The following is a 144,179-nucleotide window of genomic DNA, read 5'->3' as shown; positions in this document are numbered from 1 at the left end:
AGATATCTTTTAGACATATTTGCCCAGATTTTTTATCAACTATCACTATTGCACACACACACACAAAGTGAAATAGTTAGGACATTTCTAAAATTTCTTCATGTTCAGAATCTGACTTTGAGAGTCAGTGTTGGTGTTTATCCCCACAGTGTCACCCTCCGTACCATCAAGTGCACTGATGAGGCAGCATTTCTTAAAGAGCACTCCACTATTGCATCAGGAATTTTCTCCTGAGCTGCTAACACGTGTTCTTCAAGTTTTATGCTGATATTTTCTTGATTGAATAAGAGGCAGCTTGAAATTATTACATCAGGCCCTGTTACTTTGAGGTTCCCTTTCAGACTCAGCAATTTTTCTTGTCTTGGGCTGCATTGTTTGGCCTACCATAGGCGGCCCTTTTGCACATTTCTCAGGGACAGAATTTTTCACAGCTCCATGCATTTATGGGTTCCTTTCTTTCTGAGATCCCATGAAGTATTTGGTTTTTACTTTGCAAGATGTGGAATTGTCAATGAAGAGCAGTTGCTTTTTTGTCAATGAAGAGTGGTGGCTTTTTTGTCCCATTACTTTGTTTCCATGTCATCTGCCTTCACTATAATTTTTTGTATTAATGTCAAATCATAGTATAAACTTTTAAAATATATTTAAATAGCAATTAAGCTCAATAAATGCAGTGCCGACAATGCACATAACTCAATTGAAATGAGGATAGTGATAACCAAGTTCATGCTTGTGCAATTAAAGACAAATTGTCTTAAATGCTACCTGATTGATGATGTCAAATGCCATAGATTGTAATGTGCACCTCAAATTCAGAGATGTTTAAATATTTTTAAATATATATGTGGCATTTATTGAATTTCTCCTGGGTATACAGTGATGAGCTAGGGGCCATCTGGTAGATATATTTAAAAGTTTAAAACATAGTGCTTATTTCAGGGACTTAACATAAAGAGTTGCCCAGATGAAATAGATAACCCTGGCAAGTGGAACAGAATAAATTTTCAAATAAATAGCAGAATAAGTAAAGGCTGTAGAAATGGCAGGGCATCTTTGAGTGTGAAGGGATATGAATACTAGAGGCAGACCATTCATAGTAACTCTGCCTTATGTTGCCCCTGTATACATTTTCCCCATTTTGTAATTTCTGGTCTTTTTCTTATTAAAGTAGAAAAATAAAATGTTACTATATTTAAAATATTAATACTTTGTGAGTTACAAGTTTTTTAAATACTTTGTTTTTGTTTGTGGTAAGTTTTTTAAATTTGTTTAGAAGTATTTGACAATATAGGAGTTTGCAACTATAGCAAAATGTATCCATGTTTTCCTCTATGGTGTCATTTTTGTTTTATTTTAGAAATATCTTACTGTTGGGTTTTCTTGCATATCTTCTACAAGTTTTTAGTTTTAGCTTTTCACATTTGTTTTTAATATATTTGGAATTTTTTATATGGTGTGAGGTAGGGATTTAATTTTTTTTTACATGGCAAATTACCCCAGGATAGTTTGTCAAAAGCCCATTCTTCCTCACACCTGATGTGCAGATGCATTCAATTTAGAGAGTACAGTCAAGTGCATTAAACTATGACTTAGAAAAATAGAAATCTCTCTTGAGAACATAAAGTAATAATCACATTTTTATATAAATACTGAAATACAAATAGAAATGGAATATGCTCTAAGGGAATTCCTTAACCCTTTGATATTAGAAATAGATTAATTAAAGTTATGGATCTTTCTCTAAAAAGAAAAACATGTACAAACATTTTCAAAATGTTGCATGTCATTTCAAGAGTTTATAGACCCCTTGAAGCTTATCCAAAGGCCCCTTCCCCCTCAATTTAGAGTGGGGAAGTTGAGGCAATGGTGACTAATTACCCAAAACTAACAGTTCTCTGTCAGAGCTAGATGGACAATCCAGGTCCCCTAATGGCTCTACTCTGTACCATCCCACATGTATACTCACAGCTGAGCCATTGAAGTAGAACAGAGAAACATCACAAACTTGTGATCACATGGTTAAAATAATCAAAGAACTGATGCCAAACCATCCAAAACAGTAGCATGAATTTATTTCTGATCTAAATCTAACTGTTAATTGTAGATGACAGACAGAACTGTATAGTTGTAAAGGACAAATTGCATTTGAGAGAAGGAATTTAGTTTACTAGGTTCTATTCCCCATTTAGCCAGAAGACTTCTAGTAGTAGGATATTTCTAGATTGATTTATGGCTTTGGCAGCCTATAAATAATCACTGGAAAACCTAATTTGTTTGTTATATGCAAATTACCTAGGTGAGCTTATTAAAGATAAGGTTGGACTGGTATCAAATGTAATTCAGGACAAGCCAAGAAGGATGAGGGTGCTTTGTGATTGATTAAGCCAGGAAGTTGAAAGTCAGCAACTAGATAGATTGATGTGTTCAGCAGGACATTTTGAATCAAAAGCCATCACACACAATATAGAAAGCTCAGTTAATAAATTAACCAAGAAAAGAATGTTCTGACTTTGAAGGGATAAAATGATAGAAACTTCATCCTGGATATTAGAGAAATTTTGGATTAAAGGTATTTTTCCTTTGAAAATGGTAAAAAAATAAAGGCTATGGTAATGAACCCAGTCAGTTAGTGATTAAGGATTGATGCTTATGACAAATCTACTGGTGATGTTGATCCAAGTTTTTCTCTAGTTTCATCACGCTAGGGGAAAGGCTCAAAATACTCTGCTCTTGGCCCAAACTGCCAAATCCACAAAGCTCTAGTTCCTATCCAAGCTGAATTGATGTGAGGCTGTATCCTGAGAAGGATCTTGGTCTCTGTGACCTCTGAAATAGTTTCCAATTATTCCAGTGAATTTGGGTCACTGAAAGAATGAAGCTACATCTCTAGGGAAGTCATTTTGTGGACTTGACAATCCTATTTCTCTGAGCCATTCATTAGGCTTCTCTTGGGCATGCAGCCTCTGCATCTTCTATAAAACTGAGGGGCTTAAATGTCTTCCCTCTGTGGGAATAAATTGCATTACACTATTTTTGTGGTTGTTTTTTGCCTCATTTTAATTTTGTTGTTCCAAGCATTTTACCCATCAAAGAGTGACTCAGGCCTCCTCTTTTTCCCTCTTACACTATTCTCTCTTCTCCAGCTCTAGTCTTTTCACTTTTCTTTTTATTTATTTATTTTTTTATTGTCTAAAGTTTTACATATGTCTCCTTTTCCCCCAATTGACACCCCCCCCCCCCAGCCATTTCCACCCCAGGCAAGCCTCCACCGCTCCAGTTTCTGTGTCCATTGGTTATGCTAATATGCATGCATACAAGTCCTTTGGTTGCTCTCAAAACACCCCCGCCCCACCACCACCATTTGTCTCTGGATCTGTTTTTGTTCATCAGTTTATGTTGTTCATTATATTCCACAAATAAGTGAGATCATGTGATATTTATCTTTCTCCAACTGACTTAATTCGCTTAGCATAATGCTCTCCAGGTCCATCCATGCTGTTGCACATGGTAAAAGTTCCTTCTTTTTTATAGCAGCATAGTATTCCATTGTGTAGATGTACCACTGTTTTTTAATCCACTCATCTGCTGATGGGTACTTAGGCTGATTCCAAATCTTAGCTACTGTAAATTGTGCTGCTATGAACATAGGGGTGCATACATCCTTTCTGATTGGTGTTTCTGGTTTCTTGGGATATAGTCCTAGAAGTGGGATCACTGAGTCAAGTGGCAGATCCATTTTTAATTTTTTTAGGAAACTCCATACTGTTCTCCACAGTGGCTGCACCAGTCTGCATTCCCACCAGCAGTGAAGGAGGGTTCCTTTTTCTCCACATCCTTGCCAGCACTTGTCGTTTGTTGATTTGTTGATGATAGCCATTCTGACAGGTGTGAGATGGTATCTCATTGTTGTTTTGATTTGCATCTTCTCGGATGATTAGTGACTTTGAGCGTGTTTTCATATGTCTCTGGGCCTTCTGTATGTCCTCTTTCAAAACTTGTCTATTTAGGTACTTTGTCCATTTTTTGATTGGATTATTTATTTTTCTTTTGTTAAGTTGTATGAGTTCTCTGTAAATTTTGGAGATTAAACTCTAATCAGAAATATCATTGGCAAATATGTTCTCCCATGCAGTGGGCTTTCTTGTTGTTTTGTTGATGGTTTCTTTTGCTGTGCAGAAGCTTTTTATTTTGATGTGGTCCCATTTGTTTATTTTCTCCCTAGTCTCCATTGCCCTAGGAGCTGTGTCTGTAATTTTCACTTTTCTCCTGCCTTTCCAGAACTCTCCCCTCTACCTGCATTCATCACCACCACTCAGTAGTCCTCTTTTTCCACAGTTTCACTGAACAATTCTACCCAAGCCTTCTGTTTCCCACTTTGAGAGCTTTGTTGGACGTTAGCAGTAATAGTGGTGCTAATACGAGTGGTCGTGGAAGTAGTGGTGGTGGTGTAGTAGTAATAGTAATGGTATCTGTTATTTTTGTGGATGTAGTGACATCATGCTTTCCTAAAAGCTGTAAACACACTTTCCCATTGTTATACTTTTGATCTTCCTAAACATGACTATCACAAATCTTTAGAGGCTTAGCCATCAACTAATGAATTAACATTTATTGAGAACACATTATGTCACTGGGGAGCCCAGAGAAATACAACCTGCAGTTCCCAACCTGAAGAGCTCCCAAAGAGCTCATTAAAAAAGCCAGTGTACTCAGAGCCACATAAATGAGCAGACTTCAGTGCTGTAAAATTTTAGAGAAAGTAGAGGCAATGCTCTGGGGCAGTCTGAGGAGGCTTCTGGGAAATGAGAGCTATGCCAGGCCCTGGCGATGGAACTGGGCATTCTTCATAAGGGACACGCAGTGAGTAAAGGCACAGATATGGGGGAAAGGGCCAGAGAAAATAGAGAAGATAGATCAAAGATCACCTTCATCGTTAGTGAAAATTATAAAAAAAAGAAATAAGATAAAATGAATTATTTTCTAATAAAGCCACAGTTTAGTTGTGTAGCAAATGTTATTTGGGACTTAATAATTTTTCAACTCAAGGACTCAGATATTTATTTCTGGAAAAATTGTACAACCCCACCACATTCATTTTATATCTAGAGTCCTCATTGGACCAGTGTTGAAACTTCACATTATAATCCCTGTGTCTTTTAACTTCTTTCTCCTCTATACATCTTTAGCTATTTGTGTTATATTATATTTTAAGTGATTTCTCAGATCTGGCTTCAAATTCACTAATTCTTTGTATGTGAGTGTCAGATATATATAGTACACTGTTTAATATATCCACTGAGACTTCTTAAATTTCAATTAATTTATTTTTAATTTCTGGAATTTCAGTTTTTTGTTCAACTATTTTGCTCTTTTTGTCATAGGAATTCATTGTTACCTTACAGAGTTGATCCTTTACCTTTTTTAATCTCTTAAACTTAATAATTGTAAAGTCTCTTTTGTCTTTCTTATTGCCGATCATTTTGTGCTGTGATCTTCTCTCACCACTGTTTGTACTACAAGTCATATATTGTATTTCCTTGTGTGCTGTGTATTCTCATCCATCAGTTCATCAACGGGAGTTTCTTCTGGGGGTGGAGGGTGCCATGTGCTCCCAGGGTCACGCTGGCAGACCTGTGGGATGGTTTCATTGTTTGTCAGCCCAGAGATCTAACGATGTGCCACTCTTAGGCCAATTTTAAGGTTTATTTCTTAGTTCACAGGCTTTCAAAATATTCAGTTAGGCTGAGAATTAGGCCACTATGTTTGTTAATTGTTAATGAGACTACTTTTTCTGATGTTTTTCCAGCTTTCCTACTTGCACAGAGCAGCAATCTTAATTCTATCTCTGAATGGTTCCTATTTTCAATCACCATATTGGTGTGTCTTTAAAAAACAGCAAGCATTTATTAACTATCATAAATCTGTGGGTTGACTGGGCTTAGCCTATGGTTCTTGTCTTCCTGGTGGTGTCATCTGGGGTTTCAATTATCTGCAGACTTGAGGGATTGGTACATCCAAGATGACTCTCCCACATGTCTGCGGCTTTAGTGATGTTATCTGTGAGACTGGGCTCAGCTGTGTGATTCTTAGGCTCGATGTAGTATTAGCAAAGGCTGCAGTTATCTGGAATCTTGACCTGATTGAAACATCCTAGAAGACTCAGCTACATGGCTGGACATCGGTGCGGGCTCTCAGAAGAGAGCAGACCTGGGATATTGATCAGAGTGTCTAGATTTCTCTCCATGTGGTCTCACGACATGGCTTGGGCTTCTCAGAGCATGGCAGCTGGGTTCCAAGAGGGGAAGTTCTAAGAGGCAAGAGTAGAAGCTGCAGATCTCTTAAAGCCCAGCTCTCCAAAATACATTATTGCTACTTTCTGTTGATCAAAACAGGCCATAGGGCAAACCCAAATGTTAAGATAAGGGAAAGAGAATCTACCTCTCTATCGAAAGAGTGAAAAAGAACTTGTGATTATCTGTAAGTTAAGGCAGTTGTTATAGCAAAGACTTTCAAAATAGTCCTTAAGGATGTCTGTTTTTCATTCCTATAATGATAGGTCCAAGGACAGACTATCCAGGACTTAACAGCAGTTTTATAGTGTTGCCAGCAATCCAGACTTCTGATTACAGAGTGCTTGCAAAAACTCTAGCCATCACAACCAAGTTTCAGAGAAAAATAAGGGGTAGGGCAAACAGACAAAATGAATCTAACAGCTAAGCCGGCCCCTTTATAGAACTTTCCTTGAGTCCTCCCATGACTGCTGCTTGCACCTCATTGACTTCCCAATCTGTTATGGAAGCTAGAACAGTGAGGTCACAACTAAAACATACCCCCTGTCAGAGGCAGATCTGAGTTAAATAAAGGAAGGCAGTGGGATCCCAAACAAATCTAATTCTGACTCCTTACTTTCCATCTACCATGTTCTTGCTTGCACTTAGCAAGGATTCTAACTGTGCACCGTGGGAGTGTTCGTGGCAGGTCAATGTTCGTGTTCTGTTGTGTTCCATAGATGTGTAGAGCATTATCTTAATAACAAGGGACATGCTTTAACCTGCAGGCAGCTGAGCCGATGGTTGTAGGGTACTATTTAGAAAATGCTCTCAGTGCTCCTTATTAATAAAGTTCCATTTGTAAGCCTAATTACACCCTTGCCAAATAATAGAGTTGACTTCTGTGCCATTTCCTCTTCAGTCTACACTGGATATGTTCTTTACAGGTAGATTTGAGAAGTCAGCTGAGTTTGTGTTCAGAGGCTCTAATGTGCATATACCTGTCTGTTCTTCTGCCTCACTCCCATACCCTTCTAAGTTCAGTGACTATAGAGGATTAACCAATGAGCTCATGTGCACATAAGCATAGCTCATGGACAGACAATAATGTGGTGAAGGCCTGGGGAGAGGACATGAGTGGCGTGGAAGGGGTCAATGGAGTGTGTGTGTGGGGGGGGGGGGCGGGTAAAGAAACATCTATAATACTTTCAACAATAAAGATAGATTTTTAAAAAACAAAGAATTCCTCTGAATGGGAAAACTCCTTCACATGTAGGTGGTCCACACTGAAAACAGCTTTATCTTCCAGGCTTCTCCTAGGAATGTGCTCTCAAGAAGAAGATATTGGTCAAAGCCATGCTCAACTCCCCACAGATGACCCTTCCACAGTGGTGTTGCAGGGACCATACCTAGTCTAGGAGGCAGAAGGCTTCCCAGGGCCTTCTCCCAGCCAAGAGGTAGAAAAAGTCCCTCTGCCTGCACAGAAGGCCAGACCCAGGCTGCACAGCACAGTAACAGTGAGACACATCTAACAGGAGTGCTGCATTGCTGCTCATTCTGCATTTGCAGGGAGAGCAAATGACAGTCCATGGGCCAGCTGGTTCTGTAAAGAAAGTTTTACTGGAACACAGTGAAACTCAGCAGTTTGTGTATCTTTTGTGCTCCACTGGCAGAGTTGAGTCATTGCAACAGAGACCATGTGGCCCACAAAGTCTATTGACCATCTTACTGTTGACCATCTCCACTAGTTACACGTTGTCCAAGGCAGAACACGTTCCCTCTAAGGCTGGGTTCTCAGCTGGGCAATTTTGCCTCCTAGGGAACATTTGGCAATGTCTGGAGACATTTTTGGTTAAAATAATTGTCGGGGGGGGGGGGGGGATTGCTACTCACATCTAGTGAGTAGTGGTCTGGGATGCTGCTAAACATCTTATGATGTACAGACCAACCCCCCACCTAAAGACCTGTCCAATCCAAAATGTAAGCAGTGCCAATGTTGAGAATCCCTCCTATATGCAAACAGATGTTCTATAAACTATTATTGCTTTTTATTAATTTATTAAACAAATATTTATTGACCAGGCATGTACTGAGCTGTACAGATATATTTAACCCAATAGTATCATGAAGTTGATACTATTGATATTATCATCCCCACTTTACAGATCAGAAATCTAATGCCCAAAGAGGCTAATTTACCTGAAACCATCTAATTATAGTGACGGGGTATTTTAAGGCAGTGCTGACAAGTGCTCTGTACTTTGACAAATGTGGATGTTCATGGGAAAGCATTCTGAAGCCAGCCAGGCCAGCATTCAGACCGTGGCTGTGACATGTGAAATGCAGACACAGCTTCTGTGGAGGAGGCCATGAAGTGTGGAGGAGGTAGGTACTGAAGGAGCCTGTAACAGTGCATACAACCTAAATGCTAGCTCCAATTACTTTATTTTCATCTGGAAACCACCTCATCCAGCCACATGCTAGAATTATGAGTGCTGAAATTGAAAAAAGTCTCATTTCTCTTCCAAAACATGATTTTCTCCATCATGTCAGCCCCGCAGGGAATGTGGCCTCTTCCCCAATGGCAGGATCCCCTCTTTAAAGCAGGCTCTGTAGTGAGTTGGGCTGCCTCCTCCAAGGGCCTTTCTGTGTCGGTCCAGCCAGCTTCCTCCTACAGAGCTGCTGGGGATGGATTAACCCAGGAGTGAGGCTCTCAGCCAGTCAGGCACAGGGCCTGCTCCAGCGCCAGCACAGCCCTCTCCAGACACTCCCGCAGAGCATCGCAACTGCCAGGAAGGTTTTCTCCAGACAGGAGAACACAGCTTCGCATTTTGAGCTCTAAGGCAGAAAGGCAGGAGATAGTGGAGATGGGGAGGCATCTGCGGGAGGAGCGGAACTTCAGAGACACAAACAAGGCGCTCTCCCCAGGCCTTAACCAGCGGGCTTTGCCGTTTTTATTTCTTTGTCTTTTTTTTTCTTTTCTTTTCTGTTTTGGCCTCAAGGCTTGACACTTGACAAAGTTAAGTCTATTGCAGTGGCTATATTATTTCTAGAAAAACAGAACGGCTTTGGCTCTGGGATAATTCGACCATCACAACCCGGCCAGAGCTTGGGGAAGAAGAATCTACCAGGGCCTTCCTCCTCAGTTCCACTCTGTTCTCCTCCTCAAGTCTTCCCTCTCTGATGCTCCCTTCTTAGCTCACCTTCACCAGAATTGTCTAGTCTTCTGCTACATGTCTCTGTGCTTAATTCACAAATATGAAAAGACACCCAAGGATCAACAGATGTTTGAGGAAAGCAGCAGTACAAAAGGAAGGACCAGAGAGTACCTGACTTCAGAGAAAGGCAGATTTTACTATTAATAATAAAAAATATGCTCAATGTAACTTACAAAGCACGAATAGGCTACTACTAAATTGGAACTCAATAAAGTAAATTTTAAAATAAATATTAGAAATAAAAAAGTAAATGCCCTATATTATGCTGTATACCAAAACTAACATAATATGGAATGTCAACTGTAATTGAAAAATAAAGTAAAAGATCATCTAAAAAAACAAATTCAAGTGTTAAAAGAAAATATTAGGGAAAGCTATGAAAAAGTACAGCAAAAGAACAAAAAGATGGAAATATGATTTTTTTAAAGTAAGTAACATAGAGAAATAATCCAGGAGCTCAATATCTACCTAGTAGATGCCCCAGGTAAATTCTATACCCAAAAAACTATCAATGAAGAGTGAAAATAGATATGCTCATACATGTAAGGCCATAGGTTTACTTACCATACACTATTTGTGAAAAAAAAAATTAGTATATACTTTAATACATGAAAAGGAATCTAGTAAATAGGAAGACGGGCTCTAAGAAGCAAGGAAACTACTACAAAGTGCAATTAAAGTAATATCAGCATGACATAAATTAGAGCCAGCAGTTGGAGGATCCCAAAGAAAATTTCTTTTAAAAATAATACATTTTATTCAACAAATATTATGGTTTAAGTAGAAGCTAAACGATGCAAGTACCATGCTAATATGGTAAACCTTCTTCTCAAAGAAGAGAAAAAATACGCAATAAAAAAATATATATTACAAAAAAGAAGAAAAAAACTACAAATATGAACTCCAGTAAAAATTTAAAAGCATGAAACAATCATGAATCAAAAGCAAAGTACACTAAATTATGACATTAATTTAAGGAATATAAGGCATATTTTTAAAAAGAGATTCCCATTGATCTTGACACTTGGAACATTCTCTTGTGTAAGTAGCACACATTTACACATTTGATGAGATAACATTACATTTATTTCTCCATGGGTGTCATCTGCCCTTTAGCTCTGTAGTAAACAATATTTATAATCATGACATAAATGTATTTATTTTTAATATTTGGAATAAAGCTATTGGAAAGGAAGTTAATACACAATTATAATTACAGAACAGAATATCAATGCAAAACGTTGGCCAAAATAAAAGTAAATTGAAGATGGAAAGTGGAGCAGGGGGAGAGAATATGGAAAGTAGCGTAGAGGTATCTCTAAATAATGATGAATCAAAGGATAGTGTCTAAAACAAAACCAAAAGTAGAGGTTTGGGTATATTCATTAACATTTTAAAGATTATCAATATAACTGAAAGTAACAATTTAACCAACAAATGTAGAGGAGAACAGAAAGGAAGGTAAAGTTAGTACGTTTAGAGGAGTTAAAGTCTTCATCTTCCAAATGAGGGAATCTATGAGTCAAGAACTACTGTTGTTTAGAATTATGGTGGTAATGAATGGAAAAATCAAAAGCATCTAGGAAATGAGAGTGTGGTAGGAAGATCATTATTATCTCAATTATTAATGTTTTATATATATCAATTATCCCTTTTCCTAGGTATATTATTTTAATAATTTATTTAAAGAGTGACAATAAAGTAAGTGCATTTCCTAAGAAGTAAATTTGGAGACATCTGGTTCAGCATGAAGTGTTGGGCTGCCTAGCATAGCTTTAACTCACATATTTAAAGTACAATATATATTCAACTAAAATTGTTGTAATAACATGATAACAAACAAGACAAAACTAAAGTCCTTCTTGGCTAAGCCCAGGAGCTCAAGTGGGGCCAGTGGCACAGCTAGCAATAAAACCAGCATTTGCAAAATTATGTAAGAGGTTTTTTATTCATACTATAACTGGGTTATGGAACACTGGCAAACAAGAAATTATGAAACCCAGTGTTAGATCCAGATGACATAACTTAAGTACATAATGTGAATCAGACTAAACATTATTCTTTGTTGCCATCAACAGCAGGCACCTTAGTCCCAGTAACCTTCAACTGTTCCCCTCCCCTGATCAGCTAACATCCAGATTTATATAATAGGCATGTAATGCCCTTTACCATCTGACAGCCATCGCCCCCTCCAAACTCATCCCCTACAACTCCCAGTGTGAGCTGAAGGTAAAACTAAACCAAAACAGCTGCATCCAGAGTCATGGGCAATAAAAGGACACAAGTGAGACATTCTTCTTAGTATTCTCTAGTGCCCAGATTATGTTTTTAAAATACCACTTCCCACTAAAAAGAACCAGAGTTTCTTGGAGAAATGGCTGGTTCCAGGTTTAGGGAAGATAATGTGAAAAGTGAGCCAGGCACATCTTATACCACATTTATTTTCTCTTGGTCCCTAATAACATTGGCATAACTTATTTGGTTTAACCTATGATATCCATTAAATAGTTTTCAAAAGTATAACACCAACATTACTTCTTACATGAAAATACCGAGCGGAGTTAATTCTATTTGTTCTTAGAATATAGATTCTATGGCCCTGGCCAAGTGGCTCAGTTGGTTGGAGCATTGTCCCACACACCAAAGGTCACAGGTTCGATTCCTGGTCAGGGCACACACCTAGGTTGCAGGTTTGACCCCCGTTTGGGGCACATATAGGTGGCAACCAATTAACGTTTCTCTCTTACATCAATGTTTCTCTCTCTCTCTCTTCCTTTCTCTAATCATATCCTCTGTTAAGCATTAAAAGAAGAAGAATATATACTCTATGCATGCTCAGTAATAGGACTGTATTCAAACATTCCTTAGGGAATAATTCTATTCTTTAGTTTTAGGTACAAATAGATTAACTTATTTTACTTTATTTTTAACTTTAATGATTACCTTTTATAATTTGATTAAAACATTTACAAAATTCAAAAGTAAAAAAACTATACAAAAAATATATTCAGAGTAGTCTAGCTCCCTTCTTGCACCACCACATCTTTCCTCTACTCTGTCCCAAAGATAACCTGTTGTTGCTTTCTGTTTTCTCCTTTCAGTGCTTCTTTCTTTTAATTTTTATTGACTTTTTGAGGGTGACATTGGTTAATAAAATTATATAGGCTTCAAGAGTACAATTCTCTAATACATCATCTATACATGTGTTTACCATCCCAAGTCAAGTCTCCTTCCATTCCCATTTATCCCCCCTTTATCCTCTTCTACCTCCCCCCAACTCCCTTTCCCTCTGTTGATGACCATACTGTTGTTTATATCTATGAGGTGTGTGTTTTTTTCTTAATCCCTTCACCATTTGCAACAAGCCCCTCCCCTCTGACAGCTGTCAGTCTGTTCTCTACATTTATGAGTCAATTTCTATTTTGTTAGTTTATACTGTCCATTAGATTCCACATCCTATGGTGGAATCCTATGGTATTTGTCTTTTCTTGACAGGCTTATTTCACTTGGCATAATACCCTTTAGGTTCAGCCATGCTGTCACAAAAGGTAAGATTTCCTCCTTTTTTTTAATGAACAAGTAGTATTCTATTGTGTAAATGTACAACAGCTTTTTTTATCCACTCATCTACTGATGGGCACTTGGGCTGCTTTCAAATCTTGGTTATTTAAATAATGTTACAATGAACCTAGAGGTGCATACATTCTTTTAAATTAGTGCTTCAGGTTTCTTTGAATATATTCCCAAAAGTTGAATTGCTAATCAGTGTTTCTTATTAGATAGCTAGAATAACTATTATCCCACACTTTGCTTTATTTACTCAATAATATATCATGGAGGTCAGCAATTCAAAGAGGTCTTCTATAGTAACATTAATTTAATTTTTAAATGCTAATATAAATATATATATATAACAAAATTGCCTAGGCCCTTTTTAGTTGTATCCCAAGGGCACATAAGGTTTTCACTGGAGTCATTTTTTTTCTCAAACAACAGATGAGAACCCTCTACTTTGTCCCATATGGTCCATTCATTATAGGCCAAGCTGATCTCATTCTCCATATCTGTGCTCACACCATTCCCCAAGTTTGGGATGTGATCCTCCTTCTTATTCATTTACCCTACATTTGAAACAAAACTAAATTTAAATCTTAATTCCTTATGAAAATTTACCTGGATTTTTTTCCTCCAAAGGCCCTATGCTTTTGCCATCCCCGGTGTCTAACATGATGGCCAACATGTAGAAAATGTTCAGTAAGTGTTGAAGATAATGTAAAGGAAATGTAAAAAAAAAGATAGGTTTGGGCGTGCAATAAGCACTTCGTTGAAATGTAAGCTTAGCTACTTTGCAACTGCATTAGTTATATATTGCTGTGTTAACAAATTGCCCCTAAATATAGCAGATTAAAAGGACACATATTTATTATCTCATAGCTTTTGTGGGTCAGAAATCTGGCACAGCTTAGCAGGATGCCTCTGGTTCAGCATCTCTCACAGGATATAATAAAGGTGTTGACTGGGGCTGTGGTCTCATCTGAAGGCTCAACATAGAAACCCAACTTCCAAGTTCACTAATGTGGTTGTGGGATGATTTCAGTTCCTTGTGGTTGTTGGACTGAGTCTTCAATTTCTCATGAGCTGTTAGCTAAAGACTTCCCTCAGCTCCTTGTCACATGGGCTTTTCCACAGAGCATTTCACAACATGGCAGTTACTTCATCAAAGTGAGCAAATAAGAAGGCAAAAGGAAGGACCAGAGAGAGAAGATACCTTAATATATAAAAACCCAGGGTCTGTAACAACCGAAGGCTTGACTAACTGGAAGTCAGTCCTGCAGTCAGTGCTGGGTTGCCATGGTGACCAAGCACTGACTGCTACTGCCGAGGGCACACAATCCAGCACTGACTGCTGAGGGGGCTGTGGATCAGGCCCAGAGAGAGGCCTAAGAGAGAGGCAGGGTCTGATCCACAGCATCTGTGGCAGCTGTTGATCAGCTGTTGCTCTCTCTTTATCTCCAGGCCTCACCAGTAGCCATACCTCTGTTTCTCTCCGGGCCTCTGCAGGGGCTGATGATCAGCACTGACTCTCTGATCAGGCCCGGAGATAGTCCCGGAGACTCTGACTGGCATAGAAACCGACCAATCAGAACCTAATCTGGGTGAACTGCGAAGGCAGAATCTAAGGTGGGGGCTGAAGAGGGGTTTTCAGGGCAACAGCTGTTTGGTGTAAGGTGTAATAAAGCGGTTCAATTTTTTAAGCAGTTCAATTTTATACTGACCAGTTTGGCAGTATAGTGCATGTGGCTGGCTATCAGTCCAGATATAGGGATTATGTATTTTTGTCTGCCAAGAGCATCTCCTCCTGCTGAAAAAGGCTTTTAACCCCATTTAAGCAATCCTATCCTATATAATCCATCTATACTAATAAAAGAGTAATATGCTAATTAGACCAGGATACCTTCTGGACATCCTTCCAGACAAAGTCAGGGGCTTGGCCGGCCTGCAAACCGCCCACAAACACCCCTCAGCAGAGACCCCCACCTCGATGGGAGTGTGGCCAGCCTGCAGACAGCCCTCAGCCCCTCACTCAGGCTGGCCCCACCCCCAGCAGAGACCCCTCCACCCCGATAGAGGCGTAGCCGGCCTGCAAACTGCCCCAGCACTTTGCCCAGGCTGGCACCACCCCCAGTGGGGACCCCCATCCTGATCCGGGACCCCCTTCAGGGAAGACCAGCCAGCCCCCACCCATGCACTAGGCCTCTATCTATACTAATAAAAGGATAATATGCTAATTAGACCAGATGTCCTTCCGGACAAAGCCATGGTGGTGGGACCAAGGCAGAGGCAGTTAGGGGTGATCAGGCCAGCAGGGGAGAGTGGTTAGGAGGATCAGGCCTGCGGGGGAGAGCCGTTAGGGGGATCAGGCTGGCAGGGGAGGTCAGTTAGAGGGATCAGGCCCTGGGGGATTGGGTCTAAACTGGCAGTCGGACATCCTCCGAGGAGTCCTGTATTAGATAGAGTGCAAGCTGGGCTGAGAGACAACCTCCTCCCATGCACGAATTTCATGCACTGGGCCTCTAGTCTATACTAATAAAAGGGTAATATGCTAATTAGACTGGGTCGACTGGCCATCTTCCAGACATCCAACTTCCTTCTAGACAAAGCCATGGTGGTGGGGGCTGAAGCAGAGAGGGCAGCTGGGGGTGAGATCAAGCCTGTAGGGGCGAGCAGTTGGGGGCGAGATCAGGCCAGCAGGGGAGGGCAGTTAGGGGCAATCAAGTGGGTAAGCAGAGGCAGTTAGAGGCGATCAGGCAGGCAGACAGAGAGGTTAGAGGTGATCAGGCAGGCAAGCAGGTAAGCAGATAGGAGTCAGCAGTCCCAGATTGCAAGAGGGATGTCCAACTGCCAACTTAGGCCCAATCTCTGTGGGCAGTCAGACATCCCCCAAGTGGTCCCTGATTGGAGAGGGTGCAGCCTGGGCTGAGGGAACTCCCCTCCCCATGCACAAATTTTGTGCACCGGGCCACTAGTAAATTATGGAAACTGCTTACCACAGAAACTTTTCAACCTTAGGCAAATAATCCCAGCTCTCTTTCTTCACCTGCAATATCTCTCTATATAAAAGCCAAGCAACCAGAATACCAGAACAACCAGAATGACCCGAACAACCAGTCACTATGACATGCACTGCAGCCAGCCAACCAGCCTGATGGGGGGTGGCCCTTACCCCTGGCCGGCCCTGCCCCCGATTGGCCCTCCCAACCCCAATCGAGGGTGGGGTTGGCTGGCCAACCTTCCATGGCCCCTTCCCCCCAGCCAGCCCCGCCCTGATTGGCCCCCATCAGGGAGGGCTGACTGGACCCCACCCATGCACAAATTCATGCACCAGACCTCTAGTGTGAATAATAATAGCAATGTTGCAGTATTATTGTGAAAAATTAAAAATAATACATGTAAATCATTTTGCACTAGTAAGAATTCAATATATGGTAATCATTACAACATTAATATTGCTGTCTGGCCAGCCACAACTTTTCTATCTTCTCTACCCAGCCTTCACTCTTGAGCTTTTTCTGTTTCTTAGAACTTAAATATCTTCACTTCTTTCCCTCCCCAATATCTAATTAGTAACATGCCTCAAGTGACCAGTGTGATAGGGCAATTTCTAAGATAAAATGTGTTTTTGCAGCTTGGATTTGCCAGTTTCATTTTATGAAATTAGGCGATTCTTCTCATGACTTCCTATTTAAATTCAGTATTTTCACAGAAAGACAAATCAAATTCACCAGCATCCTGGAACACACTAATTTACAAACTAGAATGGTCTTTTTTTTTTTCTTATAAATTTAAGTGGAAAATTGATCCATTATAAAGTTGCTAGAGAGCTCATAGTTTTACAAGCTATGTTATTATATTTCACGATTATGAGATATTATGAGATTTTTGCTACTTTTTGTTCATTATAGTAATAAAATGTCTGTGTCCTAGACAGTTTGGCTCACTGGATAGAGCATCGGCCTGGGGACTGAAGAGTCCCGGGTTCGATTCCGGTCAAGGGCATGTACCTTGGTTGCAGGCACATCCCCAGTAGGGGGTGTGCAGGAGGCAGCTGATCGATGCTTCTCTCTCATCGATGTTTCTAACTCTCTAACCCTTTCCCTTCCTCTCTGTAAAAAATCAATAAAATATATATATATTTTTAAAATGTCCTGTAAAGCCTCTGTGGTTTACCCTTGTTACAGTCAGGAGAAGCTCTCAAGAAACACATCTCTAAAGGAAGAAATTCTTCTAGCCAACATTTAAGGAAACTCCCACCACCTGTGTGAATTCATGTTACTGTGTTCTGAAATGTTTTGGTTATTAAACATACAGGAAAACTATCTCTATTCCAATTCTTTTTCCTGATCTCCTGTGAATCAGAGTATTGACTTGGGGAGTTAGGATAGTCCATTCTCATGACCTTTCCAAACCCCCATTTCCCATCCATAAAATGGGCCTCATGATCCTATCCTCATGACCTGTCCTGTCACTTAATCTCCCTTGCAGGACAAGCAGGGCCTGGGAGAAGGTCTAGGCCCACCATGGGGGCTCTTTACAGACCCAGTCACGGAAAGAAGGTGCTGTGTCTCTTTTAACTGTGGTCCGAGAGACTGATTTTGAAAAAAGTGAACTCAAGGGAGTAAGTTAGAATTTAAAAGACAGAATTGAATTGCTAATCCTTGAAGATGGGGAAAAGAGGGGAAGTCCAGATGCAAAACCCACATGAAAGACAGCAAGGAATAAAAAAAGTAATAATAAAAAGGAAAGATAAGTTAGTTTTAGGAAACTAAAGTGGCTTAGAGCTGAAGAAGAACTGGGCAGTGATTTCCCCCCATTCCTTCAGCTCCATGGGGGCCTGCTGAAACATCTGAAGGGAAATCCTTGGAACAGACACCTACCACCTGTGGCTATTGGAAAGCTGTATATCATGTAGATACCACTGGGTGAAAAAAGAAATGCCTTAGAAGGAAACATCTTGACTAACAGCAGAGTGCAAAATTATTTCATTTTGCTCTGCATTTTTGGAAACAATTGACTTCAAGCTTCCATAACTCAGTGCCTGAAAGTCTCCATCGCAGCTGTTGGAGAAATTTTTCATGTTCTCTGCTCTGACACTGGAGTTTTGCAGCCATGAATGGACACAAAAAGATGTCAATCATATCCAGTAATGAAAAGCTCATTTCTCACTCCCTATTGTGAAGGCAATGCCTTTGTGTGAGTCTGTGTTCAAGCTCATTTACCTTCACATGCAGAATATCTATTTTATATTAAAAGTTTAGACTACAGTCACCCCAGATCACACCTAATGCATTGGAATTGTATTACCATTATCCTCTATTAAATCTGTGACAACGTTATAATATCTCTGTCAGAAATAATGAAGAGATTAATGTGGAGTAAGAGATCCCCGTGTCACCTCCTTCTGCTTTTCGACATCAAATACTGTTGGCACTAAAGACCAGTCTCTGTCAGCCGGTGAACGGGGATTTTGACAATGGAGAATCCATCGAGAGATGTGAGGGGAATTTTCCAAGTCATGTAGACAGCTGCTGAAGTGATAATTGAATAAAAGCGAAAGTCCTTCCTTTTTCTCCCCTTCTAGAAAGATCTATATTTATTCCCTTAACTTCACAGAACATATGCTCCTCAGGGGGTGGTGATATATGCTGAGGAGAGTTTATTTGAAGTGGTTCTTCCTCCACAGCTGGATTTACGAATGGATACAATAAAGACACCGAAGAGAAGGGAAGGCAGCACTGAACATGCTGGCCCCAGATTGTGAAGCAGCCCCTCGGATTTAAGGGGCTAGAAATTGTCTCCCCAACAGCTCTGCTCCCCTCCCATCTGGAGGGCTTCAATAGGAGAGCAGAGCGACAGAAACAATTCATTCATGCACTCAACAGATATGTGTTGAGCAGTGGATCACCATTCCTTACTTCATAAAGCACTTTATATTTTATATATTTGATGACATTTCATCCTCGCTACCAAATAAGAGCAAATGTTATTGTTCCCATTTTACAGAGGAAGCAACTAAGTCTCAGACTGACTTGTACTGGTACATATTTGGGTAGCTATTACAGAGTAGATTAGGCATATGAACTCATGTTTCAGAGTTTGAGCTTCATGCCATAGTCAGTGAGGGCCAGTGACAGATTTAAAGTGGGAGTCGTGGACTGGGGTTTTACTTCAAAGCCTCACTCGGTTGTAGAATGGAGAATGAGTCTCAGGGAAGAAAGACCGGAAACATAGACTGGAGGCCACTGTGGTCTTCCAGGCAAATAGAGACTGTGGCCTGAACTAGCAAAAGAGAATCATCTGCACAGATGTTTAGGGAGTGCTCAGTGACTTGCTGCATGTTGGAAATTGGAGGGTGAGGAAGCAGGAACGATTGGTGATGTTTTGTCTCTGTTCTTTGAACAACTGGATGCATGGCAATATCATTTCCTGAGTTGGGGAACATGAGAGGAAAAGTAGGTTAATAAAGGAAAGGGAATATATTAAGCCCTATTGTGCATCCTTTGAGGAAGCAGGTGGAAATCGATTGTTGGAGGTAGGTACATGGTTCTGGAGCTCAGAGGAGGTACCTGCTTAGGCTGATATCTGGGGACTCTATATCTTCTGGGAGCAAAGATCCTAAGTGCATGGAGCAAGAGAATTTCTACAATGGAGGGGTGGTTCAGAATGCAGGAAGTGGAAGGTAAATGGGATGATGTTATAGGTTAGACAACAGTCTGAGGAAAAGTGTGACTGTAAAGAAACAGAAAAAGTTAGAGCTGTACCTGGAGGGAGCATGGGGTTCAGGGAGAGTGGTTGTATTTTGTAAAATGAAAGAGTTTGCTTAAATGTTGATAAGAAGGAATCAATTGAGAGGGAGAGATTAAAAGCATGAACAAGAGTGTCAGTAACAAGACAAAGAATCTAGAAAAGAGTCTAGAGGACCAGTCAAGGAATTATGAGGGACACTGGATCATAGACCCCTCCTCCAGAAAAGTTGCCTATTTATTGCCCTTTCTTCCCACAGCCAATGGTGAACATTGGCTAGAGGGGGACCAAGTACAGGACGGTGCTTGGCATTGACCTTGGGAAGGAAAAGTCCCCATTGCAATATACTGGCCAGGTGGTACGTTATGAGACACGTGGAGAAGAAAGAGCACCATCCTTGACAAATGTGTGAAGTTTGTTTCTAAGTCTGTTCCAGCTACTGTAACAAAACACCATAGATGGATGGCTTATAAACAACGGAAACTTGCTCTCACAGTTCTGGAGGCTGGGAGTCCAAGATCAGGAGGCCTGCAGATGCCATGTCTGGTGAGAGCTCTCTTCTTGGTTCGTAGATGTCCATCTTCTCCCAGAAAGGCAAGGGAGCTCTCTAGGTTTTCTTTTATGAGGAACTGGTCTCATTCATGAGAGCTCTCCCCTCATGATCTACTGACCTCCCAAAAGCCCCACCTCCAGATAGCATCACACTGGGGATACCATTTCAATGTTTGAATTGAGGGGATAGAGCACAAACATTTGGTTTATAGCGGTTTTTGTGGAGATTCTAAGACTTGTGACATCATCTTTGAGGTAAATCATCTTTGTGACCCAGGTAGAGAGATTTCTAGGCAACACCAATCTTTCAGTAACCTCAGTATTGTTTCTGAGAAGTATAACCATTGTAATTTATTAATCCTTACAGGTAAATGTGTGGAATAGAGGACAGGTAGGCTATTTTAAAATATCGATAATCTTGTCACTTCCCACCGTTCAACTTCCAGGTAAACATTTTCCCCCATGGTTTCCTATGTGCCCTATGCAAATGGATCCAGCATCTTCAAGAGTTCCATTCCATGGGTAGGTGAGGACCAAGACATCTAATAAACTCCTTGCCTCTCCACTCTGGTGCTTTCTAAAGCTCTTCAAAGTTTCCATGCATCTTACTTTAACTTGCTACTTTAGACTTTCCCTGATTGCCTGCACAAGTTTTCATTGTGTGGCCTCTCCACTCAGCTTAGATTCATTGTGTGGGCATCATGCTTGGCTTTGTCCAGCCACCAGACCACTCCCCTGTATGCCCAAACTCAGCTCTGGGGGGCCCTAATTCCTCTCTGATCTCAGAGAAGAATTCAGTTAATATTCAACCCCTCCTAATGCCTTCCTTTTTCTCTGTCTTCTGCCCAAACTGTTCTCCATTCAAAGTAGTCACTTTGTCACAGACTTGGGTTCCATGAGGACATTTTATGTTATAGCAGCACATCCTTAATTTCACAGACTGCCTGCTGTCCCTCTGGGAGAGAGAAAAGGAGAAAGCTAGCAGGAAAGAAAGAAGAGCAGCTCCTGACATTCAGAAGTTGGTGTGGTGCTCAACTAAACATTGTTATTTCTCATCTGAGACATAAACAATGAACAGAATACCAACCTCAGACAAGGCTCCCCTGAGATCATGGCTAAATGCGACAATGAAAAGCCACATCATTGTTGTGCCTAAGCAGTGACAAAAACAAGGTCACTATGCCACAGCACAGTGAACACCCCATCTCTGGGCCAGAAGGAGTGACTGCCACTTCTTTACTGATTGATTATAGCTTTATCCTCCATCTAGTCTCTTCTCCCTAGAGGTCAGATTTACTGAGACACACTATTATAGAATGACCTTCACTTTCTTCTTTCTTTTTTTTTATTAAATCTTTATTGTTCAGATTATTACATTAGTTACTCTTTTTTCCCACCATAACTCACCTCCACCTAGTTCCAACCCCACCCTCTGCCCTCACTCCCCACCCACTGTCCTCATCCATAGGTGCATGATTGTTGTCTAATCTCTTCACTCACCCCCACACCCCTTTCTCCCCCCCCCCCCCAAGAATAGTCAGTCCATTCCCTTTCTATGTCCCTGATTCTATTACAATCACCAGTTCATCAGATTATTTATTCACTTGATTTTTAGATTCACTTGTTGATAGATGTGTATTTGTTGTTCATAATTTGTATCTTTATCTTTTTCTTCTTCTTCCTCTTCTTACAGGATACCTTTCAGCATTTCATTTAATACTGGTTTGGTGGTGATGAACTCCTTTAGCTTTTTCTTATCTGTGAAGCTCTTTATCTGGCCTTCACTTCTGAATGATAGCTTTGCTGGATAAAGTAGTCTTGGTTGTAGGTTCTTGGTATTCATCACTTTGAATATTTCTGGCCTGCAAAGTTTCTGTTGAGAAATCAGCTGACAGTCGTATGGGTACTCCCTTGTAGGTAACTGATTTTCTTTCTCTTGATGCTTTTAGGATTCTCTCTTTGTCTTTTGCTCTTGGCATTTTAATTATGATGTGTCTTGGTGTGGTCCTCTTTGGATTCCTTTTGTTTGGGGTTCTCTGCGCTTCCTGGACTTGGAAGTCTATTCCTTTCACCAGGTAGGGGAAGTTTTCTGTCATTATTTCTTCAAATAGGTTTTCAATATCTTGCTCTCTCTCATCTTCTGGCACCCCTATAATTCGGATGTTGGTACGCTTGAAGCTGTCCCAGAGGCTCCTTACACTATCTTCATATTTTCGGATTCTTTTTTCATTTTGCTTTTCCGGTTGGGTGTTTTTTGCTTCTTCGTATTTCAAATCTTTGACTTGATCCTTGCGATCATCTGGTCTACTGTTGGGAGTCTGTATAATATTCTTTATTTCAGTCAGTGTATGCTTAATTTCTAGTTGGTCCTTTATCACAACATCGAGGGTCTCATTAGACTCCTTGAGGATCTCACTACATTTATCGGCGGTCTTACCAGTCTTTTCGAGAATCTCACTACATTTATCGGCGGTCTCACCAGTCTTTTCGAGGGCCTTACTCAATTTATCGGCAGCTTCTAAACAGTTCTTTAAAGACCTTAAAAGTGTGGTTTTGAACTCTATATCCAACAGTTTGCTTTCCTCCAATTCTGTCGTTTGTGTCCTCTTTCTTTGTCTCGGCATTTTTTTATGCTTCACTGTGTCGATAGAGTGCCTTTCTGTGCTAAGTGTCCCAATTACCTGAGGTAGACACTATTGGTGCACCCCCTTGTGGGCCCCCTTGTGGGCTTTGTTCACAGTCTTGTTGTGGTTAAGCCTTGATTGTTGTAGTTATCACTGTGAGGAATTGACCTCCAGGCCAATTGGCTGTGAGAATCAGCTGTGTCTGCGGTGGGAGAACTTCTGTGCTGGAGACACCCCTCTGGGGCTAGACTTGCTTCGATGGGGCTTTGGTGCTCACTGAGTCTGCCCCCTGAGTGTGTCTTTTATGGTTCCACGGAGCTGCAAGCTGGATGGTCCCACTCTGGCCTCTGGGCTTCCTGGCTCCTGGATCTCTAGGGAGGTGCTAATCAAGCCTTTGCCTGAGGCTATCCAGCAAAAGCCTCCCTGCAGGGCTTGGGCGGGGCGGGTCCCACGGGATCAACAGAGCGGGGTTAGCAATTATGGCTGCTCTCAGTCTTGCCCTCAGAGGCTCTGCTTCTCAGTGTCCCAGTAGTCGCTGCAAGCCCCACGGAGAGAAAGCTGCCCTAGGGTTCTGAGCGATACCAGACAGTCCCGCTTCTCCCGTATGAGTATGGGTCCTTAGAGACTCGCCCGGAACTGGAGCTCAGAGCCTGAGACTCCCTCCCGATTGAAAACGACAACCGCACCCTCAGCCTCCAGCCCGCTCCACATGCACTCCGCACCTTAGTATTTCACTTCAGCACTGCGCCTCCTCTGAGCCTCGGTATGCTTTTCTCTTTCCTCCTAGTTGTAGAACATCCACTCAGCCAGCTTTCCTATGGTTCTGGATGATGTCCGTTCCGTCTTTTAGTTGTATTTTTGAAGTGGTTGTTCGAGGCAGCAAACTCCCGTGTTTACCTATGCCGCCATCTTGGTTTTCTCACCCTCACTTTCTGACAGCAGCAAATCCCAGCTTCCTTAGTCTCTCCTCCCAAATCACTCAACTAAAGTCCAAATCCTAGCATAGATTCCTTCAAACACTCTCTTGCTGAGATGCTCCATGATCACCCTTGACCTATGCTCGCTCTCTCTCTCTCTCCAAAGAATAGTAAATCCAACTTCATTAACTATAGTTTTGTTCTGGATGGCCTTTTGCTGAAGAACATTGACATTAATATGAAATAGTCCTTCTTTTATGTTTGGCACCGTACCAAGCCATGTGGATACAGGGACAAATACATCACCGCCTTATTAAATCTTGACAGCAATGCTGTGCAGTGGATTTTGGTATCTGAGCTATGTGGAGGAGGAAACTGGGGTCTAAGGTCATCCAACTAGGAAGTGGTAGGGTTAGGTCCCCAAAGCTCCCATCCTTCCCTTAATTTGTAGCAGCATTGTTTCCCATCACTGAAAATGATGCCATAACAGGAGCAGACCTCTTCCACCAGCCCCGGGAGCAGCACAGAGGAAACCCAGGGCTGGCCAATCAAACAAAAACCAAGAATAGACTGGGTAGAGTATGATGGCAAAACTAGGTAAACTCATTAGAGGCCAAGAGACACCGTTCTTGAGCCAAATCGTCTCCAAGGCAGAATGGATTTGAGAATAAAACAGAGATCCTCTTTTTCAGGCAATTTGCAATATCTCAGTTAATAAAAACAAAAACAAAGAGAGTAAATGAATTGGCTCATGATGAGCTAATCTGAGGAACAAAGACACAATAGGAGCTGCAAATATTTTGAGCAGTAAGCAGAGCAGGGAATCTGTGTTCTCGGGGTAATGAGAGCAAATGAAAAGATGAGAAATAGAAAAAATAAAAATAGCAAGAAAAGAAGCCGTCATTCTCCTCAGGTTATTGCACCAGTGCTCCCCGGGGAAGGGCAGAAGCCAGGTCTCGGCACAATTTCAGCCTGATGGTGTCCTGTCACAGTCACCCTCTGCTGCAGGGGACCATCTGCTTGAGCCTCGCTGGTGTTCCTGCCTCTGCGGTCCAGGATCCTGCCATCTGAATTCGTTTCCTCTTGGTAAGAGGGCTCTGTCCACTCCCCTTAGCAGAGAAACAGAGCAGAAGAGAAAGTCTTGAAAGCTTATTGCATCTCACGTTGCTCTTGAAAAATCACATTTTTATGAGTGTAAATGAATCAGAAACATATGGATGAAATTTCCTGGTTTGATGTGAGTGGCCTCATACCCCAAGCAGTGCCCTCAGAGAGGATGCTTGGAATGTCAGTGTTGGTGCCAGAATCCCGAGTGGAAAGGTCAGGGAAGGAGCCCTCCCCACCCCCCACCGCACCCCTGCACCTCAGACCCCTGCAGCCCGGCCTCCACCTGGACCTCACCAGACCCACAGGAGATTTCCCCGTGCCAGACCACTAACATGCTGTTCCCTTCCAGTAACAAAGGCTATTGTGCACATACACACATGTGCACATAGACACACAAGCACGTGCACACACATGTTTGCACTCCCCCCAAAATATCATAAACTAAGAGGCCAAGATGCAATGCCTATTTCCATTTAAATGATGAAATCTTTCTCGGGAAGAGTAACTTCTTAAATATAAAGATAAATGCCATCCTGGCCAGGTGGCTCAGTTGTTTGGAGTGTGGCCCCAAACACCAAAAGGCTGTGGTCAGGGCACATACCTAGGTAGTGGGTTCAATCCCCACAGCCACCACCAGTCTGGGTGCATATGGGAGGCAACCAATGGATTTTTTCTCTCTCCCTTCTTTTCTCTCTGAAAAATCAGTAATGAACATTTCCCAGGTGAAGATTAAAAGAAAGACAAATGCTAGCACTAGGTAGTTGGACAACTGCAGAAAAATTCAGCCACATAATTGTGGCATAAAAATAAATGGATATGAAAGCATTGTCTAAACCCTGAATTTTTAAGTCTGGCTTTGTGTTCAACATCTACATTTTAGGCTAGAGCAAGGAAACACAAGCAGGCTGTGCTGTACTTCTCACATGTGGATTAAGAAGTCAGAAGTGAAGGTGACTGGGAGAGAAAGATGCAGAGGCCTCTCTGGCAACATAACATCTGAACATCTGTCCGGATAGAACCTGAGTTAGTAGATAAGTGTGAGCTGTGATGAGAGCTGCACAGGGGATGGAGCCTAGCCGTGCCACTTGCTAGCTGTGTGGCACAGGGCAAGTCACTCAACATCTCTGAGTGGTTTTCTTATCTATGATAATAAAAGCGTAATATGCAAATTAACCAAACAACCAAACAGCAGAACGACCACCTGGTCTATGCTATGACATGCACTGGCGCCAGGCCAGCCAAGGCAGGTGTGATGCAATTGGAGGGGGGGCGGGCGCCATCGCCCCACAATCGCTCCAAAGACGGAGGCTCAGACCACTGGCCAGCAGGACGATCAATTAGGGGGAGGGCTCTGCGATCGCCCCAAAGAGGGAGGCCCAGGCTACCAGTCCAATTAACGATCACTACCATAAGAATAGAAAGTTCCTCATTTATATTTTCAAACTGGACCTTCTTAACCATCCAGATTTTGAGCTGAATTATTGACACATTTCTTAAGCTCAGGTGTAGGCACAATTCGTCTCGGATGCTAGCTCGATTTTTCATTCTCTGTCTCTGAGCCCACCACCTTGGTTTGGCCAGTACATTGGGCAATTGAAAGTAGTGATGTCCAGTGTCCCAGACACATCTGAACGCTCCCTCTGGTGTCCCCTATTGCACCAGCCTACGTTAGGCCAGCTCCCAGCACCTCGCTTTTTTTCTACATTTTGCTCCAGCTGCCTATGAACACACCACCCTAAGCACACTCTCCCAGCTGGGCCCAAGTCCTGAATCTCTGCCATTATTTCTCAAGAAGCAAAAAAGTTGAAAAACATTTCCCCAGTTACTGGACACTTCCTGTCTTGCCAGCTGGCCACCCATGCCCAGGTTGACCCTGCCTCAGTCCCCTCACCCTGATTTTTGTTTGCTTACCAAGTAAAATCCAAATTCCTTGTCCTGCCACAGGTTCATCCCCGCCTTCCTCCTCAGCCCCCTCCCAGGGTCTTTTCAACTCCGCCAGGCAGGTTACTCCTCTTTCTCCAGCCACACCTAGCTCCAACCTAGCCCCGCGCCTTTCCTTGGCCTGTTTTCTCCACCTCTATCCTCTGCTGGATATTTGACTAAATTGCAGCCCTTCTTGAAGGCCTCAACCTCTCCAACCCCATCTTCTCTCCCTCCAATAAAGGGGGTCTTCCCAGCTGCCTCCAACCCACAGGCCCCCACTTCCTTCCTCCGGCCACCGCAGCACATCACTTCCTGTGCTGGTGTGGCCAGCGTGCTGTGGCCAGTGATGTTCCTGGGCACGTTCTATCTCCCACTCTGGATGTAGCCCCTTGAGGGCAGGAACTGTGCCTTATTGTACAGGCTCCGCAATGGGAAGTCAATCAATGTTTTATTGTCATTAAGACAGACTGGAGCAGTCAGAGGTTAGCATGAAATATAATTTTGTTGATGAAAATTTTGTTTACTTTCTGTTATAATGTATAATATGTTCTTTTATTCTTGATAAAAAACTCAGCACTTGGGATCCCTGTCAGGAAAAGAAAACTGTAACTCCCCAGCTCTGACCAAGGAGGAGGAGTTGAATGGACACACCACATCCATTGAGAAGCATAATTAAATGTTGCATCAGAGAAGTGCCTCTGCATCTCCTCTCCCTGCCAGGCTGTGGTCCAGGCCATACTGCAAAGCTGCTGAAGCCCAAGAGGCCACTGAAGGGCAGGACCTAAGAGTTGATCCAGTAAGGGAGAGTGTGGAGGCAATCCTCAGTGGAGTATAGGAAGGGCTCTGGGCAGGGACATTTGAAGCTCCACTGTAACATGTATAACATCCTATATCCCTGTTACATCATGGGTTTAAGCCTGGCCCATCACCTGCTATGGATGGACAATAAGCATTTTAAATTGAAAACTCAATGGATAGAGTGTTAGCCTGCAGACCGAAGAGTCCCAGGTTCAGGTTTGATTCTGGTCAAGGGCATATACCTCAGTTACAGGCTCCTCCCCTGCCCAGGCTTTGGCCAGGGTGTGCCCAGGAAGCAACCAATCGATGTGTTTCTCTCACATAGAAACTTTCTCTGTCTTTCCCTCTCTCTTCCACTCTCTAAAAATCAATGGACAAATATCCTCCAGTGAGAATTTAAAATAATAATAATAATAATTAATAAATTGAAAATACAAATGTGAAGTAATTATATTTTACAGAACTTTCCTAGAATATGACCTAAAGCAACTATGGCTCAGTTTACCTATAGGGATGATAATTGCACCCACCTCTTAGGGTACTTGTGAAGGTTATCTTAAAAAAACAAAATATGGTATGTCCATACAATGGAATATTACATATATACAGTGGAATATATGCAAAGAATAAAGTATTGATCCATGCTACAACATAAATAAACCTTGAATACATTATGCTCAATGAAAGAAGCCAGATGCAAAGGCCTATATTGTATGATTCCATTTATATGAAGTGTTCAAAAATGAGCAACTCCATAGAGACAAAAAGCAGATTAGCAGTTGTCAGGGGCTAGGGAGAGGGAAGAATGAGGAGTGACTATTAATGAGTGTTGGGTTACTTTTAGGGGAGATGAAAATATTGTGGAATTAGACAGTGGTGATGGCTGTACAACCTTGTGAATATACCAAAAAAAAAAAACAAACAAACAAAAAAAACTGAATTATATGCTTTAAAAAGGATAATTTTATAGTATGTGAATTATATCTCATTTTTAAGTGTAAAATACATTACAGATAACTTCTTTGGCACACGTTTTGGCAGATTCGTGCGCTGAGCAAATTCTGATGTGATTAGGATAAGAAGTCTTGGATAGAGTAAGATAACAAAAAAAGTTGGATGTGGAATTAAACCCTGGTTCTTCTCAATAGTTGTGCTGAGTGACCCTGGGCAGGTTATGTCAACTCTCTTGGAGTCAGCTTCTGCAAAGGTTAATTGGGAGCAATGATGCATATCTTTTGTGTTAGGTAACATATACAAAGCTCCTTTGAACAGCGCTTGGCATGGTATAGAACCTCAAAAAAACATCATCCTCTTCCTCTGTATTTCCTATGACATCTCATTCTGGTAGTAAATCTTAAAACACACCTGGAGCATGCCAGGAGTTGGGGTTCCATCCCTGAACAAATGAGAATGCAACAGGGGTGCTAGGCGGGATCATGCAAAGTACTCCCAACGGAGAACCCCAAGCAGAAGAATCAGAAAGGCAAGTGAGAACTGTAGTCAAGAAAGGAAGCCAGAGGTCAGTGCAGGGGACTCAAGTCCTCAAACTGGGGCTCAGCAGAGTTTGAGACTCTGGGTCTGGCCACAGAGTAAGTCCAGGGGTCAGGGACCAAACACACAAGATCTGGGAGCTGAGACAAACTGCTCAGAATAAAGGCCATGGAAAAGCCAATGGTGTTCGGGCCCAAAGCAAGGCCAGGCCTGTTTATTTAAAAGACACTAAACTAGATTGAACCTAAGACTTGATATCTGCTATCCTCAACTAGTAAATCATTGTCCCTGTCATAGAAGCCTATGAGAAGGGAGGGGATGGAAGAGGGAGGGGAGAGCGGGTCCTAGGGAACTGGACGTGATTAATCATCCCCACCTCTCCCTGGACAGTGCTGCTCTGTGTGCAGCAGTTGGGGGTGGGAAATCCTTTCTTGAAAATTCTTCGTCTCCTTATCCCATAGTCCAACAATCCTGCCAAAACGTTGCCACAGGATAAAATTTAAAAACAAAATGCAGTCATTTGTTAGATGCAAAATTTCTGAGAAGGGAGGTTTTTTGCTCAAGAGTTGAAATTGTTGCACTGACAAACGTTGGTGTCTACTGTTGCCAGCGGTCTCAGGGGGTTGGGGGAAGAAAGAGAATTTGATCCCATGAAGAAATCCCTCCTAGCTGTCTCTTAATCTGTTCCATGGTCAATAACAAAGTCACAATTCTTAAACTTTTCTCCCTATTGTCACCCATCTATTATGAATTCATTAGCAAGGCCAGATGAGGGACAGTAGAGGGTCAGCAAGATAAAGCAAGGGCAGACTGTTATTATAATCCATAGAGAAGGTACCGGTCAGCATAATAAATGTCACCAAGCACCTTCACTGCAAACGGTGGTCGATGCAGGCTTTCCTCCTTCCCTCTTCCACAGCAATAGATCCATTTCCTACGGCCATTGGATTCCCAGGCAGAGGCAGGCACATATGTTTCTGCTTAGGGCCTGCTTTTCCAGTGATGTCCAGGATGTTTCCCGGGGACCTGGCCAACACAACTTAGTGAAGTTTGGACTCACAACAGCAGACATTTCGCATTTTAATAATTTCTCCTTTCAGGAGAGCACAGTGTACCTCGAGACAGAGCTAGAGTCTGGAGCCCGCCGGGAATGCAGCTGTAACAAAGAGCCTGCAAGCCCCTGGCTGCTGGGACACTGATGCCTGGGTTCTGTTGGATGGGCTCACAGCCTGATGTGCACACTCATTTGCTCCCTGACGTGCATACCCACTTACTTCTACAAATGTAGTCCACACATAGGCGCACACCCATGTGCACATCCTATGTGTCTGTATATCTCACACACTTACACATTATACACATACCCTTGCCCACACAAGGTTGAAAATATACCACGTGCACACCCATGAAAACCCACAGGTGTCCATGTACATGTGTACACACACACACACACACACACCCTTCATGCACATAGACGGTCCTCATAGCCACAGGAGGGATTGGATGACTAGCTCATGGTGTCCAAATTATAGCCATATTTATAGTCTTCTAGACAACTGCACCCCACATAGAAGTGATGTTTTTAGGAGACATAATAAAAACAGTTCCAGTGTTTGCTCCACCATCAGAAGTCCATAAATCATTGTGCCTCCCTCCCCAACAAAAAGAAGAAGCAAAGCATTGTTCAGAACATGCCCAAATTGTGACCAGGTATTAATGTTGGACAGACCGAAACATCAAGGTGCCCATATTAATACAAGCCAGTAAATGAATCAAAGCTGATTTGCCCTCCAGCAACTTCTGAAACCACTCTTATTTGGGTGGTTGAGGACCTGAGGGTGATGTTCTCATGTGTCAATCCACACACATCTCTGGGTTTTTCAAATAGAGGCAGGTTTCCTGCATTCCCTCCGGTTTGGGGATATTATTTTTGCTAACAGCGCCGTTAAGGGTCCAAACAGGCCAAATGTAATGGGGGAAGGAACATTTTTGTTGTTGGCAAAACCACATCTTGGAAGTAAAACTGAACTTTGGAGGCAATTTGCCTACAACCCCAAACCAGATTGACAGACAACTGGATAAATTCTTTAATGGGGCTGTATTTGTTCCAAATAGTTGGCAATGGGATTTACAGTTTTCTTAGACTCAACCCTAACAAGCAGTGACTCTTCCCTTCATCCCTATCCTACAGGAGATTCCCCACCTCCCCACTGCCCTTCCCAAATCCTAACAAACCTTTTCTTACACTGTGGGCCTCAGAGAGACGTGAAGTGAGTAGTTCTCTCGTTGAGTTCACGGAGTGTGCTGCAAGAACTGGAAAGCCAGTCAGTGGCTCAAGAAAGGGGAGTGGGAGGAGATTAGGGGTGAGTTAGGATGTGGGGGTGGGAGAAAGTTGGGCCAAAACTGTGAGTCTGAGAAGTCAGAGCCATGGTGCTGCCTGGAATTCCAAAATGGGAGGGAAATTCTCAGCTGCTTTCATATGGAAATTGGCCTGGAAGTCGACTTTGTCTCTGGGTGGAACTGAAGCCAAGACCAAGTTCAGTGAACCTAACACACCCTTCAATCAGCCATTGAAACCCAGGAGAAGAGAAGGCAAGAAAGAGAGGGCAAAAGGTCAAAGAGGCTTGCCTTTCATTTGGACTTGGTTGTGGAGGTGGCAGTAAGGAGGAATTAAACATTGGAAGATACTTGGAGGCAAAATCCCATCTATCCCTATCTATCCAGAAGATGATGTGCCCATAAGGTTTTAAGGGAAAGAAGAGGAGAGAAGGAAACAGAAGAAAGCAAACAAGTAAGCAAACAAGGCAAGAGAAAGAAAGGGAGAGGGAGGGAGAAGGAGAGAGAGGGAAACAAAGCTAATCACTCAATGCAATTATTCTGAAATTGACAAAATATACGCAAGTGTGAAATATGTTGGGTGTAAGAGAAAAAGGGAGAAACCTGAACTTACCTATACTCTGACAAGATTTTAGCTCCCACCCATCTGCCACTTTAAAGTCTTTCTAAGATGTGAAGGTTTAGTTTTGGACTTATTTTTAGTTTCTTTTGTTTTTATTGCATTTTCAAAGAAAAGTTAAAGAATCATCTACTCTTTGCAAAAATAAGCTAATATAGTTTCTTCCTAGATACTTTTTTGGGGACTAGTTTCATGTCTTTGTCCTTGATTTATTATTGCCTTTATTTGTTCTCCCCCATTTGGTTCATTTTATTCTTATTTTAAAAGAACAGCTCCAAAGACCCTTCTATTTTCATGGAAATTGCTCAATAGTAACAATTTCAGATAGCTTCCAGAAGAATAATCATCATGCTGGCTGTTTCACCCAAGATGCTTTGCAGCATTTCACATAACAATTTACTAATTAATGACAAATTAAATGGAATTTGGTAAGAAGAATCAGAGGTTAGACTACTGGTGTATACTGTGTGTAAAAAGGTATGCAAATATCTTCAACCCATTTGTGGTTCATCAGTGGGAAATAATAGCTATTCTACTTGAAAATTTCAAATGCAGAAGGGCTGCTGCATAAAAGCAGAATTTGGAAATTATTCATCGTTTTAATTTTTTAATGGTTTCTTATATTAGACACTGTTCCTTCATTTTACAGGCACAATGAACTTAGTTCTTTTGTTTTAATAACTCTAAAATCATAGAAATTCAACTATACTTTGCTTCTTATGTTAATGTATATTAGGAGGCAAGAAGCAATTTTTGGACATCCACTGCTAAAGTTTTCATCTTTTAGAGCAGAGGAAAAAAGGCATTGACTCCATTCTTCTAAAGTGGGCATTGGCAAACTACAGCCTGCAGACCAAATTCAGTTTGCCTGTTTTTGTAAATAAAGTTTCATTGGAACACAACCACACTCATTCATCTACATATTGTCGATGCCGGCTTTTACACGGCTATGGCAGAGTTGCAGCAGAGATCTTGTGGCCCTAAGGCTTAAAATATTTATAATTAAGCACTTTTCTGAAAAATTTGCCAACCCTTGTCCTGCAGGTAAAGCTGGAGAGACAATACTTATCCTAAAGAGAGAATAAATGTTTTAACTGAGAAAATACTAAAATTATTTTTATTGTGTCCTGTCACTTCTGAATATCAATCCAGCTGTCATAAGAGTCGCCTGTTGTACTTTTCTGCCTGATGTGCATGTAAGGGTGTGCTTCCTTTAACTGGTTCTTCTGTTGCTCAAGGAGCAGGCGACACCTCAGGGAAGCATGGTCATTCCTAATAAGGAAAGGTTCTATAAAGGGTGAACTGTGTCTGCTGGCTATGGAAGTTCTGGGTGAACACAGGTTTCCTACATCAAATGGGGTAATTGCTTTGGCCATATGTCAATTAATTATTGTTACTAATTTTGAGAGTCAGACAAAATATATTTATCTGTCTTTATTTTTCTTTAACTTATGTTCTTTTCAAAATATTAATGAAGATGTTTGGGGTCATGAAAATTTCTTATTACATTGTATATGTCCTGCCCTGGGGTGCTACAAGCACACATCAATTCAACTCTTGAACATTCCATTTGTGTTGATGGGGCAGAGACAAAGCCCAACAGAGAATACTCCTTGCATGCCTATAATTGTTACACCCAACAGCACCTATGACAGGCCTGCCAAATATCAGCTTAATGCGATGAAGTTTAAGGAAACGTGACTGATCATTACTTTTCCCCATCAGTAGAGTATGTGTCTGAATTTGAATTGCCTGGCTGCTCCAGCACATATCAGTCTCTCAGCAAAGTCTCAGCTCCTTTCCTCCTGTAGCTTACAACCCCTAAAATCTATCTGTGTGCTTCATAGCCCTGGGGCTTTAGAACTAGGATTTTATAGTTTAACAGACCATGTGAGCAAAGAATGTGGCCTAACTACTCCATGTTAGAAGACAAAATTGGATGAGTTCAGGATAGCCAAATTTGGTGTCTGTGTCATCTCTCTCGTCATTTCAACAAACAGTACTAAGTACCTACTGTGCCCCAACACTGTGCTAGATGCTGGGTAAACAGCTGGGAAAAAAAAAAAACATGGCCTTGCCTTCAGGAAGCTTGCCATTATATGATGTATTGTGAGAAGGGGGTAAGAAGGGATAATTAAAAACAAATACATACATACATACATAACAACAAGTGCAATGTAGAGACATTAATTGGGGGTGTCGGGAGTTCTACATTAGGCAGGGAAGGCCTCTGCAAGGAAGGGGCATTAAAGGTGAATCTACAAAGACAAGTCAGCTAAAAAAGCAACGGGGGGTGGGAGAGCATTCCAAATAGACTGCAGCATGGATAAAGGTGCTGAGACTGCAAAGAGTCTTGCACAATAGAGTGATTGGAGTAAGATCTGCACCTATGGTAGACATTACTAATCAATCACAGCCCTCTTTTGGGTTGAAAATAGACAAAGCCCCAGAATTCCCCACACAGCATTTCAGGCAGCCACTACTAATCAACTGAAAAATAATGAAATCTACTTATCATCTCTGGACCACAAGGTTCCAGAAGGTCCTCCCAATCCTGAAATGTTCTTATTCTATAATTCTCATTTTACTCATGATTTGAATGAACATCTTTCATGTGCCTGATTTCTTCCAACTTTATTGAACTCCTGGGATAATGAGCGTTCTCTCTCATCCCATTCCATTTGATTCCTCCAAGCAAAGCCCATTTCTACACCTGTGTAACAAAGGATCTTCAAGTTCCCTTTCCCCCGCTGGAATCTCACCTGTGTGTATGTTACCTTTTGCTGTGTAATCAACACATCAAGACCGAGTGCTTTAAAACAGCCATTTCCCCTTCCCTAAGGTGGGTTGACTATTAGTTCTCACTTTCACAGCAAAGTTCAGCAGGAGCTGGATTCAACCCAGGCCTTTTGGAGACCATAGATGGCCAAGCCTCTTCCTGCTTGGTCCTTCACCCCACTTCTCAGCGGGGCAAGAAGAGTCGCTCATTAGAGGGGGAAGCAGATGCTGCCGGACCTCTTGAGGCCCATCCATATTCAAGGTCTGTCTTTTCTTATGGGAGTGGAGGAGGTAATCAAAGATCCATTGCAAAGGGACATATCTACAGGAAAGGGGAGAATTTGGGACCACTTTATCCAGCCCAACAAAACTTTATTTCAAAATTATTGATGTAGAACCAACAGCCAGACTGCCTATCTCTGAGCCAATTGTTATATTTAATACCCTCAGGCCTAAGGCATTACTTGCCAGCTGCCAATTGGGAGACATAAGGAAATCATGATCATAATTCCTAGAAGCATGGCTGGCCTTGAGCCTGATGCAGCTAAAGACAAACACTTTCAATTTGAATAGGTCTGTTTATTGCTAAGGTGACCACAGAGCCACCCACTACTCTTCCAGTGTGACTTATCTACCTATCACTTTCTACCTTGTACAGATAGCATTGAGTTTTGTAGGCTTCATAGTAGAAGGAGCTTGGACTCAGACAGAGAGATACATTTGGATTCTAAATGCACCCTATACAAACTGAGTAGCCTAAGTACATTTCTTTACTCAGTTTCCTCATCTGCTCAATGAAATAGTAACTTGCAAGCTTGTTGTGAGAATTAGTGGAAATAAATGCAAAGCTTGTCATGAACTTGTTAACATACAGTGGGTGCTCAATAAATGTTGGCTACTATTCTAAGTAACCATGTTTGGTCAGGAAAGATGACTAGGAAGAGGAAGGTTTGGCCTGAGATTTGAAGGATGAATAGAATTTGGGTGTTGGGAGCAACCTGCTAAAGAAAGTAGTTGACAATGAAAAACACAGTATGACTCCTTTGGGTGAAAATAACTGGCTCAGCCTGGTGTACGGTTCCATCCTTAATTTCATCCTCTCTCTACTGGTTTAGAAAATAAAATAGGGAATGAGGCTGAGGCCAGTTGTGCATGGATTTTTAATGTCTGGATAAGGAGACACTGGTCTTTTTCTAGCAGACAACTGAGGGCCATGAAGGAGAGAGTGACAAAAGGAAAAACAGCAAGATTTGGAGGATTAGCCCAGTGGCCATGGCAGAGTAAAGTGTATTTGATAGCTTGACATTGTCTTTCAAGCTAATGCTTAGTAACTCTTTGATTGAGGAGTTGCATGGTTTAGAACTAAATCCGCAGCTTATTTGGCACCTCTTCTATGGAAAGATAGGGTTTATTTCCACTCCCTTGAATATGGGTCCATCTCAGCGACTACCCTCTAGTCCAGCCGTGGGCAAACTACGGCTCGCGGGCCGGATTCGGCCCGTTTGAAATGAATAAAACTAAAAAAAAAAAAAAAGACCGTACCCTTTTATGTAATGATGTTTACTTTGAATTTATATTAGTTCACACAAACACTCCATCCATGCTTTTGTTCTGGCCCTCCGGTCCAGTTTAAGAAACCATTGTGGCCTCGAGTCAAAAAGTTTGCCCACCCCTGCTCTAGTCAATAGAATGCAGTGAAAGTGACTGTGTAGGACTTTAAAGTCTACTCAGAAGAGGCAATACAGCTTCCACCTGGTTCTCTTTCCCTTAGGATGCTTGCCCTGGGAATCCAGGCCCCAGCCCATGAGGAGGCCAAGCAGCTCCTCAAAAAGACCAGGCATCCCAGCCCCAGTTCCAACCCCAGCTGAGGTCCCAGCTGACCTCAAAAAGCAACCTCTCAAGTGATAAGGGAGATGACCCCACTCCCAGCCTTGATCCCCAGTTGCTGACACAGGGATGAGCCATCCCCCTGAGCCCTTCCCAAATTGCTGGTCCATGAGCAAAATAAATGTTGATACTTTAAGCCACTAAGTTTCAGGGTGTTTTGTTTTGCAGCACTAGATAACTGGAACCAGCTGTGTTAGGTGCTGGCTAGTTGGCACACACACACTCATTCTCACATTCGTTCAGAAGGTCAATTATCCAGAAAAAATAGGGGACTGTGTGTGTGTGTGTGTGTATGTGTGTGTTTGGGTTTTTTGTTTGTTTGTTCTGTAGAACTTCTCCTATCACAGTGATTCTCAACCTTCTGGCCCTTTAAATACAGTTCCTCATGTTGTGACCCAACCATAAAATTATTTTTGTTGCTACTTCATAACTGTAATGTTGCTACTGTTATGAATCGTCATGTAAATATCTGATATTCAGGATGGTCTTAGGCGACCCCTGTGAAAGGGTCGTTTGACCACCAAAGGGGTCGCGACCCACAGGTTGAGAACCGCTGCCCTATCACGTCCCCCTTTCCATTTCTTTCAAGACATTTATCACAATTTGCAACTATAGTCTTTATTTACTCACTTACTTGCTTTCTTTGCCTCCCCCCGCCCCCCCCCCCCTCCTAGAACTGAAGCTTCCTAAGTACCCAAATCTTGTCTTTCTTGCTATTGCTGCATCTATCTCATCACCTCGCCCCGTGCCTGGCACGTGGTGAGCACACTCTGAGTATGTGTGGAATGATGCATGAGCAAAGCAACCCCATAAAACTTGAACACACTCAATTTCTTTATGCAGGGACCCACTTACAGAAGACATGTGCCAAACTTATAAGTAAAGAAAAAATATGCAATTCAAGATTTTGAGTCAAAAAAATATTTTGAATTAATTTTTTTCTCTTAATGAGTTGGTAACAGGCAGCCTGCAACCCATTGTTACTACACACACCTCACAGAAGCAAGGCGCCTTGGATGCTTCCTCTGAGAACCATTAACATACAGCGTCTCATCCGACCGACCCTCGGCAGCTCCATGTGGCAGGTATTCCCATTCCAATTAAGGGATAAGGAAACTGAGTCATAGAATAGCTCAGTAATCCTCTAAAGATACACAGCTATGCAGTGAAAAAGCCAGGGTGCTCGCAGGTGTGAGTCCATACTTGCCCCATGTGGGGCTAGCCAAGTTCAAGTGGACCAGGAGAGTGAGGGGATCTTTCTCTCTGTGTGAGGGTAGTCCATTGATGTGCTTTATATATTCATTCACAAGCAATTCTTAAGCATATGCAGAGACAGGAGGTGAGAATATAATACTGTCCCTTCCTTCATTCCTTTAGTCATGCAATAAACCCTCATGGAGCACATGCTGGTATCTACACTTCAGAGGCCAACGCCCAGCCAAACAAAGCAGCCCTTGTCCTCAGGGAGTGCGTTGTCCAGCGAGGGAGGGAAGTGGACATGGTGGGTTACAGGGCAACGTGGCAAATGCACACCAAGCAGGTGAGAGGACTAAGGGATGCAGGAAATAGTCTGTTCAAAGGCTCAGCCATAAATCTCGCCCTCTCCCCACAGCCTTTCCTGCACACTCTCCCTCCCCACTCTAGCCCACTTTCCCTTCAGATGACTGCTCAGCCAGAAGGAGTCAGTGTGGCTAAGATCAAGGCCCCCTAGAAAAGGCCACTTGGGCAAGAGCCCGTTTCTGCAGCCCTCCCAGGGCCCCCTGACTCCCCCACAGGCGGCATCACCCTGCTCATTCCAGTCCTGGGGCAGGACCAGACGCTCCGTGCGCGTCACCAGCCCTCAGATTGGCCAACACAGAGCCCACCAATGAGAAGGCTGAAATCAATTTCAATGGGGTCCCGTGACAGGATAAAATCTTTTGTTATAACATCGTCTCCATAAAAGGTACTGTAATATTTAAAATGCAGTATTGATCCTTCTGCGAGGACCATAAATCCTTGCAGATTTGAGAGCCTGACCACAGAGGATGGGCTGGCTGCCGAGAGCCTGCGAGAGTGCGCGCCCTGGGGACTCCAGCCTCACCCGGGGGAGGTGAGGGGCCAGGGGGCGGGCCCTTGAGTTGCTCCACATCGAAGGGGAGATGCGATGATCCCCAAGCCGACACGGGAGAACTTGAGAGAAACGGTTTAAACACCGGAATCAAAATCTGAAACCCAATCACCTGCTCGTGTTTTATTAGGCCTCGTTCTGAGTCAACACAAGAGCCAGGGCCCATGCTCCTCCTGCTGAAAGGGAATACGGTTCCATCCTAAACCGGACTCGGGCCGCTTAAGTAAAACAGATGTTACTGGGGATGCCTCATTCCCAGCCCGCCCCGCTCGCCCTCCTCCCCGCCCTCCTCCCTCCCTGCCCCGGGGAGCCCGGAGCCTCCGTGCTGTCCCTGAAATCCAAGTCGGGCTGGAAAATTCGAAGCCTTGGAATTTCTCGATCCTTCGCCCACAAAAGTTTTCTGTTTACCAGGGCGGGAGCGAGCGGGGCAGGCAAGTGTGTGAGCGGAGGGCGCGCAGATACAGCGGCGCGGGGAGAGGCCGAGGTTTTCATTTCCTGTGTTACGGGGCGCAAATAATATCAGCACCAAAAACCTGGCCGCCAGATCGGAGATAGCAGTTCCTACATTGATAAGTATTTGTTCATTTCCTGACAACAAAAAAATATAAATCTCTCCAGAAATTAAATGCCCCGGCTTGTTGGAGCACTTTTGTGGCGCCGCGCGCACGGCTGGCTCCCCTTCTGGGCCGCGCGCGGGTAATCACAGCATCAGTCATTACCCCGCACCCGCGGCCGGCCCGCCGCCCCGCTCCCCCACTTTTTGTGTCACTTATTTTCTCTGCGGGCCCGATTTGCATTTTAATGGAAGTAGTTTATAGACTTCTCCGCCGCCTTCAGAGTGCCACAAGTGGCATCATTAAGTGAGCTAAGCCGGATTAATGCTGATAGTAAAGTCAGATAATACAATAACAGAGGCCTCCATTCCATTTGCATTAGGTGAGCTGCGCGGGGCTGCCTGGGGCCGGGTGATAATTTGTAAGCGCGATATGTTGTACTTGAGAGGATAAGATTAAATTTAGTGGGTTTAACTGTCATCCCAGTAAGTCAATTACTTCATCTTTTCAGCCTTTGAATTTCTTTTATAAATAAAATAAATGGAATATTGAGCTGCTCCGCAGCCATTTCGAGCTCCCATGAAGAAGAATTACACAGGCTGGCCAAAAAAATAAAAGGCTTCGGATTCAGCTCCATAAACAAAATATAAACTCCATTCAGGTGCCCGCATGGCAGCAGCCCCGAAATATTGTCCATCTCTCATATCACAGGCATGACGGATTCCATTGTGGCTTTAGTTTCTCCATAATAGGAAATATTTATGTCGCGCTGGGTCTTTCTGTTCCTATCCCAGCCATTGTGGAGGCACACACTCCGACAGGGAGCCCAGTGGCTCTCACTCCCTGCCCGCCCCTGCCTCTCGCCCACTGTTAATATTCAGTGTTGGGCGGATATTAAGAAAGCCTCCTGACCCGCCTGAGGGCAAGGGGATGCGTGGGATTTCCAGCAGGTCTCAGATACACAGAAAGGGCAATTTCTTTCACACCCTCTTCCTCTCCCCACCCTGGTTGTTGCCATCAAAGATGATATCTCTGGATGGAAAGTTCAGCTACCCAGCATCAGGGAGTGAGTGATATCTTGATACAAGAATGTCAACATCTTTATTTATTCAAAGCGGGGGGGGGGGGGGGGGGGGGGCTCAATGAAGAAAAGAAATCAAGCAGCTAAACCCTTACAGGTGGCACCTGCCAAAGCAAGCCATGTCTTAGAAGCCCCCAACTCTGCTGGCTTCTCTACTGAGTAATGACCATACGTTTTTTAAAAGTAGGTTGTTGTCTCACCCTAGCCGGTTTGGCTCAGTGGATAGAGTGTCGGGCCTGCGGACTGAAGGGTCCCAGGTTCTATTCCGCTCAAGGGCACATACCTCAGTTGCAGGCTCCTCCCCTGTCCAGGCCCTGGTCAGGGCTCCTGCAGGAGGCAACCAATCAATGTGTTTTCTCTCTTTCCCTCTTTCCTCCACTCTCTCTTAAAAAAAAAAAAAATCAATGAAAAAAATACCCTCAGGTGAGGATAAAAGCAGGTTGTCTCTGTGACTGCCCTTCTAAATCATGGATGGATGGATGGATGGGTGTGTGAGAGAAAGATGGAGACAAAAGACATAATCTTTGTCAAAACCCTATAAAACTGGTGGCTACAAAAACACAGCACCAGGTACAGGTGAACTCTCCCCTGGGAAGACTCAATCCAACCAAACAGACTTGACTGTGATGCTCCATGCCCTGGCCTGCTCTTGGTGCCACAGAGGAAAGGAAAGGCCTGGGAGACTGTCCTTGGGAAGATTAGTCAGGGACACTTTGGAGAGACAAACGATCAGCCTTTAATAAATGAATCCACAGTGGTACATAGGTAAGAGCCAGGGGCTAAATGGCTCCTGCGCTCCTGCTCATGGTCCCACCTCTGCCCCCACTCTTCTTCCACATGGACACTCTTCTCAGACCATCCTGCAGCATGCCACCTATCAGCACAGGCTAGCCCTTCTTTTTGGAATGCCTTCCTCTTCTTTCTTCACCTGCCTAAGGCAGAGCCTTTATCAAGACCCCCGCCACGCATGTCTTCCTCCGTGAGTCTTGCTGAGCCCACACAGAGGAAGACTTCGTCCCAGCACTCCTCATAGGGCATCATGTGTACTGCTCTGCAAACATTCACTGCCTGCTGCCTCCTACAGAGAGACAAGGGCACTGTTCCCCCTCGTCCATTCGTTCCTTCATTCTTCCATCCACAAAGGACCGAGTGTGGTGCTGATATTGTGCTGAGACAAGGGACACAAAGATAAACAAGGCAGTTTTTGCCTTTGGAGCTGCATGCAGGAGGTGAAACAGACCTATAAGCAAGTCTAATACAGAATGTAGATCTGTTTTGCTGGCGTTTATCACAATACTTTACTTGCAAGAGAAACTAAACAAATGTTAAGTGAATAAAGTTTCCATGAGACAAGAGGCCTGGGAGATTCTGAAAAGTCTTCAACATTACAATTGTAAGACTGTTATCACGTCTTTCTCTGCACCCTCCTTGGTCTCTAACCCTCTCCATCTTCACTATCACTATCACATATTTCAGTAAAAGAACTAGAGCAACCTTTCCAGAGGGGCCATAAGCCTTAGAAGGGAAAAACAAAAAAACCATCTTAGGTGAAATGGAGCTATCCAGGCGCTTCCTGGGAGTCCTCTGTTCTCCCAAGTCCAAATGCAACCCTTACCCGAACAGAAATCTCCCTAAAAGTCATCAATTCACGCTTTGAATGCTTTCTCATCTCTCACTATGTGAGAAGCACTGTGTCAGTTAAAAAATTTAGAGGAATAAAAAAGTGAATCATATTCTGTCTTTAATCAGCTCAAAATTCTGTGTTAGTGGGTGGTGTGGAGCAGGGACCAGGACGTGGTCAGGGTCCAGTCACAGGAGTTGTCTTTAGTCGAATGACAAAAAATCTGCAAGTAAACTATTATTAATAACAATGCTGACAATATTAATTGTGTATACATTGTATTTTTTAAAATTTTAACATGCTTTATATATCACTCATGTACTTTGTTGAGTGCCCCAGCCCCCTACCCCTAGAAAGGCTGACAGGGATTCCGGTTGAGAAACCTTTGCCAGGACAGAACATGAGGTGGGTGTGTGTGTGTGTGTGTGTGTGTGTGTGTGTGTGTCTTTCTCTGACATTATTCCAAAGCCAAAGATCTAAATGACTTTTAGATTGTGCCTTGTTTTGTATTATCCACACCTGTGCCCTTCACCAGTGCAGATAATTGGGAGTTCACTATACTGTGATTAATTATATGGCCAGGGCTGAGAGCCAAAAGTCACTGCATGCTAGGGGTTTACTCTTTACACTTTAAGAGGAACAAGGATTTCATTTGATTACTTGTTTAATTGTTTAACTTTAATCTTATGTTGATTGCATTCCCAATCTGTGGCAGGCACTTCACTGAGCACTTTTATACACATCGTCTCCTTTAGCGTCCTCATGGCAACCCTAGTTGTGGGTACTATTTTTATACCCATTTTAGAGCTCAGGAGATAGAGGGTGAGAGAAGTTAAGTGACTTCCCCAAGGTCACACAACTAATAAGGGCTTGTCTGCAAATATTTTATAAACTATGATTAATGTCTTATTAGTAACTGATTTATTGTCTAAGAATCACACAGACATAAAACACATACTTCTGTTTTAGCCTAATAATTTTCCTTTAATATGTTCTCCTTAAGATGGAATGCTAGCACTTTGCAGGATTCCCTGTAAACTTTTCCTGAATCCATGGACAGTCCAATAAAACAGGCTCTGATAAGCCTTAGTGGTCAGACTGAGGCTCGTGGCCAGCAGTGTAAGTGATGGTAACATATCACATGTAAGTACCCTTTCACACATACTTTTCCCTTCAAGTGAAGAGAAAGAAGAAGCACTCGCGGGTGTGCAATGTATGCAGGGTGCTGTACACACGTGGCCTCATTAATCATGGCAATCCTGAAATGTTAGCACTGCTATTTTCTTTACACAGAGGAACCACGGCTGCGGCAAAATAAAACGCACAAAAAGTCACACAGATCAAACCCAGCTCTGCTTGGCTTCACAGTTCATATTCTTTCCAGCCCTCTTGGAAGTGAAACTTCTAAAACTATAAACCTGCATTATTAGCACTGCAATGTCAGAGAAGGTGATAAAATTTAGCCTGCATCAATGTGATGTAACACTTATTGGGTCAAATTGGTTTCAGGCTATTCTCTCTAAAAATAATGATTGCTTTCAGCTCTTTGCATGTGAATTATTCTCTTAGTCAAAACAAACAAACAAACTTTGCATTATGTACTCTGGGCCTAACATTATTTACTATTTTATCTCCAACTCTGTTTCATTGTGGGGGTCTCAACCCTACTCCTGCTGATACTATTTTTAGTTGTGCTCTTAAAACCACCCCACCCTTTCCCTTTCAAGCAAAGCATCTTCAGTTCCTGTAGAAGTTTCCCCTAAATGATCTCTGATGACCAATTTCTGCGTCTCACACTCTGCTCACAAGTTTGCCTACACATCTGCTCTATACTCTCCCCATTACAGCTTTCTTTCTTTTTTTAAAAAAAAAATTATTTTCCTACAACAAATGGGAAATTCTTGATCAGAATATCTCATACAATACAGTCCTTCATGGATTTAAGAAGCTCAATTACAGAACTATGTTTTACTAATTTATTTTTACATTTTAGCCCAAAAAGAATGTGCCAACGGAAAACAGACTTCAAATAGAATTCATCATTTCAAAGCACAGTTCCATAACCAATTTGACTTCTAGTTGTTTTATTATTCCAATTAATCTCTTTAAACCTCTCTAAAGAGTTGGCATTTACATTTTTCATTTTCATTGCGAACATTCTTCTAATAGTAATATTTCCTAATGCCTGCGCTATTTCTGGGTTTGATTCTGCGATATGTGGAAGCACTAATCAGCAACCTGAGCCCCAGCGTTCGTTCAGATATCAGTGTCCCATTTTCTCTAAAATTAGCAATGTCACGCAAGCTTTCAGATACTGTAATTACAACCGCAACAGAGCAGAAAAGCTCCCCACAGCCACCCAGGCTCCAGCAGCTCCGAATCAGCCCACCCCCTCTGGAAATTCAAGTGTTCCTTTCTCCCTTTCGCCTCCGGCTTTCAAAATTGCTCGCTTCTGCTTGAGTCCCTGCTCCAACCCCCTGAAACAATCCAGGTGTTGTTTCCAAACCTGTCATACACTTCTCCCTGAATGTCTGTGCGTGTTAGCATCTGGACCCACCACGGGTCCCTGTCTGAGACCCAGCTCACAAGATGCTCAGTCCTTAGACACATCGGCAAAGAAAAGGCCTGACCAAGTCCAACGAGAGGCAGAGGAGACAGCTGTCTGCCCAGATGATGTGAGGAAGGCTGGAAAAGGTCCTTGTCCTCAGACATCTGCTCCTTACTGCTTTCCGGGACCAAGAGTGCTGGTTACTTGAGTTGAAGGCAGTCAGGGCTATTGTCCCTCTGCTTCCCAGAGCCTCAACCCAGTGTGTACTGGGACAAATGTACCGCCTCCCTGGATTGAGGCTCCTCCTCCCATCCCTGCATCCTCTCCTTGGCCCAGAGCAGTACTGGGCAGCCAAGAAGAAACCAGTTCCCCTTTTCCATGATCCCTATCCACATCATTCCTCCTTTGATGAGGGCAGTGCAGGGGGACTTCCCTCCCGCCCCGCCTCCACCCCCACAAGTCTAGAAACCCCATGACAACACAGGGTAGATGAGATCAGCCTCGCTCAGCACTGTATCCTGGCACCCAGCACAGAGCCTGCAATAGCACATGCACTCAAAAAGATTTGTGAGTAAACAAACGCGCTTTGTAACTGAAAAGAGTACCTGCCTCGCGGAGTTTTGAAGGCATCACTGTCTGAGGATTAAATTAGAAAATCTGTAGCATGAATGTGTTCCCACCTCCCCAAAGTAATGATGCCTCTAAGCAGAAAACACACATCCCAGAGCGATAAGATCAGTGTGAGAAAGACAACAGGTTTTTAAAAAGTTATCGAAGTAAACCCATGTGGTAGTTATAAAATGTCCCCAAATTCCTTTATATTCCTACGGCGTGCTGCTTGCCGTCCTGGCTCACTTACTCTGAAGGAACAGCTGCCACAGCATGGACAGGCTCCACATCATGGAGCTGAGGCCTCCAACCGACAGCCGGAGAGGAACTAAATTCTCCTACAAGCAGCCATGTGCAGGAGCTCGGAAGTAGGGCCCTCAGCCCTGGGGAAAGCCTGCTGAGGCTGCAGCCCGGGCTCACCTCTGGCCTAAGCCAGAGCCACTCAGCCAAACTGCTTCCAAATCCCTGGCCCCCAGACTGAGATGATGAGTATTTGTTTTAACCCACTGAACTTGGGGATAATCTGTAATGTAGAAATGGATAATAAGTGCTCATGCCAAGAGCACTCTGGGACTACCAACTCCCACACTTTCTCTGGCAGATAAAGTCCTAGGTCTGCCGATACCTGGTCGGGGGAGCACTCACCGTCCTCTTCCTCATGCAGAGGCATATGCGCCCTCCCAGTCCAGACTTTTCCTGGTATGTCCTGATTTTCCTGGTACCTCTAGTTGTCATTGCTATGGTACCTCTAGACCCCTGTCTCTGGTTTTGCCTCCACAGTAAGCCCTTGGCAGAGACCAAAATACCTACAGGCCAAATAGGGCCCTAACTGTTCTTTGTTTGACTTACCTTTTGTTTTGTTTTGAGTATGAACTATGATTTGAAAATCGAAAGGGCACTTTTCATTCAACAGGATAGACTGACCCATATGTATTTAGTTTCTATCTCACTCACTAAAAATAACAGCAAAAGAAAATATTAAAAAGATTTTGGGTCGCAAACAGTAAAAGACCTGAAGAGAAGACAACAGCAGACAAGAGATTTTGACAGACGTTAGAAGCAGATAGATGGCAGGGTGATAAGGGACTTTGGGTGGACCAAGCTCAATTCAGGGACCCTTAGGGTTTACACTTACTGATATGGATCCAACCTGCCTCAATGCCCTGGAAAGGCTCAGTGCTTCTGAATGAGGGCATGAGGTATGCGGCTGAGTACAGGGTAATTGATTGGCTAGTTGTGTGTCGGAGAGTTGGAGCTCCTGCCTCTGACATCTGAGCAGCTGGGCAACTAGCCCTTCTTCCTTCCCGAGCCCCTTGGCCAGAGACTGTGGCTTCCTCTTTGGGGAAACTGAATCTGAGAATCTTCAAACTTGAGGACACAGTTTGGTGTGAGAGACAATGGGACACAGGCTGGAATAAGGGAGTTGAGTGAGAATCTGTCCACTGGTGGAAGTAGCCTCAGTACTTTTTCCCTGCCCCATTTAAAAACTTCAGTGGCTGCCCTAACCGGTTTGGCTCAGTGGATAGAGCGTTGGCCTGAGGACTGAAAGGTCCCAGGTTCAATTCCGGTCAAGGGCATGTACCTTGGTTGCGGGCACATCCCCAGTAGGAGGTGTGCAGGAGACAGCTGATCGATGTTTCTCTCTCATATATGTTTCTGACTCTCTCTCTCTCTCCCTTCCTCTCTGTAAAAAATCAATAAAATATATTTTTAAAAAATTAAAAAATAATAAAAAATAAAAACTTCAGTGGCTTCACTTATAATTACAAGGTAGGAGATTTGAGGATAATTCTTGAGATGAAATGAATGGTCTCACGGAAATACCACGTTAGTAGGCTGCCATTAGCAGTTTCCCCTCAATGAAAACAGTGACTCACTGCTTACCTGCTCTACAGAGAAGCCCACCGCCTAAGGAGCCTCTGCACGCACAGAGCCTCCCACGAACTCTCAGTGCCCCACTCTTCACTGTGAACAGCCAGACAGGTGTCACCAGTCATTTGAGGAAATCACCAACAGGAAAGTTAGAGACCACAGCAAACAAACAAAAGACCTCAAAAACAAAACATACAAGAAAGCAGAAGAAAGGGAACCTGGAGGAAATAGAGAATGCAGGAATCAGGAGTAAACTTTAAAAATATACTCAATGGTCTGAAACAAGAAAAGATATGGCATTAGTTTCCTACCACAAACTGGGTGGCTTGTAATACCAAAATTTATTATCTCAGAGCTCAGGAACCAGAAGTCTGAAATCAAGGTGTCATCAGTCCCTGCCTGTATTGTAATATGACCTCTGTCCCTGTGTTTCTCTCTGTGTCTTCACACAGCCTTATAAAAACACCAGTCATTGGGTTTGGGGGCCTACTCTAGTCCAGCATGACCCCATCTTAACTTAGCTAATTATATCTGCAAAGATGCTATTTGCAAATAAGCTCACATCCTGAGGTTCCAGACCTGAACTTGGTGTGGACACTATTCATCCCAGTAAAGACATTGTTAACAGAAACAGCAAAGACAGCAAAAGAACAATCAGAGCATAAGAAAGTGCCCCTGGAAATTGAACCTAAACTAGCCAAAGTGAAAGACTCAATAAAATATTCTATTAGTCAGGGTTCACAGAGGAAAGTAGAACTACTGTGAATATTATGGGAGGGAAAAATAAATAGGAATTTTGACTTCACACATTGCAGAAGGAGCTAGGGAATTAAAGTCTTGGAAGGACAGTTAGGGGATCCAGGAACAGCCCCTAGCCAGCCCTCCAGATGCACTGGTGCAGGCGGACCAAGCGGAGACCAGCACATTTGGCTTCTGCAGTGGAGGCTTGAAGGGTTGCTGGGGTGGAAGTCCATGGAAGGCTGTGGTTTCTTCATGGCTCCTGTGTTAGTGAGTTTGCATCCAAGCACCTGGTGGTGGACCTGGCGTCTCTGTTGGACAGCAGAGCCAATACTAGGGGAAAAGAGCTGGACAAAGAAAGGAGGAGAGTAGGTGAAGTGGGGAAGAAGACAAATCGGAACCTCCTGGCACCTCGGTCTGTTTCTCACGCACCACGTCTAACCCTGGCTCCTGCAGGTGACGGCTGCTGCTTCCACCTCCGACATTTCATACACACACACATCTCTTCGGACCAATGATAGCTCCAAACCATGCAGAGAAGGTGACTTGAGATAATGTAGTTTGAGGGTAGCCAAGTTGACGTAGTAGAAAATCAAAATTGTGGAACCACTCATGCTAGAGGATTGACACTCATGACACAGGATAAAATCAGCATAGAAATGAGGGAATTGTGCGGAAAGTAGGATAAAAGATAAAGGAAAACCTAAAAACAATTTGAGATTTAGTCCAAGAAGTTCAGTATTCAAATGATAGATATTCTTGACAAAGAGAACAAATAAACTAGAGAAAAGAAAATTATTAAGGAAATTAAGAAAACGCCCCAGCAGAGAAGAGAGATAGTCTCCATATTGAAAGGGCTTATCTGGTACAAAGTACAATGAATGTGAGAGAACCCAGGCTCATAACTGACATTTCAGAATACCATGGGTAAAGATAAGATACCGAAAGTGCATAGGAAAACAAAATACCAGATCCCAGGGTAAAGACTGGGAAGCAAAAATGACAACTTTGAAGATTCAAAGACAATGGAACAATGCTTTCAATATTCTGAGAAGATTATTTTGACTTTTCAAACAAGAATTTTATGCCCCGTCAAAATAATCAAGTGTGTAAATAGAATAAAGGCATTTTTAGACACATCAGGGTGAAAATTTTACTTCTCATGTACCATTTCTGGGACAGCTACTGGAGTCTGTATTCCAGAAAAACAAAATAGGGAACAAATCAAGAAAGCATACAAGACTGTAATACTTTAAAATCACAAAGGGCAGTCTCACCATGGCAGTTACGTGGCGGCAGATGGAGGAGTGGCTCATTCAAACAGGGGCAGGAGAACTCATAGTTATACAAGGAAAAGGTGGAATCAACACATCCAGCAGCCTAAAACATAGTGATGGGTGTTTGAGAGAGCTGCAGGAACATTTGGGATAGGGGGGAATTACCAACAAAATTACCCCTAAAATACAAGGAAATTAAATCACAAGGCAATAGTTTCCCCAAGAAAGATTAAAAAATAAAAGTCGTTTGGGAAAAAAATGTAAACTACTTAGCCACTAGTGTTTATACAGTGACAATGATGTAAGTTTTGAGTATTGATTTAACCAATAATTATGACATAATAGTATTGAGATGATAAGAGGAAGTGGGAGAGAGAGTTCATGTAACTACCATTACAGAAAGTCAGAGGTTGGTAGACAATGCTAAAAATTGATCAATTAGGAAATATGGTTAAATACCAAAACAGCTAATAAAGCTAGTGGTGGTAGAGAAGAGCAAGGCAGGATAGTACTGTGCTTTATCATAAACCTTTAATAACATTAGAGTTTTTTTTAACATATGTAAATATTAACTAAATAAAATATTTTAATGGAAAAATTATATAAAAATTCAGGTTTCTGACATATTTTTGAAAATCAGAAGAACTGACATCACAGAGCATGCATTCACCAGGCGTATCTGAAGTTGATACGCCCTTAAGTTTGCCTCAGTCCTCACCACCCCCATGTGTGTGCCTAGCTGCTATCCAGACACTTAGTGGTCTAATTTGGAGCCTGCTCAAATAAAGTATGAGGATATATCTATAATATTACTCAAGGAAGGGGGGTGGGGGCTGGAAGAATGGAGCAGCCTCAACAAGGAAGTGCAGGTAGGACAGATAACAAGAAAATCCTGGAGCACTTTCCAGAAAGGAAAGTGTGTATCTTCGGAGGAGGCTGGAAAAAAAAGACACTGAAGAACAGAAGAGACCTGAAGGTGAGTACATCTGAGGAGGGATGCAATGTTCACACCAGAGGGAGCGGAATGGAGAATAAAGCACAATAGCTGAGTGTGGGTCAGAGGATCCAAGACAGCCAGCACTAGGCCAGGAGGAGAGCTCAAGCTTGGCGGCGCAAAGGGGTTCAGGATGCAGGTTGTGGTCCAGAAAACAGCGCAAGCATTCGCCCTGGCTGCTGTGTCCTGGCACAAGCCAGGGCAGTCTGCTTAATAGCCAGGCTAGACAATGATCAATTGTATTAAGACCCTGAAAGCTCCGGTGAAAAGCAGCCCATGCTATGCCTGCTCGGATAAATGACCAGCTTTTGTTTTTATTTAATCTTGCTTTATAGAGCACATTTCTCTTCGCGAAGAGGTGGAAAGCAAGGATCTGAGTAACATCCCAGATGTCTGAAGCATGCACGGCATCTCCTGGCCTTGAGAGTTGCCTGGAAGGGGCGGCACTGGGTGGGCCTCGGGGACCAGATGTCCTGGGATCCAAAGCTCTCTGGGAGCCAGGCTCCACTTTAAAGCATCCTCTCCTCCAAAAGTGATGCCGAGCCATCATTTTCTGCTCTTGGCAGCAGCACAAACCTTTCACTTAGATCTGATGTACTGTGTGAAAACAGGAGTATGCAGGCCATTCATTCCCAGCCTGTCAGCCAGAGAGTGCATTTCCCTCAGGAACCATCAGGAGGGAAGTCATATGTTCAGTTCACCAAATGGCACCAAGTCTCCAGCTCTGATCCCTTCTGATGGGGGTTGGCTGGTTTCCTCTTTGAGACCAGCTGGTGCATTCTTCTCTGTCCCTTGATATAACCAGATTCACACAGGTTGGTACCCCTGTGTGACACATGGAGAGACGGCCTAGTGATCTGCACTGTCTCCTGCTCTGTTGTTACATTAGGAGAGGGACCAACCAAGCTTCAAGGAAAATGGGCCTTAACATGTCTGAGGGCAATGGGGTGGGGAGTGGGGGGGAGCATCGTGCCCTGTGTACCCAGCATGCTGAGTAAGTGCAGGGGGAAGACATTGCTCAGAAAATGTTGCAATCCATATTTTTTCCAGATGTGAGGGTGATCTGGCTCCAACATCTGCCACCCAATACATATTTGCAATGCTTTATGGCATTTTTGTTTACAAGTCAGGTCGATTCCATTGGCTGGCTACTCCCTCCTGGGCCAAGATCATGTCTTATCCTGAGCATATGGTAAGTAAGTAAAGTTTGTAGAATAAATGGGCCATGCTTACTAATTGATTTATTAAGTGTAGCAAGGGTCAGGGTTTCCGGGGGAAAAAACAACACTCAACGTGCATTCCCATCTAGAGAATTCTGGGATATCGGGGTAGAACTCCAGGATCATCCTCCTCTATCCTACCCTTGGCTTCCTGGAAGAAATAATGGAGGATTTGGGCATGCACAATTTGATTCCAAGACTTTGAAAATAAGGAGGGGGCAATGGAAGGAGGGAAAATGATTGAGCACCGGTGAATACCAGTCACTACACGGGCACTATTGTCCCTGTAAAATTCAGTTTACAGATGAGGAAGATGAAGCTGAGACCGGCCAGAGTTGTTCAGTGATTGAGCATCAACCTATGAACCAGGAGGTCCCAGTTTGATTCCCTGTCAGGGCACATGCTCCTGTTGCAGGCTTGATCCCCAGTAGCAGGCGTGCAGGAGGCAGCTCATCAATGATCTCTCTCATCATTGATGTTTTCATCTCTCTCTTTCTCTCCCTTCCTCTCTGAAATCAATAAAAAAATATATTAAAAATAAAAGAAAGTAAGCTGAGAGAATAACTCTCCTAAGTGAAGGGGGTGAAAGTGGTGGTTTGCACTGACCTCTTCTTGCCAGTGGCAAGCTCATCTCCGTCTCTTCTTTTTGCCAGTGGTGACAAGTGGGGACCCTCATGATGAGAAGCAAGGAGCAGGAATACTGATGCCAGTTAGAGGAACCATCTGTGTACTGATGTGACATACTTGGAAAATTTGGAGGAGGGAATAAAAAAGGGCTTATGCATCCTGTAAAGATACCTTTAATTGTGTCCCAAGGCTGCTGTGGCCTAGAGGAACAAATAAGCATATACCTCATTAGCAAATATAAGTCTCTTCTTTCCAAGAATGTTGTTCTTTTCACCTGAGCACCCCAGATTGAAGGGGGCCTGAGCTGCCATCAAGAAGCAAATGGATTTTTGCCTGGTTCCTCAATTTGTCCTGGTATTCAACTAGGCCACACATTTTCTCCCATTCATATTCAGATATCTTCCAGAGCTCCAGGGAAACAGCTAGAAACTGTCCCAAACCCCCAGATTTGTGACTGTAAAAATTTTATCTAGGCTGCTGGCTTTTCCCTGAATCACATTTCCAACTGGAACCACATGTTTTCCATACAGAGTTCCCTCTGCCCCCCCCGCCCCGTCCCCCCCGCCGCCCCCATGTTCACCACGCTACAACTTGAACTAAAACTACATGCAGCCACTCCTCACAAAAACACTGCATCTATTTTTTGTGCTTCACAAAAGTCACACTTCATGATGAGCAGAGAACTACAGAGTCCTGTTGCAATGCAGATGCTTAGTGCTTAGTTAGAGTCAGTCACTAACTCTCCAAACACTTGCATCTCAGGACAATTATAAATTTCTCCATGTCATAGACATCCCAGGTCACCCCCTTCTCTCACTAATAATCCAAACCACTAATGTTAAATCTGATACCTCCAAGGGTCTATCTATGTCAGAGGCTTCAGACTAGGAGTTCATGGGCTAGGTCCACCCACTGACGTATTTTATTTGGCCAACATAGTATTTTAAAACATTGCTTGGTTGCCAACACTTAAAGGGGTCCCCATAAGTATCCTGGATTTCTGGCTTCTTTTGAAAATTCGGAGGATTCAGCCCTACTGCTTGGCACCAATCAGCTGGAGGAGTGGATGGTAGCTACCCATTGAAGTGAGTCATACACACTTCTGAGATCCACGGCCCTCACCACTCCCTATTGTATCACAGCCAGCCCTCTTCTCTCATTTACCTGGCATGCCTGGTGTTGGTGAGCTTTTAACATTTTGACCCCTGATCAAGAGTTTCTTTGGGTATGATACACACACTACATTGCATTCAGCTCAGTCCTGGCTATTTTCTTGTCTCTTTCTCTAGGTTAGCACATTCAGTCCCATGAGTTTCAATACTCTTCAAGTTTCCAACTCATACTCAAGCCTAGAGTTCTACTCTGAACTCTAGACTCATATGTACAACTACTTACTTAGCATGTTTATTTGACAGTCTCATAGGCATCTCATTGCCAACAGGTTCAGAGCAGAACTCCTCATTCTCCCTCCCCAACAAAAAATCCGGTACACCCAGTATTTTACACTTCAATAAGTGACACTCAAACCCCCCAGTTGTTCAAGCCCACAGTCTGTCATCTTTTATTGTTCTTTCCCCATTATCCCTCACATATACTCTACCCTGTCAATTCTACCTCTAAATTATATCTCAAATGTGAGAATTCAGATTATTTTTCAGAATGTATGAAGTAAAAGATTCTGAATTTCTAACAAGTTCCCAATGACATACATACTGCTGGTTGCGGATCAGATTTTGAGTAGCAATGTGTTAGGAGACTATTCTAAATAATACTGGTGAGAGATAATGGTGGCTTGGACCTTCAAAGTGGTGGGCATGGAGAGAAGCAGATATAACTCCATATTTTAAAAAATACTTTATTGATATTTTGTAACATTAAAATATTTTTACGATGGGCAATGAAGTCCTGGATGTCACAGCTTTTGCTATTTCTCCAATCTCATGCTATTCAATTCTCACCCTCATATCTACTGCCATCACTCAAAGATCTAATGGGCATCTCGTACATAACAGATGCTCCATTTTCTTCCAAATGAGCTTCTTCTCCACCTCAGGAAATGGCACCTTCACTCATCCCATTGTTCATACTGACACGCCTTCATTTTCTGTACCAAACCCAACAGGAAGTCCTGCTAGCTCACCTTTGAAATAGGTTAGCACTTCGGGCATTTCCTCCACCCTCCACTGCTCCCATCCTGTCCAAGCCTCTATTACCTTTCACTGAGGCTGCAGCAATAAGCTTCCAACTGGTCCCACTTCCACTTGGCCTTGCCCACATAGCATCTGGAGTTCTGTTATTAATATGAATGAGGCATTTCCCTGCTTATAACCCTCCATGGCTCCCCATCATACCCAAACTGAAACCAAACTTCTACCTACAAGTTGTTAGCTATAAGATCTGGCCTCACCCTGCATCCTTGATACCATTTCATGTCACCCTTTCCTCCCACACCAGACTCTGGTCTCACGCCTTTTCCCCACATATGCCAAGTTCATTCCCACCAGATTGCTGCACTTGCTATGCCCTCTGCTTGGGTGCTCTTTCCCTGTAGCTTCAAGTAGTTCACTACTTTTGGATGTCTGCTTCCAGTCATCTCCCCAAAGAGGCCATCCCTTCCACCATTCTAAAAACAAGACCAACTCCTTATCACTACTTCTTTAGCTAGGTTGGTTCATTTTCATAAGACTTGCCTTATTTATCTGTTCATGTCTCTGTTGTCTGTCTTACTCCATGGATGAATGCTGCCTGGGGGCAGGGACTAGTACATTCCCAGCACATAGATAGGATTGCCAGATTTAGGATACAAATACAGGATTTAAACTTCATATAATCAGCAAATAATTTTTTAATGTAAGTCTGTCCCATGCAATGTTTCCTATATAATAAAAGCCTAGGTGGCATGGCGCCCTCATGCAATGTCATCACAAGATGGCCACCATAAGATGGCCACCACAGGATGGCCAGCAGGGGAGGGCAGTTGTGGGCGATCAGTCTGGCAAGGGAGGGCAGTTGGGGGCAAGATCAGGCCAGCAGGGAAGGGCAGTTGGGGGCGAACAGGCTGGGCTTAGGGACACCCCCTCCATGCACAAATTTTGTGCACCGGGTCTCTAGAATCTATATATATCTACACTAATAAAAGACAAACATGTAAATTGACCATATCTTCGCTACACCTTAAGCCACGCCCACCAGCCAATCAGCGACTATATGCAAATTAATCCAACCAAGATGGCTGCCAGCAGCCATGGAGCTGGAGCAAGCAGGAAGCTTGGTTGCACCAATGATGGAGGAAGCCAAGCTTCCCACCTGCCGCAGCCGGCTCTGAGCTCCACTGAAGGCAACAAAGTTTCAATTATAGAAGGTAAATAAATCTCAGAATTAAAAAAAAGGAGAGGCTGGGAGCTTCCATCACCAGAGGGCTTGGCCAGCCTGAAAACGACCCTCAGCCCCTCACCCAGACTGGCCAGGCAACTCAGTGGGGACCCCCCACCCTAGAGGGGGTGTGGCCAGCCTGAAAACAGCCATCAGCCCCTCACCCAGGCTGGCCAGGCACCCCAGTGGGGACCCCCACCCTGAAGGGGGTGTGACCAGCCTGCAAACACCCATCAGTCCCTCACCCAAACTGGCCAGGTACCCCAGCGGGACCCCCACCCCGATCCGGGACACCCTTCAGGGCAAACCAGCCTGTCTCCACCCATGCACCAGGCCTCTATCCTATATAATAAAAGGGTAATATGCAAACTGACCCTAACAGCAGAACGACTGGGAATGACTGGTCACTATGACACACTGACCACCACGGGGCAGATGCTCAATGCAGGAGCTGCCCCCTGGTGGTCAGTGCGCTCCCACAGGGGGAGCTCTGCTCAGCCACAAGGCTGACGGCTGCCAGTACAGCAGTGGTAGTGGGAGCCTCTCCCGCCTCCTCAGCAGTGCTAAGGATGTCCGACTGCAGCTTAGGCCTGCTCCCCGATGGCAAGTGGACATCCCCCGAGGGCTCCCGGGCTGCCAAAGGGATGTCTGATTGCCAACTTAGGCCCAATCCCCCGGGGAGCAGGCCTAAGCCAGCAAGTGGTCATCCCCCAAGGGGTCCCAGACTGCGAGAGAGCACAGGCCGGGTTAAGGGACCCCCCCACCCCTGCTGAGTGCACAAATTTTTGTGCACCGGGCCTCTAGTATATCTATAAAGAGCCAGGGTCTATAACGTCCAAATGACCGAAGGGATGACCTAACGCCAGGCTGCACGCACAGCAGGCTCGGGTGGGCAGGGTCTAGCAAGCGGGCTGAACTGCTGACCTCTCAAAGAGAGAGAGAGGTGGGGCTGATCAGCTACTGCAGCAGCTGCTGGTGAGGCCCAGAGAGAGAAGCAGGGTCTCATCCACAGCTTCCGTGGAAGCTGCTGATCAGCCCTTGCCTCTCTCTCTCTCTTTGGGCCTCACCAGCAGCCGCACCTCTCTCTCTCTCCAAGAGGTCAGCAGTTCAGCCTGCTCTCCAGCAGCCTGGGGCGGCTGCTGACCAGCCCTGCTTCTCTGATTAGGCCTGGAGATAGGCCCTGAGATGCTGACCAGCATAGAAACTAACCAATCAGAACCAAATCTGGGTGAACTGTGAGGAGCCAATGGCTGCCTAGGACAGTGATGGCGAACCTTTTGAGCTCGGCGTGTCAGCATTTTGAAAAACCCTAACTTAACTCGGGTGCCGTGTCACATACAGAAATTTTGTGATATTTGCAACCATAGTAAAACAAAGATTTATATTTTTGATATTTATTTTATATATTTAAATGCCATTTAACAAAGAAAAATCAACCAAAAAAATGTATCATAGGTTCGCCATCACTGGCCTAAGAGGTGGAGCTTTTTTTTTTTTTTTTTTTTTTTAAATATATTTTTATTGATTTCAGAGAGGAAGGGAGAGGGAGAGATAGAAACATCAATGATGAGAGAGAATCATTGATCCGCTGCCTCCTGCATGCCCCCCACTGGGGATCGAGCCCACCACCCAGGCATATGCCCTTGACCAGGATTGAACCCGTGACCCTTCAGTCCGCAGGCTGACGCTCTATCCACTGAGCCAAGCCAGCTAGGGCAAGAGGTGGAGCTTTTAATGCTGACTGGCATATAAACCAACCAATCAGAACCTAATCTGGGTGAACTGAAAAGGCAGAACCTAAGGTGGAGGCTGAGGAGGGGTTTTAAGGGCAACAGCTGTTTGGTGTAAGGTATAAGAAAGCGGTTCAACTTTTTAATGACCAGTTTGGCAGTATAGTGCATATGGCTGGCTATCAGCTCAGATATAGGGATTATGTGTTTTTGTCTGCCAAGAGCATCTCCTCCTGCTGAAAAGGCTTTCCCCTCCGATTTAAGCAATCCTATCCTATATAATCTATCTATACTAATAAAAGAGTAATATGCTAATTAAACCGGGTGGACCAGCCATCTTCCAGACATCCGACTTCCTTCCGGACAAAGCCATGGTGGTGGAGGCTGAGGCAGAGGCAGTTAGGGGCAATCAGGCCAGCAGGGGAGGCAATTTGGGGGCGAGATCAGGCTGGCAGGGGAGGGCAGTTGGGGGCAAGATCAGGTTGGAGGGGAGGGCAGTTAGGGGCAATCAGGCAGGCAGGCAAATGAGTGGTTAGGAGCCAGTGGTCCCAGATGGCGAGAGGGATGTTCAACTGCTGGTTTAGGCCCGATCCCACAGGGTAGTTGGACACCCCCCAAGGGGTCCCCAATTGGAGAAGGTGCAGGCTGGGCTGAGGGAACCCCCTCCCCCCCACCCCCCCGTGCATGAATTTCATGCACTGGGCCACTAGTATATATATATTAGGTTTAGCCAACACAGTATTTAAAAACATTGGCTTGGTTGTCAATACTTCAGGGGTAATTTTAAGTATGCGTATAAATTTAAAGTATAACTACTATACTTTAAATTTTTTTCATTGTTTATCTGAAATTCAAATGCATCTGGCAATCCTAACATAGAACTTGCCTGAATCTTAACAGTCAGTAGAGTTCTGTGGAATGCATGACGAAGGAGATAAATTAGTAATCAAAACCTAAAGCTTTTAAAATTGGTTGTGATGAGTAGTCACCAGGAAACACCTTTCAAACTCTAAAGGAAAAAAGTCTCTCTATATATATTGAGGACAAGGATTCTGCCCTAATTAGTGCACAGTACAGGGGGTCATCATTGAGAAACCAGTTTCCTTTATATTTATACTTTTCTTTTCACACATTAACTAGTTAAATAAGGTCTGGTATTGCAAGCATTATAGATATTTGAAAAGTAAGTAAGAAAAAAAAAAGCCCCCAGAATGACACAGTGAGAGCATTTATTTGGAACAGTGATAAAGCATTTTGACATCTAGTCCTTCATCTGAGCCTCTAGCAGCTCTAGAGGGAGGCAGCAAAGCTGGTTAGCCTCATCTTACATATGAAGAAATGGAGATTCCATGACCCTAAATGATTTGTGAAGATTACACAACTTGGATCTGATAAAACAGAACTTTGAAAGAAGATTTTCTAACTCCAAGGTCCCGATGCTTTCCAGCGGATCGCATTCCCCCCATAAATGTGAACTGCAACTGCATTCGCCAAACAGAGACTCTCAGTCGCTCTACGGAGTAATCACATGTGTAAACAGACGTCCAGTCCACACGCTTGGTAATGACCTTTCTCGCTGTGGACATCAGCCAACCCCTGGTCCTTGGCTATGAGAGCTCTGGGATTAAGAGGGTCATCTCTTTAAATATTTTGTATTATTTATCTTTTCAGTGTAACAGGCAATCATTTTAATGTTCAATCAGTTTCAAAGACATTTATTTCAAACAGTTGGCTCTGTGACGAACCAAGAAACTGAAGGCAGAATCTAAATTTGGGCTTCAAAATCTGTTTCCAAGTATTAATTTTGAGTGGAAACAATTTTGGTTGAATTTGGGGATTATAAATATCCCCCCAGGGTTTTTCAGCTCTTGGCCGCCTGTCTCGAAGTTTCGCTCTGGTTTCAACCTAGGGGGTTTTGAGATTGGAAGTAGACAGCTTTGGCATGTGATTACTCCAAACGCCTATAACCGTCTTTAAAACATGATCTAGAAATGTTGATATTATAAATGACCATTTTCCAAAATAAGGTTTGCAAGAGCTGAAAGTGGAGTTGGATGCCAGAAAGTCTTCGAAGGAGGATTTTCATTCAGTGAGATCTGGTTACCTATTTCATAACAACGAATAAAGAAAAAATCTTGGGGCTGCAATTCATACATTTTTGGCCCTAAAACAATGGGCTCAGTGGGGACACTGGATTTATAACTCTTTGGAGGCACTAACTTTACCCACCCGTGCTGGAGCCATGGATAATTTTAGACAGACAGGCCCTGAAAAGAATTCCTGAGATATTAAGGGGCACCGAAAGTCACTTAGAGTGGGGTGGTGTTTCATTTAGAATAAATAACACAACAAGAAAAGCTGTGCCTACAAAACCCTGTGGTAATATTATAGCAGAGGCAGCTTATTTAAGGAAAAATCAAAGTATATTTTTGTCAGTTATGACCCCCTAAGCCAAGGGTTCAAATCTAAATCCATCATCATGAAAATATTATCATTAAAAACCACAATTGTTGCACTTTCCTTTAGAGTGCACTATGCTTTGAAGACCAGTGTGTGCACATAAACTCAACCAGCGTCAGTAGGGAAATGACCCCATTACTGTTCTGAGTTGCCCATAATTTCACGGTTATGGTGTCCTAATCTTCAGTGTTTTCCTTCTAAAGCTTGCAAGAGCCTCAGCACTGGCTGAGGGAGTGCTGTGTAACTCCTGAGGTGAGGTCTTCCTGAAGTCAGATGCTCAGGATGGAGGGAGTGAGAAAGGCAGGCCCTTAGGTTTAAGTCCTGGTAACTGAGGCTAAAATGGAGGGGATTTTTAGGAGGTGGGAGGGACCAGAATTGGTAGGAGCGGAGGTTAAAACCCGGGAAGCTGAAGCTATCAAGCAGTCCAATTGGGGAGAGTGAAACTAGATATAGGAGGGAGAGCCAAAGACTCAGAAATTGGCAGAAAGATAATGGAGTTGAGTGTAAGTACAAGGGCATAATCAGTGTAAATGGTTGATTCTGCAGTTGATCTCTGCTTTCAGAGCTAAATAGAGTTTCTTAGATGGAGTTCCCTGGGAAACAGACACTGAAAGGCAATCTGCATGCAGGAAGCCTACTGGGGAGTGAGAGAGGCAGCCTTGGGCAGAGGGAGGGGTGGAACTGTCCCAAGGGAGGCCTGAGCCCTTCCCTGGGAGCTCAGGAGCTCAGATGGGCCTTCCCAGCTGCCCTTCCTTGAGTCATTTAAAATCCCCACTGACTGACCAATCCCTAGACAGGCTGCCCCCGGGGGTACTGTGACCTCGAACACTGCCAAGGCTCCCAGCAGCTGAAGAACTGAGTGCCTCCGTGCTAACTGGGGAGCCCTGGGCTTCACTCTGGCCCAATCTGACTGAGCAGCAGTGGCATGCCTATTTGGATGATGGGTCAGGTTCAGAGAACAGGGCAAGGTAGACATCTTTAGCTCAAATGGGAAATTCCACCAAGAAACCGAACCTTCCATGTATCTTTGGGGGCATGCTATCTTTTAGGAATCCCTAAACCATTTTTCCTCTAAAGTGCCACAGCTAAGTATAAGCAACCTAAAATCAATTCTGAATTATTGTATTCCAATTAAGACTACTGATTATTGTCCAAAGCAGAAGAGAACAACTGATAAAATAATGAATCAAGACTTTTTTCTTGTAGATGTAAACATCAAGAAGTTACCTGTTGAGAAGCCCCTAAAGAACCTGTGCATCAAAAGTTCCACTTATTTATGGAAATGCAAATTAGCTGCATATTCTCGTGGCAACAGAGGCCTTAACTAGGCAAAGTGCTTTATTCAAAGCAACAATATATTTTTTAAAGTTTTAACAACAAAAGTGTAATTTTGTTTAAGATTGTAAATCCTATTCTCCCACACCCTTGACTGATCTCTTTCACTCTGTTCTTTCCTGTTTTTAACTCAGCATTTATCACCTACTAACATAGTACATTGTTTACTTACTTATTGCCTGTGTTGTTTCTCTAAAATTGTAAGCTTCGCCAGGTAGAGATTTGTGTCTATTTGTTCACTGAAGGACACGCAGTTGACCCTCAGTTAACATTTATTGAATACAAAAATGAAACAAAAAAACTATTTGCAATTGTTTGTCCCGCTTAGGATGTCATCGTTCTATCTTCCACCAGACATGTATTTACCCTCAGCACAGTTTCACTGGATCTGAAAGATACAGTTGATCTCATTTTCTCCAGCTCATCTTCATGGCAGAGGGGTCCAGCAATTTCAGGCCCAATGCCTACAACATATTAAGACAGCCTGGCACAGCTCTGATGAGCCCAGACCATCGGTCAAAATTCTGCCTTTCGACCCTGAGCCTTAAGTACACCCTCAACCACATCAGGGTCTGAAAGGGAGGGGTGGCCTCCTTCTGGGCCTGCAGCAGGAAGATTGATGTCTTCCATATGTGCTGTCTCCTCAGACTTCTGACTCCCATTGTTATGACTACACCCCTAATGTCCCATGTTTGATCTGTCAAAGCTACCAGATCGTTTAGCTCTGCCTAGGAAATCTTACTGAGTAGAAGATGCGCCTTTGCTACATCCTGAACAGGGGTGTAAATTCTGCCCAGGTAGCCCTCATCACATGTCTTTACTTGGGACAGTCTACACTTGAGAGGAAGAAACCAACTAGAAAACCATGAAAAGAGAACACCTATCTGCCATGTTCCAACTCTGCCACTCCATTTCTGTTAAAAAGTGATGGGTATCAATGATGGGTAGCAGCAAGGTTTCACTTCTAAATAATATGCATGAAAAGCCATAAAAAATTCTAGGTGACAATAGTTTCTATGAAACAAGTGTTTATTAAACAATAAATGACACTCTCCCTTCCTGCCTTTTTCCCTTCCTTCCTTTCCTTCTTCAGCCATAATTCCAAGAGAACAAATAAATACTCTCTTACAGTTGCAGCAGATGCTGGCTGGTTGAGATGAGGGCTAATAGATTTGTCCATTGTGCCTTTTGTTCATATGTGTGTGTGAGTGTGTATTGAGCTGTTTGGAAAGGGCAGACGAAGGCTGCTTTTCATGAGGTTTTGTCTTCTCTTGACTTGGCAGGTCAATCTAATCAAAGTGGAAAGGAGGGAAGGGAACCCCTGGCATTTGTAGAGCGAATAATACTTTAGGCATAATCTGAAGCAAAACTGGTTTACAGGTATTTAAAGGCATGGAAAACAATTTGAGAACTTGCAATTATACTGGGGTTTACAATTTTACCACAAAAGATAAACATTTGTTTAAGTCAGCCAGGATGCCTAGTGTGGAGGTATGCATATGGAAAATGTTGACAATACAAACAAGGCCAAGAGGTGTGAAATTTAAGCACATTATCACTCACTGTCAGATGCTAATGACTGTTGTCAAGGTAGAGAAGATTGGTTTAAATGCAAAAATGATTATCCTTGGCAATAGAAGCACAAGTGAGATCTTGGCCAATTATTTGGGCTCTTGTTTTTTCTTGACAATACTCCTCATTAGTTCTTGGCTCTGATGCACACGCAACCATGTAACGATAAAGATACACGCGCTGCGCCCCTTGCGATGACTGCAGCTGGGGCCACGCTCCCATCCAAAGCATACATATTTCCCAACATACATGAAGACAACAGCATAGGAAGTGATACTCCACAGAAGCTTCCTGACCCTGTGGAAATGAACAAGTCCAAACACCTAACTAGCAGTGGAACGAGAGTAACTCATTTATGAAAGATTTCCTGGAAGTCGCTCATATATAAAATCATATCCTATTTGACCAACCAAAAGATCCAGATGCGGGTGGGGGTGAGGATGGGGGGCGGGGTACTTTCACTGATTAAAGTCCACTCGTTTTTCTTAGGAAAAAAAGTTGAAAAAGGTTAAGTTAATTTACTCCTAGTATTTAGCATCTATGGAGATGCTCACATAATGAGTACAATAAAATTGAATGTACTGTCATCTTTATTGGGATAAAGGCTGCATTCATAAGCTCTGCTTGTTTTAATAGGTTTATTGTACAGTTGTAGACATGTGCTATTGGGCTGGGATGGATATGCTTTGAATATTTTTATAATTGTGGATAGTATAAAAGTCATTTTCTGTTAGATTGCACAAATCCATTACATTAGGAGAAGGATACATTATTGTAACAGGATTAATGTGCAACACATAAACATAATCAGTAATATTCTGTTTGATAAATTATCTCATTTTAATCGGAATGTAAAGAGATTTCGGGATAGTTTCTCCTTTGATTTGCATAATTGTATTACAGACAGGCAAATTGCATTATATTCTTCATTAACAATAGATGGCTTGTATAACTATTGTATTTTTGAAGGCACTGCTTTTAGATTCATCCTGCAATTTGTCATTTTCTGACATTGCTAGAGAGCTTAGTTGGGAGAGAATGGAACCTAAAAAGATTACTTGATTTTCGCTGAGTCCAGTAATATCTTGGCATCCGATTGCGCTGTGGTTATGCTATTGTTTGTTTTAACAAATTGCAACCCAGTGGTAAAGAACTTCTTTTAAAAATCTTCTAATTCGAGGACAATTCAGCCCTTATAGATTTTCACAGTGAAATGTCAGCTCTTCTAACGAACTCCACGTATAAAAATGTGAATTAAAATTAAATTAGAACCATACGATTGATTTTATGTTTTCACTATGGCAAATGCGTTCCCTGAGGGAAGTTTCCAGCCCAGACAAAAGCTAACAAGTGCCTGATGCTCCGATCGTCTTGGGGGACTCCAGGTGTTTACAGCCACTCAGTGGTGATTATCACAGCTCCTTTCCAATGCTCAGCTAATGACAGCTGTCAGCAGCCCTTAAAGAGCACAGTGCAGCACCATGCAGCACTGCAGAGGGAATAAAACCCTAGGCTTCGGGGCCTGAAAGAGATGTCCTTTCTCTGAGACCCTCTCAGGCCGGGGCCCTGCCTCCCAGTGTCCCCACTGCCAAGCTTCACACCTGGCTCAGGGCGGCCCCTCAGCAGAAGCAACCAGAAGGTGGTAAATAATCACTTAATGATCCCCATTTGCTTTACCTGTGCTTAGCACCCAACAATTTCCAAAGCACTGTGATCGTTATTTCATTTGCATCTCACAGCAGCCTCCCTGACACAGGTAGAACCAAATAATGCCCATTTAAGAAATGTGGGTTGCCTGGGGAGGAGTGGGGTGCAGGGAGGGACAATGGGCAGATATTACAAAGGCTGCTTCCTTATTGCCCCTCTGGGAGCTGTGGTCTGCCTTCAGGACTCCTCCCACCCCATTCCCACTTCTCCCACCCCCACCTGCATTGGACTATCCTGCTGGCTGGTGTCCTCCACCCCAGCCCTCAGGTCCCCCTCTCACTCCTCCCTCGCCTCCCTGCATGCTGCATGCTGCACTTTCGGAGGGGATCCCTCACCTAGTTGTTCAGATCTTTGAAACTACATTTTTATTTCCGTGTTTATTTTTGTTCGTAGGGCTTTTGTTCCTCTACATAACACATACTAAGAAGATGGATAGATCCAGGGTGAGTTCAAGAGAAAGATACCCACTGTTCTGGGAACCATTCAGTTCCACCAGCTCCCTGATTCTGAGGCTCCTGCATCAGATTCCTCTGTCCCCTGTGGTGGGCTCTAACCCAAGACCCTGCAGTCTCCCTGAAATCTAGCTTCCGGGCGTGTCCTCACCTCTCCTCTCTGACATGTGCGGACGATCCAAGTTATTTCCAGGGGGCTCTTAATCCCTGTGCGATTAATTCAGCAGACAGAATCATGCTGGAGGGAGGAGATGTGTCAGTCCACAAGCCCAGTGTCACATACTTGCTTCAACTCTGGCCTTGGCTTCCTCTAGCCTCACAGTCAGATATTCATAATCTCTGCCTGTGAGCTTTTCAATGGAATCATTCCCCAAAACCTGCAGATCTGAGCTCTCAGCTGCATGCAGGCTGAGTTATCTGCAGGGAGTCAGGCATTAGCGGCCTACATGGGGAACCTGGAGGCAGGCCCAGAGGGAGAGCGCCAAGGAGGCACAGGCACACCTGGAAGGACGGAAGGAGAGAGAGAGGTGGCTCCCAATCCTGAGCAGTCATATGGGAGGAGAGCTGGAGCCAGAAGTGAAAAGATGCTCTTGTGAGCAGCAAGGCCACAGGCGGGCTGGATGGGGCCCAGGGTGGTCCAAAGCAGGGCACACGGGAGCATTCTCTTCATGGGCCATAGGAACTGAACATTAGGAACCGGAGGGAACGCGGAAGAGTCCGGCTCCTCGAAGACTTTACAGCTTGGGAGCCCCAGGAAGTAACAGCATCCTAGGTGGAGGTCAATGTCCCCAGGAGGGCCCCAATGTCAGTGCCACAGGCAGGATTCCATGCTGAAGAGGTGACACAGGCACTGGACCCCTGTGGAAATGACCAGAGGCTCATTCATGAACACATGTGTGTGGTGGATGTGCCCAGAAACACGAAGAGGGGAGCAGGGAGGCTGCCTTCTGCAGGTAGAAGCACAGGGTAGAGCTCAGACTGCTGTCTGCCAACAATGCAAGAACTCAAAAGCTACTTATTGGAGGCCTGGGGAAAGGGGCGCCTGCATCACTGATCCCCTTGTGGAATTAGAAATTGCATATACATAGATAAATCGGGGCTAACTAGCCCTCCAAAGTAGGAAGCATTGGAAACCCTTTCTAGCAGGTTCTTCTCAAAAAACAACCCCACCACTGGTAGACTAAAACTAAACCTGAAGCCAAGAGCTCTCCCAATACCCATCAAACTTGCAGACGAGGGCGGAATCTTTGACACGTCCATTTTCTTTGCCCAATAATTATCTGTGCCTTCGGAGCCCGCCCTCAGTGGCTCGGGAGCAGACAGAGAGAGCAGCCCTTAGAGATGGTGTGGAGGCCCTCAAGTACTTAAGTGTGTGGTGATAGCACCTTAAATGTGGGGGTGTCTCCTGCCGGCTGAGCTCTCTGCACTGGCCCCTTTCACAGATGTGCAAACACAGGTATGGACAGGTCAGGAGACTTTGGGCTCCAGGCAGTCTGGCTCCAGAGACTATGGCCTCTGCCCCGCTCCTCAAATGCTCAGCCCGTGCTGAGAGAGAGAGATTGGGGAGCGAGAGCAGCCGAGGAAGGCGTGGGCTGGGCAGCATAAAGGCACAATATCAGAAGGATAGTCAATGAGCACAAAGGTCCAGAGGGAGGGAATGGACCTGTGCCCCTTAGTGACCCTCCCACAAGCACACGAGGTCGAGGGCTGAAGCTTGTCTGTCCCACTCGATTTTTCTGAGGTGACACAGCAAAACGATGGGGAAATCCCGGCTCCTGGTGAAAGTTGGCATCTGCCCCAATTCAGATACTTCCCACCCTGTCTGATTATTCAGATAGAACCTACTGTGGACGCATAGATCGGAGAGTCCATAGCCAGGTAAGCAGATGTCACCCACCTGTCTCATTTCAGAGGTCCCGAGTGACTGGTGCTCGCACGTCACTCCCTCCTATTTCCTTTGCTCCAGCTACTGTCTCCCCCACAGGCTGTCCACCTGGAAAATGCCTCAGCCATTAACAGCCAACTCAGGGCCCTGCTGATGGGGCTCTGTGATTGAGCGCCGACCTATGAACTAGGAGGTCACTGTTCAATTCCATGTCAGGGCACATGCCCAGGTTTTGGGCTCGATCCCCCGTAGGGGACATGCAAGAGGCAGCCGATCAATGATTCTCTCTCATCATTGATGTTTCTAGCTCTCTCTCCTTCTCTCTTCCTCTCTGAAATCAATAAAAATGTATTTTTTTAAATAATCAACTCAGAAAATTCACTGTCCTGTGATCCCTTCCCTCACCTGTCACCAAAGGCGATGATCCCTCTCTGTCCCTCGTGGGCCTCTCTGGTGGCATTTGCCACTCTGTGCTCACATCCCAGTTACTCTTCATCAGCCACCACTCATGCCGCCTCTGTCTCTCTGGGTCTGCCATGGGCCTGGTACAGAGCAGCTGATGGCACATGTGTCAACCGAAGGAGTTAAGTAACACATGTGGCCTGCATCTCACTCCTGCGGATTGCACACCACGTCATGGCCCCTGCTCACTAGGCTGGGTGAGCCCAGGAACGAGAACAGTCTCCAGATGCAGAAAGTCAAGGAAACAGGTTCTGCCTGGAGCCTCAGAGGGAGCCCAACCCTGCTGACTGGCACCAGGGAGACACATTGCAGACTTCCAGTCTCCGTATTGCAAGAGAATAAGTGTGTGCTGTGTTAAGTCACTATGTTTGTGGTAATTTGTTGCAGCAGCAACTGGAAGCTATGCAATATTTTAAAATATTGCACCCCACACAGTCAGTTCTGGGCTTCTGTACCATGCTGTGCTCACTCCTACATCTCACCTGAAAACCCCAAGAGCTGCATTCAGTCTTCTTTCTTGTACACACAGGCACTCATGGCCACTTCTGGGTCACCTTTGGTACATGTGCGTACAGCCCTAGGTCCCTGCAGAAAAAGCAAGTTCTGAAAGGCTGCTTTTCCGGAGCCCACACAGGAGCTGACGTGTCTCCTCCAGGCCTGTGGTGCAGCCCAAGTGCAAGTGGCTGATGAGAGGCGGCTGGCGCGCTGCTCCGCCAGCAGAAATGCACACCTCACAGTGTGTGGCTGAGGCTCTCCCGGCGACCTGGGAGTGCAGCTGGAGACCACAGGAATTTCTGCGCAGAATGTGAACTGGGGTCCACAGCCAATAAAAAGGGAAGAGGTTATCTTATATCAGCACCAGCCCTTATATAGCACCCAAGTAGGAGAGGTTGTGTGAAGCCCAATATTTCCAGATCTCTCATCTGTCAACCTCTCATGGTGCCTGAAATGTCACTGTTCATTCATTCATGCAACAAGGAGGTGTCTGGCACCTTCTGGGCATCAGACTAGGAATTAGGGATAATAGGAAAATAAATTGAAGTCTACTAAAAGTCCAGAGGCTAGAAGGGGAGATACATATGTAAACAAAAATGCTAATACACACATTGCATTCACACAAATATGCACACACGGACAATGGGCTAAGTGTTTTAGGGGGAAAGTACAGGTGACTATAGAGCACAAAGTGAGGGGACCTGATTCTGCGCAGAGCAGAGGACATATACGTCAGATCTGAAAAGTTGAACATGCTTTCGAGGTGAAGAACAGAGAGGCCTATTCAAGGAGGGGGAAGCACATGTGCAGAGAGGGGTGAGAGGGATGGTGTGTTCCATGTGGCTCAGGAGAGAGGAGGCCTGAGAGAAAGGATGGGACCCAATGTTAAAGGTTCCAGTCCCAGCTTTGCTGCTTTCTTTCTTTTTTAATATATTTTTATTGATTTCAGAGAGAAAGGAAGAGGGAGAGAAAGATAGAAACATCCATGATGAGAGAGAATCATGGATTGGCTGCCTCCTGCAAGTCCCCGACTGGGGACCAAGCCCACAACCCGGGCATGTGCCCTTGACCGGAATCGAACCCAGGACCTTTCAGTTCACAGGCCAATGCTCTATCCACTGAGTAAACCGGCTAGGGCTTTGCTGCTTTCTAATGGTATAACATCTTAATAGTTCTGTGCCTCAGTTTCCTTGTCTACTAAATAAACATACAATTATCTCCATCACATGCTGTTGTGAGGCTAATATGAGTTAATACATGTAAAGGGCTTACTTAGCATAGTGCCTCGTGAGTAGAATGTGGTCATTAGACATTGGCTATTCTTCTCCTAAAGGGCCTTGAACATTATCATAAAAGAAATGACAATTACTAATCTAGAGCTCTATTATAGAGCAGATACTCTATTGGAGTCCTTATAAAGAGCATCTCGTTTCATCTTCATGTTGACTGTGGGAAGTTGGCATCGCTTTTCTTACTTTGGTAAGTGAGGGAATTAAAACTATGATCAAGGGACTTGCCCAAGGTCACATAAATAGTGCATGGAAAACTAGGCCTAGAAAATATGTCTCTGGTTGAAATGTGAGTTGACATGTGTGTCACATGTGTGTTCACATGTGCTCACACCCATTATGCTCCATAGAACTTTATCTGATGTGTAGGCACGGTAGGGGCAAGGGGGATTTCTAAGTAGGAAAGCAAAAGACCAGATTTGGATTTTAGAAAAACACCCTAAAATGCAACCAGATAACAAAGATGAAAACATTCAAATCCACCAATAATCAAAGAAACAAGATGCTGTTTTTAAAAATAAATATGCCCACTGCAGTTTCATAAATGGCTGTGGATAAGTGAGTCAGTTTGACCCTTTCACAAAACAATTTTGTGTTATGCTCCCAAAAAATGTTAAAATACCTGGATGTTTTGCACCTATAATTCTACTGCTGAGACTTGAAAAAAATCCTAAATTTGGGAAAGCTTTATGTATTAAATTGTTTATAATAGCAAAACTAAGAGTAATAATAGTAACAACCATAGTTAAGTAACAACATCCATAGCACAGATGCTTTTGAAATCATCTTACATAAAAAATAATCATGAATGAAAATAGTGGTTGATGCAATGCCATCTGAACCATATAAAAATATGAGCAAGAACAAGATCAGAAGAAAATACATAAAAGCATGAAAAGTGTTAGCCATTGTTGAGTAATTAAATTTTTTTCTTCTTCCTACTCGTCAGTGTTTTTCAAATATTCCATGTCATACATATATTACCTTCATCATTAGAATTAATAACTAAATCAGAATTAAGAAAACTTTCATAAAAGATGTTTACACATTTGGGTGAAGAGAGTAATTTCCAAAGATTTCTTAACACAATCATATGCAGCAGCGCAGTGTGCAGAACAGATCAAAGGAAAGCCATTGGGGGTCAGGTGGGTATAGGGGCCCGGTACCTGAGCCCAGCCACCTCTGCAGAAGCCAGAGGCATCATGGACAAGCCCTGTGAAGGCAGCCGGTGTTGCTGCCAGGACGGCCCGGGTGTCTGCTTCTGTCCCTGGGGTCATTGGCTAGGTGAGTTTCCTCTGCATGGGCATACCGGGTGGACAGACAAGGGCAGGATTCAGACGCCACGAAGCTCCAGTGCGTCCTCAGCACACAAGGCAGCTCCTGAGATCTTGAGAAATCACCCTGCCAGCCCCTCTCCCCCACTGCTTGATGCCCGAGAGGCAGAGGCTGAACACACCTCTACTGATCCTAAAATCACTGGCTGCCATCTGTGCGGACTGGGATCTAACAGCGTGCTCCCGCACCCAACCCTGGCCACACCCCAGCTTGGCTGCCAGGAGCTTCTAAAACATCCCTAGATTCATATCAGTGGGGCTTTGAAATACCTTCATTTTATCCAAATAGCTGTTGTCTTCTTTTCTCTTCTATTCCCTGATCAGCTGAATCCTACCCCATCCCTCTCGCTAAATGGGAGAGAAATATTTTTACTCAGGGCACTGCTTCACTAAGGGACATAAGACGCTTGCCTGGTGCTTCTGCAGCCACTGCTCCCCTCTCATGTGACAGAAAGACCAATTCGGAAGAGAATCCGTCCAGATAACAGTTTTCCTTCAGCGTTAGCACTCCATACCAAGCAATACATGAGGCGTGCTCAGCCTTGTGGATTTTCTGTCAGTTCTGGGAGTTACACATTTTAACCCAAATAAATATATTTGGCTCAGTATCAAATGAAAAAATCATTTTAAGCTGTTCCTTTTGTCTTTCTTTTTTCTTTCTCAGAGCAAATGAACTTCACACACAGAAAAGGGGTACCAGCTCAGTGCAAAACTTCCAATTCCCTACACTTCAGGTGAATTTAATATTAGGGGCCTCAAGTGATTAAACATAAATGAAGGTATTAACATTGAGAGAAGTTGACCGCTCATGTATGTGGCCTTTGGTCAGTCTGGGTGTTGCAGAGGCCTGCAGGCGACACAAGGGACAGGCCTAAGCTCCCCCATATGGGTCTGCTTTGCTCTTATCCAACAGGCAGCCCTAAAGCCAGTCTGTCTTTTCCTGCCAAGGCTTCCAGTGGCTCGCTGGCACCAATGGGCTCAGGGCAAACCCATACCCAGGACAGGAGAAACAGGTCAAAGTCACATCTTTCTTGGGGAGCCCGGGTAAGTGAAACCATTTGTAGGACTGGTGGCGAATTTTCTCCCTCTTACACCTACAGCGGCTTTCCTCCTGATCCGTCTCCCAGGAATGGGTCTAAGCACCCGCCCTCCATCTTGACACTCCTTCCAGAAAAAGCCTTCAGGGATTTCCCACTACTTGGAAGCTCAGTCTAGACATCTCAGCTTGGTATGTGAGTCTCTAGTTGATAATACACCTTAAAAGTATAATAAAAACCGCTGGCACTGGCTGAGGCAGTGCCCATGCGCCAGGCACTTGATGAACATTATCTCATGTGACATTATTGTCTGCACTGCAACCTCAGGAAGGAGGTTTTAAGATCTCTATTTTACAGCGGAAGAACAACCCTAACGTGGGAGTGCTAGGGAGTGCTAGGCTCAGGGTTCAAACCCAGGCTGCTCTGATTCCAGAATCTTCCCTCTTAACCTCCTGGCCGTTCATTTGGAGCTATCGAGGGGCCGCTCAGACAAGGGGAGGCAGGGGGAGCGGGGGTAGGAGTCAGGGCCTGCCTTTCTTTTCGCAAGAACCATGCAAGGGAGACGCAGTCTTTCATTTCATCATGCAATGAGCATAATTAGGAAACAATGAGGAGTGACAACTATAATGAACCTCTTTTCTTCCTAATTAAAATTTAACGACTGTGTTTCTCCCATTATTGCCCAGAGTAGCAGTGTAAGCTGCGTGTTAACAAGGCCAACTCTAAATCCTGGCGGCCTGCCTTCACCGACGGCGCAGCACAGTCCTGCCCGGGCCTGCCAGGCACGGACCCTTCTAGGTGGCTGCCACTTCGCTCATGGCCCGGCGGCTCTGGGCAAAATACATTAGACAAGCAGGATGGGCTCAAATTGAGGAGAGTTTCCTGTCATAAACAACTGGTAAGTACTGTCATTCCCCAAACGCAGTAGGGAGAGGGCAGGCTTTGGTGACAGACAGAGCTGAGTTCAAATTCAGATGCGGCCCGCTGCTTGCTGTGTGATCTCAGGTGAGCTCGTTAGCCTCTCTGAGTGGCTCCTTCATCCGTGAGAGAAGGAACTGCCTCCAGAGGCCCTGCTGGGAGACATACATGCTGTAAGAGGCACGGGGTGCCAGAGCCTCCAATGGTGGCAGCTGTCCCTGTGGCTGCCCCAATCCTTCAGAAGAAAGTCTTTGCATTCTAACTGTTCTCATGACGTAAAACCTACTCCCGTCAGACAGTGCCCCGCACTCCATTGTCCAGCCCCCACTGACTTGATATAATTTTCTGCGCGGATGCCCCTGCACTAGGCTTTGGGTGGGAGGGGAGGGCCTGGGCCATGGCTTCTGCTGGTACACAGTGTAGCAGTGGTGGCGGAGGGGACAGGTAAGGCGGCAGCTCCCTGGTGATGGCAGAGCGGAGGCTCCTTTGGCAGGCAGTCCTGCAGGGCGATGTTGGGAGCTCCTCCCGGAAGGCCGCCTGAGTCTGTTCCTTCAGTTCGGTCGGTGGTTCTGTGCATTTTCTCCACCTTCAATAGATCACTCCCTGCTCTAACTGGCCAGAGGGGCCTGTGTTTCCTGCAACTTAGAGCCCTGACCTATAGAGAGGGGTGTTGTGATGACGCTATCACCCCCCTGAGAGGAAGTGGAAGATGCAATGCAAGAACACTGAGAGGCTGGAGGGGTGAGGACTCAGGCAGGAAATCCTTCTAAGGGGTCTACAGCCCTACATCCATGTCTCCTGGCTCCTCCCTCTTCTCTCCATCCCCCAACTCGCACCTTAGCTGTGAGTGAGACAACCACAAGTCCCCACTGATCCGCCTGCCTCCAGGGCCACAACCTCGCCGGCAGCCAGAGCCTCTTTCCAAGCGGCAGTCACCTCATGTTGCTACCCAGGAGTGTTCTGTAGCTTCCTTTGTCTTTGCAGAGTTTCTTAGCTCCTACAGAACCCTGTGCCCCGCCCCCACCCTCATCCCTCTGGCACAGGGCACTTGACCACGCTTAACTTCTCTCACCTTCCTTTGACGATGCTCAGCCAGTCCCCCTGCCTTCCCACTCCCCGGCTTCTTACACCCGGGTCATTGCTGCCTGCCCCCCAGGAGGCTGGCCCTGTCCAGGCGCGGTGGGTCTGCTCTGGCACTCAGCCTCCTCTCATGGCCCAAGTGCTCTGGATGGGAAGTGCTCGTTGCCTCTGTCCTCCCAAGGTCTGTGCTCCCCTCCATCCTGTGTGTTGTTTCTGCACCTCGTGTTCGCACAAGTAAAGAGAGTCACACTTCAGAGCTGAACCGGTCCAGATGGGGATGGGCCTTCTCCGCTCACGCTGTCTCCATCCACCAGAGGAAGGGACACGCAGTCCTTGGCACAGCAAGGTCACAGGGAGGGGTGTGGGTCCCTGAGTGTTGATGGCGAAGGCCGCCTGCCAAATATTCACATTGAATTGATAGAAACGAAGCAAAGAATAAGCTTCTATTATAATAAAACACTGAGGCTTTCGGTAGCCGGCGGAACCTAACCAACACAGCCCCACTGGATGGAGTACGGGGGAGAATACTGGGTCTGTCCTCGCACTTAGCACACTTCCTGCCACAATGAGCAGTTGTTGCATGAAGGACAGACAGAAACTGACAGGCCAAGGAAACAGATAGTGGTTGAGGGGTGCAGGTGTGGGAGGAGTCAAACCAATTCAAATACCAGGAGAGCTGGAGACCAGCTGTACCTGAGCGGAGGGGGCACACCCCCTACTGGCGCCCACCAAGTATTCTGAGAAGACAAGGCCTTCTGGTACCTGGAAATGTAGGACTAGAGAGGGGACGATTTTCTCTCTCTTTTTTTTTTCTTCTGTAAACATGAGCCATGCATCCAAGCAGAGTTCCTGGCAGGGTCCTCCCGAGAGAGGGAAACAGTGTGCATATTTTTCTCTCCATCATAAATACCTGAGTGACTTGATGGCTCAATTGAAAGCACTGAGGTGTGGGGACAATTTCCTCTTTCAATGCCTGTGTATACATATGCTTGTGTGTATATTTATAGTATGCGTATGTATGTGTAAAATGAAGCTTGGCTCAGTAAAACTAAACTCATCTCAAATATACAATGTGGGCACATTTCCTGGAAGGAAAAAAATCCTTCTCAGGGTTATAAAATTTTATAGCTGGAAGAGACCTTAGAAACTATCCAATTTAAACCCCTCATTTTACGGTTGGGGAAACTGAGGCCAGAACAATCAAGAAACTTGTTCCAGGTCCAACGGTGTCTTATTACAGAGCTGGGCTGGTCTCCAGATCCTCACTCCAGTGGCCTTAAGGCATTTTCAGTGTTTAGGATTTTATTTGTAAGTCAAGGAAGATTAAAATGTGAGGCAAGTATTCATTTGCCCACTGGCCAATGCATTAAACTTTCAGGAATGCCTTGCACGTGATGTCAGGACCTGGCCACATAAGGGTTCCGTCCCTAACTGTCAGCAGGCTGTCCGGCAGCCACAGCAGCCTCCTAGCCTGACCTTGGGCCCAACTTCCCAAGCTCCTTTGCTTTAGGTCCCTTCCCCAAGTCCATCTAAATGTAGCAGAACCACACTGGAAATCCACATGTCAAATGATTCTGACTACTATTTCATGAGCACTGGAATGGGTGTGTTCCGGAGATTGAACTTAGCTCTTCACCTAAACTAGTCCACATATTTCCTAACCACAACTGCGAAGCATGTTTTGTTCTGCTTTACAGGTGAGAACAGTAAGCTGAGAGAGGCTAAGGAACTTTCACGAGGGACAGAGGAGGGATTTGAATTCACGTCTCCCAGCTTCCAAGGCCCTGGCCACAGCGACACTGCCCCTCCCACAGAAGAATTGAGAACAAAGTGAGACTTCAAGGATAGACACAAGAGTCGCCCAGGAGATGCTGGGACCAGAAGATGTTGTGTTTGGTGAGATTTCCTACTCGGTGCTGCTGACACAGCAGACACTGGCGTCTGTACTCCCTCCCAGGTGGTGGGTGGGCTCTGAAAGCTGGCTCTCCTTCCTTGCAAACCTGGTGGGACTTTATACTATTTACCAACCCACCCAGCCCAGGCTACCACAAAGCCCATGTTCCTGTGTGAAATGCTGAGACTGGAAATTTTTACACGAAGTGTATACTCAGCAATTTCCCAGCCCTGGAAACCATCTGTACATCTGTACCTGCCACCCAGGCTCCTTCACACTACCTGGAAACAGGCTGGACTCACTGTAATTTCATATAGCAGAGTGCATAGCACCGGCTTGGGAGAAAACATCCAATGTTGTCCCAAAAAAGCATCTAAAATATCTGTAGGCAGAGGTTTCCACCATGAGTTTGGGTTCCCTGCAGAAGAGTGCTTTGTCTTCCCCAGCACCATAGTCTAGTCCTGAAAGCTGTGTCCCTTCTCTCGTGGACTCCTCATATACCCAATACCTTTGTATAAGTCAACATCCTCATCCAATTTTCTGCACTCCCAGCTGACCCAACTTTTCTAGTTTCCCAGATTTTTGGTAAGTGATGTATGCATCTGCCAGAACTTGGATTTTTGGCAGGCTTCCCAATAGCTTTCAGAGATCACTAGGTTGCAAAAATATTGTTTGGCCTGTAAAATGCTCATACAACTTGTCATATTTCCCAGAGTCCTCTCCACCACCCCTCCTCCATCCTCTAGTCACCCCTGCCTCCCTCACTATACTCAGTGATACCCAGCATCAACCTGAAGAATGAAACGTTTTCTGCATGACTATACAGAGTTCACACACACACACACACACACACACACACACACACACACACTGATTTCCAGACCAATGCAGACAGACATAGACCACATTCATTTCCTGGATGTCTGACTCTCACCTTACCCTCATTTCATTTTTCAGCAGGGAAGAGACTGTAGGAGGACAGGAGGTTTTTAGCCACAGTCAAGTTCTTGTGGATGTCGTAGTTGTGTGTTTCACTGTGAGAACATGTGTTGGGATCCTCAGAAGGTTGTTTGGAAGAATGAATGAAGGACCAGGTGGAAAGCAGCATACATGTGTGTCGGGTAGAGATGAGCTCCTGCAGCCAGGTCACTCCTGCATCGCAAGCGGGCCCTGACCCTGTTGACTTGTCCAGGGGGGCACATACGCAGGGGAGCAAACATGCTCTCCCCCTGCCCCGTGTCCCATGCGTTCTTCACCATCAAGGCTTTCAGAAAGGCAGCCTTACAAAAGCAGTGTAAAACAATAAAGCAGTTCTCCTAGGGAGTGATAAATGGCCAGCTACCTCTGGTTTTTAATGTGGACTGCAGTCTCCTAGCTGCCCATGAGGGCAGAGGGCACCGTGTATGGCCACCCAAACCTTCTTGACCACAGCACAGCCTATGAATGCAGTCACAGGAGAGTGTGAGAGAAGGTAGATTATGCATGTTAAAGAAAAAATTAAAAACCAGACACCCCCTCACATTGTAAATGTCATATTATGTTGGCACCTAATCAACACTTTGAAGCATTAGCATTGTTTTAATCATTCTCCTATTGGAGAACAAATGTTGCATGTATAATTACACTGCTGCATTGTACTGTACAAATAACCATGTAATGACATCGTTGGAATTTCTTGGTTCTTCATGGTAATGCCAAGTATAATTACCATGTAATCTGCCGAGAGCAAACAAGGTTGTAATTATTCCGTAATTCAATCTAATTATGGGGCAACTGGATTGTTATTTGTGTTCAGGAGGAAAATACATACACAAGGAGAAGAAAAAGAAATGCTCCCCAACTGTGGGTGCAACAAGTCAGGGGGTTTGGAGATAACCCTCAGTAGTGCTGCCATCTGCCGAGATGATGAGGTGCATGCTCATTGGTCAGTCAAGATGTGGGCCCATGATCTTCAATGCTGATTATGGACCGGCCAGTGGGTTGACTATAAGGACAAGTCAGAAGAGGGAGTAGAGGAGACAGATGTTGGCAGAGCCTCTGAGGGTGAAGAGAGACCAGCTCTCACAAAACATCGCATCCACCAGCTTCTCCTATCCTTCTGGCACAGACCTGGGACGGCAACCTACAGATTTCTGTGAGTACAAGGTGGGGCAAAAGTAGGTTTGCAGTTATGAGTATGCAAAACAGAGTTTTTTCTTGCATTATTATTCATTAATTAATTTTCCATATGAACAAATATAAACCTACTTTTGTCCCACCCTGTATGTTCCCACAGGATTCAGACCAATGACTCAACCGTGTACTGTTGCTCTTACTATGGGCCTTTTATGGTGGATGAAAGGCTGGCTGTGGGCCTTCCAGAGGAGCCTTCCAGAGAAGACTGAGAAGAAGGGATGCACAGACATGGCAGCAGGTGTTGGCAAGGGTGTGGGTTGCTCTGTGTGTGGATTGGAGAGGGCCAGATCAGCTTTGTAGGGCTGCTATAACAAAGTACCACAGTCTGGGTGGCTTAGAAAAGCAGAAATGTATTGGCATACCACTTGGGAGCTAGAGTCCAAAATCAAGGTGTCAGCAGAGCCACACTCCCCCAAAGGCTCTAGGGAAGAATCCTTCCTTGTCTCCTGTCTTCTGGTGGTGGCTGGCACTCTTTGGTGCCCCTGGCTTGCAGCTATGTCACTCCAATCTCTGCCTGTCTTCATTTGTCATTCTCCCTTTGTCTCTGTATCTTCATATGGCATTCTTTTTATAAAGACATCATTCATTGTATCTGGGACCTACCCTACTCCAGTATCACCACAACTTAACAGATTATATCAGCAATGACCCTATTTCCAAATAAGGTCACATTCTCAGGTACTGGGAGTTAAAACTTCAACTGCTTTTTTTGAAAGAACACAATTCAACCTACATCAGGAACCTTTTATTTATACACTAGAGGCCCAATGCACAAAATTCGTGCAAGGGCCTTGGCCCTGGCCCCCGCCCACCTCCGAGGCTGCAGCCGGGGGCCTCTGCCATCTCTGCCTTGGCTCCCGCCTGCTGCGGCTTTGTACGGAAGGAAGGATGTCCAGAAGGATGTCCAGCCTAATTATCATATTATGCTTTTATTATTATAGATATACTTGGTACACATTTATTTATTACCTACTATGTGCCTGGTGTATGACAATTGCTCAGCTTTTCTTTTTTATTGATTTTAGAGAGGGAGAAAGAGGGGGGGGGAGAGAGAGAGACAGAGAGAGAGAGAAAGAAGAGAAGAGACGAGAAGAAAAGAGAGAAACATTGATCAGTTGCCTTTGGTACTTACCCAACCAGGACCAAACCAGGACTGAATGTGCAACCTAGGTATGTGCCCTTCTGGTGCATGGGACAATGCTCAACCAACTGAGCCACACTGGCCAGGACAGCTTTTCTTTACTTTACTGGACATTTATTATATACTAGAGACCCAGTGCATGAATTCGTGCACCAGTGGGGTCCCTTGGCCTGGCCTGCGGAATCAGGCCAAAACCAGCTCTCTAACATCCCCTGAGAGGTCCTGGATTGTGAGAGGGTACAGGCCAGGCCGAGGGACCCCACTGGTGCACGATTGGGGCCAGAGAGGGACATGGGAGGTTGGCTAGCAGGGGAGGGGCCATGGGAGGTCTTCAGGGCATGTCAGGCCTGTCTCGCTCAGTCCCAATTGGCTGGACCACAGCAGCAAGCTAACCTACCGGTTGGAGTGTCTGCCCCTGGTGGTCAGTGTATGTCATAGAAAGCAGTTGAGTGGCCTTAGCATATCATTAGCATATTAGGTTTTGACTGGTTGAACCAATGACTGGACAACCAAACACTTAGCATATTAGGCTTTTATTATATAGGATGCCACATGCATTATTTCATTTAAGTTTCTCACAATTCTATGAAGTTGGTACTATTATTATCTTCATATTACATATGAGGAGACAGATGCTAGAATAGGTCAGTTGACTCAAGTTTGAGCTGAGTCCAGGCAGTCAGACCCCAGGACCTGTACTCTGAGCCCATGTACATCCTTGCCAAGCCCAACATGGGACTGAGCATATAGAGACAGCAGCCAGGGGACCTGAAGGGAGCCCTGACCAAGGCTGGGCCAGGGTCTCAGGAGGATACATTGCACTGTGGACATGGAGGTTTCTGAAGCCAAGCATCTAGGAAGGGAATTGAAATTGGAAGATGAAAAGTGTGGGTAAGTATTAGGATGGAGGGACAAGTTTCTTTTTTTTTTTAAATATATTCCATTGATCATCCACAGAGAGGAAGGGAGAGAGATAGAGAGCCAGAAACATTGATGAGAGAGAAACATCGATCAGCTGCCTCCTGCACATCTCCCACTGGGGATGCGCCCGCAATCCAGGCACATGCCCTTGACCGGAATCGAACCTGGGACCCCTCAGTCCGCAAGCCGACGCTCCATCCACCGAGCCAAACCGGTTTCGGCAGGCGTAGTTTCTTCATGAGGGAGCTCACCAGGTCCCATCCAATGCTTCCAGCACCATCCTAGGGTTGCTCCTAGTAGTGGTGGTTGCCTGCCTCTTGCCAGGCACCTTTAAGGGGCTCACCACTTCCTTGTTCCTCCACAGATGTGGTGCCCAACTGTGGTCCCATCCTTATGGCACCCATGGAGGGGAAGGTCCACCCATTCCATCCTTTCTGAGTCCAAGGCCTGCCTGTGAGCCATATGGCCCCCGGGCCCTGGGAACTCATTTCCTTTCTCAAGGTACTGAAAGCTTTCAGAGGAAGTTACAGTTACAGAGTCTTAAAACAGATTGTAAATTATTTATTTGGGGACTAATCTTGTCAGGCTGGTCGACCCTAGTGTTGACTGCTTTTCTAACTTGACATCAGTTAATCCCCACTGCTCAGAAGTTAATCCCTTTGAGAACAAGATGAAAAGTGGTTTTGTGAGGCAATATTTAAAGACCTACAAAACAATAACATGCCTTTGCCTCTGCTTCTGCAATTTCTATTTCTGGAAAGGGTTCAAAAACCTGTTTGTGTGAATGAATGTGAAGAACTTTTTATGGCTGATCTTGCGAGATGATACTTTTGATGAATAATGTAGAAGTGTTTATGTTTTAAGGCAGAAGGCACATGGCGTAAGTATGTGTGTTTATCAAATGCAGCACAAGCGAAGGGCAGACTACAGCTAGTATGGGGATTTCAAAGGCTACGGAAATGTTGTAAAAAGTTCCTTAATTGTGAAATGTCAGGGGAAAGGGTCAAAAGGGGCCTTCATAGGGGGCCCTCAGGGAAAATCAATCTATATTATCAGCTATTATTATATTCCAGGCAACTGAGTCTTTGGAGCTGTACTGTGAGATTTGACAAAAAATATATTCCCTCATTCTCTTCACAATCACAACAATCCATCATGGTATCACTGACTCTAGTTTACAGAAAAGGAAACTGAGAGTCAAAGAGGTTAAGTAATTACTGAAAGTCACATAGTTATCAAGCAGTAGAGGCTAAGATGTAAACCCACATGTGATTCCCAAGGACAGCGTCTTCCACCTCCCTTTTGAAGCCACATACCTATAGAGCAGAGACAAATACTATACATTTCACAGCTGGAACGACTGTCTTGCATTTGGTTGCCAGGTGGTCTGTGTTTATTTCATCAGTCAGAGTTCAGGTCAGAACCCTCTACTTCCAGGAAGCTTCCTGGACTAGATAAAACAATACACTCATAGAATTAAAATTATTAAAACTCATACAACTCTCACAGATCATCTTGTTCATGATTTTCAACTATTTTTTTAAGAGTCCTTGAGGTTCTACTTGGGAGCCACTAGGAGAGGTGGCCCTGAATGAGTGAAGAGGTGCCCAGGAGTCAGGGATTCGAACCCCATACGATGTGACAGCACTTTACAGGTACTTGTTACCTATCTACACTTTACACATTAGGCTTCTCACATAAGACTTCACTTGAAAATGGACTCTATAGCTAAGATAAAACCAATCATAATGAATATACATTAAAGTTTGAAATTCACCATTATTGTTCAATGTTCTCTTTTTATGGATAGAAAAGCAGAAGCACAGAGTGGGTAAGCTCCTTATTCAAAATCACCGAGCTAGGTAGTAGCAGAACTAAAACTGGAACCCAGGTTTCTGAGTTCCAAACAAATATTCTTATTAATTATCCATTTTTCTTCCTGGCTCTCAGATCCAACCATAACAGGACTCATCTCTTGAGAATCTTTATATTCTCCACACCTAGCAGGATGCCAGGCACATAATAGATCCTCAATAAATGTTTAGAGAATGAGCAAGCAACTCTGACAACCAGTTTTTAAGTCTCTGCTTAAATAATGTCAGTAACAATGAACTTATTACCTGTGAAACACCCATGTTCTCCTAGAGCAGCTCCAGATATTATGTTGAACCAAAATTTATCCCCTGACATAGTTACCACTAGTCGGGCCTGGTCTATCCTTTTGGATTTAAGCTGAATTCATTTCCACTGAAAAGCTTGGCATACATTTTAACAGAGATATGAGGAAACTTCCACATTGAATCTTCTCTCTCTCTCTCTCTCTCTCTCTCTCTCAAGAGATGTGTGTGCATATGAGTATCCTATATATCCCTTATTTGTTCTTCTTTATCATTCTTAGTAGAGACATTAACATGGTGGTTAAGTACTCTGGCTCTAGATTCAGACTATCTGGATTTAAATCCCACCTGTATCACACCCACGTGCACATGTGGATACACACACATTTCCTATTTTCCCCCTGGTGAGTTCTGTAATTTATTCATCCCAAGAACCTGTTTTGCACAGTGACCCTATGTAACCCCTCATTCAGGGAGTCCTAAGGGAGACAATATTTTCCCTACTTAACAGCAACTTTAGAAATAAGAGATGGAAACATAAACAGAGTTAAAGCACTCATTTAAAAGATATGAGACTACTACCAACTAATTTATGCCAATATATTTGAAAAGTTAGAAGAAATGGACATATTTCTAGAAAAAATAGAATTTTGCAAACCTGACTCACATACAACGTTTGAATAGTCTGATAATAAGTATAAATACAGAGGCAGTGGTGAACTACTTCACACAGTTTCCCACAGAGAAAACAACAAAGGGTTTTACCATTGTTTACCACGTAAGTCCCAAGAAACACATCATTCTTATCATACATAAGTTCTCTCCCAAATACTTTCCCAATTCATTCTATGGGGCCATTATAGTCTTTGTATAAAAGGAAGAGAAGTATTGCTCTAGTTGGTTTGGCTCAATGATAGACCATTGGCCAATGAACTGAAGGGTCCTGGGTTTGGATCTAGTCAAGGGCACATACCTTGGTTGCAGGCTTGGTCCCCTACCCTGGTCGGGCGCATGTGGGAGGTAACCAATCAATGTGTCACTCTCATATCGATGTTTTTGGTGAGGATTAACAACAACTGTATATATATGTGTATATATATATATATACAAATTTTTAAAACTATTAACAAAACAATGAATCCAACACGTATAAAAATGTTAAAGCATTATGATCAAATTGGATTTATTGCTTTAATGCAAAGTTGTTTTAATATTTTAAAATCTAAACTATCATTCATTTTGTTTGACTAAAGTGAAAAAACATAACATCTTCTGATCAAGAAAAGCACTGAAAATAATAATTCCCATGATTGGCAAAATTCTCAGTAAGTTAAGAATGGAATTAAATGTTAAACAGGTAAAGAATCTCTCCAAAAGGATAGCCCTACAAGAAATATCAGCTTATGTGGGGAAACATTAGAAATATCCCCTTTAAAATCAGGAACAGTACAAGGATGCCCACTTTTAATTCTATTCAATATTGTTGCAAGACAGAGAGCTAGCATATTATAGGACTCGAGAGACATTAAGATTGTGAAGAAAAGTGTAAAATTGTCTTTAATTTAAGAAATAATTAACAACAGAAAATTCTAAGAAATCAATGAAAAATCTGGAACTAACGAGTTAATTTAGCAAGATTTTGGGACAGAAAGATGACACACAAAAAATAGTTACATTTCTATATACTAACAATGAACATTTAGAAAATAAAATTTAAAAAATAATATCATTTATAATCATATAAAATACATTTAGAAATAAAATCTATAGAAATTATTCAAGACCTCCAGACTAAAATCTATAGACATTGATAAGAAAAAATCAAAGAAGAATATACTATCTTCATGGATTGAAAGCCTCAATATTGTTAGCGTGTCAATTTCCTTGAATTGATCTAAATTCACAATCCTAATAAAAATCCCAGCAAGTTGTTCTTTTAAGAAATCAATAAGCTGGTTCTAAAATTTATATAAAAATACAAAGGATCTGGAATAGCCAAAAAATAATTGAAAAAGACAAACATTCAAATTTTTTTAAATGGGCAAAATATTTGAACAGATACTTCCAAAGAAGACATGCAAATGTTTAATAAGTACAAAAAGATAGACAAGGTCAATAGTCATTAAGAAAATGCAAATTAAAACTATAATTAAATATTATTTCACATTCACTGAAATGACTAAAAGTAAAAAGATAAATAAAAGGCACAACAAATCTATAATGACAGAAAGCAAAATAGTAATTGCTTTGAGTTGGCAAGAGGATTGATTGCAAAGGGGCATGTGACAACTTTTAGGGTTTGCAAATATTTTCTGTATCTTGGTTATGGTGGTGGTTTACATGGGTGTATTCATTTCTGAAAACCCATCAAACTGTCCATTTAAATGGATGCATTTTCTTGTATGTAATACACTGAATTAAAATTGCTTAAGAAATAACTGATCTTAACAAGTGTTATATATGGAATAACTGAAATACTCAGACTTTGTTGGTGGAAATGTAAAGTAGCACAACCATTTTAGAAAACCATTGGCTTTTGGTTTGGGGTTGTTGGGTTTTCTTTCATAAAATTAAACACAAACATATTCTCTGACCTAGCAATACGACTCCCAGATATTTACCTACAAAAGTTGAAAATAGGTGTCCTCAAAAACACTTGCTCCAAATTAGAAACAACTCAAAAGTTCATCAACAGATGAAACAATAAACAAAAAAATGATATATTTATTCAATGGAATACTACTCAGCAATAAAAATGCACCAGCAGCAAATACACAAATCATAAATTAACCTCACAGGCATTATGTTGAGTACAGGAAGCCCCAGGAAAAAATGCTTCCTGTCTAAGCCAACCTCTTCCTGAAGGTAAGCATCTACTTTGGGCAAAATGTTCTAATTCCTCCCAGTTCACAGCAGAGTTATCCTTGGGGGGGTCACTAAGGACTAAGTTGTGTATCCAAAAATTTCATATGTGGACGTCCTCAGCACCTGAGAATGTGACTGTATTTAGAGATAGGGCCTGTAAAGAGATGATTAAGCTGAAATGAGGCTGTTAAGGTGGGTCCTCATCTGGTATGAATGGTGTCCTCATAAGAGGAAGTTTGGGCACATGGAGAGACACCAGGTGCGCACATGTACAGAGGAAAGACCATGTGAAGACAAGGTGAGAAGGTGGCCATTGGTAAGCCAAGGAGAGAGGTCTCAGGAGCCAACCCTACAGACATCTTGATCTTGGACTTTCAGCCTCCAGAACTGTGAGAAATAAATGTCTGTTGTTTAAGCCCCCCAGTTAGTGGTATTTGCCATCATAGCCCTAGCAGACCAATGCAGCAATCATTATGAGTTTGTGGAGGAGTCATCCTTGCCTCTCCCACCTCACCTGCCTGTTATCATGCACGTAATAGATAGCACACATGGTCGGGGCAGCATGGGCACAAGCAGGTGGGCACTGGAGCCTTGTTATCCCATTACCTTCTTGTCTTTAGCCTCCAGTTCCCTGAGCATCTCATCTATTTGGTCCCAATACTCTTGCTGTCTCTCCTCCCCACCCACCCGCTTAGTCATGAAAAAATTGGGTGTTTAAGTCATGCCTATACTTTTTGTCTTAGACTAGGCTGGCTCCCTGGATGGCGTTGGAGCCCTAGCTCCAACATCAGTCTCCGGCACTAGACTTCCTCAGCCTCACACCTGCCTGGCTGTGGACTCGCCATTCTGCTTAAATCATCGCTATCCAACAACGCTGAAGCTGCTGCTGAAGAGGAGGGGGCCGAGAGGAAAAGGTCAGATGGGATCTTGACTTTCCCCCTTGTTCTCCAAAAGCCAGATCTATGGCGAGCCTTTGTTCCCATCTGCAGCCACGTGTTTACTAACCAGATGAAGAGAAATGCAGTGTGATAATCACATCCTTGCCTTATGCTTGGAAAATAAGGACAAAGTTGCCCTGTGCCACTGGGTGGAAGGACTAGAGGATTCTGAGTTCCTGTCCTCTGAGCTAACATCCCCACAAAGGACTATTTTAGCACAAAAGAGTAGAAAGCAGTAATCAGAGAGGAAAGCAATGGTTGCCTCTGATTTCTCTTGATCTGAATTGCTTTTCAGGCCCTCACACTGAGATTATCCTTTTGTTTTTTGAGCCTTTGGGTTTGAATGAAGCTCTTTCTTGCATCTCACAAGGGACCAGAGAGAGAAGAATGAAGCAAGTGTCAATGGCAGGGTTGATAATCCTATAACCATCGACTTGAAGAGCTGACCAACAGGGCCTAAATCTGGCTAATCTGCTGTGTCAATGCATATTATTAGCAGCTCTTAATTGATGGTTTATTGACAAAGCGAGCAAGGGTGAATGCTGATAGTCTACAGAGTGAGGGCCTAGTTAGGGAAAATTAATCTGCAAATGACAGACAGGGTGGAGTGTAATAGTTCCTCCAAAACCCTTATCTGGTAGTGGCCAGGCCAGGAAAACTAGCCTCAGAATGGTCCCTAACCCTGGGTTCCTCCTGCTCAATTGGTCTGGTCCTTTCAAGGCTGAGTGCCTTCATACCCCACCCAGATCCATCCTCAGGCCTCCAACCCTGGCTCTGTTCTCATGCCTGCAGCCTACACAGTGAGCCTCAATCTTTATCTTAAATTCTACCATAATTGGGAGGAGTAGCAGGGGGAGAGGAAGGGATGGTGGAGGGGAAATCTAACCACTGGTGTTATAATTACTTTTTTTTTAATGAGGCTCAGGAACTGCTCCCCCACTCAGGGCCAGGAGCAAGTGAATAATTACACGGGGATTTGCCTGTTGGCCTCCACCTTTTGTGGTTTCCCTGAAGTCTTTCTGGGTGAGCCTGGCCTCACTGCAGTGGGAACTAGGCAAAGCCAAGAAGAGGGAAGGCCAACTCAGAAGAAAGAGACCCAGCGCAGAACCCACTTAGAGGCGGGTAGTCACTCAGGGCACCCGTCTCAGATGGACACTCCGAGGGGGCTGATGGGATAACATGGCACATTTAGAGTGGTCACGGGGACTGAGGGAGAGTAAATACTGTGCAATTCTTTTTTAAAAGACCCATAGCCCAGCCTTTAACTCTTTGCTTGGATCTCTTTTTTGTTGTTTAAATATTCAGGTCTTCCTCCTCCATTCCTAAACTGCACGGGGCAGAGATCTGACCTTTCTTCTGTGTCCCTCAGAGTCAAGTTCGGCAAAGATGAGGGGCCATGGGAGCTGGTACTCTTCTAGGTCCAGGAGTCAGTGGAGCAGATCCTTTATCCTCCAGCTCCACGGATCATCACGCAGAGATGGAGTAAAACATGGAGAGTCTTCAAAGCTGTGTCTCCCTCCATGCTGAGATCCAGGGGACAAGAAAGCAGAAGGGCAGACGGGAAGGGAGTTAGGGTTAGAGTTGCTCCCCTCAGCAGGCAGAGCAGGCCCGGTGCCCACAGTGGGACAGAGGAGACAGCGTCACCCTGAGAGCCGTGGTTCCCAGAGACCCGTCCTTTCGCAGCCAGTGAGGAAGGGCCACGCAACCACCAGGGTCCCACACCACAACAGCAGCACAGGCCAGGTGAGCCGTTCTCCCTGGCTGTCCCACTGGGCCTTTTTTCCCTTTTTTCTCGTATTTTTTAAAATTCATTTCAGGGGGAGAAAGGGAGAGGGAGAGAGAGACAGAAACATCAATGATGATAGAGAATCACTGATCGGCTGCCTTCTGCATGCCCCACACTGGGGACCAAGCCAACAACCCCGGGCATGTGCCCTGACTGGGAATTGAACCTCCTGGTTCGTGGGTCAGTGCTCAACCATTGAGCAACACTGGCTGGGCAGGGCCTATTTTCTTAGAGTCAGCAGGTCCTGGCTTTTTGTGAGTTGGGTGGAGGGGAACTCCAGCCAACTGCACCAAGGATGTCTGCTTTAAAGAGGGTCTCAGTCCCTGAATAAGAATGTGCCCCTCTGAGGTACATCAAGGTGGTCAGGTACTAAGAGGCTGGGGCAGCCCAATAAATAAGTTACATTAACCCTTTTAAAGTATGTAGCCAAAATCAACTTCCATTTTAAACAACTTTGGCACCAAAGTCAATCTACAGTATGGCCCAGCTCTGCATTAGACAATTTTATAGTGAGGGACCGAAAGCTTTAACTACTCTGAGAGGACAGTGTGGTGCCAAGTGGTCTTGTTAGAAAGTGATGCTTACTTAAAATGATCAGCTGTATGTACCTGGAGGCACCTTATCTTTCAAGGAGAGCTTTGCTGAGCCATGTAACTCTCGTCAGATTGCCAGTGAAGAACCAATGTGTCTGCCCTTGTTCTTATGACAACCAGGGGCATCAACACTGACTTTCTAGTTTAGGGTAAACTTACTCTGAGAGATGGAGGTCGAGAAGTAACTGTTATGTAATTTAGGGGAAGACATTTCAACTCACTAGAATCCAATTTCCTCTACAGTAAATTAAGAATTAGAATATATTCACAGGATTGTCAGTAAGACAGTGTATCTATGGTTAAAAAGTGCTCAGTGTTTTACAAATAGTAAGGAAATTTCTCACTATGCAACCTTAGAACTCTAACAAATACATTCTGGAAAAGGGTAGGACAATAGACAGTCCATAACACAGGTGCCATTTCTGATCTGTTCCTTGCGGTATCCTAAGTGGCACAGAAAAGGTGCCCAGGAAAATGTTTGTTGAGTGAATGAATGAATGAATGAATGAATTCAGCAGGAGCAGAAACTGACCCATGGTATGTGGACCACCTTCCTGTTTGCTGCCTTTGGTGCCAAATGTTTCTCTTTTCTCTTTCCTTAGCTCTTCAGTCCACATTCAGTCCCTGCAGACATGTCTGCTGCCAGAACCTTTCTGGAAATTTCCATTCAAACAAATGGTTTCTTTAAACACCACCTTTTCCTGAAGATTGTGTAGCTTCCAAAAGACAGGAGACACACTCAGAAGGTTTGTCTTCAGCAGGAACAAGTACAACACTCTTCCAGGAACCGTGGCAGAGCTTGAGGGCCTGTCCCTGCCTGAACCATGTGTTCACCAGTGCCAGAGTTGGCCTCCCTCCCTGTCTGCTGTACCAACCCCAAAGGACCCCATCTCAGTATCACCGCTCACATCCTAAAACAGGCCAAACTTCAGAGGAAGAGGGCCTACAAGGCCTCTGCCACATTCAGCTGCACCTGGTCCCTGCCATTCTCAGCTCAGAGCTGCACCCGAGGACTCAAGCCCCAGCCCCTCCAGCAAACCAGCAGGCACCTGGCCTCCAGTCCTGTTCTGCCTGCCTAGGAAGCCTGGGCGTTGAAAGGACACATTCTTACTCAGGACTGAAAACCTCTCCAAGTCAGTTATCAAGTTGCCAGGCTGTGGCACTTAGGAGGCAAAAGTTCACCAAAGAACAACTTCTAAGAGAAAACCAATACTTCCCAGAAACTAAATGGAAGTTCCAGGATTGAGGCACACTTGGCATGGGACCCAAACTGAGAGTTTAAGGAATTAGAAATATTGTGCTTAGAAGGGGGTTGGGGGGTAGGGGATTGGGATCAAGGGAGAGAGGGGCTGAATTCAGTACCTGGAATAGCATGAACTGGATGAGGAATGCTTCCCCTCAAGCAAGAGTCAGTCAGTCAAACACAGCTCCAAGAGGTCATGGAAATCTCTGTAATACAAAAGTTCGGATTTGTGGTTCTGACCTATTCGATAATCAATTAGCCACCCGGCCTTGGGCAAGTCATTTCATTTCTCATGTGCAAAATTAAGAGGGGAAATCAGGTGTCTTCAGTGGTCCCTTAAACTTCTGTTATTTATGCTGTGGAGTCAATCAAATAATGAGATTGATTATTACATAGTGGGAAAGAAGGAAACAAATGTCTACCTGGAACCTACCATTTGCTGAGCACTGTGCTGGGTTTCACAACATTGCCTTACCTGATTCTGTGAGAACTCTAATAGGTTGATGCCATTAACAAATGAGATAACCCAGTCTCAACTTAGCCAAGCAATTTGTCTAAGGCAACAAGATGGAAGGTGGCAGGACAAAGATTGAGACTCTGTTTCCAAAACCTCCCATTCCTCCATGGTACCATGCTCCCTCACAAGACACACAGGAATGCCAGTGTCACTTCTGTAGTCATGCCATGCCATTCCCCAGTGGAAAGCACTGAGCAAGACACAGGGGTGCCAACAGTTCTATCCTGACAGCCATCAGCTTGGTGACAGTAGGTGAAAAATGACATCTATTGAAAGTGGCTGGGAAAAGAGTGAGAAGTCACTCTGACATTTCCCATATCCCAGTTTTCATTCTTAAAGGGACCATCATAAGCCAGAGGGATCCAGGGGCTTCTCGTTTCATCATTAGAATATTTGTGGCACTTCTGTAATCCTCACTTCTCATCTTTTCTCTCATCCCTCTAAATTCAGTTTGTCGGGAGCTGGCGTGTGGAGGTGGAATGAGAACCTTCCCACGTCACCATGTTGAAGTCCAATGCAAAAATATAAACCTCCAATCATTTGTCTTCCATCTCCAATTCCAAGCCGTTGTTCAGCACACCTCCACTGTCTAATTTCAAATTGAGTTCACACTTAGCTAACTCTTTATTGTTAGGAGTGTTTCTGCTGCACGATTCAGCCTCCACACAAGAGCAGTTCTAATTTGGAGCTCAGAGAGAGGGCGGGAGTGGGATTGCAGGAATGTCAGCGAGTTCTGGGTTTAGTGCTGCATGGTGGCCGAGTGGTTGCAGATGTGAGCACTTCCATGTAAGCAACAGTGCTAGCATGTGAAGGCCTCACAGCCCTGGCATTTCAAAGGGGTAAAATCAAACACAATTGGGGCATATCATTTCTTTTCAAAGCTACTTTTTGGTGTCAGTGCCACTACCTGCTACACAATATGGTAGCTCTAATGAATGTATTCAATCTAATCTTCATAATCATAACATCTCTAAGGTAGAAAATTAATTGGATGAAGTTAAATATCCCTCTTTCACATCAACAAAATTGGTTTTTCTAGGGATTAAAGGATTAACTTGGTGTTAAGTCCCTAAAGAGGTTAAAATACTTTATTATTCATTACAAAACACAAAGATTGGGCTGTTATTTTTTTTTCTTATGTCACTGCCACTCATTTCATTAAAATGGAGCACCAAGGAGAGCTGTTAATCACAATTTCAGAAGCTTTTAATGCTCTGCAAAATGCATGTCTTCTCTGTTTACAAACTCTTTCTGGGTAAAATAGCCTGAAATCTATCAAATCAAAGCCTTTTACAGCCTCTCCTCAGAGCCAGATGACCGGCGGGCAGGGCCGGGCTTTCAGGAAAGCCAGTGGAGCTGTAAAATGTGGCATTTCATATTGATATTCTCTCAGCTTCTGACCAAAAGAGCATGATTTCCCGTCCACAGCTGAGAAGATATCTGCGGTTTGGGTCAAAGGATGGAGAAAGCTGGGCTATGACCTGTCACCACAGGGGCAGCTACTTTCGAATTAAGATTTACACACGTTTCCTGCCCCATATAAAAATGAGGGAGTTCAGCTCTGTTTCCTTCATAGTTGGTAAAATTTTGAGTTGGAGAAATCCCAAATCCGATGCCAATCTTTTGCACCTGGGGAAGCCAAGGCACAGAGCTATGAAGTGACTTGCTCGAGGTCACTCAGCTGTAAGTGTTAAGGCAGCACTGGACTCCCCATTTCCCGACCCTGAGCTTTTTTCTCCCCTATTAAGCACGTTCCCAGCTTTTACATTCTTCTCCAATGGCCGGCTTGGTGAGTGACTGAGGGCCCGTACTTTAAAGATGAATGTTGGGACTCAGACTGAAACCAGAGCACATGGCCAGGGTCACTGAGCCACATGGTGACCATCCATGACCTCAGCCTGTTGAGGCTCCCGTCCTGAGCTAACTGAACACACTATTCATCAGGCCCAGCAAGCTTGGCCCCACCTTCATTCAAATCCATCCTGGGTGGCTCCTGGTCTTCTAGAGGGGGACATAAAGGCAAAGCAATGAATCCAAATACCATCAGCACTGTCCTATACAGCTCCATGCTAGGGGAAGAATAATGAGCCAAACATCAAATTGGGGGTGTTGAGATAGTAATGTCAAGTACCTATAATAAAGCAGAGTGAGACAAGGTAAAGAGACACAAGAGGTGATGTACAAAATACCATCAGAGTCCAAAGAAGGAGGTCTCTTCAATTTGGGGAATCCAGAAATGACCCATGGGTGAGGAAATGGCACTTGAGTGAGTGTTGGAGAAAGTACACTCCAGGGGATGCAGATAAGGCAGGACACTCAGCCTAAAAGACAAGATACATGAAGAGGAAAGCAGAGAATACTGTTTGGGTGGCAGCAAATGATGAGTTTCTTCAAGACAAACTGATGTTTCCCTCAAAATCAGGAAGCCCTCCCTGATTGGTCAAGCCTGGTTACATACCCCCCCTCCTAGGGGCTCCCCCAACATCCTGGACATACTCCCACCATAGCACTTAGCCAAACACTGTGTCACATATCTGCCACAGTGCAGTGAGGTGGCGGAGGAGGTGCAGGGCTGTGTGCGGTGTGGGGAGGACAGGACAAGTTGGGACAAAAGGAAGGAAACATTTCCACCCATATCTCTGCTCCTTGGTTGGCAAGGATGGGGAGAGCAAGCTTTCTAAAATTTATTTCTTGGATGGATGGTCCATAAAATACCTACTGTCTGTAATGTGCTTTTAATTTTTCAGATGCAATAACCATAAGAAGGGGAAAGAAGTGTTTTTTCTGGATCTTCACTGGAGAAAACAGACACACAGACACGAGAGGACTGACCCAGAGACAGAAATAGGAAATCAAATTTATGACTAAAATATTATAAACTCACTGTCAATACAAAATCTGAGTGTTTGGTGTTCCTCCTCATACACACACACACCCCACACACATGCATACACATGTGTGCGTGCACATGCACACATTTGCTCACACATACCCAAACTCTCCTTTTTTTAATCAACATTCTTGTGTCACAATAGGCAACATTTTCAATTAGATACTGTCTTTTGCCATCTTTTTAAAATGCTGCATATTTTACATTTGCCTCCAATAGAACAAACTTCTAAAAAGTTGCAGAAGGACCTGGGATCAGTGGGTGGGACTGCAGAGAGCTGAAGGCTCAGATGGTTGCTGAGTACCCATGGTCGCTCCTGCAGGTTCCTTCACATTGTTCACTATGTGCTGTCCATGAGATGCCCAGTCTTACGGAGCAAATGGAGGCTTCAGGGGTTCTCAACCTAATGTCATAGAAACTTGGATCTTGCCCTCAAAAACTGACATAAATTGGATTGAGAAGTCAACACACATGTGTGTGCACATGCATACCACCCATACGCAACGTACACCACACTCATAGACTACACACATCACATTTCACAAACACACACATATCACACACACACACACACACACACACACACACACACACACCACCTATCCCCCTTCCACACACACACAACCTGCTCCAACCATCTCACCACAAAGCAGCAGCAACACCAAGGCAAAAATATTACTACAGAAGTCTGTAATTTGTCGTTACCGAATTATGAAAATCAGTGGAGAGCAGGAAAGAACAGTGGCTAAAAGAGAAGTCTGCAAGTCAGAATCACAGCTTTTCAATGTACTGGCTTTGGGCAAACTGCTCAAACCACTTTGACTCTCAGTTTCCTCATCTGCAAAATGGAGGTAATAATGATACTAAATAATAATAAAACTCAGTGGGTTTTTCTGAAAATTGAAAAAGAATTCTACAGCATAATATAATATAATATATGATATATATATACTGTCATGTATGTAGTATATACACTATAATATATAGTATAAATATAGTATGTGATATACTGTATATTATTACATGTTACTATATTGTCATAGTATATTATATTGTTACATTAATAATTGTTATAATATATTATGTTGTTATGCTTAAAATTTTAGTGATGAGTGTTAAAATGAATAACTTGTGTGCTGAGATGAAGGAGAGCTGAGTGGAGCTGAGCTGAGTGGGATTTTTCTGAAGGGCAGCAGCAGGGATGGGCAGCGTCGCTGGGGCAGGAGATCGGGAGCAGGCCACCTGGTGAGAAGGCAGGGGTTCCGATGACTTGTCTGGCATGTGCCTAATGTGAGGGCCAGACAAACTGTGTAGACAGGCCTCAGGTGAAGGATGGAGGCAGACAGGTGTGATCCCATGAAGCCTGGGAGCTGGAAAGGTGGACAACTGCTTGCTTCATTCAGAGTGGACTTCCATGGTGAGCCTCACATACCTGCCCAGTGGTTTCTCTGGAGACCAAAGCAGATTAATGTCTCAGGTGAAATTTTTTAAATCAATAATGATTATGTCACCAATAACATCAATTTGCATTTCCATGTAGCCCTTTTTACTTCCTCGATGTACTTTCACACCATGGTCTTCCTTTTTCCCTCACCTCCAGCCAGTAACGCTGCATTCCCATTTCTTTTCCTGCTATTTCAAGATGAAAAAGGTTTGCCAGCAAAGGATTTGTCCAAAGTCACACACACGTTCTGAGGCACACTGCTGTGCCCTCGTACTTAGGTGGTCTTCTCACAGGGTTGCACTATTCTGTACAGTATCCAGCCTTTCCCTAGATCCCTCTGAATAACCCAGAAGGCCCAGGTCCATCTCCTTGATTCCTTTTGTATCTTTCATGTCTCTTCTCCTCCCAGTTTCCCTCCTTGACACACACTCAGACACATCTAAGAGTTTCCTCCAGCAGGTGCTCAGTGAATCCTCATGGAATGGTGGGCCCGGTGGCCTTCATGCAGGGGGCACTCGTTTCTTCTGTCACGATCCCCGCTGGCTCTCAGGGCTGACCTTACATCCCCAGTGGTTCCCTGAGTATGAGATGGGTCTGGGACCAGAGCAGCTAATGCTCTGACACACTGGACATGTGGAGCTGCCGACCAAAATGAGGTCCAACTGGTGAATGGCCGCGCCCTGGACCAGCGCCATGGCAAGCAAGCTGCTGGTCATGGAGAAAAGTGTCAGCTGCAGACACTGTAACTCGAGGCAGCATTCTCCAAGGGGCTCCTAAGTTATTCTGTAGGTACGAAAGGGTGTGGTTGTCTGGATTCTTTATAAGCTGAGGGATCTGCTGGGCACAGTGTTTTAGCTCCCGACTTTGGCTTTGGGAAGACTGCAGGCTGACTGAGAGTGCACCTCTCTTATCCCTGGGTCAGAGCAAGCTCTGAGTTGACAAGGTATTTTAGCGATGAGGAGATCTTTCCGGGATGAAAACTAAATAAACCCTGAGCCAAAGGCTCTCTGGTAAATAAAATTTGAAAGAAAGAGCCTAACAGGCAGCTAACTAGCCTTTCTTCTCAGTGTTCTGGGCTCAATCCCTGCTGTAAGTCTGAACATGAGAATGTAACGTAGCTGGACATTGTTACCCTAGGTTACCACGCAAGAGCCTGTGCTGCAATAAGATGTAATAGTGTGCGCTTAGACTTTGCAGAGGGTCTGCAGAAGGAACATTTGAGGAGTGTTCCTCTGCCTCTGCAGAGAAGCAGCAGAAGATGGCACCCACCATGCTGTCCTCTTGCAGCCCTGACACCATGAATCCTCCTTCTACACAGGCTGGCAAAGTCTCTCTCTCCCCTCTCTATTCTTTCTCTTCAGATAGCACCGACTGGATTATCCACTGTGCCGCCTGTTTCTTCTTTTTGCCTTGGTTTCTATTTCTTTCTTTATTTATTAATGAGAGAGAGAGAGAGAGAGAGAGAGAGAGAGAGAGAGAGAGAGAGGAAGGAAGGAAGGAAGGAAGGAAGGAAGGAAGGAAGGAAGGAAGGAAGGAAGGAAGGAAGGAAAGAAAGAAAGAAAGAAAGAAAGAAAGAAAGAAAGAAAGAAAGAAAGAAAGAAAGAAAGAAAGAAAGGAAGAAAGAAAGGAAGAAAGAAAGAAAGAAAGAAAAAGAAAGAAAGAAACATCGTTTTGTTGTTCCACTTATTCATGCATTCATTGGTTGACTCTTGTATGTGCCCTGACCGGGGATCGAACCCACAACCTTTGGTGTATTGGGACAACCAAGGCTCTTTGCCTCACTTTCTATTAAACCTGGTGCTGATGTCAATGCTCAGCTGCAATAGCTGCTTCAGTTCCTGTTGCTGCCAATCTGTTCCTCTACTTTCTTTTTGTTCCCTTTTATATTTTAGTTGTCATTTTGTGTATGGCTAATTTTGTAGGCTGCCCAAATCTTGCCCTCCTCCACTTAAGAAAGGAAAAAATAACAGATGATTGTTAGATAGAGCTAGAAGAATGACAGGTAAGTAGAACAAGCTAGCATTGGATGAATGGATGGAGGAGATGGGTGGATGGATAGATTGTCCTGAGTTTCATCATTTCATCCACACAATTAGCCCAAAATGGAATTAGGAGTCCAGAGTCAACACCATTATTGGCACAAGATTTCCAGTCCACCCAATTTAACAAAAATATGTTGAACATCTATAACCTGAACCAGATTTTTTCCCCAGGATACAGTTCATGTTTTATCTGTGCTCATGTCCAGCACAAGGCTCCCATATAGCAGGTGCTCCCAGCTGTTTGAGGCAAGCTGAATTTAATTAAACCAAAAGCTTACTCTACCAAGTGCAACATACAATGCCCAGAGCCCACCACATCCTTGGGTAGATATAAATCACAAACCTGAATAGATCACAATGGCCATATAATCAATACACCTCTCCTAGACCATTCAGGCTCATCGCGCCTCACACCTTGCTCATTCCTACTGCAGGCCTTTCTCATGTAATTTAACCATCCACAATGCCCTCCCCACCCCCATCCATTTAACCAGCTCCTACCAGCCTTTGAGACTTAAATCAGGTCTCTCCACCATAAAACTTGTTTCCAATACCAGCCAGCCCACATTGATTTCCCTTTCCTTGCAAACAAGGCTTCTTAGATGCCTCCAAATGCCCAGGACTCACCCCCCAAATGTCCCACGGGTACTTCAATTTCAGTCTGTCCAAAGTAGAACCCTTCTCCCACTGCCATGTGATCTGAGCTGCTGAGAGTGTGCACAGGTCCAGGGGAGCAGCTACCTGAGGTCAGACCCTGGCTGCATGCTGTGTCCATAGTGATCACTGCTCAGGCTCAGTCAGAGAAGCAGACCACTGGGAGATGTATATGCATGAATGATATGCATGTGTGTATATGTACACACATATATATGCATATACCTACATATCCACATATGTTTGCCTGTATATTTGTATAGAGGAATTTTTGGGGGGGATTTGACCTTACACAGACAAGTGGAAGAGCTGGTCTCTCTGAGATGTCTTTGCACCTGATGCTGGAGCTTGAAGCCTGCATGGCAGGCAGTTGGGCAGGGAAGATGGAGAATAAGAACCAGCTGGACCCACAGATATAAGCTCCAGTGCTCAGGGTGGACTAAAACCCACATAAGCTCTACTTTTCCTCCAACCCTAAGATGTGGGTGTCCTGCAGAAGCCAGAGTTTTTGTAACAGACCTAAATACACACCTGGCCCAAGAGTCAGGACACCTGAAGGAGGATTCAGGGGAAAGTGAAGTGGTTGCAGGCCTAGCAACCGCCCCACACCAATGCGATGAACCAGCAGGTCAGCAAGAATGTGTGAGCAACAGGACTGCAGCTTCCTTCCAGCTTGTAAATCTCCCACAAGAATCTCTCTTGTGGCACATCCTTAGCCTAGAATATATAAGAAAGGGAATTCTAAGAAATTTCCTTAGCCTAGCCAAGTTGACACATTTCAAACAACCCCAGCCAAATATAATTTTCATGATCTTGGACAAGTGACTTCACTTTTGGAGCCTCAGTTTTCCCATTTGTAAAATAGCAATAATATACTAGAGCATCCTCATGGGAATTAAATATTACACTTATTGAGTTCTTAGCATAGCGCCTGGCACAGAGTGCTCAATATGTGTTATCTGTTATGATAAATCTGGCCTCTCCTCCTATTCTCCTAGCTTAATTGGTGGCCTCAATATCCACCCCTTCACCCAAGCAAGGGCTTAAATCCTAGTGATGGACAAATTGGCTGAGATGTCATAAAGATATGCCTTTGTCAGGCAGCTTCTGGGGAGACAGGTCTATTTCCAAGGGGCCTGAGTAGTCCTCAGTGTGCCAGGTTCTTTTAAGCTGCGTATTCACCTGCCTTTCCATCCATGGCTGGCACTGCCTACCCCACCTGTCCTCATCCTGAGCCTCTGACAGCAGCATCTCTACCTGCTCCCCAGCTCTCTGGACCACAGGCTTAGGTAGGAGCCTCTATGAGTGCTGGTGGCTGGGCTTCTTTCCAGGGTGCATGGGGCTGGTTCTGGTTGGGACAGGCAGCCCAGGAAGCCTCACCTGCAGCAGACAGGCTGCACCTGGGCCATAGGCCAGGCGCACAAAAAACCCTGGGCTTTTTCTTTCCATTGGGAAAGACAGCTCTTCAGGGCCCAAAAAGAAGCCCAAGTCACAATAAAGCCCTACAGCCACATATGGCACAGAGCGCTGGTCTCTCCACAGGGTTCCTGGCCACCCAGGAAGTCTCAAGTTCCTCCCAGGAGAGAGAGGCACAGGTTCGAAGGTGGCCAAGTTCCTCTAACTCAGGCCATATTCAAAATAAAAATCCAGAGTATTATCTTTTCTTCACCTCCTACAGAAACAAGAGTCTTTGTTTTTTGGTCAACAGTGCTTATTTAAAACTGGAGCCTTTATTTGTTCATAGTTCCTGCTGGAACACTTAATAAAAACTCCAGGAGCAATAAATAAATAAATAAATAAATAAATAAATAAATAAATAAAAAGTAGCTTAGGCTAGGAGTCAGCCTTGAACTCTCTCTCTCCTGGGCTTTTTAAATCCAATCAATTATAAGGTCCTTCCACTAATCCTCTAGTGGAGTCCATCTCTCTCCTTCTGTCTTGGATATTACTGTGTTGGTTTAGAGGCCACAAAAGCTTCCCAACTTCAACCTTGTTTCTCTAATCATCCCCCACATGCGGTCACAGTGATCTACTCCCCCCACCTCCCACTCCAGAAAAAGGAAGGAAAGGGAAAGAACAGATAACACTTAACCCATTACCCCCCAGTTCCCCAGTTTATAACTGGCTCCTCTGGTGCTTCCAAGGCCACACTCCTTAATATATCCCTAGGGGCTCTCCGTGACCTACACCCTGCCCTTGACCAGCCTCAATGCACAGATATAGATGAATCATGACCCTTAGTTCATGTCACAATCTCAGTATTGGTCCATGTGTGGCCTTTACTGTTTTTATTTATGTGTTTTTGATAGTAACTCATATAAGAACTGACAGTGACAATACCATGCCTATATGCTCTTCATCTTCATATCCCCAACCACAGGTGACCACCCATAAAGCCCCCATTACCCTCAGTCCCTGAGTTTTGAGGAATAGCTGGCAAGAGAGAGAGTTTGTAACTGCAGAAGACACACACACACACACACACACACACACACACACACTGAGAATAATTGCTACCTCAAGCTACCCAGTGTGAAGAGAGGAGAAAGAGGTCAAATCCAAATCCCTGATTCTCCTAGTCTTTGAACAAGTTAGCTCCACTCAGCTGAGCAATGTAGACAGTAGTGAGAGCCATCAGTCAGGTGACTGATTCTTCTCCCACAAAGCAGAGCAAGGCCAAGATTATCACTCCAGTGCAGGGGTATTTTGACCATGGGAAGTGGTCTCTGGAAGAAACTCAACTGATGGACTTGGGGTAGATAAACTCTTTGACATTGTATGCAAGCTTGTGTATGACTATACCTTTTTTGTGGGGGAAGGTCCAAATTTTTCACGAGATTCTCAAAAGGATTCATGACCCAAAAATATTTTAGAGCCACCCTCCATGGACACAGGAGAAACTGGAGAGGCAGTTGTACCCTGACATGTCCAGGAGTGAGGGGTAGAGGATGAAAGGCCAGAGAGCCCAGCTCTGCCTCTCAACCTTGCAGAAGGAGGGATAGCAGTGTGGCTGACGGCCAGGGCCTTGAGAGTCACCTACAGGTGTACACAACTCCATGAAAGCACCATCGGCTATATGGCTGTTTCCACATCCCTTCAGCTGGACACTGAGCAGTGAACCACCTGCTCCACTGTCCATAGCAGCCCTGGGAAGCTGCAGTTCCACTTCCAACCTAACCAAAGAGGATGGTTCTCCTCTTTCAGGGGATACTGCCGGTGTCTTCCATCTCACATACTTTTGTCTCAGATCCTCTGGGTTCCTAATTACGCTCTGCCATGCAACACCTCTTGTACTTTTTATGACAGAGAGCTCTTCCACTGTATTTCATTATTTGTACCTGAATGTCTTTGGAGAAGAATGTTTGTACATTTTTCTTTCCTTTGCCTTAAGGTGCCTAGCACGCCAGAGGTGATGAGTACATGTTTGCTGAGTGATTATGTGGCTCTGGCTAGAGTTCCTATGCCTTCATCCAGCCACAACACATTGGTGAGCATACAGGACACACTCAGTGGACCACCCCGCCGTGTTCTTCCATCAGAATTTTGTACCATCCCCCATGCTTCTCTCATTCACAAGACAATCACACCTTCAGTGGAGAGAAGAATAGAGCTGAATAGGTAAGAAGAAAGTGTGTTTTGAATGAGGGGGTGAGAAGAGAGAGGGTCACTGAGGGAGGGGTGACTGGGAGAGACAGTGGTCAAAGGGGAAAAGCAGGGAATGGTTCCTACTCTAAGCAGTGGCTCCAGGGCACCCTCCACATGGCTCTCTCAGGACTTTGAATGCCCTCCGTGCTGGGCACTGTGCTCCATGGTATTGATACAATTCAGCCCTTGCTGTCTTGGCTCATAGAGGTTAAGACACATGTTCCAGATTATGAGGTTAACAAGAGACAAGCCAGACTCAAGTCCTGGGTTTCCTAATTCCTGACCCTGTTTCTTTTCCACAGCAGCCACTGTAGAACATAATCTAAAACCTAAGCAATCATCACCACCCTCCATCATGGCCCACATTGCCTGGGCAGAAATGTGCCTTCTTTGTTTATGGCCCCAAAGTTTGTTAGCACCGCCATTATCTCAAAACCTTTGGTGGCATTTTAGGTGTCAACCCAACATTCTAGGGAGATGAACTGTGGTACCTGAGAGAATTCCCTTCTGGGTTAACTTGGGTTCCTGGGATGCCCAGGAACCCCGTTCAATGCCCTGTCCCCACAGGAAGTCCACCATAAAGTGATTTTGTGACTACTTCTCCAGGAGGCACAAGTGTAGGATGTTTACAGCTTGGCTTGTCAGGCGAGGACACAGTGAGTCACGAGCATGGCGTCGCAGAGCTGAGGGGTGCCCATGCTGGGTGGTCCCAGGTGGAACTGAGCCCACAGAACTGCAGTGAGAGTTCTACAGGCACCAGACCAGGTTCCTGGCAGACTCAGGCAGGAGGAGCTAAGCAATTTGGACAACCCACGTCCCCAGGGTCTCACCATGCACTTCACTCATGAAAGGGGCTCAATAAAATCAGCGGCTACTAAACTGTTCTCTTAGTCCCAGGACACTTTCTAAAAGAACACAATACCAAGAAGGATAAAAATAATAATAAAGCAAATCTTGGCAGAGCTCCTCTGTTTCAAAGGGGCCCTGGGCTGTGATGGAGGCCTGAAATTCTTCCCTGCTCGGCCCGATGAGCCTGAAGGCAGCTCCATGGGATGGACCCCTGGGGCCCCACAGAACCCAGCTGGGAGAACAGTGGGATCTCTCGCAATCCTTTCCTCCCCAACACTCTAAAGTCTGATTATAAAACCCTTATCAATTATGAAGTCTTGAATCTCACTTGGCTGTTATTAACCTGTTACCCATCTTCTTAATTCCAATGATAGCAATGAAGGCCCACTGTTCAGGATGTAATAAGGAACATCTGGACTTATTTCTTCCCTGAGGGATTTTAATCCAGGGATGTTTGTGTGCTCTATACTATAGAGTCTACAGCATACCTTGTGGTGCTGCACAACTACAGCTAGCACAGGCCCCATCACTGTCCTCCCCAAATATGGCTTCATGCCCCTGAGCATCCCAGTTGCTCTTCGGTGGGTATTGGTTGGATTCCCTGCACATCAGCCTTGAACGGGAGCTTCTTGCACTATTCTAGCACCTGGGGCAGTGCTGGCTGGGCCTCCTTTCTGGCAGTAGTCATGTTCTTTGTTGTAGCTTCCATACTTGGCTCCCGAATGTCCCGGGTTATATTCCATACCTGTAGGTCTGCTGTCACTCATCTCTCTTACTACCTTCCAGGAAATGAAGTATTTGTTTAAATTAAGTACAGTAACATTATAGACCAGGGGTGGGCAAACTTTTTGACTCGAGGGCCACAATGGGTTCTTAAACTGGACCGGAGGGCCGGAACAAAAGCATGGATGAAGTGTTTGTGTGAACTAATATAAGTTCAAAGTAAACATCATCACATAAAAGGGTAGGGTCTTTTTTTTTTAGTTTTATTCATTTCAAATGGGCCGGATCCGGCCCACGGGCCGTAGTTTGCCCATGGCTGTTATAGACTGAATGCTTGTGTCCTCCCCCCACCAAATTCATATGTTGAAATCCTACCCTGGGAAGTGATGGAATTCAGAGGTGGCCCTTTGGGAAGTAATTAGATTAAATGAGGCCATGAGGATGGAGTCCCCTTTCTGCTCTCTGCCCTGTGAGGGACAGCAGTGTCTGCAACCCAGAAGAGGGCTCTCACCAGAACCCAAATGTGCTGCCACCCTGATCTTGGACTTCCAGCCTCCAGAACTGTGAGGAATAAATGTCTGTTGTGTATAAGCAGCCCCATATATGGTACTTTGTTACAGGAGCCCCAATTGACCAAGACAAGTATCAAAACAAATTTTGGCATTCCCTGCTGGCTGTGAAAACACAGATACTTAGAAGAGCCAGGCGGGTTCAAAAAACAAACAAACAAAACAAAAAAACACAGATGTCTGGTCCCTGTCCCTGTACACTCAGTCAGTAGGCTGGGGTTGAGGATGGGGGGCTGATTTATATATTTTAACAAACTTCCCAGGTGATTGTAATGCACACCAAGGCTTGTGAATCAAGAGTCCAGCTTGTGCTCACCTCCTTCATGGAGCCTTTCTGACCACCCCACCCTCTTCCTAAGCCCTAAACTAGATCCTCTTCCTCCTCCATGGTCCCAAAACATGCTTAGCTTACTTCTATCTCAGGACAAATCACATTGTACTGTAATTATGTCTACCTATCTTCCTCCTCCCCCAGAAATACCGGAAGTTGCTCTGGAATAAAAATGAGCCACTCATCTCTTAGTATCCCTTTAAAGTGCTAAGTTCCTTCATGCAAAGAGTTTGCAACATAGAAATTAAGACCTAAACAGGTTTAAAGAATAGTGCAATTTAAGGAGCATGCCATCATGCAAGTACCATATATTGGAAATAATATGGATTAATTACCAATAAGAAATAACAAAAGTAACAGCTAATGCTTATTGAGGTGCTCTGGGATCCACCCTCATAATTTCATGGTGCATAGAAACTTCCTAAGCTGAGAAGGAAGCATCTATTATATTCAGCAGTTTAACCAAGATCAACTGTAGGTGCATGTTTCTTAATGATCATTAAAAGTTAGTAACTCAGGTACGTGTTCCACATGAACCCATTCATTACAACCCATGGGTAAATGCTGTTTTTGTCAAGCAAGTCGCTTGAAAACCACTGATATTTCAAAGAGCCCAAGAGAAAGACTTAGTTAAGAAAAAGAATCATCTTGCAATACAAATTGTGACCTTCCATCCTCTTTTTTTCCAGAAATACAGTTTTTGTACATGAGGTTTTCATACAGAAATGGACACCTCAGTTGTTGGTGTTGGCATCACTGCATTGTATTGCCACTATTAAGATAAATAACTGTAGCTACAGCATGATAAGGTTTATATATGTCTAATTTCCCCACCTCTCGATGGAGAAGTATCTACCCCAAAAGGAACAGGCCCACCAAACGTGGTAAATTTACACAACCTCTTTAGAATTTCAATCCTCTCCTCACTGTCATATTAAAAGAGTCCCCCTGGGACACTGGGACACTGGATTGTTTTAGTCCTATAGCTGAATCTTATTTGGCCAAACAGAACAGTCTTTAATTCCCCCAGAGGACTCCCACAGGAAGCCAGTGTAGGTGTGATCTGAGCGTGCTGATGATCAAAGAGAGAAACCAACTTTTGTGCCAGCAACTCTTGATTATTCAGGGGCGGATGATCCAATTTGTGGATTAGCTGGGCCTCTTGGCTTTCCTGATTTCACTGATCATTAGCCCATGGCCCCCTTGGGCCAGGAAGATAAAAGGAGTGCCAGGCAAAGCGGTCCAGTGGCTTCTTGGCCAATCCTGTGAAAGGGGGCAGGGCAGAGAGGCAGTCATATGTAATGGGGAAAATGAGGTTTAGGGATTATCCTGATTTCAATGTGCTGGTTTCTCCATAGCTCCCTGGCCCTCCACCCGAGTCCCTGCGGCTACACAATGGACACTTTACCTCAGATGGAGTGGGGCAGAGGAACAGAGTCCAGTGGGTTCCGAATGTGATATTTCCAGTGCCTGGGGGGCAGGGTGTGAAGTTGCCCTTCATAGGCATGAGCTGCTCAGAGCCGCAGGCTCCTCATCATTTCTGTGCTAGTGGGTCAGGGCTGGCATGGGGCAGGGTGGCTTTTACACAGAATATCTCTGTACCAGGAACAGCAATGCTTTTAACCTGAGGAGAAGATTTCATCCTCTTAGAAAGTACTTTCTGGGGTTCTGCAAGCTTCTAAAGAGAAGGAGGAGACGGAAGAGAGGATAATGAGTAAAAGGAGAGAATGAGAAGGAAGCAAGAAAGAAGAGGGAGAAAGATGGAAGGAAGGGATAGAGGAAAGGAAGGAGGGAAGAAGGGAGAAAAGAAGGAAGGAAAGGAGAGAGGAAGAGGCAGAAGGGAGAGAGGAAGAGAGAAGAGTGGGGGAAACTACAGTTCAACACAAAGGGGTTTTGATTCCAAATGACAGTCCCAAAACAGGCCTTCTCAATGCCTGTATCATACAACGAACAGGAGTTACATAGTAAATCTAGCCCCTCAGCAAAGTAAAGGCATCAGGAAAGAGGACCAGAGGGACTTGGCAGATGCAGAGAGGCAAGACCTGCCATTGCCTACTGTGTCTTTGGTGAGCTAACCTCAATCCTCAATGTCCTCATTGAATAGTCAGAATAATACAGGTGAAAATTTCTTCAAATGCTGAAAGAAATGAGACACCCCAAGTGCAGAAACCAGCCCAGTAGGGGCACATGGAAAACCTCGGATGGGTGGATAGAGTTCCAGAAGGGGGAGGTGAGCCTCGGCTCCTATAGAGATGCCCATTTCTGCATTCCCTGCTTTCTGTTCCCTGCGCCTAAGTGTATGGCTGGCTCCACCACCTCTTGGTGTTTGAATGTTCATGGTAGTAAGGCACCCTGGACCCACTGGGCTCATTTATGGATTCTGCCAGACCCATGGTCTCTAGTGACAAGGAGTCTGGTCTAGGCATTTTGAGATTTCATGTCCTGGATGACACCAGCTCATTCTGTGATATTGGAAGTCATATACATTCTCTTAATCTCTGTTGCTTTTCTTAAAATGGGAGCAAGAATTCCTCCCCTACCCATGGGAAGTTGAACAGTGTGAGCTGAAGAGTGAAAAGTGACACAAATGAAAGGGTAATGCAGGCCTGGGAATCTAAAATGTTTTTAGTTAATCAAAAGAACTTCCTAATTTTCAAAGTTATTAGCAAATATTTGATTCCTAAGGCTCTGTGTCTAGGCATGAGTCAAAGAAAGGAAGTTCAAGGAGCCAGAGGAGTAATCCCAAGAGTAACCCCCTTGCCCTCAAAGATGAGATAGGCGGTCCTCACTGGACACTTGGTAACCACGCACCGACAGCAAGCTTAGCTCAGAGCTGGAAGCCAGAGGTGCAAAGTCAACACTCCCTACCCAGAGACAGAAAAATCAAGAGCTGCAGTCCTCAAACCTTCTGGTGTCGGGATCACTCTACACACTTAGAAATTATAATGTGGGTTATCAAATTATATTTATTATATCACAAATTAAAACAAAATTTTAAGATGCAAGAACACACATTTCAACACCCATCAGAAGGATTCTGTACTCATAGGTCACGGGGCTTCTGGGAAGCTCCACTGTAGACCTGTATTCTCGTGTGTGAAAAATAATGAAGGGAATGCAGTCTTAGTATCAGTATGGAAATAGTCTTGACTTCTCAGACCCCCTTCAGGAATTTCAGGGACCCGCAGGTTCCCTGGATCACACTGTGAGAACCACAGCTCTGGTGCTGCACACACTTTGATGTGTCTACAAATCACCTGTGAATTGTGTCAAAACGCAGAATCTGATCAATAGATCTGAGATGGGTACCAAGCGTCTGCATTTCGGACAAGTCCCCAGATGACACGGCTGCTGTCGGCACTTGGACCATACTTTGAGCAGCAAGGCCATAAAGATCAGAGGGAGAGAAGTTCACCTTTGACTAAAGTGACCATAATTGTGCCTGGCCTGTGTAGCTCAGTGGTTGAGCATCAACCTATGAACCAGGAGGTCATGGTTCGATTCTTGGTCAGGGCACGTGCCCAGGTTGTGGGCTCAATCCCTGTCATACAGGAGGCAGCTAATCAATGATTCTCTGTCATCATTGATGTTTTTATCTCTCTCTCCCTTCCCCTTCTCTGAAATCAACAAAAAATACATTTTTAAAAAATAAAGTGACCATAAATTGGATCTTACAAATTGCGTATGTAATTTTAAATAGTGACAATTGGTAGGAAGATTATTCCAAGTGGAAGAGATGACATAAGCAAAGGTGCAGATGTAGAAAAATACAGGCTTGGCCAAAGTGTAGGGTCCATAAAACCCTCAAGCTACCCACTTCATCCACAAGGCCGCAGCAGTGTGTAGCTTTTTAAAAAAAATTATTTATTTATTTTTAATTTCTTTATTGATTAAGGTATTACATATGTGAGTGTGTAGCTTTTGGTCTGGGCAGAGAGGCCACTGGCCTTGGCATCTCAGTGCAAGAGGTGTTAGACCTATTTCCACCCACTTTTATCATCAACAAACATCTATTAAGCACCATGAGAAACAAGAAACTCCAGTGGACATTGATAGTCTTGCTTTTCCATCCCCACTTCAATTCCCCTTGAGAATCATCCTTTTCCCCATACTCAGTCTAAGGAGTTTGGGTGGGGTTGACCTAGGAGAAGCACATGGTCCATGTCTGGCCAATCAAAGCACAAGTTCCCTTTGTCCGAAATGATTGACTCGAGAACGCGACAGGACCAAACCAGGCCACTGAGAGCTCCTCTGGTCTTCTAATGGTTTTACAGAGAGACCATGTGGGGAGATCACCATCCTTGCAAGAGATATGCCCAAGGAGCCCTAGCTGTCTGAGTCTTCCGAGCCCAGATTACATACTCATGAGCCAAGAAGCTTTCTAGACAACCTCAGTCCCAGAATCATCTGACTATCTTCATATTCAATATTCATATTCATAACCAAAATAAATGAGTGTTGCTTTAAGCCATTGTTATGGGTGGGGTTTTAACTTTATTTTTCATTACAGTTTACATTGAATATTATTTTGTATTAGTTTTAAGTGTACAGCACAGTGGTTAGATATTCATATACTTTGCAAAGTGATCCCCCCAACCTTTCAAGTACCCACTTGCCACCATGCATATTGCAATATTATTGACTATACTCCCTATACTGTACTTTATATCCATGTGACTATTTTGCAGCTACCAATTTATACTTCTTAATCCTTCACCATTTTTTTTTACCCAGTCCCCTTACTCCCCTCCCCTCTGGCAACCATTAGTTTGTTTTCTGTATCTATGAGTCTGTTTCTATTTTGTTTGTTCATTTATTTTGCTATTTATATCTACATATAAGTGAAATCATATGGTATTTGTTTTTCTCTAACTTAATTCACTTAGCATAATATCCTCTAGGTCCATCCATGCTGTCATAAATGGTAAGATTTCATTCTTCTTTATGGCTGAGTAATATTCCATTGTATATCTGTATCATCATATTTTTATCTATTCATCTATTGATGGACACTTGGGTTACTTTCATATCTTGGCTATTATAAAGAATGCTGCAATGAACATGGGGGTGGGTATATTCTTTTGAATTAGTGTTTTTGGTCTCTTCAGATATATACCCAGAAGTAAAATAGCTGGGTCATACAGCAGTTCCATTTTTAACTATTTTAGGAACCTCCATGTTGTTTTCCATAGTGATTTCATTAATCTGCATTCCCACCAACAGTGCATGAGGGTTCCCTTCTCTACATCCTCATCAACACTTGTTATTGGTTGATTTATTGATGATGGCCATTCTGGCACATGTGAGGTAATATCTCATTGTGGTTTTAATTTGCATTTCTTCAATGATTAGTGATGTTGAGCATCTTTTTATCTGTATATTGACCATCTGTATGTACTCTTTGGAGAAGTGTCTATTCAGGTCCCTTGCCAGTTTTTTTAATTGGATATTTGGGGGGGGGGGGGGGAGTGTTGAGTTGTATGAGTTCTTTAAAATTTTTGGATATTAACCCCTTATTAGGTGCATCATTGGTGATTATGTTCTCCCATTTAGTAGGTTGTCTTTTTGTTTTGTTAATGGTTTCCTTTGCTGTGCAAAGCTTTCTGTTTGATTTAGTCCCATTTGTTTATTTTTTATTTTGTTTTCCTGGTTGCCTGAGGAGACATGTCAGAAAAAATATTGCTATGAGAGATGTCAGAAGTTTTACTGTTTATGTTTTCTTCTAGGAGTTTTATGGTTTTGAGTCTTACATTTAAGTTTTTAATCAATTTTGAGTTTATTCTTGTACATGGTATAAGAAGGTGATATAGTTTCATTTTTTACATGTATCTGTCCAATTTTTCCAGCACCATTTATTGAATAGACTTGCCCCATTGTGTATTCTTGCCTCCTGTGTCATATATTAATTGGCCATACAGTCATAAGTTTATTTCAGGGCTCTCTGTTCTGTTCCATTGACCTATGTGTCTGTTTTTATGCCAGTACCATGCTGATTTGATTAGTATAGCCTTGTAGTGTAGTGTGATACCAAGTAGCATGACACCTTCAACTTTGTTCTCCTTAAGATTGCTGTGGTTACTTAGGGTTCCATATACATTTTAAGATTACTTGCTCTAGTTCGATGAAAAATGCCATTGGTGTCTTCATAGGAATCACATTAAATCTACAGATTGCTTTGGGTAGTATGAACATCTTAACAATGTAATTCTTCCCATTCATGAGTACAACATATGCTTCCATTTATTTGTACCGCCTTCAATTTATTTCTTCAATGTTTTATAATTTTCTTAGTACAGGTCTTTCATCTCCTTGGTTACACTTATTCCTAAGTATTTTATCTATTTTTATATGATTATAAATGAGATTATTTTCTTAGTTTCTCTTTCTGATAGTTCATTTTGGTGTATAAAAATGCAACTAATTTCTAAATATTTTGTATCCTGCTACTTACTGAATTCATTTATCAGTTCTAGTAGTTTGTGTTTTTTTTATGCAATCTTTAGGGTACTCTATATATAAACGTCTTATCATCTTCAAATAGACAGTTTTACTTCTTCTTTTCCAATTTGGATGCCTTTTTTAAAAAACCCTCACCCGAGGATATTTTTCCATTGATTTTTAAAGTGAATAGAAGAGAAAGGGAAAAACAGAGAAATATCAATGTGAAAGAAGCACATCAATTGATTGCCTCCTGCGCAAACCCTAACCAGGGCCCAGGCTGGGGAGGAGCCTGCAACTGAGGTACATGCCCTTGAATGGAATTGAACCCGGGATCCTTTGGTCTACAGGCTGACAATCTATCCACTGAGTCAAACTGGCTAAGGCCCAATTTGGATGCCTTTTATTTCTTCTTCTTGTCTGACTGCTGTGGCTAGGACTTCCAGTATTATGTTGAATAAGAGTGGTGAAAATAGAGATCCCTGTCTTGTTCCTGATTTTAAGGGAAATGTTTTTCATTTCTCCCCATTGAGTATGATGTTAGCTGTGCGTTTGTCATATATGGCCTTTATTATATTGAGGTAAGTCCTGCTATTCCCACTTTGCTAAGGGTTTTTATCATAAATGGGTGCTGGATTTTGTCAAATGTTTTGAATGGTTTATTGTACAACAATAAATAACCAGAACTGGGTCTGTTTGGCTTTCCTGTTAATTCCAGGGCTAAAACAACAGGAAATGAATAAAAACCCATGGCAAGGAAAACATTGGACAAATAACAATTTCCCCAACAGTCTTTGCTTTGACCCACATGCTACTTATACGTTTTGTCAATGTGCTCTTGCTATATAGCTGCCTCAGGTAACTCATGTTCCTGAGCATCTGCCATGGGGTCCGTCATCCCGTCAGACACTTCAAACGCCATATCTTAAATCTGAACAGAGACACATCATTACCCTATTTACAGACAAGACAACTGAGGTGCAGAGAGAGCAAACACAGCTGATAAATGACGGAGCCAAGACTTTAACCCGGTTTTCAGACCCAAAGCCCATCTTTCTGAAATTCCAAGCTGCCTACCCATTAATTTCTTCTCTCTTTTGGACTTTCAAAACTCCCACAGAATTAGCACTTTCCACTGTGAGACAAGACCATAAACATGGAGACCCTTTCCCTGTTCAGCATGTCCCAGGTGGTCTCATTGCACCTCCAGACCTTGCATTCTCCTATTTTCAGAGGTCTGCGCATCCCACTCTGCCCCTCATGTGGTGCTGTTGAGAAGGAGAAGCTGTGTGGCAAAGGGAGGAAGAGGAAGGCTTTGTGGTCAGAGGTTTTGAGTAAATCCTGGCTTTGCCACTTCTAGCTGTGGGACCTCTAGGCAGTGACTGAAACGCTCTCTCCTTCCTAAAAGAGGTGTAGAGTGTGCCTACCACAGAGGCTCGTCATGAGAATTCAGCCTAGAGTCCAGGCTACAGTGGGAGCAGAGTGAGCATCCAATAAAGTGTGGTGGTTTCCATCAGGATATTGATCACTGATGTTTTACTGGCTCAGTGGTTTCTTCATCTCAGATTGTAAAGTCCTCATGGAATGAGACATTTTTAATATTTCTTCAGGCCTCCAAAGCCAGTGGTAGAGTGTTAAACATGTATTGGTGCTTGATAAATATTTGTCATCAGCCTGTCTGGTTTAAATATCGGCCCTTATATTTAACAGGGGAAGACCACAGAATGCTACAAAGCCCATGGAAAGCCACACTGGCCAACAGAGCCCTTTGATGATATAGACGGTAAAGGCATACAAGAGATATTGTGTAGGAGAGGGAGACACTTGGCAATCCTGGTACAACTTCCCCAGGCCTTAGAAAGCATGGAGCTGGCAGACCAGAATTCCAGTCCTGACAGCCACAATGACAGGGGAGCATTCGGTGAGTCTCAACCCCTGTAAGTCTCAGCTTTCTGATCTGTAAAGTGGGGATAGCAATTCCTATAAGGGATTGTGGTGATTAAATGAGACGCTTAATGGAAAGCATACTGTATGTTGGCATGGGTAGGCACTCATAAAAGGAAATGATTATTATTGGCTGTACATTTGAGAGTAAAATCCCTAGTTTACTCACTTTACATGGCAGTTTTTGTTGTTGTTGTTTGGGTTTTTTGTTTTTTGTTTGTTAATCCTCACCCAAGGATATTTTTCCATTGATTTTTAGAGAGAGTGGAAGGGAGAGGGAGAGACAGAGAGAAACATTGATATGAGAGAGACACATCCATTGGTTGCCTCCTGCATGAACCCCAATCAGGGCTGAGGAACCTGCAACTGAGGTACATGCCCTTGACTGGAATCCAACCCAGGACCCTTCTGTCCATGGGCCAATGCTCTATCTATTGAGCCAAACTGGCTAGGGCTACATGGCAGTTTTGTAAGTCAAGTAAGGATGGGTGGCATGATGCTTTAAAATATTAATAAAGTTCAACACAAGTGAAGTTATTAAAATCCAGAATAAAGTCTAAATCATAGGCCATAAATATTCTTTCTGTTTGCATATGCAAAGCAGAACACAGAATATAAGGAAGAAACTGTGGTAAAATTCAGAGAAAGAGTTGCATCAGTGATCCATTAGCCTGGATCTGGAAAGGGCCTTTGAGAGATTCAACTCACCTCATTTTTCAGATGAGGAAACCAAGAGTAGAGGGTGCCATGCATGGGCTGGCCACACAACCTTGTTGGCATGAACAGGAAGGAAACTCTGGATCTAAATGCTTTTCCACTATTTTCCATCCTCTGGCCTGCATTGGCTATGTGATGATTCAGGTATCTTCCTTCTGGAACATTCTCGAGGAAAGCATTGTGTGCAACTGAAAAATAAGTAAATAAATGCCAGATCAGTTTTAACACCGGAACATTCTCTCATGCCTGTGAGTTGCAGGGGAAATGCCTCTGGGATATCTTTCTCTAACTTCTTTCCTCAATAATGCTATAAAAGTTGAAATCAATGCTAAGGAAGAATAGTGTGTCTTGGGGGAAATGCGCTTTCTACAGGCTGCTTCTCTGTCCGTCCCACACAGGCCCTGAGTTCTGAGATCCTGGCTTTAAGTCTAGCTGAGGCTCAGAAAGCTCTTCGACTTTGGAAAAAGCTCATCACTGTTGGTATCTGAGTTGCTCAGTTTTTATGAAGCTCTCAATGTTTTAATCACTCTGCATGTAATGTTGAATTTAAATGTTATTTTAATTCCTCGCACATAACAAGGCTGCCTATTTTCCCTGGTCACCCAGGCTTAAAGGCCCACTCACTTCTGACCTGCTGCTGTGCCTTGAGCCCTAAGTCCATCCAATTCTGCTACCATCCCTCTGCCACTGGTCTGCAGCAGCCTCACACCTCATGCCTGCCATAGTCTCCCCACTGGGACCCAGAATGCATGCTTTCTCCCTAACCCCAAACCTGCCTGGGCGTCAGCCCTAGATTCACCCTCTGCAAATGCCCCCTCAAATGGTCACTTCAGGGCTTCCCTTATCCACAGGCTAAAGTCTAAAAGTCTTAGCCTGGTGGTAGCTCTCTCCTCCTTCATTCCTGCCTTAATCTCCCTCCGTCCCCTGAAATATGAATTTGCCCTTGGCTTGTGATGGTGAATACATGCTGTTGTCTGCATCTTCAGTGCCTTCTCCCACCTCTGCTTCTTACACTCTCAGCCAGCCTTTGGCTCCCAGCAACTCCAAGGCTACTTCTGCCCTGAAGTCTCTGCAGGTTACTGCACCAGATATTCCATGTTCCCTTGTCAGACCTTCTCCTGGAACCTCAGACTGAGCGCCGCCTTGCTGTATCCACACCCTTGCCTGTCTCAGGGCCCCTCCCAGAAGACATATTCCCTCCGGGCAGAGACATTTCATTCTCCATCCTTCCACAACACAAAGCATTTGCCTTCCACATTCTAGAATCTAGATGCTTGATAATTATCTTTTGATTGAATAAAAAGGGAAAGCAAACAATAAGAACACACACTCTTTTTTTAACCCAGTGATTTCCAAGACTCCCAACAGAATCCAGTAGACTACAGATTGAGTTCATCAATTCTGATTCTTCTCTGGATGTTAATTTGAAAGTCCACTGGCTGCCTCTGTGCCTCAGTTTCCCCATCTGTGACCACATGACAAAAAGACTTCTTCCTAACCTACTTTACCAGGCTATTTATTTTCACCTAAAAGGTGGCAATGACATGCTTGTTTTGTCTTATGCCTTATTTTTTAAGCAGGCTAAGTGCACAGAGACCTGAGGGACTCTGTTTGGAAGGGAAAGAACCTGGGTCCGTTGCTTGGAGTGCACTGCCAGCCCACAAGCAGAAGACAGGTTCTCTCACCAACCGGAAAGGAACAGCTGTGGTGACAGATGTTGGTGGCACTGATTATTCCAGGGCTGTTTGCCTGCAGATTTCCCAGGCAGTCTTGGCTTTTTTAAGTCAGTCTCCTTTGATGGGTTTCCTCAAGTCTTGGGGGTGACAACAAACCTCCCTGTCATTTCATTTGCTTCCTCTCTCTGCTCCACAAGCACACAGATAAAGGACACCCACCCACCCAGGCAAGCGCGCCCATCGACCTCAGAATGCATTTTGAACATAAAAGGCCTGGGGGCCAGAAACCCTCGTTCCTCTTTAGATTGCTTCTTGTAGGTTTGTGTTGAGCGGCGGGAGGTGAGGGTGTCAGACTAAACCACTCCAAGGCCAATTTCTCCAAAAGATGTGCAAAGTTCTGATCCCACCAAAGACTTCAACTGAATACCAAAAAAGGGGTGTCTTTGTTCCCTCCAAAGAGAGTATTTACTTTGAGCTGCTAAAGTGAATTAATGAAAGGAAACGACACCTTCCGTGTTGGGGGAGGGGTGGTGAATGAAATCCAAAGGGAGGGGAGCTCTCCTTCCCTCCCCTCAAATGGGGGGAATGGGCGGATGAGGACGGAGGGTGGCGGGGCGGGCAGATCCCATAGGGTTTTCTGAATTAGACCCTGCTACAAAACGGGCTCCTCTTTCCCGGGATGAAAAGTCGCCTCCTGGTCCTGTGAGGCCCATGTATATGCAAGCAGCGCGGAGTGATCACGGCCTAAAATAGGAAACCATTCGCTTGATCTTTTGCTTCAATCCTATTAGCGGCCCCCTGGAGCTGGAGAGAGATACCAGCCTGTCATGTCCCTGTTGCTGTGACGACCCTGTTTTCATAGAACAAGAAAGAGAAATGGGAGTGATTGGCAGACCTCGCTGGCCCCCGTATGTAACACAAAGGGCGACAAAACGAAGAGGAAGTGAGGCCCTTCTCGAGGTCTGACGCCGCTTAACCCTGCACCGCGGTCCACCTGGCCCGGCGCCCCCGCCCGTCTCCTCCCCGGGAAGGGAGGTGTCCCTGGCGCTCAAAGAGCACTACTTTTTTGTTTAATTGCGAATGACACCACTTTTTTAAATGCCTGTCTAATATCAACTCCTGGAGAAAAAAAATGTGAGAGGCGCCTGGAAACCAGTGAAGGAGCCGCGGGGCGCTCCCAGCCCAGGCGCGGCGACGCCGTCTGCAGGGCGCTGTGTGCCCGTCGGGGGCCGGGCCGGGGCCGGGCCGGGTGCATCCAGCCATCTGGTGCCGGACTTCAGCTCGCCGGCCTGAAAAGGCCGCCTGCCTTTTCGGTTTTCGCTCCAGGCTCCTCCGATTCCCGCTAAAGTGGCAGAAAAGTGCAAAATGCTATTTGCGCTCATTTTCTCCATCAGATGCGGCCTGGACGGGGCGGGCGGGGGCCGGGCCACCCGCGGGCACCCGGGCGCCGGACAAAGGCCGCGCCCGCCGCGCTCCCCGCGAATGGCCGGCCCCACTGGGGAGCCAGGGCCGCAAAAGGACCCCGGGGATCCCCGGGGCGAGGGCGTCTGTCGCTGCCCGGACCCGGCGCCCGGAGCAGGGCCGCCGCCCTCCGCCCGCAGTCGCTGCTGCCGGCGTCTCGGGGCTCGGACGCGCCCCCCAGCCCGGCCGCTCGCAGCCGCGCCCGGGACCCTGCGCCCCGCGCGGCCCGGCCCCGGACCGTTACTCCGACTGTTAAACGCGGCTCCGGGGCTGGAGGGGGAGCTGTGAGCGAGCACTTTTCTCCCCGACTCCGGGGGTCGGGGCAGGGGGGAGAAAAGAGAAAGAAAAGTTTCTTTGGGGGAAGCACTGAAAGAGGAAATGAAGATCCGCTCTGCAGTTTCGCTGAAAGGAACGCGGTGTAACCTTGACACGTAGCGCATTTAACATAAAACTCTTTCATCTTCACGCGCGCCGAGCCCCCCAACACTGTGTGATCCTTCGGGGGAGAGGCGTCAGAAAGTGGGACTTGGTGTCATTGCGAGGCTCCCTGACAGCGGGGGGCTTTGAAAGGAGCGCCGGACAAAGGGGTGCCGAGCGGCCTGTGCAGGTGCGCCAAGGGGTGCCGGCTCCGCCAGGCCAGGCAGAGCCCCAGTAAGTTGCTCAGCGAAACCGACCTCCTCGTCACCCCCAGCTTCCTTCCCAAGACCCCCATCTCTCTCCCAGATAAACTGCAGAGACTTTCTTTCTGCGCCAAGCCCTTGGTTTCCCAATCAGCCCCGAGATTTTTCAGAAAAGACCTTGGGGTTTGGGGATCGGGAGAGCAGGACGTGAGCGGGACCCGCGCCGCCCTGGGTTCTGCTGCTGGTTCTTTTCCTGCCAGGCGCGATGAAGGAAAATATTTTAATTGCAACCTACAAGCTTAGTTTTTAGTCTTTTCCTTTCTTTCCACTCCCCACCCCCCCTTCAAAGAAATAGATCAGGAAAAACTAATTACAAGGCAGGGTTCCGAAGTTAAATGAAACTGTAATCCGGCAAGTTGAGGAGCAAATTAATTTTTTTAAAAGATAGCTTTTAGTTAGGGGAAAATAAATATGTCGTTCCCCCTGTAACATTAGCTAAAACGAGGCTCGATTTCGGGCTGAAAAATCAGCACTCACCCAGAATTCTGAGGCCACATTCTGAGGGCGTTGTCTTTGGGAATTCTGATCGGAAAACGTCCCAGCTTTCTTTTGGATCTCTGTTTTATTTTCTAGGAAGAAAGATTGAGGGTTTTTTGTTTTGTTTTTGTTTTGTTTTGTTTTGTTTTGATCCAAAAGCACTCTTTCCCTGTTTAGACCAAATGGTCTTGGAAACTGGGAGGACTTAGGAAAGGATTTTATGAAAGTGGCCCAATGGATATTATACTGAAATCATAAATTTAAAAATAAAAAAAATAAAAACTTTCTCCCTTCCAGGTGGATGTCACAGCTCCACAGACGCGCTCCTCTCCAGGAAAAGCGGCCACCATCACACGCATCTGACAAGTCCTCCAGGCCAGGCCCTGGGGCCAGAGGCGCCCCTCCCGCAGGAAGGGGGCTTCGCTACTTCTGCGGTTAATGATAGGTTGTTGTTTTCTTTTTGTTTCTGTTTGTTTTAAAACACTCTTGTTGGGTCTTCCGCTCTTATATCTTCCTGGGGGAAGGTTTCATTTTCATTTCGAAAATGCACCAACTGCCACACAAAAGGGAAATCGCAGGGCTCCGTCCCAGAGAGATTTTTAAATGTCCAAACATTAAAACACAATGAGCGTTTTCAAATGGAATGAAATGAATGCCCCCTTCGCCACTCTTTGCTGTTTGTTAGAATCTCCAACAAGGCCGTTTCCTGAATGTGGGGTTTGTCCGAAGGCATTACAAACCCTATCTTGTTCATTTTCTCACATTAAGATATTAAAAATAATTTCCCTCAAGTCTTCACCCAGGCTCGTTTTGTGTTGCTTGTTAGATTGACCCACATCAACTGAGTCCGGCAAGAAATATGTTGACAGATGTTCTAGGACATGAAGGGGAGTTATTTGTTTTTTTTTTAAAGATGAAATCTTCAGTCTGTTTAATTTGTTTTTCAATGGGAGGGTGGTGTGTGTGTGTGTGTGTGTGTGATTTTTCCTGTGTTACTGTACTTGCACAGGGCAGCGCTGGAGAAAAGAAAGCCGTCCTCCTCTAGGTATCGGCAGTGAGTTTGCACCACCTTCTGGTAAGTTAGAGAATGACCAGAACACCACTGCTTCCATAAAAGAATTCTTTTATTCAACCTGCTTCTATGATCATTGTCCTATTTGTATGTGACCTCAGACGCCAACGAGCTTTTCTGAGAATTCACGGCAGGTTCCTACAGCCTGATTTTATGTAGATTCTTTGAAGCAGGATACCCTTTCTCTATCACATCCTTGAAAGAGATCACAAAGTCCCTACCGGTCCGTGTGTGTTAATTTACTAAAATGCCTGGCAGGGAAGTAAAGGATGGCTACAGAATAGTCCTATTCTATTTTGGATTGCCTCTGTAGAGCGCTTGAAAACAGATCGGGGGCTGTAACTGTAGCAGTAGAGAAACAAACGCTTCTCTTTCTTGGGTTCGTAAGACCCTCATTACCCACAATTAATCATAATGACATGCTGCATTCAGGCTTCTTGCTGAGGTCTGGCGAAGAGCACACAGATGTGGCTTCCTGGAGATTCCGATCCCTTCTGCAATATGGATTCCAGGATACAAAGCTTGTTAGAACCCATTACCAACTCCCTGGGTCTGCTGATTCTCCCGAAAGTGCTGATCAGCACTAGGGCACTGAGTTTGCACGGAGCTTTCAAATAGCAAGCCTTTTTCATGGTCTTCCTGCCTGGCCATGGAGACCACAGGATCCAAAGGTGACACTTTCCCCTCAAAGCCAAGCTAGATTTTTTAAAATAGAAAGTCTGTTCAAATTATGCAAATGCATATATGTGGGTGTTACATCTATCTTCCTCTGTGAAGGTCTCTTTTTCAAGGAGATTAACTTGATGGTGTGCTTTAAAGAGCGTGTGGAAAATTAGCACCGGGCCCAATGTCCCAATGTTTTGCCTGCATAACTGAGCTCATAGAGAGAAAGGTGTGCAATAGAGTGAAATTAGTGAGATCGTTTGCTGAATTATTCATCTTACGTGAACCGACAAGCATTGACCCAGCCCCTGATATGTGCTGGGTCTGGAAGAGGAAGCAGGCGAGCTGGCTGTCCCAGGTAGTTGCACAGCAAGTGAGACTGTCTTCACCTGCATTCGCAGGGCTTTCCAGCAGAACCGTGTTTGAGGCACCTTCCCAGACAAGCCTGTATGGTTATTTGCACCCGGCTAAGGCAACCCCATAAAGAAGACCAACAATTATTTGTCGTCAGCATAACCTAAGATCTTTATTACAAACTTAGGAAGATTGTGAAGAAAATATATGGCAATAAACTACAAGCTTTCTTGAGGAATATTCCAAAATAAGATAGTTTTTGGAAAAACATACTATTCATTTGTAAAAAAATATAAAAAAGTAAGTGAATATACACATTGATCAAAAATAAATGTCATGTTGCTAAAGATTTAACTGTACAGATTAAAATGAAAAAAGAAAATAACCAAAAGACGTAAATAAGCATCTTACAGCAAAGAAAACACATAAGCCAGTAAACATAAGGAGAGACCAGGGACATGCAAACCAAGGACATCATAAAATACCATTTTCTGTCCAATACCCATACTGGTGCTATTTTACATAGACCATAACACTATTCAGTTGGGGGGGGGGCGGGATTAGAGGTCTAGTAATACTAAGTGTTGGAGAGGGTGTGGCCCCAAAGAATCTCTTAAACAATGCTTCTGGAAGGAAAAGATGATAACTCAGCAATTCTGCTCCTGGGTGTATACCCAACAGAAATCTTTCCACCTATACACATGAAAACAATATATATGTGAATTTAGAACAGTGCTAGGCATAATAGTGACCTAAATGCCCATGTCGGAGAAAGTGTATGAAAAGCACAGTGGTAAATGGACACAACTGAGTCTATACTGCAGTCAAAATGAAGTCCCATGAGACCCAGGTGTATGGATTAAGCTGAACAACATAATGTTAAATGGGGGTAGGAGGGTAAGTAGTGTCAGAAGAATACATGCAGCATGATACCATTTTTATAAGAATAAAACAATTTAAATACACTGTATACTTCAGAAAGCATATAGATAAGATGAAATTATACAAATAAAAAGAATCAATACAGACTTCTGAATGTTTTTCTCAAATAAATAGAGGGAGGAGCTAGGATGAAGGCAAATCACACAGAAGAATGTAAATTGTTTCAAGATCCTGGTTATTGGATACTCCTTACATTTTTTAAATCAAAGGAATGAATGCATGTAAGAGGACCAAGCATGTGCAAATGAAGACAGTATCTTGATCAAGCAATCCTTTGCACCTAGGATTCAATAAAAATTAAAGAAAACAAAACAGCCCTGACCAGTTGCTCAGTGGTTAGAGCATCGGCCTGTGAACTGAAGGGTCCTGGGTTCGATTCCGGTCAAGGGCATGTATCTTGATTTCGGGCACATCCCTAGTGGGGGGTGTACAGGAGGCAGTTGATCGGTGTTTCTCTCTCATCAATGTTTCTAACTCTCTATCCCTCTCCCTTCCTCTCTGTAAAAAAATCAATAAAATATTTAAAAAAGAAAGAAAACTAAACATGAAAAATAAAGAGGATGGTACAATTTCCTTATGAGGAAAGTTCTTATAGACATATCATTAATAGCAAATCCATAAAGAAATTTTGGCAAGTATGACTTTCTAAAGCTTTTAAAACTTTTTGTATTACAAAACATAATTTAAAGAGTTAAAAGCCAAAGTAATAAATATATTCACCACATATAAGTGATTAATGCCTTTGCTATGTAAAAATTTCTTCAAAGCAGCAAAGAGATATCCTAATTGAGAAATGGGCAAGGAACATAAATAGACAAAATAGTAAGTATAAATGCCCAATAAATATATGAAAAATGTGTTCCAACCCTTTAATAATCTAAGAAATGCTCATTAAAATAACAGCAAAACATGGCAAAGATGGAGATAGTTGATAATGAACGCCCAGTGTTGGCAAGGATGAGAGTCAATGGCTTCCCCCTACAGGCTGGTAGACATCACTGTGTCATGTCTGGATCCAGTCAGAATCCTAATCATAATGGCAGCGAACATTTACCAAGCCTTTTTTATGTGGCCAACACTCTTCCAAGTGCTTCCCATGTGTTAAATTCCCACAACAACCGCATAAGGTAAGAATTTTTATGATCCACATTTTTCAAATGAAAACATTTTAAAATGTTTATCAAAAGTCATTAAAATGTGCTTAGTATACTGCATTAGCTATCTTCTATGCCTCAATTGCTCAAGAGGCATACAGAGGGGACCAGCATCATTTAAAATGTTTCTTTTGGTAAACATCTTAAATGCTTACATAACTTCAAAGCCTCTAAATATTGAATCTTTCTGTATTTGGGATGAAAGGGGCCATAAAAGTGTGAGAAAAATGCATAGCCCTTGACAGTAATCCCATTTCTAGGGATATGGTATAAGAAAATGAGTAAGAATATGTGCCAACATTTAGCTACAAAGGCATTCATACCAGTGCTTTCTGAAATAAGAAGATTATTATACCTAAATATAAGACAGTAAAAATTGACTGAATAAATTGTAGTATATTCACAGTATGCAATTGTCGGCAGTCCTTTTTAACTTATCAAATTGTATTTTTAATTAGACTTTTTGTTTTGAGATTATTATAGATTCACAAGCAGTTGTAAGAAACAACACAGAGAGAGCCCATATATCCTTTACCAAGTTTTCCTCAGTGGTGACATTGTGCAAAACTATAGAACGGTATCACAAGACACAGAAATCCCAACACCAAGGGATGTTTCATGTTGCCCTTTCATAGCCACACCTACTGCACTCCCACTTCCTTCCCCTTAACCTTTGGCAATCACTAATCTCTTTCTACATTTCTAGAATTTTGTCATTTCAAGAATGTTTTATAATAAAACAGTATACAACCTCTTGGGGTTGTTTTTGCACTTAGCTTAATCTCTGGAGATTCACCCAGGTTGTGGCATAGATGCATAATCTGCTCCTTTTTACTGCTGAATAGTATTTCACAGCACAGATGTACCACATGTTTCATCATTCACCTGCTGAAGAATAGCTGGGTTGCATCCACTTTGGGGCTATTACAAGCAAAACTGCTGTCACTGTTTCTCTACAGGGTTTTGTGTGGACATATAGGTCTTCATTTCTCTGGGATGAATGCCCAGGATTGTCTGGTAGTTTCAGGATTAGTTTATTAAGAACTGCCAAAATGTTTTCCATTTTACATTCCCACCAGCAATGTATGAAAGATCCATTTTCTCCACATCATTGCCAGAATTGGATGTTGTCATTCATCTTTATTTTAGCCATTCTGAGATTGAGTGTAGTGATACATCATTGTAGTTTTAACTTACATTCTTTAATGGCTAATTTAGATGCTGAATATATATATCTTTTAATAGACTTTACATTTAGAACATTTTTAAGTTCACAGGAAAGTTGAAAAGAAAGTACATAGAGTTCCCATATACCCCCTGCCCACCTTCCCCACTCACACACTCTGTACATGCACAGCATCTCCCACTATCAAAATCCTACATTGTCACAACCTATGAACATATAATGACACATCATCACCACAAGCCTGTAGTTAAATTACATAATTTACACCTAAACTCTGTAGTCTACTCTAGGTATTGCGCATTCTGTGGGTTTTTACAAGTATCCGCCGTTATAGTATTATACAGAATAGTCTCGTTGCCCTGAAAGGTGTTTGTGCTCTCTACTTCTTCTTCCTCCTCTCCCTCTTCAACTCTGGAAACTACTGATCTTTTTTCCTGTCTCCAGAGTTTTGCCTTTTCCAGAAGGTCTAGAGTTGTAATCATACAGCATGCAGCCTTTTCAGATCGCCTTCTTTCACTTAGCAACATGCATTTAAGATTCTTCCAAGTGTTTTTGTGGCTTAATAGTCCTTTTGTTTAAGCATTGAATCACATTCTATTTTCTGGATGTAGTACAGATTTGGGCAATTACGAATAAAGCTGCTATAACATATATGTGCACATTTGTGAAATAAAAATTTAACTCATTTGGGTAAAGACTAAGGAGCTTGATTGCTGGATCATATGTAAGACTGTATTTAGTTTTATAAGAAACTCCCAAACTGTCTTTCAAAGTGGCAGTGCCATTTTGTATTCCCACCAGCAATGACTGAGAGTTCCTGCTGCTGCACATCTTCCCCAGCATTTGGTGTTGTCAGTGCTTTAGATTTTGGCCATTCTAATGGGTGTGAAGGAATAGCTCATTGTTTTAATTTGCATTTCCTAATGACATTGGCTATTGAGCATTTTTTCATTATTTGTCATCTGTATATATGTCATCTGTGAGATGTCTTTTCAGGTCTTTTAGCCATGTTCTAGTTGAATTGTTTGGTGTTTTTTTTTTGAAGAGTCCATATATTCCACACACTAGACCAGTGATGGCAAACCTATGACACGCGTGTCAGAGGTGACACGCGAACTCATTTTTTTGGTTGATTTTTCTTTGTTAAATGGCATTTAAATATATACAATAAATATCAAAAATATAAGTCTTTGTTTTACTATGGTTGCAAATATCAAAAAATTTCTATATGTGACACGGCACCAGAGTTAAGTTAGGGTTTTTCAAAATGCTGACATGCCGAGCTCAAAAGGTTTGCCATCACTGCACTAGACATTGGTTGGATATGTGGTTTGCAAATATTTTCTTTCACTCTGTAGCTTTTCTTTTCAGTCTCTTAATAGAAGTTTTTAATTTTGAAGAAGTACATTGTATCGATTTTTTCTCTTAGGTATCTTGTTTTTGGTGTTAACTCTAAAAACCCTTTGCTTGGTCCTATCTAGATCCAGACGATTCTGTGCTGTTTTTAAATTAAAAGTTTTATAGTTTTATGTTTTACATTTAAGTTCATGATCAATTTTTTATTAATTTTTGTATAAGGTGTGAGTCTTAGCCATTTTGTGTCAAGTGTTCTAGCACTATTTGTTGAAATGTCTATCCTTCCTCCATTGAATTGCGTTCTCACCTTTCCCCAACATCAACTGAGCTTATTTGTCTGGCTCTATTTCAGTTCTTTATTCTGTTCCATTGATCTGTGTTTATTTGTCTGTTAGTGTCACACTACCTATAGCTATATAATAAGCCTGGAAAGTAGGGAGACTGAGTTCTTCTACCTTATTCTTGTTTTTTCAAAATTGTCTTAGTTCCTATGCCTTTCCACATTACTTTTAGAATATGTTTGACTACTAGTATATCTACAAAAAATATCTCACTAGGATTTCAAAGGAATTGCATCAAATCTATACATAAGTTTGGGGAGAATTGGCACCTTAAGTATGTTGAGTCTTCCGACTCATGAGCACAGTATGTCTCCCCATTTATTTGGAATTTCTTTAATTTTTTTCATTACTGTTGTGTAACTTTCAGCATATAAATCATTTACAAATTTTGTTAGATTTACACCTACGCATTTTTAAAATTTATCTTTATTGTTGAAAGAGCATTTTGTTTTTTAGAGTGATTGTAAATGGTATTGTATTTTTAATTTCAGTTTTCAAATGTTTATTATTAACATCTAGAAATACAATAAATTTTGTTTATTAATCTTGTATCCTGTGGCCTTGATGAACTTTTTAGTTCTAGAAGTTTTTCATTTTGTATTCCATGGGATTTTCTGTATGGACAATTGTGTCACCTGGATATAAGGATGGTTTTAGCGCTTTCTAATCCGTATCCTTTTATTTCCTCTTCTTGCCTCATTACCCCGACTAAAACTCCCAGCACTACTTTAAATAAGAGTAGTAAGAGTTCACATCCTTACCTTATTCCCAATCTTAGGGGGCAAGTAGTAAATCTTTCATGACTACACAAAATATTAGCTATAGTCTTTTTAAAATATATGTTCTTTATCAACTTTAGGAAGTTTCCTTTATTTCTGCTTTTCTAAGAGTTTTGTCATGATTGGAGGCTGAATTTTGTCAAATGCTTTTCTGCATCAATTAATATGATCATGTGATTTCCTTCTTTGGCTTGTTAATATTGTGGATGACTTTGGCAATTTTTGAATATTGAACTAATCTGTACCCCTGGAACAAAGCCAACTTGGCAATGGTGTACAATTTTTTAACATATTGCTGAATTCTATTTGTCAATATTTTGTTAAAGGTTAGCAATGTCTAACAGAATATTGGGAACCAAATAAATTCAATTAATAAATAAAAATAAAAAACCAAAAAGTAGGTTAAAAAAAGATTATTGCATCTTTATTTATGAGAGGTGTTGGACTGTAGTTTTCTTGTTTTATAAGGTATTTTTCTGGTTTGGTAGCAAGGAAATGCCAGATTCATAGGACAAGTTGGAAATGTTTCCTGCTCTTCTATTTTCTGGAAAAGATTATATAAAATTGGTACTAATTCTTCTTTAAACATTTTATAGAATTCTCCATTGACACTATATGAGCCTAGAGATTTTTTATGGGAGTTTTTAAATTATGAATTCAATTTCCATAATAATTACAGAGCTATTTAAATTATCTATTTCATATTGGATGGGTTCTGATATTTTTTATTTTTTGTGGAATTGATCCTCTTAACCTAGTTGTCACATTTATGTGTGTAGAGTTGTTCATAGTATTCTCTTATTATCCCTTAGATGTCTACAGGGTCTGTAGTGATAGCTCCTGTTTGGTTCTTGATATTAATCATTTGCGTGCACTTTCTTTCTCTCTCTCTCTCTCTCTCTCTCTCTCTCATGCTACAGGTTTGCCAATTTTATTGATCTTTTCAAGGAACCACATTTTTTGTTTCAGTGATTTTTCTCTATTTTTTTATTTTCTATTTTATTGATTTCTGTTCTCAGCATTATTTCCTTTTTTCTGCTCGCATTTTGTTTAATTTTGCTCTTCTTTTTCTAGGTCCTTGAGGTAGGAACTTATCTATTGATTTAAGACATTTCCTCTCAGCACTGATTTATCTGCATTCTTCAAATTTTTATACGTTCTATTTTTATTCAGTTCTATGTACTTTTTAAAATCACTCTTGAGATTTGTCTTTGAATTATGGATTATTTGGAATTGTGTTGTTTCATTTCCAAGTGCCTGGATATTTTCCTGTGATCCTTATGTTACTAATGTCTAGTTTAATTCTATTGTGATCAGAGAACACACTTTGTAAGATTTCAACTGTTTTAAATTTGTTTTATGGCCCAGGGTATGATCTATATTGGCATATGCTCCATGGGCACTTGGAAAGAATGTGTATTCTGCTGTTGTTGAGTGGAGAACTTTATAAATGCTCTCGTGATCCTATTGGTTGATGGCATTATTGAATCTTTCATATCCTGGCTAATTTTCTGACTATCTGTTCTGTTAATTCTTAAGATAGAGATGTTGAGTCTTTACCTATTATTGTAGATTTGTCTATTTCTCCTTTTATTTCTATCAGTTTTAGCTTTAGATTTTTCAACTCAATTGCTTGTTGCATACACATTTAGAATTGTATATTCTTGCTAGAGAAACTCTTTCATCATTAGATAATGCCCCTCTCAGTCTGGCAACTTTCTGCATTCTGAAGTGTACTTTATATAATATTAATATAGCCACTTCAGTTTTGTTTATTAATGTTTGTATCATCATATCATCTTCCATCTTCTTACTTTCAATCTGCCTAAATAATTACATTTGAAGTGAATTTCTTTTATACAGCAGGTAGCTGGGCCATACTTTTTAATCTACTCTCAATGTCTGCCTTTTAACTGATATTTTTAGACTATTTATATTGGATTTATGTATTGATATGTTAGTGCTTAAGTCTACAAATTTAATTTTTGTTTTCCACTTGTTCTTTTTGTCCTTTATTTCTCAGTTTTATTTTTTCTGTCCTTCTGTGTTTTATCTAGACATTTTTCTAGAACTACATTTTGACTTAACTATATGTTTTTAAATGTATCCCTTTGTATAGCTTTTGACTGGTTGCCCAAGATATTACATTTCTGCATATACAATATGTATTCAATGCTTTAAATCATCTTTGGGTCCTGTGTAGAATCCATTATCTGCTTAGCAAGCAATATTTGTTAAATATGACCAACTTAGTTGCAAACTAATACAAGTTATTTATAATAATTTTATTTCAATTTAGTCTCCCAAATGATCATTTCACAAGAAAGAAAGTCATTTCAGAGCTAGTCATGAATGTAGCACAACAGAAGGGAATTATTTGACAACACTCCTGGAACAAATATTTTTGAGGGAGAGAAAGAAAGAGAGAGGGCAGTTATACTGACCATTGTACTGGATTATTCCACATACAGAATTGATTGGTTGGTTAATCAGTCAGAGGATGGCTTTAGACAGAAAATTTCTCCAGCTGGTGGTCTGTAGACCTAACCCAGCCAGACAGTTTTACATTAAAATTGGTATTTTACTGCTGCTTTTGAAAATCAGAATGTTCTAGAAATACTAAGCCCTTATTCACAAATGTCCACATTGGCTGGAGCTGAGTAGTGCTGCTCATTCGCATCCATGAGCACGCTCTGTGCCCCAGAACCCAGCGCCCCCCACTGTCTTTCACCCTCCTCTTTACTGGGGTTCATGTGCCACCCTTACTGGTTGTTATAGATATTTAATTAGCATTTTCTGCTACAGAAAATCCTGATATTTGGCTACTATAAAAGGTAAAACATAAAAACCTCAGAACAGGGAAATTTCAAGCAAAGCATGCATTCAACAAGTATTTGTTGAGTGGTGGGTGCCTGGTTCTTAGACTGGAAAAACAGAGATAAGTCCAGTGGAACCTCCAATTTAGGAGGAAAAAAAACATAAGTGCATAACCAATTCCTGTGAACGTTCAAAGTGATCAGGGCTGCATAAGATGCACAAAGGAATAATCACACCATCACAGAGATGGTTGGTTCTGCTGTCCATGGGGATTTAGCCCAAACATTTTAAGTCCTCCTCTGGTTCCCAGACACCTGCTTAAAACCCCTTGCTCTTGTCAGGGAGGTTCCCTTTCCCATGGAGACATTTGCCAGGAGGTACACTGAGCCTTCACCTGCCTTGTCAATTGATGGGCTTAAGAAGAATCACAAAGGAAACAAAGGCAGTCCCCCACATCCAGAATGTTATACGGGACTCTTCCCACCTTCATTACTCTCCTTTGCTAATCACAGAGGTGATTAGTGTAAAGTTATGAAATGCATTGTTCTAAAAGGGTCATACAGGAACAAACAAGTACACACACCCATAGGCACGTCTATATACACGTGTGTGTGTTTATGTAGATCTACATATGTATGGATAAATAATCCTATCTATTCACCTATCTATCAATAGAAACTGACTAAGTCATGTTGGCTTTTGGTTTTTTTAAAGTAGATTTGGATATTTGGGCACATTCAGAGACACCATTAGGGAGGACTTGCCCCTCACAAATATCCAGGGGCACATTGGGCGAGGTGTCCTATGGGACTGACTGAAATCACATCTTCCCTAATGCTTTTTCCTAAGTTAGTACTTATATTTCTTTTCTGACACTGGTTCAAGTGAGAAGGAAAATGTTAAATCTCCTAATCCCTTCCTATGCAGAACCGAAGGGATTTGGGCCCTCTGCACATGAGGACTGTAACCTTCTTTGGATTTATTGAACTGCATGATTACAACCAAGAAAAAACATGTGTGAAGTACCTGGGATATGAGTAGGTTGAATGGAAAGTAAGACATGAATAATTAATAGGATTAGAAGGCAGGAGTACCTACATTTCTTTAAGGTGCCTCTGGAAGCTCACAGGGACTTTAAAAATCCTCCAGACTTGCAGGAGGCACCATCTCTGTGCAAAGTAATACCAGCTTTCCATGTATTAGTTCAACTTCAAAAGTCCTGAAATAACTGACAACATGTCTGACTTTTAGGGTGGAAAATACAAGTGCTGAATCTTTGTCTGGCATTTTCGATACCACCGCGAGGATGCATGGCAAAGAAATACAGCAGAGCCACAGGTTGGCTGAAGAGCAGCTGCTGTGGGAGTGGCAAAGGCTGAAATGCAATCCTGGCCTTGCTCCTGAGCAGCAAATGACCATGGGCAAGTCACTCCCTTGCCCTGGTCCTCACTTTCCTGAGACTGTAGTAAGAAGACTGGACCAGAAGGATGTCCAGTTTCTTTCAGCTCCAACCCTCCCTCTGACTCTGTTCAGCCAGGTGTGGTACACTGAAGACTGATCCCCTGAGATGTTCTGGTCCTAATTCAAAACCGAGGGGTGTCACCTGATATGGCAAAAATGACTTTGAATTTATGATTAAGGCTATTGAGATGGGAGATTACCCTGGCTATTTTGAGTGGGCCCTACTAGTAACCACAAGGATCTTTACAGGAAGGATACAGAAGAAGAGAAGTCCCTGTGACCACACAGCTAGCCATTAGAGTGATGTGGCCACAAGCCCAGGAACACCAGGAGCCCCCAGGATCTGGAGGAAGAAAGGAATAATTCTCAAGAGGAAACCAGGCCTGCAACCACCTAGATTTTAGGTCTGAAGACTCAGTCAGACATCTGGCCTCCAGAACTGTAAGAGAATAAATCTCTGTTGTGTTTCAGCCATTAGGCTTGCTGTTAGGTGATTTGTCACAGCAGCAACAGGAAAGTAGTGCACACAGAGACACTGCCTTCCAAGGTCTTGTATGGATGTGGCGCCTTCTGCCTCCCACATGCCCTGCTTCATGCAGGAATATTACTTGCCTGACCCCTGAGGGCACCGGAGTCAGCAGCCCTGGAACTCCTCACTCAGCAGGACTCTGATGCTACAGTCACCATTTATATATTCATCACCCAGGTATACAGCTAGGTGCACTGAGCCCCTGTGCATGGCACTCTGCAGGTGCTGCAGATGTAAGGAAGGATAAAACATGCCCCTCCCCTCCTCACAGTCTTTGGTGCAGACAGGAGTGTGAGGTAGTGGGAGGAGTAACAGATGTGGAGAGGTAGAGAGGAAGGACAATGCCATTGTTGGTCTCAAAGGGGGCACCCAGGAGGCAGCAGGAGGGTCCTGGATGACAGACAGGGAACAGAATGGGAGGTGAAAATATGTCAGAGCATCCACCTTCATCACTGCTCATGGCCCCACACCTGACTCCAGGGCAACACATCTGCCTCCAGGTCCAGACACCTCCTCACTGACCCAGCCTCTACCAACCCCCCCCCCCCTCCACGTATATCCAAGGACAGGACTCATGCTCTCCCACTGGCCAATGCTTCCCCAGAATCCTGCTCCTTGGTTGTCTCAATTGGTGTTTTTCAAACTGAGGGCCATGATCCATTAGTGGGTTGTGAAATCAGGTCACAACCGGTATTTTTAAAGCAGAATGTAATTTACTAGAAAAATATTAGAGTGTGTTGTACCTTGTCAGTGGAGACGCTGTTTTGGAAAAGTTTAGTTCCAGAGAAAAAAAGTGTATATACAGGATCATAATGCAAAATGTATTTGTTACTATGGTTCTTGGATGAAATAGTTTGAGAGCCACCCATTTAACTACTTCAAAATGAGATATGCTGCCTTAACCCCTTCTGGAAAAAAGTGGGCAAGATGTGGGAAATAAATACTTAAGTGAAGCAGCAAGCGAGTGCACTGAGCCTGCATGAGCAATCTCCAGCCCAGTGAGCACGTGCAGTGTGTCTCACTGTGCAGATGGCACAATGACAAACAGGGACCCATCACTTCCAGCTCTCAGGCAGGGTGAGCTCTGAGCACACTTACTACTGATTCTGGGAAAAATGCAGTTCAAGTACTAAACAAGCACTTCGAAGACTTCTGGGTCCAGAAATTACAGATATCTTCATATGGAAGATGGCACTTGAGCTGGCCCTTAAACTTGGATTAGTTCTGAGTTAAGATGTGAGAAAGGCATTCAGGAAAAGGACATAGCATGGCTACAGGCATAGGGGCAGGGCAGCACAGAGCCTTCCAAGAAGCAGGAGGAATCCTACTTGATTATGTATGAGTTAGGGGATGTAGGGTTCCTGCAGGAGATGACACTATAAAGGTAGACTGGGGCTTCCAGCAGACTGCGGACTCTTTGACCATAAGTTTGTTTTCTACCCAATGTAGTTAATGGTATTTACCTTACTCACCTCTCTGGTGGCAGAGAATATAAAGATAGAAGACACAGGATGGTGCCTTAAAGAATGTTACCCAATTCACCCATCCCCTCTTGTAGGGTGGCCAGGACTGGCCTGGAATATGTTGGCGATGAGTGGTGCCCAGCCCTGTGGTGCATGAAGGAACTCAAAGAACAGATCACTCCTTCAGCCTCAGAAAGTCAGAAAGTGTCACCAAGGGTAGGGCACATGATGAGTATGGAGGGATGAGTTAGAATTTGCAAAGCGGGAGGCAGGAACTCCAGAAGGAAAGAACAGCACGTGTCAAGACTGTGAAAGGGGGTGATGGGTCCAGAGGGTTCATAGGCTGGGGTTCAGAGGGTGTGGACAAGGCTGTCTTGCTCTGGGATGCCCTGCTGAAGGCACCAAGGGAATCGAAAATTCAGTCATTTGCCATGGTTTTTTCAATTCACAGAGATGCCATCTGCTGGTCACACTTTGTTCCTGCAGGGGCAAGTCAGCCAAGATGAAGCATTTCACTCTAATTTGCACCAAGGTTCTGCAAGCGCTTGCAAAAGCGAGGACTTGTAGGAAATGCAGATGAGATCCAGGTGGCAAAGGACACTTGGACACCAAAGTGAACATAAGCGGGTTCATCACCAGTTCTCCTCGGTGTGGACTTCAGAACTCTTCTCCTCATCCCCACACTTGGCTTCCTACCAAGACTCTTAGCTCCAGCTCCAATACTTAATGGACCACTCTTGACCTTTCTCTTCTTCCAGCCATTGTCTTCCCCTCTGCCACCTCCTCCAGACAGTTTTCCCAGATTCCCCCACCAGACCCAATTGCTGCCTTCCATTCAGTCCTTGTCCTGCTCCCTGCAGGTCTGCACTTATGCATGTCTTCTGCACTTGTGTTTCCGTATGTGCTCAGCTCATCAATCTCACGGACACACCTTCAGGTCACAGGCCCCGTCTCACAGACCCCACCTCAGAAACTTCCACAGGGAAAGAGCCTTCCAGGCCCTAATGAGAGAGAAGACTGAGAAAGCAGAATCCTGTGGCTTGTCGTGGCATTGACGGTAAAGAACTGACCGTGTCTTCTTTCTCAGGAGAGGTTTTGACACCAGCCCAGGAGCATGAAGGCATGGAGCCCCTGAGAGGAAGAAGGGACATCACCGACAAGGAAAGGGATTTTAAAACAAGAACATAGAGTCAGACTCTACACACAGCACACAGGAGGTGGCACTGGAATGGCACCGCTGTCCCTCCAGCATGAACCCCACGACCCTCTTCTCCCAGACACCAGTTACTGCCCCACTGTGCACAGGCAACTTCAGACCTTGGCTGGGGGAGAAGGCGATTCTGGCAGAAGATGGAATGGGAACCAGTTGGGTCCAGGGTTGAGAAAGGAGACCAGGAGTGGAGGCACATGTGACAAAGGTCGACATGAAGGATAAGGAGAAGTGGAGCAGAATGGAAAAAGCAAAGCCTTACAGAGCAGACGCCCTGACAATTCATGGGTTGAAGCTCTCTTCCCCAGTGTGATGGTATTTGGAGATGGGGACTTTGGGGTCATTATGTCATGAGAGTGGAGCCCTCTCGAGCAGGTTTAATGCCCTTATGAGAATGGACACATCAGGGATAATCTCTTTACCATGTGAGGACACAGCAAGAAGGCAGTATCTGCAAGAGAGCTCTCACCAGGAACCCAATTAGCTGGCACCTTGATCTTGGACTTTCAGCCTCCAGAATTGTAAGAAATACATGTTTGTTGTTTAAGACCCCCCAGACTATGATAATTTGTTATAGCAGCATGAGCTGACTAAGACCACAGACAGAGCTTGACTCTCTCTATACAAGTTGCTGTCCCTCCCAGGAGAACATCTGCCCAGAAAGACTTGCGCTTGCGCTTGCGCGCACACACACACACACACACACACACACACCAACACAGAACACTGGTCAGCACCACACAAAATCTGTTGTGGACATAGGAGCCTCAAAAGTAAATGCAAATAGACCTATATTTGAGAATAGATTAAATAATCTTGCCCTAAATATCTTACCTGGGAGGTTGCTAGCATTCACAATTGTTCACCTGGTCTAAGTGCTTATGTATATAACACGCTGGGATCCACAGTGGTGTGTGTGGCCAGTGTCATGGGTTGAATTGTGTCCCTCAAAAAGTCATATTTTGAAGTCCTAACTCCCAGAACTTCAAATGTGACCTTTCTTGGGAATAGGTCTTTACAGATGTAATTACTCATGTTAAGATCAAGTTATACTGGAGTAAACAGGGCCCTTCATCCAATGTGACTGGCATCTTTATGAAAAGGGGAAATATGGACACACACACACACATACAGGGAGAAACCATGTGAAGATGAAGGAAGAGGTAGAAGTCATGAATCAACAAGCCAAGGAACACCAAAGATAACCAGCAAACCACCAGAAGCTAGAGGAGGAAGGAAATAGAGGGAGGGGAGAAGCAGGAGGAAAACAAGGTTAGAGGGGACTCAGCTGATTGTAACAAAGGTTGAATTTCATCCCTCACCAGACTCAAAACCCAAGGCTCCTTTCTTCCCACCTTGCTCATCTGACTCACAATCTAGCCACGCCAGGCACTAGTGAACTCCCGGGCTGTGCTGTGTTATGCAGACGCACTGCTGTGGGATGGGAAAGAGCACCAGCTTGGAGCTGAAGACTGGGCTCTTGCCCCAGCACAATCACCTGCTGAGTGACCCTGAGCAAGAACTAGATGGCCTCCACCCTCTGGCCTGCTTCCTGGGGGCACAATGAGGGCCTTGGGGCCAAAGGCTACTGTCACCCTTCTCTCCTCAAATCTGTAGGATTCCACTGCTATTGCCCTCCTGCTGGTGTGACTGTAGGACACACTGCACTCTCACTCCCCTTTCTGCCTCAACAGCATCTCTCCTGAGAAGCCTTTCCTGGGCATTCCAGCCCATGGAGAGCACCTTCCATCAGAGCTTAGAGCTCTGATGACTCATATTTAGCTTCTGTTGTCAGTGGTCCATCTCCCATGGGTCTGTCCTCTTTCTCTAGGTAGGAAATTTCCTGAGAGCTGAGAATGTGTTTTATATCTTCCGTATCTCTCACAAGAATAAAAACGAAGTTAAAGATAACATAACAACAGTGATGGTGATGATGATCATCATTATCGTATTACCCTTTATGGACCATTTCACACACACAGGCTCTTCTCTTCCTGATAAGCACCCTAAGAAGTGTTACTTTCTTGTTTTGCAATATGGAAACGGAGGCACAAAGAAGTCACAGGACTTGCCCAAGGTCCTCCAGGAGGATGACTTTGGAGTCTGGGTTGTTCTAATGCAGAACCCAGTGTTTAAGAACTACCTGCTACTACCTGCCAAAGCTTCGCCAGGTGCTGAGTACTCTGTCCTTGCTGCACACGTCATGTCCAGGCACTTGCTGTTCAAACACCCTCAGTTTGTGACATGTTTACACTTCAGTCTGGTTTATCTCTGAGTTCCCAGTGCCTGGGTTAACATTCAGTGAATGAAAGTCTAATGAATGGAGATGTTCCAAAAAGGAGAGGTTATCCCCCCAAGGCTTTGCCAGCCATTCACTGGACCTATATTTTTTATCCACCCATGGCCCCCAATTCCTACCCCCCAAGACCATTACATACCCATAAAGCTATTAGAACAAGGTAAGAAAGACCCCACTCATTTCAAATTATCTACTCAAATGGTATTTACCTAGCCCTGCATAGGCAATTTATCTTTCATGTTCTCTTTTAGTACATTTTAGGACTTCTTAATAAACTCTGGGCCGCAAACTAATTTACATATCTGATGGCTTAAAATGTACATTTACACAACAGCTTCTAGAGAGAACTTGGCAAAAAATTCTTCAATTACTTCCTGTTATATTATTCCACTGTTCAGTGAACAAGATACTTAAACAGGATTCAAATTCTTTCCCTTCTATCCTCAATGCCACTGGCCCACATTGGCTCAATCCCACACTTTTTCTACAGTCTTTCAATGCAGTGTGGATACAAATTACTGGGGGCCTTAATAAAGTGCTGATTCAGATTCAGCTGCTCTAGAGTAGCGATGGAACCTGGCTAGTGTGGCTCAGTGGCTGACCATCAACCCAAGAACCAAGACGTTGCCGGTTAGATTCCCCATCAGAGCACATGCCCGGGTTGGGGGCTCAATCGCCAGGAGGGGGTGTGTAGGAGGCAGCCAATCGATGATGTTCTCATCGATGTTTCTATCTCTCTCTCTCTCCCTTCCTTGCTCTCTAAAAATCAATAAACCCATATTTAGAGTGGAGATGGAACCTGTATTTCCAGCAAGCTCTCAGGTGATGCAGGTGCCGGAACACATTTTGAGAAGCAATTCTCTAGCTTTCTCCCTGCCTCAGCAGAACCCCTCTCCCCACTGCTAAGCCCACCCCACATCCTCCCAGGGATCTAACATGAAAACTGATCCCATCACTTCCCCACTTGCAACTCTTGAGGGCCTAGTCATGCTCCCTGGCCCGACTCTGGTCATGGTGGTCATCACGGAGCTTAGCCTGACTCTCTACCTCCCCTCCCTTCGCTTGCCCCATCATACTATACATTCTTTCCCAAAGTGCCCCGGTGAGTCACAGAGGATATGAGCAAGACATAGTTGGTCCATGTGCACATGAGTGCATGTCTCGCTCATCTTCATATATCCTCTGGGACTCAAATATTTATGGAATGAACAATTGAGAACCTCTTTGAAGTATTCTTTGACAGTTAATAGAATTTCTAGAAGGAATAATAGCTACTTTGTTTTTAATAATACAAATCATTGCTACTTGCATAAACTAACTTTTTAAGGCTAATTAGATGTTTGCTTATATTAATATATCTGACTATGCCATTTGCTCTGTAATGTGCAGGTAAACATTCTAATAATTGACTGGCATTAAGCAGTTTCTTTGAAGGGTAAAGTGAGCAATTTACATGCATTTAGTTCATAACCTGCACAGGGGATAATGCTTCCTGAAGTGGCCACAACACAATCTTCATTCCATATTGGAGTCACTGTTTATAAGGAATGGTTTCTTTTTTAAAATTGTATTAAATTTATTGGGTGAGCCCTGACTGGTTTGGCTCAGTGGATAGAGCGTCGGCCTGCGGACTGAAGGGTCCCGGGTTCGATTCTGTTCAAGGGCTTGTACCTTGGTTGCGGGCACATCCCCAGTAGGGGGTGTGCAGGAGGCAGCTGATCGATGTTTCTCTCTCATCGATGTTTCTAACTCTCTATCCCTTTCCCTTCCTCTCTGTAAAAAATCAATAAAATATATTTTAAAAAATTATTGGGTGACATTTGTTAATAAGATTATGTGAGTTTCAAGTACACAATCTATGATACATCGTCTGTATATTGCATTGTGTGCTCACCACCACATGCCAAGTATCGTTCTGTCCCCATTTATGTGACCCCCTTTACCCTCTTCTACCTTCCCCCACCCCTCTTCCCCTCCAATATCCGCCATACTGTTGTCTGTATAGAAATCGTTTCTCATGAGATTATAATGAAAGCACTAGGAATATCTGACACAGATAAGTGGGTAGCCTTTACATGTTAAAAATAAAAATAACCTTCACAAATAATAACACCTACAGTTTACTATACACTTACTCTATACCAGGCATGTAATCCTTAAACTAGCCCTGGGCGATACTCCCCATTATCCCTGTACCGCTGGGACTCCTGAGGCTCAGAAGTGGCCCACCATGGGTACCCACTTAGTGTCAGGGGCTTCCTTCACTCTCATCACCACTAAGCAAACCTGCCTCTGTCAGGTTTGGATCAGAGACACATGTGCCAAGCAGCCACATGACAGGAGATACAAAGAAAGTAGAACAGAGCTTCCACCCTGTCAGCTGCCGGCAACACCCAAATGCCCACATTAGTGGGAAAAATACAAAGCAAATTCACTCTTGATGGAGCCCTACTTGTGCTGGGGAGTATAAGATAAAGTAAGCTCATTGAAAATGTAATAACTAGGCAGAGAACCCACAACAGCTGCATGGAGCTAATCAAACAAGAGTCATAGAGGAGTAGCCTATAGTGGGGACCAAGGTGGCTAACATGACGGGGAGAGCCCTGTGCGGGCCGGGTTCTACCCCAGCCTTCACACTTGTCATCTCATTCATTCCTCAAGGTGTCCCTGTGATGCACTTCAAATTGCCACCATTTTACAGTGCCCAGCTGAGGCTCAGAGAGGTCGAGGGGTCGCTGTGCAAGGAGAGACTTCTGAACTGAGGTCTGCCGTGTTTCCTGTGTAGATTTGCGGAGTGCACAGACCTCCTCTACCCCCAGCCCCCACAATGTTGCCATTTCTAACGCATTTTTAAAGTTTTATAAAAAAGTCTCTTGCCAGTAGACTCAACCTGAGACTGTGGCAAACACCAGCCCTCAGCAGAGGAGAGAGACTTAAAATTTCCGGAAATCATAGAAAAATTGGTAACTTGAGAGCATTGAGACCTATGGAAAGGGCAGGAGATTAAGAAGAATCATTTTCTTACTGAAAACTTGGGGAGATGAAAATGTGACCCTTCTCTGCCTCTCCTGCTTCGAGAAAGTGACGCAAGTGTTTCATGTCCGGCGGCTGTGTTAGCAGAAGTGTCTCCAAGTGCGTGCTGCCTCCCGGGAGCTCCAAGTTTCCTTCCCTCTCTTTTCTTTGTTCTGCAAGAAGAAACGGCAGGTGACCGCCCCTGTCAAATGACAGCATGTCTGTGGGGTGCAGGCAGCTGTGTCACACTGGGAAGGAGCTTGACCACGGAGCAGACCAATGGCAGGGACTTCTTTAACGGGAGAAGCCCGAGCCACTTGGACGGCACCGTGATTCAGACCAGTGCCCAGGCAGCCTCCCCTCATCCTCGGCTCCTTCCCCAGCATAGCTCGCATGCCGTGCAGTGTGTCCATGGCACCAAGGAGACAAATGAGGTCTGAAACCAGAGCAGGGGGCCCTCCCACCCCTAGATGGGAAAGGAAGCACTCCTGGTGAGTTTGCAAAAAGGTGTGCGGGGCTAGTGGTGACCATGGGCACCCTCTGGAGATCATACGACTGACCTTGGGCCAGAAAAACAGTCCTTTCTTCCTCCTTCCTTCCTCCTAACAACCCTTTCACGTGTCCTCTATTTGCTGGCTCACTGAGCCACAGTCCCTGCCTCAAGGGGCTTATGGCCTGGGGGGAGGCAGACCTGGAGGTGCATGGCTACAGAACAGGACAACATGGCTGGGGAGGGAGCTCAAGGAGCAGCAGCACCTGCCCAAAGGGAAGAAACTGGGCCCGGGAAGGAGAAAACTTCACGAAAAGAAAAGAGGACGTTAGAAAGAGGGGCAAAGGGAAGGAAATGAAAGAAACATTAGAAAAGGGTGTGGTGGAAGTGGAAGACTGAAGAGGAGCCCAGCTGGGCTGAAGAAGGGTGTGACTGTGTGTGTGTGTGTGTGTGTGTGTGTTCACATCAGAGAGAGGCACACGTGTGCTGGGTACACTCTGTGGACATTGCTTCGTCACTTCACAGACATTGGCTCTGCATCCTATGGCAGTCCTGTAGGGTGGTCTCTATTGTTCCCATTCGACAGATACGAATTTTGAACTCAGGGGATGAAATCTAAGAAGCTCAGCTGCTGTGTGAAGGAGCCCATGTGTCTGCGGGCACCAGGTGCTTCCCTGCTGGGATCAGTCTCCCGTGCCCCCCTCAGGCTATTGGTCCAAGGCAGCAGCCTGAGGGTGGGTGATGGCAGAAACCTTGGCCTCGCCAACACGGCAAGGGTCTCAAGTGCCACAAGTGGGCGAGGTCAAAGTCACTGGCCTGGGACCAAAGCTGCCATGAGCACCGTGTCCGGAAACCATCCGGAGAGCTGTCTGCCCCTCAGCCCAGGCACCTGAGGCCTCCCGGTTAATTAGACAAATCTAATGATGGCAAGAACTGACCCAGGTGATGGGCACAACACTCAGCCTCAAGTTCCCGGTGATTGTCAGGAAATCCAATTACCATAGAGCTGAGCCTACCAGGCTGCAGAAGGATAATTGGGGGCAAGGGTGGGCATTGAGGAGACGCGAAGGAAGAAAGTCACATCCTACAATCTGTTAAGTAAACCTCCCTCTTAAGCAATGCCTCTTGCGCCGGGTCCAGGAGGAGTCTGGAAGGGCGGTATTAGAAACCGGGCAGCAGCCTACTCCCCCTCGAACCGTTTTCCTGGTTGGGAAGCCTGTGTCAGGCACAGCAGACGGGACATGCAGGCCTGTGTGTCCTCGAGAGAGAGCGAGGTTAGGAGCACACAGGCCCTGGGTAAAGTCTGGTCTGGACTCCGCCAGCCACCAGGGAGCCATCTGACCGTTGACATGTATCACTAAGCCTTCCTATGTGCAATGCTAGAGCTGGACCACAGCCACCTCAGAAGGTGGCTTCCAAGCCACAGGGACCTAATGGATATGCAGAAATTTGAGAAAGTAAAATCTATCAAGTTTGTCATAATGGGCTTGTATTTTGAATAATAAAACAGCAAAGAAAATACCCTCGAGGCTGCTCAAAGAACAGGGAGATTTATTTTTCCTTTCATCCACCCATTCAAAATGCACTGAATGTCTGTGTGGTCCAGGCTGCGGAAATAAATATAACATGGTCCCTGACCATGTGTTTTTCTTCCCATCATACCCCCAATGCTTAACAATAGGTGAATGCTTAACAGAGTAGACACTCAGTAAGCATTTGTTGATTAAATGAACAAACTACCACTTTTGCAGGGTTTGAGACTAGTGAAGACATTGTTCATAAGCCGTGGTGAAGCTGTGGGAGAGAGAAGGGGCCTGGGAGAGAGGAGGGAGCAATGGGAGGTGTGCTGCGAGGGAGAAGCTGTCTCTGGATAAAAGATGGGGAACAGCCACCGAGGGTCTGGCGGCCAGAGACCCCCACCCTCCGGGGAAGTGAGCCTGGCCTGGTAAAGGAAGCCTGCACGTGTCCAGGTGGTGAGGGATGGAGGGAAGCCCGAGCATGTGAGTGAGATTTGATTGAAGCCCAAAGAATGGACAGCGCCGGGACCAGAAACTAAACTAAAGTGGGAGCCAGCCGGAAAGGGCCAGGAACTTGAGGATGGTGGGTGGGTGTGACTTTCTGGGATGGAGACAGGGAACTGGCAGAGGGGTGGGTGAGCGCATGCGCGGGGGGGGGGGGGGGGGGGGAGAAATGCAGCTGATGGAACTGACAAAGGCGAGGGCGCCTGAGCCCCCACGGCCACGGTGCTGCCCGGCCAGTCCCTGATGCCAGGGGGATGGGGGAGGGACAACAGGGCGCTCGCAAAAACGAAGCCATCTCTTCAAACAAAAATGAAGCAGACGCGGCCGGGAAAGCCAAACATTTGAGAGATGATGTGACAAAGGGGAAGAGTCAATCCCGGCAAGTCTGCGTGGAGCGAGCCTGCGCGGCCCTGACCGCGGTGCTTCATGAGAACGTCCTTTGCCGGCTCCCCTCTCCCCGAAGGAAAATAAATCCTCGCCCAGATGAGACGTGGCGGCGGGGAAAGAAGGACGTCCCAGAGGGTCCAGCTGGCTCAGGCGGGGCCTGGCCAGAGGCGCCGCGAGGGCAGCACTGCGGCGGTGGCTCGGTCCTGTCACCCCGACACGCCACCAGCTCCCCAGGTGCAGAGGAACGTGCGCCCCACAGAGGTGGGCAGGCGCAGCGCGGGGGAAACCTCTGTGCGCCTCTAGCCCTCCTGCCAGTGCCGGGCTACTTCCGCCCTACAACTGCCTCCTCTTCCCCACCCCTTCTTCCCCACCCTGCTGCTCCTACTGCATCCTCTCTGCCCCACCCCACCGCCCACTGCGCTCACTCCCCCTCCCTCCTCTAAACCAAAGCATCACCCTTAAATGTGAGGAGCCACCAATACCTGTTTGAGGCAATGGCATTTAATTAGCACACTCCGGCTGCCATTAAGCCCAGTCCTGTCCCCTCCCTCTCCCTCCCAGTGCCCTCTCCCAGCGGCCCTGCTCACCCCATCTATGTAAAGAAGCCATAAAGCCTTTCTCCAATCGCCTTCTCCAGTTTATGCAACCCCCAGAACACAGGTTGATTGGAAAGGTCTCTCTCCTGGATAACAACAATTCAATGTGCCCTGACATTTTAATAGCCTGCCATCCTGGTGAACACAATCGAGCAAGGCAGCGAAGCAAAAATCATTAGGTAAGCAAGATAATCTAAGCGGATCTGCCGCCTGCGCTCACATCTGGGGCAGGCTGCACAGCTGGGGCCGCCCAGGAGCCGGCTGGTCTGCCCACCCCTTTGTATGAATGCGCCAACACAAGCACTTGTTCCGGGGGACACGCACCTCTGCCAACAGGGTTTGGGAGATAAACACACTCAGGCAAGTACAGTCACACTGAAACCCCAAGATGAAATAATAGCTTGAGAGCATGTGAATTTACAGCGTATCAAAACACCTGCCACGCACGAAACCACCACCAAATTAAACACACTGCCCCGGGCGTGCTGCAGCGCTGAGCACCAGGCCAATATGTGTTTCCACGCATGTGTTCATTTATATAAAGGTTCTAAATCTAATGCCATGCTTAAGCATCTAATTTAAATATAAAGATATGATATACAACATTTATGCCTAACGTATGCAAGGCACTATTCTAAATGCTTAATCGATGAACTCATTTCATTCTCAAAACATCTGTAGAACCCATTTTACAGATGAGGTAACTGATGCACAAAGAGCTGTAGCAACTTGTCCAAAGTCATCCTCTGGTAAGTGGTAGAGCCAGTGTGTGGAGCCAAGCAATCTGGCTCCAGAGTGATATGGTGTCTCGTAAATAATAAATCACACAAGTAAGTATAAAATCACTGCCTGTCTTTATGAGGTCTGCATTCCTTCGGGAATGTGTATATTTACACACACGCAACACATGTGTTTATGTGGATACTGAACAGGTGCAAAGCAGTATAAACTGACTCCTTTTCAACACTAAACCTGCATTTATGTATGCAGCCATATGCACATATTGAGCATCTTGTGAGTCCCAAGATCATGTGTTAGTACTGAGGCTACAACAATTAATTAGACACCACTGCTGCCCTCAAGTAGCTCATAGCCTCTGGGGAGGTCAAACCAGCAAACACATGCTTGATGTTGCGGATGAAAGGTTAGAGAGTGACATGGAACTGCAGAGACTGAAAGGACTCCCACCCCACCCATCCCCTGCCTCAACCCGCACCGCCCCCCCCCGCCCCCCCCCCCCCCCCCCCCCCCGGCCGAAGTCTTCTTGGGAAGCCATGCACCTACTCCCATGAGGTTGCCACCACTCAACACCTGGAGAGCTCATTTGGGCATTGCCTTCAAGACCAGTTTAGAAGCTGCCCAAGACAATGAGCCTTGTTACTTAATAATTACATAGCGCACCAACTCACACCCCTTTCTTAGGAAAGAGGCAGGGGTGACATCACCGAACCCGGGCCAACAGATGTCAGACAATTCCCCTGGTGGATCCCAGCCCTCCCAGTCATCCACGCTCCTCCCTGCGGCGCGGAGGTCCCCGCATAGCTCGGTTTCCCCAGGCGCTGACTTGGCAAGCTATTCGCTTTATGAATATGACCCTCAGAGGGGAGAGCCCCTCTCAGCAGCCCCCGAACTATGTTATCACCGTTATTAAGGAGCTTAAAGAGGAGCTGGGAGGACGAGACACCACTGGAATTGCGGCGTGATTGTGATTGATGTGTTCCTATTAGCGCCTCAGTGTTATCTCTCTGGATGGCAAGAACAGCCAGTGGCTTGTAACACAACAGATTACCTGAGTTCTCAGCCTTAGAAGGATGTTTAAATAAAATATAGTCCCTCTTAGCAAGAGGCTCATTTTCTCCATGAGGCTCCAAGACTATTTCATGTCAGCTCTGATTCGCTGCGACTCTCCTCAGTAAACATGTCTTATCATTAATAATTCTTTACAAGCACAATCTCCAAGAGTATTCTCTCTCTCTCTCTCTCTCTCTCTCTCTCTCTCTCTCTCCATCTCCCTCCCCCCTCCCTCCCTCCCTCCCTCCTCTCTCTCTCATTCTCTAGGTGGCTGGACTCAGACACATCACGCCCCAGTTTGGGTTCCAAGGTGCTTCTCTCTGGATTTTCACCTGCCTTGCCAAAAATGATTGATTACACCAGGCCGACTGGGTGTCCGGCAATACCCAACAAATGACTTTGGCCCCTAACAGCAGGCCTTGGCCAGATAGAAATCAATATTTCACCATTAAAATCTATCAAAGAAGAGTTAAGGCACCATCTGTCCCTGCCGCCTCTCTATGGTGTGTGAACATTAAACCCGACACTTGTACTACACGGGTGATCAATATATAGTGGTTCACAGATCATTTGTGGTTCCCTTTTAGCAGTGATGGATGTCTAGAATCGTTGTGATTCATTTTGTCAGACCATTAAACAGGATTCTGTCCAGTTCCTTCCTGATTTCATTTAGAGGATCATTCTTCACAGTTCATAAGAGGGAAACGGTTTTACCAATCTGCTTCTATTTCAATAAGTCACTTTATAGAGATTTTGTGTCCTCCAGACTGTAAAAATTCCGGAGAGATAGTACAAACAGACCTCTAAAACTATTCACTGCATGACATATGCATAAAGTGTGAAGAGAGGAATGTAAATATGTTTACCTCTTTATCTGCAAATGTTGGTTTTAACCCCCTCTTGGCTGGTGTGCTGGCCCGAGGGCGCTCCAGGAAGAGTTTGCCTGCTGCAGAGGCAAGGCTGGTGGCCGGGGCTAATTTACGGAGGCAGGGGACATGCCCGACCCTCTGTGGCAGGGCTAAAACCACATGGGAGTGGCTGTCCCAGAGGTCACCTTTCAGAGACTTTGATTTCGATAGTCAAGATGAGTTGCCTCTTACCCAAATGATTGGCTATGCCTGTCTGTGCTCCCCTCCCATGCAGCTTGCCTACCCAACAGAAGAAAGACTGGTCATGCCCTTGAGGGCAACTGTGGACGAACATAAGCCCCTGCATGACAGTATCAGTTAGCACTGGTGAACGCCCACCTGTGCCAAGTCTCATCCTAAATAATCTTACAAGGCAGGCACCATTCTCCCCACTTCCCAGTGAGGAAACTGAGGCTCAGAGAAGTTAAATCACCTGCCTGAGATTACTCTAGCCAGGGACCGTGAGAGTCAGGGCCCAGACCGGGGCTTGTCACCAGAGGCCACATGAGTGTGGTCAGCTCTTGGCTGGTGGCTATTACTTTATGGATGATTTTGTTTTAAATCAAGTGAATTTCCTTCAGTCCTCCTGGGAGTGCCCCCACCCATCAGAGCACTCTTAGAAAATAAATGTTTATTTTATTATTATTATAAGTAAAACTACAGGAGTCACTAAATAATGCATTCCAAAGGCAAACAATTAATATTAATCTATTTTTTTGTTTTTAGATTATTGAGCAATATTACTGTAGCAGGTATTAGTGTAGATAAGCAGATGTTGATTTAAATACTAATACAAGCATATATGTGTATGTATGTATGTATACAGATATACAGACATATGCACATATATACTTTATACTAATTATTATATTAGAGAATAATATATAATTTGAAAAACTTTAAAATATATATGTTTTTATTGATTTCAGAGAGGAAGGGAGAGAAAGAGAGAGATAGAAACATCAATGATAAGAGAGAACCTTTGCTTTCCTACCTCCTGCATGCCCCCTACTGGGGATTGAGCCTGCAACCCAGGAATGTAGCCTTTACTGGAATCAAACCCAGGACCCTTCAGTCCGCAGGCTGATACTCTATCCACTAAAAGACTTTAGAGATAATTAGCTTTTTTAATCTCTCCCTTCCTTTTAAAATTAAGTAACTCAAAAAAAAAAATGAGTCTCAGAAAGAAGAAAAGCTGGCCCTGGGGTAAGAATCTTGTTTCCTTACTTCCAAGTAAAAAAACTGTAAGTAATAAAGTGTTACTCAATTATGATTTTTTTGGTGCTATATTTGTTGAGGACCAGATAAGAGTAGTACCAATTTTGCCATTGAGCAGTGGGAGAACCTGCAACTGCTCAATTGCAGTGAAATTCCAATTCACTAACCACCACGACCCTGCCTGAGGTGAGCATTCCTT

This window comes from Myotis yumanensis, unplaced genomic scaffold (genome assembly GCF_028538775.1).
Source record: "Myotis yumanensis isolate MYYU_CA2020_CCGP unplaced genomic scaffold, mMyoYum1.0.hap1 SCAF_8, whole genome shotgun sequence".
NCBI lineage: Eukaryota > Metazoa > Chordata > Mammalia > Chiroptera > Vespertilionidae > Myotis > Myotis yumanensis.
The sequence above is the reverse complement of the archived record's forward strand: the minus strand, read 5'-3'. Positions refer to the sequence as shown.